Raw genomic sequence first — 139,055 nt, forward strand, 5'->3', positions numbered from 1 at the left:
GCCTCAGGACTGGCAAAAAAAAAAAAAAAGTAGAAGAAAAAGAAGCAGTATCCTGAGAGATGCTCCAGTGTGCTTGCCCAAGTTCCCTACAACTGCTTCATTTGTTTCTGGGCCTGGCTTGGCCATGATTGGGGGAACCTTCCAATCCTCAACCCCTTCAAAAACCCCATCCAAACTCTGCTTCTTAGAGTTTCTCACCTTTCCAACTATTTCCCATCCTGCCAGTGGTCTCCATTGAGGACCCCTTTGACCAGGATGATTGGGCCACGTGGACCTCCTTCCTCTCTGGAGTGGACATCCAGATTGTAGGGGATGATCTCACAGTTACCAACCCCAAGAGGATTGCTCAGGCTGTTGAGAAGAAAGCCTGTAACTGCCTGCTGCTGAAGGTCAACCAGATTGGCTCAGTGACTGAGTCCATCCAGGCGTGAGTACCTCCCCATGCAAGCCATGTCAGTCCCAGCTTTACCTATTCTAGTCTGACCCAGTCTCTCCCCAACTCCACCCTTCCCCTAGCATTTGATTTCAAGACCCTATATTCCAAGCCTGACTGTAAGAGCTTTGACCCTTGTGGCTCTGCTATGTCCCCTACCCCTCTCTTCTAGATTCTGCTGTTTTTCTCACCAAGCTCTCACATATTCAGATTAGAAATTCAGAATCTTTACCCCTCATTTCCTGTATGGAATTCAAGATCAGAAATTTTAGAATCTTTTTTTTTTTCTTTTTTGTCAGTCGTGGGGCTTGAACTCTGGGCCTGGGCGCTGTCCCTCAGCTCTTCAGCTCAAGGCGAGTGTTCTACCATTGAGCCACAGTGCCACTTCTGGTTTTCTGAGAGGTTTATTGGAGATAAGAGTCTCATGGACTTGTCTGCTTGGACTGGCTTTGAAGCATGATCTTCAGATCTCAGCCTCCTGAGTAGCTAAGATTGATTATAGGCATGATCCACCGACACCAGGCAAATTTCAGAGTCTTTTGTTGTTGTTGTTGTTGGTCATGGGGCTTGAACTCTGAGCCTGGGTGCTGTCCCTCAGCTCTTCAGCTCAAGGCAAGCACTCTACCACTTGAGCCACAGCACCACTTCCGGTTTTCTAGTGGTTTATTGGAGATAAGAGTCTCACTGTCTTTCTTGCTCCAACCGTGATTCTCAGATTTCAGCCTCCTGAGTAGTTAGGCTTGAGCCACTGGCACCTGGCTAAATTTCAGAGTCTTTAACTTCATTTCCTGTATGGGAAGCAGAAAATGTTTCTATTTTTTCCCTACTTTAAATCAGTTATAGAAAAATAAATCCTTGCTAAAACTTAAAAATAAAAAGGATCAGAAATCTCTCTTACCTCACAAAGAATTTAGTGACTGCTTTCCTTGGAAAGTGATCACTTCTGGGGCTGGGGGAGAGTGATTAGAGGAGGTGGATTTGATTGGAATACATTAGATACATCTGTGAGTGGAAATGTCACAATGAAATTCCTACCTGTAAAACTGATGTAGGCCAACAAAGAAAAAAGTGGCTAAGCACCAGTGGCTCATGCCTGTAATCCTAGCTACACAAGAAGCTGAGATCTGAGGATTGCAGTTCAAAACCCACCAGGGAGAAAAGTTTATGAGACTCCCATCTTCAGTTAACCACCCAAAAGCTGGAAGTGGAGCTGGGGCTCAAGTGGAAGAGTGTTATCCTTGAGCAAAAGAAACTCTGGGACAGCACACGAGCCCTGAGTTCAAGCCCAAGGACTGGCAAGAAGAGAAAAGAAACAGACAAAGACAAGAAAGAGGAGTAAGACCACTAGTAAAAACGGAAGAGAAAGCTGGAATTGAAACCCCTTTGTATAACTACTTAATAAAAATGAATAGCTGAACACTGGTGGCTCACGCCTGTAATCCTAGCTACTCAGGAGGCTAAGGTCTGAGGATCATGGTTCAAAGCCAGCCCAGACAGGAAAGTCCATGAGACTCTTTATCTCCAATAAACCACTAGAAAACTGGCTGTGGCTCAAGGAGTAGAGCACTTGCCTTGAGCTGAAGAGCATAGGGACAGTGCCCAAGCCCAGAGTTCAAGCCCCATGACTGACAAAAAAAAAAAAAAAAAAAAGGAGAGAGAAAAGCTCTATTCTCTGGATTTTCCTCCTGAGATCTCACAAGGCCTAATCACATGTCTTTACTCAGATGCAAACTGGCTCAGTCTAATGGCTGGGGGGTGATGGTGAGCCACCGTTCCGGAGAGACTGAGGACACTTTCATTGCTGACCTTGTGGTGGGGCTCTGCACTGGACAGGTACTTGGGGCTTCCCTCTTAAGTATCTGACCCGGATTTCTTGGCATCCTCAGTGCTCTGGCTCTGGGTTGAATGCCATCACAGGCTGTTCTTTGGGTCCAGGCCTAACCCCGTCAGCCTTACCTCACCTCGGAATCCCTCTTTCTATCTCAGATTAAGACTGGTGCCCCCTGTCGTTCTGAGCGTCTGGCCAAATACAACCAACTCATGAGGTACAGCAGAGGGAGTGGCCTGGGCACTGGTGGGGGGAATGCAACTAGCAGGTGACAGTTCTGACTTGGTCTGTGTTCTAGGATTGAAGAGGCTCTTGGAGACAAGGCTGTCTTTGCTGGACGAAAGTTCCGTAACCCACAAGCCAAATGAGAAGTCGGAGAACCCAGGACTCCTGTGTGCAGTCCTTCAAGCCCTTCTTGGAAATAAACACTGGTGCCAAACAAGACCACTGTGTGCTCTTTTGTGGGAGGGACAGGCAAGGGTCTGGGCTGGGAAAGACAAGAGATGGACAGGTGCAGGAAAGAAGGGAGGGAGAGAACAGATGAGTAACCTACAAAGAGGAAGTGAGGGAGGCCGAGAGGAAGCGAGGTAGATCTAGAACAGAGAAGTTCACATTTTAGGAGGAGGCTGCAGTCTGTGAGATGAAGCTGGAAAGGTGCTGATGGAGGAACCAGATCTAAAGGGGCAGGAGAGGACAGAACAGAGCTGAGGGTCTGGCCACCACCAGCCTCAGGAGAGCTGGAGCAGGCCTGCCACTGTGTTGAAATAAATGGCCCAAGTATACAGTGGAGAGTGAAGGCTGCTCAGTCAGGCTCAGAATGAGTGCACTCTGAGTGTTTAGATCAGTGATAAGAGCAACTACAACTTCTCCAGAGCTTATGAGGCTCTGGAAGTGTTGTTTTTTGTTTTTAATTGTTGTTGGCTTTTTTTTTCTTTTGCTGGTCCTGGGGCTTGAACTCAGGGCCTGGGCACTGTCCCTGAGCTTCTTTTGCTCAAGTTTAGCACTACCACTTGAGCCACAGTGCCACTTCCTGCTTTTTCTAAGTAGTTTATGGGAGTTCAGAGTCTCAGGACTTTTCTGCCTGGTCTGGCTTCAAACTGAGATCCTTAGATCTCAGCTTCCTGAGTTGCTAGGATTATAGCAATGAGCCACCAGCACCTGGTTTAGAAGTATTTTTTTTTTGGGGGGGGGGGGGTCTGGTCGTGGGGCCTGAACTCTGGGCCTGGGTGCTGTCCCTCAGCTCTTCAGCTCAAGGCTAGTGCTCTACCACTTGAGCCACAGCACCACTTCCAGCTTTTCTTTTGCTTATGTGGTGCTGAGGAATCAAACCCAGGGCCTTATGAATGCAAGGCAAGTGCTCTACCATTGAGCCACCTTCCCAGCCCTAGAAGTATTCTTGATATTTGATATATATTGACCCATATAATCTTAGGAACAGTCCTGTCACAGTTACCTTTGTGTGTATGTATGTACCTGTACTGGGGCTTGAACTCTAGCCCTAGGTGCTATCCCTTGGCAGTAAGTTGGAGATAAGAGTCTCATTGACTTTCCTCCCTTGGCTGACTTTGAAACTCTGTCCTAAGTAGATAGGGCTATAGGGTTATAGGTGTGAGCCACCAGTGCCTGGTTCAGTTATTATTTTTACAGGTAGACACTGAGGCACAAAGTTAGAAACACACACCTCCAACTTAATCAGCCAGAGGCTTGGTTCAGCAGTATTATGTCAGCCTCACAATCATAAGGTCCTGAGTTCAAACCTCTCTGCCATCAAAAACAACAAGAAAAAAGACAAAACTCCCATGCAATATATATTTAAGCAGGGCCTGGTAGCTTACATCTGTAATCCAAGGTACTTGGAAGGTAGAAACAACAGTTTTAGGCCAGCCTAGATATAAAAGTTTGAGATTCCGCTGGGTGCTGGTGGCTCACACCTGTAATCCTAACAACTCAGGAGGCTGGGATCTAAGGATCACGCTTCAAAGCCAGCCTGGTCAGGAAAAGCCATGAAACTCTTATCTCTAATTAACCACTAGAACACCGGAAGTGGCGCTGTGGCTCAAGCGGTAGAGCGCTCTCCTGGAGCTGAAGAGTGCAGGGACAGCACCCAAGCCTACAATTCAAGCCCCATGACCGACAAAAAAAGAAAAAAAGTTTGAGATTCCATCTTATTCAGTGACTGAGGTTATGTCAGTTCAGGGGAAGCACAATAGCTGGGTGAAATGGCACATGCCTGTCATCTCTAGTAACATGGATAAGTAAAATAGTGGGATCACAGTCCACACTGGCCTTGTCATAACAATGAGAGATATTACTTGAAAGTAACTAAGGTAAATTGGGTGCCAATGGCTCATGCCTATAATCTTAGCTACTCAGGAAGCTGAGATCTGAGGAACATGGTTTGAAGCCCAAGCAAGAAAGTCTGTGAGATTCTTATCTCTAATTAACCACAAAATGCCAAAATGGAGACGTGGCTCAAGTGGTAGAGTGCTAGCCTTGAGCAAAAAAACTCAGGGAGAGTGCCCAGGTGCAGAGTTCATAACTGGAAAAACACTACAAAATCCCCAAGGCAAAAAAGGGCTGGAAGCATGACTCAAGTGGTAGAGCTCCTGCTTTGCAAGTACAAGGCCTGAATTTGAACCTCAGTATCCTGCCAGGTGCTGGTGGCTCACACTCATAAGCCTAGCTACTCATGAGGCTGAGATCTGAGGATCGAGGTTTAAAGCTAGCCCGGGCAGGAAAGTCCGTGAGACTTTTATCTCCAATTAACCATCAGAAAACTGGAAGTGGCGTTGTGGCTCAAGTGGTAGAGTGCTTGCCTTGAGCTGAAGAGCTGAGGGACAGCATTCAGGCTCACAGTTCAATTCCCACGACCAAAAAAAAAAAAACGACAAAAATAATAATAATACGTTTACCCAGACATAGTGGTGCAATCCTAGCATTTAGGAGACAGAGGCAGAAGGATCAAGAGTTTGAGGCCAGCCTGCGCTACACAGTGAGACAATTTAAAAAAATTAAGTACTGGGTGGGTTGGGGGGCTGGGAAGGTGGCTCAGTGGTAGAGCACTTGCCTTGCATGCATGAAGCCCTGGGTTTGATTCCTCAGCATCACATAAGCAGAAAAAAGCTGTAAGTGGCTCTGTGGCTCAAGTTGGTAGAGTGCTAGCCTTGAGCTGAAGAGCTGAGGCACGGCCCCTAGCCCCAGAGTTCAGGCCCACAACCAGCAAAAAAGAAAAAATAAATTAAGTGCTGGGGATGTAGCTCGGTGGTAAAGCACCTGCTTATCACACACAAGACTGGTTTCATTCATGAACCATCAGTACAACAAAAGAATGCATCTCGAAAATCCGACGACAGTGCCAATAACTGGCCATGTTTAGTCACACAATCAGCAATTTTATACTGTTCCACCTAAAATTATTCTCTTTTTTTTTTTGGGTCCGGTCATGGGGCCTGAACTCTGGGCCTGGGCGCTGTCCCTCAGCTCTTCAGCTCAAGGCTAGTGCTCTACCACTTGAACCACAGCGCCACTTGCGGCTTTTTTTCTTCTTGCTTATGTGGTGCTGGAGAATCGAACGCAGGGCCTCAGGCATGCAAGGCAAGCGCTCTACCACTGAGCCACCTTCCCAGCCCCCCTAAAATTATTCTCTTCCCTGCCAGTGGCACTAAAACCTATTTTTCTAGATACAAACCAGTACACTGAGTCAAACAGTGTTTATTGAATGTAAAGTAATCCCAGCCCCATGGGAAAGTGTTCCAAGAAGAACAGAATAATACAGATTAAATACCCACCTGCACATTCACACTCTTTCACTCAAACACACACACACACACATCACATACACAGCGAAACAAATCAAACCCCTGTGTCCTCCAGCCTGAGTGCTGGCTAGCAGGAGGTGACTCAGAGGCGGGGCTCCAGGATGGGTCCTAATAGCAGCAGACTTGTCCTTTCCCATCCCCTATCCTGCTCCAGAGGCCAAGGGGAGCTGGGTTGGACGTCTAGGAGGAAGTTGGCAACTCTTCCCCGCTCTGCCGCAGACGTTTCTTGGCTCGGATCTCATTCATGGCCTCTTCGATGGAGCGTGTGTCCCTCTTGTTGGCCACTGGCACTGGGGGGGGGGGGGGGGGGGGACACACAAAAGGGAGGGAGGGCAGGACCTCAGCTCCCCCTCCCCCATCCTATGCTCTCCTCCCCAAGTATCCCCCCCAACTGGCGCTCCCCAACCCCTGCCATGGCTCACCACAGCCATAGGTCTTGTTGGCTTGTAGCATGTGGGCTGCATCCTTGGCCGCTCCCTTGCCAATGAGATGGCTGTATTTGTCTTTGTAGTCACTGGCTGGGCTCACTTCCACAGGTCCCTGCAGAGCTGCCTCTTCCTCCTGCTGCTGGACCAGCTCCTAGGGTCACAGAAGTACAGTATTGGTACCCAGGGGCCTGATCCTGACCAAGGTGATGGTAGTGGCTCCAGGGATTGCCAGGTAAAGCTCACCTTCAGCTTCCGCTTCTCCTCAGCCTTCTGGGGGTCCCATTCCTCCCCATGACGGTAGGAGTCCAACTCTTCATCAGAGGGGGCAAACTCCTGGGGAAGAAGTGAATCAGGGGCCCATTATTTTTAAATGTTTAATCTTGTTTTGTGTGTGCTATTACTGGGACATGAATGCCTGGGCATTCTCCCTTAGCTTGTATGTATGTGCATGTGTATGTGCGAGTGCTGGTCTTGGGACTTGAACTCAGAGCTGTCTGTGAGCTTTTTTTTTTCTGGTCAGTCATGGAACTTGAACTTAGAGCCTGGGTGCTGTCCCTGAGCTTTTCTGCTCAAGGCTAGTGCTCTTACCACTTTAAGCCTCAGCTCCACTTCCAGTTTTTTTGGTAGTTATTTGGAGGTAAGTCTAATGGACTTTCCTGTCCACACTGGCTTGAACTCATCCTCAGCTCTCAGCCTCCTGAGTAGCTAGGATTACAGGCATGAACCACCAGAACCTGGTACCATGAGCTTTTTTGCTGAAGACTAGCGTTTTACCATTTGGGCCACAGCTCCACTTCTAGCTTTGTGGTGGTTAACTGTAGGTCTGAGTACCAGACTTTCCTGCCAGGGCTGGCTTTGAACCATGATCCTCAGCTTCCTGTGAAGCTAGGGTTACAGCGCCACCACTGCTCAGCTTTCACTTAGCTTTAACATTCAAGGTTGGCACTCTACCACTTTAAGCCACTCCTCCACTTCCAGCGTTTTGGTGGTTAACTGGAGATAAAGAGTTTCCTGGACTTTCCTGCCCAGGCTGGCTTTGAACCTTAATTCTTGGATCTCAGCTTTCAGATTAGTTTGGATTACAGGTGTGAGCCACTAGTGCCTAGCTAAGTGTTTAATCTTAACCATCTCCCATGGTGGAGGACAGACTGAAAAGGAAAGAGGAAAGTGAGGAACAGAGGCCTTTCACCTTTTTGAAGATCATGACATAGCGACAGTCATCGTCTTCCCCAAAGGAGAAGGATGTCAGGCCAGCAACTTCTACCACATCGTGTCTGGTAAGGAAGGCAGAAGAGAAAAAAATGTATTGGGTTATAAAGGGGCCCCGTCTCTTCTTGTGAGGGCTTCTCCGAATGGCCCTTTCATATCCCCAGCTGCCCACCTCTTGACTCCCCCAGCAAGAGACACTCACAGTATGCTCCTCTCTATCTTGTTCATAGGCTGAAACTTTTTCTTGATCTGCCCACTGTCTTGGATGAAATCTGACACCTCTTTCTCCATCTTGGAAGAAAGAAAGGAAAGAAGATGTGAGATGATGGTTCTGTACAATTATTCCTTTCCCCAACAGGACTAACAACCTGTCTATACCTCCCTACACTTTCTTCAGCTTCCAAATCACTGGCTCTTAGGTTGTATCTCTCTTGAAATATTAAAGGTTTTTTTTTTTGTTTGTTTTTTTCTGTGCCAATATTGGGGCTTGAATACAAAGCCTGAGCACTATCCTTCAGCTTTTTCACTCATGGCTGGTGTTTTACCACTTCAGCCACAGTTCTACTTCTGGCTTTTTAGTGGTTAATAGGAGGTAAGAGTCTACTAACTTTCCTGCCCTAGCTGGCTTTGAACCAGCTTGCTTGTGAGCCTCAGATCTTGGCCTCCTGAGTAGCTAGGATTACAGATGTAAGCCACTGGCACTCAGCAATTAAGACATTTTCAATACAACTGAGTCTTCAACCTTCTAACTCTAACTTATTGGAAGTCCTTCTAGAAGCTGCCTTTGATCTCTCCCGTTGTTCTCACCCTTTTACGAAATTCCACTTTCTGTTGTTTGTCTTGTTCTTGTAGTTTCTTCAGGCGGGCAGCCTGCTCTGGGGGTGAGAAATGGCAGCATTAGGCCTGGACTAGAAGCATGTGAGAATAGTTTGTTAGGCTTCAAAGGAAACATGCTGTCCATCAGGAGGAATCAGGCTGTGAAGATAGAATTACTGTTTATTAGCTGGGCGCCGGTGGCTCACGCCTGTAATCCTAGCAACTCAGGAGGCTGAGATGGGAGGATCACAGTTCAAAGCCATCCCAGGCAGGAAAGTCCATGAGACTCTTACCTCCAATAAACCACTCAGAAAACCGGAAGTGGCATTGATGCTCAAGTGGTAGAGAGCACTAGCCTCGAGCTGAAGAGCTGAGGGACAGCACCCAGGCCCAGAGTTCAAGCCCCCTACCCCCAACCCACCCCTACTAAAAAAGAATTACTGTTTATTTGTGAGGCATTTACTGATATTTATCACATGCTTGGTACTGGGGTAGGCCCTGAAGTACCAAGATGATTAAACATAGTTTTACGCTTCATGAGCTCAGTTTGATTAAGAGTGACAAAGATCATAATTATGCATAACCCTACTTAGCAACCCCACTGGGAAACCAATTAATATTTACCTAATCCTCATAACAGATGAAGAACTATAAGGCACATGGGGCAGTAAGGAGACTAAGCCTTTGGCCTGAGAATCATCATCTCCATCATTTCATTGTCTTCAGGGAAAGGAGAAACTATTTAGTTTCCTGTATTTTGTAATACCCTCCACTTCCTACTTCTACAACCAGAATGAAGCTGAAAGAAATGTTTTATCTCATATCCTTCTACTTTTGGGGGTGTAGGTGTCCAACCTTAGCTGGAAATAAATTCTCCACCTTGGAATCTTTATTCAACTCTCCTCTTCCCCTTTCTCAGATCCTGCCTCCTTGACATCAGATCACTCTGCCCCTGGAAAAAGTAGGGTTTTGTCTTTTTGTTTTGGTGCATGGGATTGCTTTTCCTCTTGCAAACACTGACAGTCACCGTGTGTCAGAGTTACTTCTTCCTCTAGTCCACAAGACTTCAGCTTAGCATATGCTAAGAACAAGCATACTGTTAACTTTTTGTTTCTCTCCCCTATCTGGCTATGAGCTTCTGAAGGCAGGAACCCTTGCTCATATCCAGTCTAGTTATCTTCCAGGGCCTCAGGAACTGACAGCCTAGAACCTTAGCATTTCCAATCTTGGCCAGTGATGATTTTCTAGTTAGTTTTCCAGTCTTCCTTGTGCCTGGAGAGGTGGCACAGGATGATGGCATAAAGTGGTTAAGAACATAGTGCTGAGTGGCTCACGCCTGTAATCCTAGCTACTCTGGAGGCTGAGATCTGAGGATCACGGTTCAAAGCCTGGGTTCAAAGCCAACCCAGACAGGAAAGTCCATGAGACTCTTATCTCCAATAAACCACTCAGAAAACGGGAAGTGGTGCTGATGCTCAAGTGATAGAGTACTAGCCTTGAGCTGAAGAGCTGAGGGACAGTGCCCAAGGCCCCGAGTTCAAGCTCCACAACCAAGAAAAAAAAAAAGAACACAGTGCTTAAAAGTCACACGTGGTGGAAGTGGCGCTTAAGTGGTAGAGCACTCACCTTGAGCTGGAGTGCAGGGACAGCGCCTAAGCCTAGTGTTCAAGCCCCACATCCGACCCAAAAAAAAAAAAAGTCACACGTGGGTATGAAACTGCCACTTACTAACCCTGTGAGACCGCACACAAGTGAGTGAACTGAACTTCCTAGTCAACTGCTTCTAGAGAGTCATTTGTACCCCCAAGTTAATTTCAACTTCCAGGTTACTGTAATTGTTCCCTCTTTCCTCAAGAGCTTTCAGATTCACTTCTCTGCCTATAATTTTTTGCTCCTCTTTCTCATTTACAGAATTATCTATTCTTCAGACCTCACTCACTGCAAATACATTTGGAGCACTTATTGTTATCAAACTTGTGTATTTCATCACTGAAGATCTCAGACTCAGGATGGTAGTCTCCTTCAGGGGCGACCCTTCCCCTAGCAAGCGTTCAGTAAATAAAGAGGTTATTTAGATAATCCAGCAACTCTTGAACACCTTTAAGGCATCCTGCCTGCCCTGACTCCCACAGGACTAGGATCTGGGTATCTCCACGGCAGGCATTCGGCTAGGCTTCTTCACTTGCCAAAGGAAACCTCCACCTTCCTGCCGGGTCGTACCCAACTCTGGCCGCCTTTCCCGAGCCCGCCCGGTGGGAAGCCACTCAAAAAAACACAGGCCGGGACCACAACCAATCATCCCGGCAGCATTCTCATCCCTCCAATAAACACCATGACCTGCTGAAGCAGCTTGGAAATGTAAGGCTAACATTGGGAAAAAGTACTGGTAGAGGCAGGCATAGGGACTGGGTCAAATCTAGAAGGGGCACAAAGACCCGGAAGACTCAAGCTACTAAATGGAGGTACAAGGGTGCTGGTCCAACACTTAGGAAATGATGCTTTAAGTTAAGAGAGCCAATAGCGACCTCAGGTGAAAAGATTGTGGGTGGGCGTGTCCCGGACCTGAGCAAGCAGCGGTAGGCGGGGCCTGAGCACACCGTTCTCCAATGGGAAGGCGGGACAAGCGGAGACGGACGGGCCCGGCAGCTAATGGCAAACAAGGACTACGGAAGGCTGCGCTAGGAGAGAAGAGGCAGGAGGCCGGAGCTGGGCTTCCGGCAGCCAATCACTGCCCGCCGAGGACGGCGGCCGGGCGAGCCGGCAGCTCTATTAGGGACGCGGAGGGTCTCCGTAGGGGCCTGTGAGGGGTCTTTCACGGCTCTGGAGGCGGCATCGTCCGAAGGGGGGTGCAACTGCGGTCCCAAGAACCGAGTGAAGAAAGGTGGTCGTGGATTTGGGGTCCTCACCTCGGGCCTTGCGTCGAGTCTCCTGGTCCCCGAGGCTGGGTGGCTTCTCCATGGAGCTCAGGATGGAGCCCAGTAGGTCCGCCATCTTGGAAGTGACTGAGAAGGGGCGGTGCGTCTTAAAGGGGAGGGGCAATTGCCTTTAAGACCGGAAACACGTCGGAGGCGGAAGACCACGCGCCGCCCTGCGCAGGCGGTGACCCCAGGCCGCGTTGGCGGGACCCCCTTACCCCCCCCCCTCCGCCCCCCCCCCCCCCCCCCCCCCCCGCTCCCAGCAGACAGGAGCCGGAGGCTGGCTGGTACAGCGACGTTTAATGGCAATTCGTATAAACCAAGCCCATGCACATGTAGAAAGTGCTCGTGGAGCCGGCCGGGCCCCTGCCGCGCGACCCTCCCGCGGCGTCTTAAATAGATTCTTCACTATACTCTGTATGTTACAGTATGTACAGGCCCCTGCCCTCGGGCGCAGGGCGGACTCCGCCGGGCGGTCCCACGGGCACCCCCGGCCGTTTGGCCCCGAGGGGGCGGCCGGAGTCGGACGGGGGAAGACCAGTCCAAGGAAGCAAACGGACGCAAACGTCCGGAGTCGGGGGGCGGCGGGTCAGCCTCACACTCGAGGGCGCGCCCGGCGCGGGCCGCGGTGGGGCCGAGGCGGATACATTCAGTGACGCTTCCAACAAATAAATAAGGCAAGTCAGGAAGGGCCGCGGCCGGGCGGGCGGGCGGGCGGGCGGGCGGGCGGGCGGGCGGGCAGGCAGGCAGGGCTCCGTGGGTCGCAGCGGAAGATGCAGGTCTGTGGGGCGTGGCTCTCGGGAGCCTGGGACCAAAAGAGGCGCGGCCAGGAGGGAGGGGTGGGCGCCGCGCGGGGGTGGGGGCCAAGGGCGCCAACCAAAATGTAGGGGGAAAAGCTGCCGACAGGGGCTCCTCCTGCCTCTCCAGGTTAAGACTGCCAGAGGTGTCCCCCCCCCCCCCCCCCGATGGCGAGGTCAGGTGGCCAGGCCTGGCTGGGGAAGCCCTTCCAGCTCCTGGTTCTGCTTCAATTCCCGCATCCTGCGGAGACAGGGGAAGGAGTCAGCGGGGGCTGGCAGGGGGTGCGCAGAGGCGGCGTGGAGGAAGGAACGAGTGACCTACCGGTGTCGGCAGCGCCTCAGGAATCTCATGATCTTCCTGGCTGCCTGGTCCTGCTTCTTAGTGAGAAAGGAGCCTCTGGTGGCAGAAAGAAGAGATAGGGATAGGTCCTAGAACCTAGGGCCTTCGTGTCCTCAGTCCCTTAGGAACCCAGTGGGGAGAGGGGCACGGTAAGCAGGGGGCTGCAGGGCTGGAGCCTCACTTGTTGCGGGCTGGCAGGGGGCCTGAAGGCCTGTGAGGGCCCGGCCGGCGGCGGTAGGAGCGGTAGTGCTGCTGGATGAGCACCGCGGCTCTCCGACTCTGCTGAAATCGCTTCTGTTCATAGTAGCTTCGGAATTTGCTCTGGATCAGTATGGCTGCTTGGGTCATCTTCTTATAGAGTGCAAACTGCAGGGAAGGGGAGAAGGGACAAGGGCTGAAATGGAAAGAGCCCTCAACCCTTGAGGGTCTACCCCAAGTTAAGCTGATACAGATCTCTAACTCAGACACTTCTGGAAAAGCAGAATCATCACACCTCACACCCAGATCTCAAGGCTAATACCTTAAGTGCAATCCAGGTCAGCTTGTGGAGAGAGAAGGGAAGTTAGGGCTCAGAGCACCTGGTTCTCTAGACTGGAGTGTATGTGTTGGTGGCAAGCTTCTGAGAGAAGGATCTTACCTGCTTGTACTTCCGGTAACAGCGTTGTATCACAGCTGCTGCTACCTCCTGCTGCTCCTTCAGCCTCCGCCCCTGAGGGAAGGGAAGAGGAGGTCTCAGCATTTTATTACACACCTAACAGACACTGAACCTGACTTCTTGCTCTCCTGGGGCTCCTTGACTGACTCCATCTGAGGCCTATCTGGTCACTGCTCTTCTCTAGAAGCCCCCTGGCCACCTGACCTTGTACTTCCGGAAAGCTGTCTGGATGACCCGGGCTGCCTCATACAGTTCCCGTTGCTCGTGATCTGAGAGTGTCAGCAGGGCAAAGTCACTTTCCATCTTGCCACTGGTAGATGCAGAGAGGAATTCTGCCCAGGAAGGTGCTGGAGGCATAGTCAGGCGACCTCGCTCAAAGGATAATTCACTGTGGAGGACAGGGAGATGGGAAGTCAAGGGGCATCTTTAGTCCCTCTTGTCCCACAGAGGTAGCTAAGACCTCCAGTAACAGTCTGGAAAGTGGCTTCACAGTTTACAAGCCAGGCCAAGCCCCTTCTCAAAAGCCCGGGGAACTCAGCCAGAATGAAGTGTTGGCTATAGGTTAGCCCGCTTCCTCCCTCCCTTCTTCCTTTGAAGATGAAATCTGGAGGCTTGGTCCTGAACTGGTCACCTGGGAGGGGCTGAGCTAGGGAAATGGTCCACATTCTCCAGGTAGCTGGCCAGCCAGGACATGGTCTCACTAAGGCCCACTGCGCCTGTTCGCTCCCGCATTGAGGTTCCAGCCTCAGGAAGCCCCACGAAGTCTTCTCGTTTAATCCGCTCTGGTGTGGCTTCAATGATCTGCTTGGCCAGTGAGATCATGTCCACCTGGATGGAAAGGGAAGCTGTGTAAGCCCTGCAAGGGCCTAACTGCCAAATGTTCCTGTCCTGAGTGGCGGCTCACCACCAAACAAGCCTCAGAGATCACACTCTAGCTCCTTCTTGGTTATAGTTCCAGATTCATTCATTCTTGCTGGCTCCCTCTAGGGGATATAGCCCTCTGTACTATGACGTTGCAAAGAACATAGAATAAGGACAAGTTGGATCGAGCTTATAATCCTAGCTACTTGGGAGAATGGGAGGTCAGCTGAGGCAAAAAGTTCCTGAAACTCCCATCTCAACCAACAGAAAGCTGAATGTGAGCCAGGTACCCAGTAATTATACATGTAATCCTAGGAGGACTACACCTGGAGGAAGCTGAGATCTAGAGGATCAAGGTACAAAGCCTGAACAGAAAAGTTCATTAGATTTCCATCTCCAAAACCAATAAAGGGTAGAGATAGGCTAAGGAAAGATAGGGGAGAATGATGGGTGACATTGATCAAGATGCATTGTAGGGGCTGGGAAGGTGGCTCAGTGGTAGAGCGCTTGCCTTGCATGCATGAGGCCCTGGGTTCAATTCCTCAGCACCACATAAAAAGCTGGAAGTGGTACTGTGGCTCAAGTGGTAGAGCACTAGCTCTGAGCCGAAGAGCTGAAGGGCAGCACCCAGGCCCAGAGTTCAGGCCCCATGACTGACAAAAAAAACCACATTGTGGGGCTGGGAAAGTGGCTCAGTGGTAGAGTGCTTGCCTTGCATGCATGAGGCTCTGGGTTCGATTCCTCAGCACTACATAAACAGAAAACGATGGAAGTGGCACTGTGGCTCAAGTAGTAGAGCTCTATCCTTGAGCTGAAGAGCTGAAGGACAGCGCCCAGGCCCAGAGTTCAGCCCCCATGACCGGCAAAAAAACAAAACAAAACAAAAAACCCATATTGTATTCATAACCTGACTTCTGGAATTGAAACCCCTTTGTATAACTACTTAATAAAAAATGAATAGCTGAGCACTGGTGGCTCACACCTGTAATCCTAGCTACTCAGGAGGCTGAGATCTGAGGATCGGGCTTCAAAGGCAGCCCGAGAAGGGAAGTCTGTGAGACTCTTATCTCCAATAAACCACTCAGAAAACTGGAAGTGGCGCTGTGGCTCAAGTGGTAGAGTGCTTGCCTTGAGCTGAAGAGTGCAGGACAGCACCCAGGACCAGAGTTCAAGCCCCATTACCAACCAAAAAAAAAAAGAAAAGAAAATAGGAGGCCAGCTTGGACATGGATGCAAGACCCTGTTTGAAAAATAACTAAAGCAAAAAGGGCTGGTAAACCCCTTTTATGCTTGCCTGATAAGCACAAGGCCTTGAGTTCAAACCCAGTACTGCCAAAAAGAAACATATAACCCATATGAGGATCCAAGGGCTGAGCAAACAGGCTTACTATTATCACTGCCTCACCAAGGCCTGTCCCACAACAGCCAACCAGCACCTCTTCCCCACAAGTCTTATAAAGCAGGTCAATCTACTACCTTCAGCTCTCCAAGAACTAGCCCAAGGCCTGCTGACCACATGACACCCTGGCAAATGGCTCTGACCTTTGTTCTAGCCCCAAGGCCTCTAGCACTTCCTGCTGGCCACATTCCATGCAGCTTGCTTCCTGTTCTCTCTTTAATTTTTTAAATTTAGATTGCTTTCTAATTACTCATTGGCCTCTAAAGCTGATTATGTCTAGCACTTAGCTATTCATTCATTCTGTAAGACTTCCTGAGCTTTTGCCACATGCAAGCTTCCTTCTTACCTCAGATCTTAGCCCACTATCTCCATCTTGTCAGCCCTGGTGCTTATATACTTGCCCTCCATTCCCCTGGTTCCTCAATAACTTTTTCTCTGTGTGGATCAACAGGTAACTCCTATAATCTAGCTCTAAGTGAATATATTCCTCAGAATTCTTAACCTCTGCTGCCTCAAGACTATCATGTCACCAGGTCTGAAAGAAGCTAAGCAAAGAGGTACCTTGCTTGTCCCCATGTGGTAAATGGGCCTTTTTCCCAAGCTGAAGCCACACTCTGATTCTGCTCATAGAGTATCTGCCTAGCCTAACCTATCCTAATGACTGGCCCCCATGATTCTATCAGCAGAAGCAGTACCGGGATCACATCCACAGCTGATGGGCTGTCGGCATCCTCTGGAGCAGCCCCATCATCTGGGCCTGGTAGGAAGGCAGGAGGGGAAGGTGAGGACCCTTTGGGGTTGGTGGCCTCATAATCCATAAGTAGGGGGGTTTCTGGTGCACCAGAGGAGAGTGGGCCTGAGACCATCTCCTCCATAGTAATTTCAGAGGCTGGTGGAGGAGCAGTGGGAGGACTCCCATCTGGAGCACTAGAATAGGCTGATGTGATGGAGAAAGTGCCGTCCGACAGCTCTGAGGGCGAAGAAACACTGCTGAGACCTGTGAGGCAAGGGAGGAAGGTGAGGCAGTAGGAGCAACAGGCCATCCTCAAGTCTTCTACCCTCATCCTTCATCTCAGTCTCCCTGGTTGTTCTTGCTCCTGTTATCTTCCTATCCCTACCTCCAGTTCCACTCCCTCTCTTGCCCTTTGACTTTGCCCTGGTTGTGACAGGCCATATCCCTCTCAGAAAAAAGATCGGAGTCAAGGCTGGGCTCTGGTGGCTCACACTGTCATTCTAACTACTCAGGAGACTGAGATATGAGAATTGCAGTTCGAAGCCAGCCCAGACAGCAAAGTCCATAAGACTCTTACCTCTAATTAACCACAAGAAAACCAGAAGTGGCACTGTGGCTCAAGAGGTAGAGGGCTCGCTTTGAGCTGAAGAACATAGGGCCAGTGCCCAGACCCAGAGTTCAAGCCCCACAATCGATTAAAAACAACAACAAGATGTGAGCCAGCTCTCACCAGTGTCTGGGCTGGAGGAAGGTGGCGACAGGGCAAGGAGGGGCTCAACTGAAGCTTCCTGTCTCTGCAGTTCCTCAAGGCAGCGGGCAAGGCGCACATGCCCCCTCGAATGAGCCACAGACAGGGGTAGACGGCCCAGGGAGTCAGGAATCCTCAGCGCCTGTCGGTTCCAACGGAAGAGGAGCACAGCAGCTTCCAGGTGTCCCAAGGCACAAGCCCACATCTGAAGAGCAGGAGGTGAAACCTGACTTCCTTTTCCAGGTGCAAATCTCATACCTGGGCCCACACCATGCTCTGCATCCTTCAAAGGACCTTCCCTTTGAAGAACAATTCCCCTCACCCTGCAGGCCGTTAGGGACCTGATATACTCACCAGAGGGGTGCAAGAGAAATGATCCACGTTGAGCGGGTCAACCTCTTGCTCTAAGTCCAAGCTTCCAGTCTCCACACTCCTAGTGGGTTTGAAAGAAGGACATGAGGGCTGAGAAGGTGGCTCAGGCCCTGGGTTCAATTCCTCAGCACCACATAAGCAAAAAGAAAAAAAGCTGGAAATGGTGCTGTGGCTCAAGTGGTAGAGCGCTAGCCTTGAGCTGAAGAGCTGAGGGATAGTGCCCAGGCCCAGAGTTCAGGCCCCACGACTGGACCCTCCCCCCCCAAAAAAAGTAAAGGGACTGGGAAGCAAGCTGTTTAGAAGCACCAAGTAGGATGAAATAGCCAGAAATGAGTCCACTAAAGGGGACAGGGGACCAAGAATCTACATGTCTTAAGTCAGGGGATATTATGATTTCCCCAAATGCTTTGTTCTCTTCCACTCCCATCCCAGTCTCTTAGCACTAATGTCCCAACAACTGCCCAGCCCCACCCCCTCCATGTTGCCCGGGCTCACCGCCACTGGCTCAGGGTCTCGATGAGGCGGGCATAGCCCTGGGCAGCAGCCAGATGCAGAAGGCTCATGCCCCGGAAGGGGCTTCCATGAGTCAGACGTTCAGGACCCCTCCAGGTAGATCGTGGGATCATGCTCTCTACCAACACCACCACCCGTGCCTCGAACCCAGGACCCTGGCCTTCATCCTGCAGTATACACACAGATGTTCAGAGACATGGGCATCTGGTCTCCTAAGATTGTTCTCTTGACTTCTAATTCTGCCACTTCATCACATTCTGCTCTAGGTTCCCATGGTTTACTGGTTCTCTTAGTTGAAGTTTCTGTGTGGCCTCTATCCCATAGTCTACTTATTCCAGCTGCTCTGGCTGCAGACCTTGCACAGCCTTGCCCACATTCTCTCTCCACATCAGTTCAAATGGGTGCCGTGTCCACATATGTTTTGTCCCCATCAGAAGCATGTCTTCTCTATCCTTTCTCCCTATCTCTACTTGTTGTTGTTGTCGGTTTTGGTGGTGGGCTTGAACTCGGGGCCTAGGTGTTGTCCTTGAGCTTTTGTGCTCAAGGCTAGTGCTCTACCACTTTGATCCACAGCTCCACTTCCAGCTTTTTGGTGGTTGATTGGAGATAAGTCTCACTGACTTTCTTGACTTTGAACCATGATCCTCAGATCTCAGCCTCCTGAGTAGCTAGGATTATAGGCATGAGCCACCAGCTCCCCATCTCTATTTCTTCAGAGAAATGGGACCCACACAACTCTAAGCCCCAACTCTCCTGACCCCTCCCCCTCCTCTCCTTCACCTCCACCCTTCTTCAGACCAGAAATAGTCTGAAGCTTGTCATGCCAAGAGGGTGCCCAGAATAGCCACTCTTCCACAGGGTGGGGGTGGGAGCAGGGTGATGTCAGGGACAGGAAAGATGACTGGCTGAGGCGGCTGGGGACAGGCAAACAGAGTCATACACTAGAGTCATTTTTTTTTTAGGTGTATGTCCCTGTTCCCCACCATAGACCACTGCCCTTCCCATGGAACTACCTGAATTAGAGGAGCCTCAGGACCCTGGCAAGTGGCCTGCCCAGCTGCTGCAATCTCTGCCATCCGCTTCTCCATCTGCTCCAGCCGCTCCAGGATGGACATCCGGAACTGGTTGTCTGCAGGGAATGGAGATGGGAGGCTAAATGGACAGGGTCTGGGGGATGGAAGGAATACTGCAATTGGACTTATCCAAGATCTGGGGCAGAGGGGGATGTGAAGACAGCGAATCATTTTCTATTCTTTTTCCTACTCACTTTCTAAATAAATACCACCAGGGCTCAGTTCTGAAAACAGGGCTTTTAATCCTACCTATAGCTTAGACTCAGGATTCAGAACCAAAGCAATCTCCTTTAAGGCAGAGGTAACGGGAATGCCCCCAACAGCCATCCAGCCCTCAGCTACCCAAAATCACACAGGACAAACCCAGCCTCTTCCTAAGCAGAATGTTCCCTAAGTTCTTTCCCGAGACACTACCTTTGTCCCCCATGTTGGGGCTGAAAGGCTCAGGGTCCCTCCTCTTGGGTGAACTACCGTGCAAAAGGGCTCAGGGAGTGATTTGAAAAGCACCACCCCCTCCTCCCAGCCCCCCGCAGCTGTCCACAAAGAGGATGGTGGGGGAGGGAAGGTGGAAAGTCAGAGCCAAGGCCATTCCTCCTCCTCCTCCTCCTTCCCCAACCCTATACACAAATATATACATAGGTATACATGCATACACACAAGCACACACACACACAACCCAAGCTATTATTAGTCCCTCTCTGAGATCAAAAAAGGACAAAGAGGGGAGGGGACTAGAGCCTAGGGAAAATAAGCACTGAGAAGCAAGGTGAATGAAAGCTGGCATGTCATGAGATGCCAGGAGAATAGAAGGATGAATGCAGCAGGGGAAAGAGGAATAAAGAATCACCAACAGAAACACAAATAGGACTGAGAGAAGAGAGCAGGGGAAAAAAAATCAAGGTGAAGGCAAGGAGAGATGAGATAAAGAGCTAAAAAGAATACAAGCTAAGCCACTGGGTTCAAGAAGAGTGGGAAAGAGAGGACCTATAGGAGAAATAAGGTGATGAAGTTATAGAACAGCACTGAGAAAGCTGACAAGGTCTTAGTAGGCAGACCTGAATCACCACAGGCACCCAACACACACTCAAGGCTTTGTGAGAAGAGTGGATACAAAAATGAGGCAAGAGGGCTGGACTGGAAAGGTGGCTCAGTGGTAGTGTTTGCCTTGCATGTATGAGGCCCTGGGTTCGATTCCTCAGCACCACATAAGTGCTGTAGCTCAAGTGGTAGAGCGCTAGCCTTGAGCTGAAGAGCTGAGAGACAATGCCCAGGCTCAGAGTTCAGGCCCCACGACTGGCAAAAAAAAAAAAGAGGCAAGAAAGCCAGGTGCCAGGGGCTCACCCTTGTAATCCTAGCTACTCAGGAGGCTGAGATCTGAGGATCACGGTTCAAAGCCAGACCAGGCAAGGAAAGTTGTGAGACTCTCATGTCCAATTAACCTCCAGAAAACTGGAAGTGGCGCTGTGGCTCAAGTGGTAGAGGGCTATCCTTGAATTGAAGAGCTCAGGGACAGTGTCCAGGCCCAGAGTTCAAGCCCCAAGACCAACAACCAAAAATAGTGAGGTAAGAGGGGTTGGGAATGTGGCTCAGTGGTACAGTGCTTGCCTAGCATTCATGAAGCCGTGGATTCCATTCTTCAGTAGCACAAAAACAGAAAAAGCCAGAATTGGCACTGTGGTTCAAGTGGTAGCATGTTAGCCTTGAGCAAAAGAAGCTTAGGGACAGTGCCTAGGCCCTGAGTTCAAGTCCCCAAGACTGCCCTCCCCCCCAAAAAAAAGAATACTGAGGCAAGAAAGACCAGGGCCTTGCTGGATACTAGTGGTTCGTGCCTGTAATCCTAGCTACTCAAGAGGATTAGAGCTGAGGATCTTGTTTTGAAGCCAGCCCATGCAGCAAACTCTTTGAGCCTATTATCTCCAATTAATCACTGGAAAACAGAAGGTGGAGCTATGGCTCAAAGTGGTAGTGTACTAGCCTTGAGCAAAAGAGCTCAGGGACAGTGCCCAGGCCCCAAGTTTAAGCCCCATGACAGGAGAAAGAAAAAAAAAAAAAAAGCAGCAGAACTCAGGGACAGTGCCCAGGCCCCAAGTTAAGCCCCATGACAGGAGAAGGAAAAAAAAAAAAGCAGCAGGGCAGATAATAAGTTCTCAAAGGCCCAAGAAAAAGAAGCAGGAAAAAAAAAGAAGACAATAGTATTAGACTTAAATACACACACCCCGTACACAAGAGTATATATGTGTTGCATCTGTGTTTTTGTATAAGAAAGAACACCAAGATATTAGTAGTAGGTATCACTAAGCAGTCATATAAAAGAACATCCATTTTAGCTGGGTGCTGGTGGCTCATGGCTGTAATCCTAGCTACCCAGGAGGCTGAGATCCGGGTGAGGATTGTGGCTCAAAGCTTGCCCAGGCAAGGAAAGTCCATGAGACTCATCTCCAATTAACCACCAGAAAAATCAGAAGTGGTGCTGAACCAGTGGTTCAAGTGGTAGAATGCTGCTCGCCTTGAAGAGTGCAGGGACAGTGCCCAAGCCCAATATTGGTTCAAACCCCATGACTGACCAAAAAAACAACAAAAAACCACATCAATTTTTTAGTTGAGGATGGGTGTACAGGCCTGTAGTCCCAGTACTTAGGAGGCTGAGGCATGAAAATCAGGAGTTTGAGGCCAGCCTGGGTGAGTCACTGTCTCGACAAATAATGCAAAATAAGCTATAAATTCCATTTCTTACGTGTGGGCTAGCAGCTCATACCTATAATCCTAGCTACTTAGGAGGCTGGGATCTGAGAATAGAAATTCAGAGCCAGACCAAGCAGATAAATTTGTGAGAATCTTATCTCAAAGTAACCAGCAAAAAGCTGGAACTGGAACTGGCAGAGTGCTAGCCTTGAGCAAAAAAGCCCAGGAACACCACGTAGGCCTTGAGTTCAAACCCCAGGTCTAGAACAAAAAAAAAACAAAAACAAAAAGAACTGAAAAGACCAATGAAATAGGGTGGTAATGAAATGAAATAAGGGTGTGTCTTTCTCTCTCTAGGAACCTGTTATACTCAAAAGTTGTGGGGCCTAACAAGGTCAGAGGGTTCTATACTCACCATCCAGTGACAACCAATCAAGCTGTGTACTTGGCAGAGACAGGAAGCGGCGGGCTCGATACTCGAAGAGCACAGAAGCAGAGAGGGGCCCTTCTCGCCCAGCCACCTGCAAAGATACCAGCCCTACTTCATGGGCTGGGGAGAGCAGGGTCAGCATGAAGGACTCTGCCTGGCTCCTTCTCTGGCCATCTGTGTAAGAGCCCATGATTGTTCTATTTATGTTGGTTATTCAGCAAAAATGTTTGGAAGCTAATGATCAAGGGTCACCTATTCTTATAAACAATTTGATGATGGCTAAACCCTTTAATCCATTAGACCAGAGTCAAAGTCATGAACCTGTTACTGAAATGGAGAAAAGGGGCTCTGGTTGTTCCCCAGCCAGCCGTGTCCAAGAAAAGCAGTCTAAGGCCTATTGGATGAAACCACCAGGCTTTGACCTACTTTTCTATTTTACTACCTTTTCCCAATCAGTTTCTCTAAACTCATTCCCTTTCCCTCCACATATAGCTGAATGCGGCTGTGGAAATGGGAAAGAATACAGTCATAGAAGGCGAAGCTGTCAACTTGTCACTCCCATGGTTCCTGCGGTTCCACAGGAAGGCTGACTGGTAAGTGTAGGGTCAGGGGTAAGGATGGGGGCAGAGGAGCAGGAAGGTCAGTCTAGACTAGTGCTTTCCAGAACTCTGTAGTGCTGGAAATATTCTCTACCCAAATTATTACATAGGGATGCACTAGACTGTATGGCTATGTACATGAGAAAATCAATTTTAAATTTAACTTTGAATTAAATAGACACATGTGACTAACAGTTACTTTTCTGGACACTCACGTTTAAAAGCTAATGTTGGGGAGAGAAATGGAAGGGAAATCTCTGATCGAAAAGTACTGGACACATAAGATGGATATTTTAAATTGTAACCTGCTTGTACAACCTTTTCTTTCTTTTTTTGTCAGTTGAGGGGCTTGAACTCTGGGCCTGGGCGCTGTCCCTCAGCTCTTCAGCTCAAGGCTAGGGCTCTACCACTTGAACCATAGTGCCACTTCTGTTGGAGTCTCACTGACTTTTCTGTCCAGGCTGGCTTTGAACTGAGATGCTCAGATCTCAGCCCCCTGAGAAGCTAGGATTACAGATGTGAGCTACCGGCATCTGGCTTGTATGACCTTTTAAGTTCAGAAAATTAAAAATAAATAAAAAAATAAAGGTTGGGCTGGGATTGTGGCTTAGTGGTAGAGTGCTTGCCTAGCATGCATGAAGCCCTGGGTTCTATTCCTCAGTGCCACATAAATAGAAAAAGCGGAAATTGGCACTGTGGCTCAAATGGTAGAACACTAGCCTTGAGCAAAAGCAGCTCAGGGACAGTGCCCAGGTGCTGAGTTTAAGTCCCAGGACTGGCAAATAAAAATAACAATAAATAATAAAAGCTAATGTCTTTTGGTTTCAGGACTGGTCAGGGGAGAACAGTGCTTGTGCCTTCTCATTCTCTTTACGCTGGAGTAGGAGACTCTGGTGCTATGCCAGAAATTAGATGGACACTGTCACATTATAGATTTCTTATGTCAAATGCCTGAATTTACCGGAGGGGAGACCAATCACACAAGAAAGGGACAGAATTATCTAAAACCACTGGTAGCTAGCAAGAAGATTTCTTGGGCCATATCCTAGATTTTCTGACACCTAAGGTCAGGCTCTTCTACCTTCTGGGAAGCTTGGTATATGACCTCAGTGCTAGCAGAAGTCTTGTGTTCCCAGAACCTGTCCCAACTATCCGTATGTCAGTCCCTTCCCCTACCATGCCCAATATCATACCAGGACAGTAACAGCGTAAGACACCAGGCTGGACAAGTGAGGCTGGCACTGCGATGTGATCAAAGACACAGGAGTAATGTTCTGCAGCCTCCGTCCAAGGGCCTGTGATAAGCACCTTGACCCCACCCTGCAGACAGAAGTGAAAGACATGTGACTCACACATTTACACAGATCCTTAGAGTATTACTACATGGCAGGTCCCGTTTAGAGTATGAGGGCCCAGAGATGGACAGGATCCAATTAGCTGGCCAATCTATCCCTCCTCCCAACCTTTCTGCCAAGTGGATAAACTATTTCTACCAGAATATTCTACCAGAAATGGGGAACTTAGGTTCTCCGTAAAGGTAGCAGATAACTGTCATTAGAAGCAAGTTTTCTTGGGCTATTTCACCCCACCTTAGTTCTGCTCTGCCCTCTCAGGCAGCATAAAGCACAACTTCTCCACTGCTGAACACAGACTTTCAACTGCTCAGAGTCTGCAGTCAGATCTCCGCGGTATATTTTATTTTCCAGGCTGAACAGCCTCATTTCCCTCCCCCTCAATAGTCACCAAAGGACTGAGATCCCTGGGGTACTTGACGCCATGCTAACACATGGAAGAGGGAGGAAGGAAGAAAGTGACGGTCAGGAGTAAGGACCATGAAAACAAAAGAGAAGCTATAGTCCAGATAAGGTGCAGCTTGAGAAGAGACCCAAGAGGCTGTGAAAAGGCCAGGAGCATGTCACAGTAGTAAAGCATTTGCCTAGGGTGCCCAAGAGCCCTGGGTTTGACACACCCCCCATACTAGAAAAAACAAAAAAGATATAAAAACAAAGGGAGGGGCTGGGAAGGTGGCTCAGTGGTAGAGCGCTTGCCTTGCATGCATGAGGCCCTGGGTTCGATTCCTCAACACCACATAAGCAGAAAAAGCCAGAAGTGGTACTGTGGCTCAAGTGGTAGAGCACTGGCCTTGAGCTCAAAAGCTGAGGGACAGCACCCAGGCCCAGAGTTCAGGCCCCACGACCACAAAAAAACAAAACAAAACCAAAACAAAGGAAAACTAGGTCATAGACCGCAAGTTAAGAGTTAAGGTTCATTTTGTGGAATTGGAAAAGAGGGTGGGAGAAGATAAGCCTAGACTCACCTCTGGGTAGGACCACTCTGGAGAGAAGTCGGTGATGGTGCTAAGAGCAGGTGAGAGCTGGGGTGTTGAGGAAGGGATGCTTGAAGCTTCTTCACTGATGAGTTCTCCCATTAGGTCTGGGAATGACGAAAGACTAAAGGGCTCCAGCTCATTGGCTCCACCAGGTCCTCCAAACAAGGCCTCCCCTCTTACTACTCTGCCTGATGGCTCCAGAGGAGCAGGGGAAGATGGGGATGAAGGAGGGGGTGAAGGTACCGGTGGGGCAACTCCCCGGCTCTTGAGCTCCTCCCCACCATCATCATCTTGGATGAAGAAACAGTTTCCTCTTTTCCCACCTGCTCCTGCCTGTGGGGGGAGACCTCGAGTGGCTGCCTGGGGCTCTAGAGCAGCAGCGGGCTCTAGGGCAGGACAGGGGGTATGAGCAGCTTCTGCCTCAGGGAAATCTGGGCTTACTCCATGGCCCCCTCCATATGTCTGGCCCCTTTGAGGGCTGTTGAGAAAACGATCAGGGTCAAAGGCAGGGCTTGGAGGAGCTGGTGGGGCAGTGGGTTCAGAACCTACAACCACAGCCAAGCTCACAGAAGGCCTATTTTCAGCCTGGGGAGCCAAGTGCCTGGTGGGTGTCAGGCCCCTAGCACGCTGTTCCAGTCCTGTCAGGAGAAGGATGGCAGTACCTCCTCTAGAACCTTGAGAGGTAGGAGGGCTAGGTCTAATTTCTAAAGGCTCTGCGAAGCCTGAAGAGGAGGAGGAGGAGGAAGATGATGATGAAGATGGGGAGGTGTGTGCCTTGGGGAGCTCTGGAGGAAGCGGAGCTATCAGAGGAGGAGGCTCGGGTGGCTGGGAGTGGGGTACAGAGGTCAGGGTTAAAGCTCGGGGCTCCACTTTGGGAGAGATGATACGATGTTTCGTGCTGCTGCATTTGTGGGTAAGACTTCCAGAACCTGGAGTGAAGACAGGTGGGGAGGAGAGAAAGGGATAAGATACATCCTTCTCCTTCCTTCCCTTCCTAGATGCCCTTAGAAAGTACTTCCTGGGACTTTCCTTATAGACTAAAGATGTAATACTGATTGTGGCCACTTGGAGGAGTCAGAAATGAGTTTCCTCCGCCCCCCCCCCCCCCCCCCCCCCGCACTCCTCCCCCATCTTCATCTCGCCCTCTCTCCTCAAAATAAACAGGACTGGAGCAAATGCAGGGGAGGACTATAGACTTGAGAGAGTAGCTGAGAGCAGAAGGTAAAGGCATGGAAAAAGGACAAAATCAGAACCAAGGTGGTACTAACTAGAAACAAAGCAAAGTCAGGGTGTGACTGGTAGGATGATGGCTAAAGGTAGCAGGCAAGAAGGGCATGGGCTGCCAAGACTATGCAGAACAAGGAGCTAAGGCCAGTGTTGCCCAGGTGGGACGGTCTCTGTTCACTTGGCCCATCTTCCTGGACATGCAAATGATTTTCAAATCAGCATGTAAATCCCATGGAGACATAGAACAGTGTGGCTAGGTGGGGAGAGAGCTCCAGTGTTGGGGAACACCCACCAAGGCCCCCACTGCAGAGACAGGCATGGGTTCTGGGTGCAGGCTTGGTCGGATGAGTGTCCAATATCTGCTGCACCAGCTGTTCCACAGAGAACTCCTCTGTCCCGTTCCCGCAGCTCCACTTGATGCCATGAACTACAGGAGATTTAGGTGAAATGCTGGGGGACCCCCAAAGTACCCAAGTCAGGGTCATCCAAACCCCTGACTTGCTGACCAGAGGCCAGCGGCCTCAAGACTGTTTGGCCATGTAGCTCACAGCTGTCTTCATTCCATTCTCCACATTCCACACCTGGACTGCACAGGAAACCTAGCACCCAGCAGGGATGCACCCTCTGTGTCTGGAGGGGAACAGTCACCACAGGCTTCTGGACACAGAAGCAATGCTTTGGGAGACCCCATTCTCACTCTCCCTTGGAGCTCTATCTTCACCCTGCTCCTTACACATGGGCTTCAGCTGTCCCAACAGCTCCTCCCGGGACCACTTCAGCCATTCTCGCCGGTCGCTGCTGATGGAACAAAAGATGGGGCTGCAGCCCTTTCCACAGTCTTCAAGGGCTGGGACGTTCAGGTAGTGTACAAGGACGATATCAGGGTTCTGAGAGCACAAGGCACATACAGAAAACTATAGGTCTTGGGGTGCAGGGGCTCAGCTTCCTAATCTTTTTTTTCTAGGTACTCCCTAGCTTATGGTTCTCACCATCCCCACCAAACCTCCCTCCTTATTTCTCAAAACCTACTTATCCTTCCTTTGTCCTTTCAGACCCCATATTCCTCAAAGGACCAGAACAATCTGGCTCCCTGAGTATTCCATTCTTACCTGGAGCAGCCAGTAGCAGCGCCGATGGAATGTGGGGACGATGGAAGAGTGAACGTAGCAGCCATAGAGACACTGCCAGGAGACAGGCTGGGGTGGGGGGAGGGCTAGTCTGCTCCCCAACTCTTCCTCTGTTCAGTCCCTTTGCAGGAATCCCAATCTTTCCACCAGTTCTTCTCCAACCCTCCCCCCCACCCCAAATCTGCTTCCCACCCTTCTCAAGTTCCAGCAGCCACAGATGAGGGACAGAGGGAAGGGAAGAGTGGGGCTGGTGCCTCACAGCAAAGGCCAGATTTGAAATATGGGACTACCTGGAAATCTAAGGAAAGAGCAAGAATACATCTGAGTGTAAAAATGATTTGGGAAGAGAAACCTGGCTCAGAGCATCACTCCTTAGATCCCTGAGAGAAATGCTATAGAAGTGGGGGACTGAACCATAGGTGGGTCATGGAGGGAAATGGGAGACTGGACTAAGGGATCACTCAGCTAATCCAAAGTGAGTGGGCAGGGGAGGAGGACTGACAGGGGGCAATGAAAACAGATGACTGGATGCATGATGCTCTTACCTCCATGCCCTGGACCTTGAGCTTCATGTGGTCCTCTCGGGTGGTCTTGCCATCCTTTCGCTTCTTCCACAGGTAACCATCCTTTCGGTATTTCACCTTCTTGCGGTTGTAGAGGATGATGGATCCATTCTGAGGCCTGAGAAGGGAAAAGCCTGGTCTTGATTTCTATGAACGGAAGCCAGACCTCCCTGCTACTTCCTCACCTTGGGAGAACTTTCTCACCGTGTTTTTGGGGCACAGGACAGCCACTCATCATGCTTCTCAAAGGTGATCAGGTAGGATGCAATCTCCTGTAGGAGAGGAGGCACTCAGATGAGCGCTTTTAATGGAGGGTCTCAACCTAGTCTCTAGATCACTGCCTTACAGTTTCATTGTGAAGAGCTGAGTTGTGGCAGCTAGTGGAGGGCACTTCCAGATAACTGGACCCAGGGAGGGCCAGGATTTTGCTATGTTGTCAAGACCATCCTTGAACTCTTGGTTCTCCTGTCTCTCTGGGATTACAGGTATGTGCCACCATGCCTAGTCCCACTGCCCTCTTCAGAATCCTAGGTTTCATCTTTCCTTCTCTCTCTTTCATCTGAAACCTCTTAAGAGACAGGTTCTGAATTTCATCATTCTTTTTATTTTTGCTGGTGCTGAGGCTTGAACTCAGGGCCTGAGTGCTGTCCTTGGGCCTTTTCTCTCAATGCTAGTGCTCTACCACTTGAGCCAGTGCCACTTCCTGCCTTTTCTTTTTTCTTTTTGTCAGTTGTGGGCCTGGGCACTGTCCCTGAGTTCTTCAGCTCAAAGCGAGCTTGAGTCACAGTGCCACTTCCGGTTTTCTGATTGTTAATTGGAGATTACAGTCTCACAGACTTTCCTGCCCACGCTGGCTTTGAACTGCGATCCTCAGATCTGAGCCTACTGAGTAGCTAGAATTACAGGCATGAGCCACCGGCAACCAGCCCTTCTTGCCTTTTCTGAGTAGTTTCTTGAAGATAAGAGTCTCATAGACATTTTGTGCTAGGGCTTTGTACCACAATCCTCAGTCTCAGCTTCCTGAGTAGCTAGGATTACAGGTGTGAGCCATCAGCCCCCAGCTTCATCATCCATTTTTCATATCACATATTATTTTGCTCTTTGTAGGTTTCAACATTTTTGTTCCTATCTGAGAAGAAACTCTAATTATTTGACACTACCAAGATGTCTAGGTCCCAAGATTCTCCCAGCAAGGGAGCACACCACTATTTACCTATGTGTCACCCACATTCCTGCTGGATGGGCCCACCAATTCCTCCCTGCACATGCCCTGCACAGTCGTCCCTTCCTGTTAGTGCTGCACAAGCCTGAAATACCATGTACACACATCTCCAGTTATCCTATGAGATTCCTAGATCCTGTATGAAGCCTTGCTGCCAGCATGAATCTGACAGCACGACAGCCCTTATGATTGCATGCATACACATTCCCTTTTACTAAGTTATATCAAACCAGTAGTTATCGACCACCAACTAAAAATGAAGCATTAATTATACAGAATACAGGTATACAACAAAAGGACTGTGACCTCCAGAAGGAGCCAGTATAGGTGGGTGGTGAACAGCAGGGGCTGTGAACCACCTCTAATCTCAATACTTTGAAGACTGAGACAGGAGGATCTTGTATTCAATGTCAGCCTGGACTAAAAACTGATACCCTATCTTAAGAAACAAAACAAAAATAATAACAGGTGCCCATTGCTTGTGGCTGTAATCCTAGTTACTCAGGAGGCTGAGATCTGAGGATCACTTTTTTTTTTTTTTTTGTCAGTTAGTCCTGGGCCTTGAACTCTTGGCCTGGATGCTGTCCCTGAGCTCTTCAATTAAGGCGGGTGCTCTACCACTTGAGCCACAGCACCACTTCTGGTTTTCTGAGTGGTTTATTGGAGATATGAGTGTCACAGAATTTCCTGCACGAGTTGGCTTTGAACCCTGATCCTCAGATCTCAGCCTCCTGAGTAGCTAGGATTATAGGTGTGAGCCACCAGCACCCAGCTCTGAGGGATCACTTTTTAGCTCAGGCAGGACAATCAATGAGATGATTCCTTCTCCAATTATGCAGCAAAGATGCTGGACTGGAGGAGTGGCTCAAGTGGCAGAACTCCAGGCAGGAGTGGAAAAACTGAGAGCAAAGGAAGTCCTGAGTTCAAACCCTGGTATGACTGCCACCCCCGCCCCCCACCACAACCAACCAACAAAAAACCTAACAGGCAGTTGGGTGCTGGTGGCTCATGCCTGTAATCCTAGCTACTCAGGAGGCTGAGATCTGAGGATCACGGCTCAAAGTCAGCCGGGGCAGGAAAGTCTGTGAGACTCTTTTTTTTTTTTTTTGGGGGGTCCAGTCGTGGGGCCTGAACTCTGGGCCTGGACGCTGTCCCTCAGCTATTCAGCTCAAGGCTAGCGCTCTACCACTTGAGCCACAGCGCCACTTCCGGCTTTTTTTCTTTTTGCTTATGTGGTGCTGAGGAATCAAACCCAGGGCCTCATGCATGCAAGGCAAGCGCTCTACCACTGAGCCACCTTCCCAGCCCAAGTCTGTGAGACTCTTATCTCCAATAAACCACTAGAAAACCAGAAGTGGTGTTGTGGCTCAAGCAGTAGAGCACTCGCCTTGAACTGAAGAGCACAGGGACAGTGCCCAAGCCCAGAATTCAATCCCCATGACCAACCCCCCCCCCCCAAAAAAAGAAAGAAAATACCTAGTTAATAAGCAGTAGCTATTGTTTTTACCTGGGTGGGTTTGTTGGAAAGAAGTGAGAGCCTACAAGATCCCTGGTCTTTGTACTTTTTTTTTTTTGCCAGTCCTGGGGCTTGAACCTCTTTATGCTCAAGGCTAGCACTCTACCACTTAAGCACAGCGCCACTCCTGGAGTTTTGTGTTTATGTGGTACTGAGGAATTGAACCCAGGGCTTCATGCATACTAGGCAAGCACTTTACCATTAAGCCACATTCCTAGCCCCTCTTTGTACTTCTATAATCCCCCAAAGAGTCTAGAGCAGTGCTCTGTGCTGAGACATGTCCACAGACACAAAAACACCCTCCTCATCCTCTACTCCCCCACTAGGCCTTGCTGGGCCCATACTCCTCAATCTCCCTAGAAAACCTCATTTGTATTCCACCGTAGCCGTTCTGGAGGCAGCAATGGGCATCGAGGAAGACACTCCAGCAGCTTCTTCGGGAGGAAGATCTTCAGGTGGTGGCTGTTCTCTAGAGGGAACAGAAGGCAGAGCTTAACGGCCCCTCTGGCATTGCTATGAGGCAGCCCAGGGGAAAAGGTCTGAAGGCCATCTAAGGCTCTAGGAAAAACTACAACCAGGAAGAGGGCAGGGAGCCAGGAATCAGAGGGTCATCCAGTGTGGGGAGAACAAGTCTGTACCCAAACTGGAAACTTGGCTTATGAACTCACCAGCAACCTCGGTGGTGTCCTTGGTATTCATGGTGAGGACTCCAGGGGGCAAGGTCACCCCCGGCCTGAGGGGCCGAGGGGAGGGGGAGTCTGTGCTGGGAAGGGAGAGAATAAGGTCATGGCAGAAACCCCCACAATAAAGCAGTATGAGGAGCAGGAGGGAAAGGGTGCATTACTGGATCTTGATATCTGGGAAAGATGAGTCAAAGAGTGGAAGGACGTGACAATGTGACAATAGAACTGGGAAATGGAGATGAGTGAACCTCACCAGCTATAGTGACAAAACCCAACATGAGTAGGGTGAAAGGACGGAACGGAGTAGTCAGAAAGAATGGGGGGGAGGGGAAGGAGAAGACTCGTAGGACTTCAGCCAGGCTAGGACTAAGAGGTGTCAGGATCCCAGGGCTGGAAATGGGGACATCAGGTCCTGTAGGATGGTTTGGCAAGCCTGCCTGGCTGCTGGGGGAGGACAGGAGATGGAAGTCTGGGTGGCAAGCTAAGCCTGAGACACACCCTGAGTTCCTTCTGTTTGGTTTTTCCAAGGGGAAGGGCAGATCTGATAACTGACCTCACCTACTCTCTCTCCTTCAGGTTGGTCAAGGTCTGGTGGCATTTGGGTTAGGTCCACAGAACCCAGTTTCCCACCCTCAGGACAACCTGTCCTCTACAAGGAACCCACAGCCCACTCCACCTCCAGCACCCCTCTCCCCACCCGCCTCTGCCTCCCTGGCCTCAGGCCTACCCTACCCCATCCACCGCTCTGTCTCCAGCCCGATCCCCCGCCCTTCTGGGGGAACAGATGGGAGCTGGAGGAGGCTCTGGGCGCCGGCGGCACCAGGTGTTCGGGGATGGAGAGGAGGAGGCCGGTCCCGGCTCGGCCGTGTGCTGGGAAGCCCGGGCTGGGGTGAGGACTCCGCCCCGGGGCGCAGGTGCGCAGTCCTGGCTGGGCAGCCTGCCAAGGTGCGGAGCAGGAGCGGGACCCGGGCCGAGGGCCCGGCGGCGCGGGGCTCAGACGCCCTGCTCGGGGCGGCCCCCACGGCTGGGCCGGGCACCCCGGCGGGACCTCCGGGGTGGGAGGGTCCGGTCTGCACCCAGGGAGGTTCTGGAGAAGCCACGGGGCAGAGTCCGCGCGCGCGCGGCGAGCCAGGGTCAGGGTCGGCGCCGGGGCGCCGGGTCTCCCCGCATGCGAAGGTCCGCAGCGGGGCCCGCGAGCGGCGCCCCCTGGCGCGGGGGAGGAGGACCGGAGCGGGGCGGCGGGGCGAGGGGAGGGACGGTGGTCCTCGGCGCGGCGCTCACGTCGGGGCGCGGCGAGCGGCGCCCCCTGGCGCGGGGGCGGAGCGGCGGGCGGCGGCCTGGTTCTTACCTCCCGGGGTCCCGCGGGTGACGGCGGCAGCGGCCATTCTCCCCCACACCGACCCCCCCCAGCGCCGGCCGGCGGCGGCGTCCGACGTCACTGCGCACGGGGCGGGGCTTCCCGGAAAGAGAACGGGGGTCGGGAGGGACTTGGGGTCAGCGCTGTGGGGCTGGGGCGGGCGCGGGGTCGCCGGGCTCACGTTCCTGACAGGGGCCTCGGCCCGACGCAGAAGCTTGTCGGCCGGGAGGATGGTGGGGTGGGGGCTGCCGCGAAGAGCGCTGGACCCGGGCAGAACTCTTCTGGCCTCCGGCGAGACTCGTAGACTGAGGACTCCCCGATTTCATGGTAGCTGGGTCCCTGGGAAGGTGAACGGACCCCCCCCCCCACTTCCTTCTTGTCCCTCCCATCACTGGTTCACACAGAGAGGCTGCACTAACTTGCTTTAATAACAGAAGGGCCTCGGAGGAATAACTGTGAAAGGGCAGTTTCGACGGGAGCCCCAAGGGCCCGGGGGGCTGTGAAGCCTAAGTGAGTGCGAAGGCCAAATGAAGGAAACACGTCCTGGTCCGCAGTGGGGCGATGTTGGTGATGGAACTTGTCTTGGGTCATGAAGCAACGTAAACGTGTTGGATTTGGATGTTTTTTTCCTACTCCTCAGGCTCCATCTCCGTGAGATTGTGAACAGGGTTTCTTGTGGCTGTAACAGCGCTGCAGGAAAAAGAACTCAGCCTCCCAGAGGCACAAAAACTCTCCTGGCCCAGAGGACTCCAGGGGGACCAAAGCAGCTGTAGATGAGACAAATTGGGGGGGGGGGGGCGGGGGAAGGTCTCTTCTGGATCGCCTGGTCTCCAGGCTTACACGTTTCTGATTCTTGCCTACATTATTTATGTGCCTGTGCATGCCAGAAATGGGGCTTGAAAACCCAGGTTATTTGCACTGTCTCTTAGCATTTTCACTCAAGGCTGGTGCCACGCCTTCCTTGAGCCACACCTGCACTAGTTACTTGTTAGTGGTTAATTGGAAGAGTCTCATGGACTTTCTGCTTGGGTTGACTTTGAAACCACAATCCTCAGCCCTCAGCCTCCTGAGTAGCTAGGGTTACAGGCATAGACCACCAGCACCTGGCTCTTTATTTGTTTATATTTAGTTTTCAGTTATGGGGCTTGAACTCAGGGCCTGGGTGCTGTCACTGAGCTTTTGTGCTCAAGGCTAGCACTCTACCACTTTGAGCCACGGTCCCACTTCCAATTTTCTGGTGGTTTATTAGAGATAAGAATCTCAGGGGGCTGGGAAGGTGGCTCAGTGGTAGAGCGCTTGCCTTGCATGCCTGAGGCCCTGGGTTCGATTCCTCAGCACCACATAAGCAAAAAGAAAAAAGCCGGAAGTGGCGCTGTGGCTCAAGTGGTAGAGCGCTAGCCTTGAGCTGAAGAGCTGAGGGACAGTGTCCAGGGCCAGAGTTCAGGCCCCACGACCGGACCCAAAAAAAAAAAAAAGAATCTCAGGAACTTTTCTCCCTGGTCTGGCTTCAAACTGTGATCCTCAGATCTCAGTCTCCTGAGTAGCTAGGATTACAGGAGTGCCACTACCATCTGGCTTCCCTACTTTATTTTTGATTCTCTCAAATCTATCCAACCTGACTCTTCTATCTGCACACAAGACCAAAAATCCACATCAGGTAGGGACAGAAGGGAAAAACTGAGAGAGTGAAGGAAGGGGTGACATTGTTCAAAAAGAAATGTACTCATCTGGGCTGGGAAGGTGGCTCAATGGTAGAGTGCTTGCCTTGCATGCATGAGATCCTGGGTTCGATTCCTCAGCACCACATAAGCAGAAAAAAAAGCCGGAAGTGGCGCTGTGGCTCAAGTGGTAGAGCACTAGCCTTGAGCTGAAGAGCTCAGGGATAGTGCCCAGGCCCAGAGTTCAGGCCCTCAACTGGACCCCTCCCCCCCCCCCCAAAAAAAACCAGAAATGTACTCATCTGACTTATGAAAATGTAACCCCTCTGTACATCACCTTTATAATAACACTATTTTTTTTAAGATCTACAACAGGGGCTGGGAAGGTGGCTCAGTGGTAGAGCACTTGCCTTGCATGCATGAGGCCCTGGGTTCGATTCCTCAGCACCACGTAAGCAGGAAAAAAAAGCTAGAAGTGGCGCTGTGGCTCAAGTGGTAGAGCACTAGCCTTGAGGTGAAGAGCTGAGGGACAGCGCCCAAGCCCCACAAAAAAAAAAAAAAAAGATCCACAACAGTTTCTACCACCCAACTAAGTTCCTGTCTAGCATACCTGGGCCCTGTCGGGATGGACAAAATGGCCCTCTTCCTGTAGAAAGGTTGTTGCCCTCTTCAATTGCAGATCACAGTTTTCAGTGGTTCCAGGGAATCTAGAGCCTTCTGCCTCAAGCAGCAGGGGCTCAGGTGCAACCCTGCAGCTGCCCCACTGAGCCTTCTTCAGCCTGTAAAGGTTTTCAGGAGAGAAGTGCCTACCTGGAAGACAGACTTTGTCTCCTCATTCTTTACCCTTCTGTTTTGAAGTAATTCTTGTTGGGACCTAAGAGTGTTGCCACTTGACTTCCAACTCACCAGTACTATTTTTCTGCTCCTCCTAGACAAATATTTGTAGTCTAGGGATCCAGAGTTGATACCTAATTTCTAGTTTGTGATGTACTTTCTTTCCTTTCTTCATTAATCCAGTTTCTACTCCTTGCAACTCATATGGTGAGTCCTTTATCCCTCACTTCCTTGCTTCTTCCAAATTATAGAAATCTATTGCACTAAGCCATTGGCTGCTTCCCAAACAACATCCAATTCCCTCAAAGCTCTTAACCTTACTTTGTAAAAACCATCCTGGCCTGGCACCAGTGGCTCACGCCTATAATCCTAGCTACTCAGGAGGCTGAGATTTGAAGATCATGGTTCAAAGCTAGCCAGGGCAGTAAAGTAGCAATAAACCACTAGAATACACGAAGTAGCACTGTGGCTCAAGTGGAGAGTGCTTGTCTTGAGCTGAAGAGCTCAGGGACAGTGCCCAGGCTCAGAGTTCAAGCCCCACGAGTGACAAAATAAATAATAAAAATCATCAAAAATCATCGTGCTGGGCTGGTAATGTGGCTTAGTGGTAGAGTGCTTGCCTAGCATCCATGAAGCCCCGGGTTCGATTCCTCAGTACCACATAAACAGAAAAAGCTGGAAGTGTGTATTGTGACTCAAGTGGTAGAGTGCTAGCCTTGAGCAAAAGAAGTTTAGGGACAGGGTTGGGAAGGTGGCTCAGTGGTAGAGCACTTGCTTTGCATGCTCGAGGCCCTGGGTTCGATTTCTCAGCACCACATAAGAAAAAAGCCGGAAATGGCGCTGTGGCTCAAGTGGTAGAGCGCTAGCCTTGAGCTGAAGAGCTGAGGGACAGCACCCAGGCCAGAGTTCAGGCCCCACGACCGGACCCCCCCCCAAAAAAAAAGTTTAGGGACAGGGTCCTGATCCTGAGTTCGAGCCCCAAGACTGGCCAACCCCCCCCCCACAAACAACAACAACAAAACCCCACAACAACAACAAAGAACCATCCTGCCTTCAAACCCTATTTGGCGCCCAAGGCCAATTTACACCCTCCCCCATGCGCACGCCCCCCCCCCCCCCTTTACTCATTGATGGTTCTCTGGCGCCTCTTCAGGTCCTCCAGGTGAAAAGTGACAGCCCTGACACGGGCTGGGATGCCTCCAGGTCTCTGATGTATTTTCTCCAAATGCAGCCTTTTTCTCTTTCTTCCGCAAAGCATCTCAGGAGGAAGTAGCCCCTCAGGAGGGTATATGCCAGGCTGGGAGCAACCAGTGCCTCTCTGTGCCAGAGAATGAGAAAAGGGAGCTAGAGGATTTCTTGGGGACCTTGGACAGAACTCAGGAGAGTCAGGGGTATTGGGAAGTCCGGGTGTGTTCTGGAAACCATGATGAGAAATTCACAGAAAAGAGGGCCTGGTTAGTCCACTGGTTAGGAAACACCAGAGGGAAAGAGAAAGAAGGACAGCTGGGGCCAGGAAAACAGTAGGTACAAGTATAGAAGGGCAGAACTCATCATACCAACTTGGGTGGAATGGATTGTTCCTCCATCCAGTTGGGGCTGTAAAGTATAACAAGGGGATTACAGTCAGATTCTTCTCTGATGACTTCTACTACTACTTGTCTGGCCTTAGGAATGACAATGCCTATCAGCCAGTAAAGTGTTATCTCCAGAGCTGGGTGCTGGTGTAATCCTAGCTACTCAGGAGTCTGAGATCTGAGGGTCAAGGTTCAAAGCCAGCCCAGGCAAGGAAAGTCCATAAGACTCTTATCTCCAATGAACCACCAGAAAACTGGAAGTGGTGCTGTGGCTCAAATGGTAGAGTACTCGCCTTGAGCTGGAGAGCTCAGGGACAGTGCCCAGGCCCAGAGTTCAAGCCCTATAACGGACCAAAAAAAAAAAAAACTTTACAGGCTCAAGCTAGGTGCCAGTGAATCATGCCTATAATCCTAGCTTCTCAGCAGGCTGAGATCTGAAATTTGAAGCCAGCCTAGTCAAACAATTTTGAGAAACTATCTCTAATTAACCAGGAAAAACCTGGGACTGGAGGTATAACTCAAGTGTAAGCTTACTGCTGAATGTGTGAGCTGTGTTTAAGCCCTACTACTGGAGCATGTATATGCACATGCCTGTACACACACACACACACACACACACACACACACACAAGAAAAACTACAGTCTCACCTTCTCTACTGCCAATTATTCCTAATTTTCTCCATTACTCACTTGGACCTTTGGGTAAGGTTCTCCCAAAAGACATCACCATAATGTTGGGCCATTGGTTTGAGGCTCTGGGAAGGCAGGGATAGGGGTGTAGATCGGCTGACCACTTTGGAACACCTAAGATAACAACGTAGTAGACTCATAACCATGTTCTTGTGTGACATCATCTACTCACCTCCAGGATTCAGGGTCCCAACCTTTCCCTGTCTACTTAAGTCAGGAAGGTTGTAAAGCCTCTGATTTGAATGGAGATTGGAGATAAGGTGAAATAGGATATAAGTTATTGTCAAAGCCTTAGATTTCACTGCATCTCAAACTTCAATACATCAAAACAGAGAACATTACTTGGAAAGCAGAATTATTATATAGACTATAGTGATGGGTGCCAGTGGCTAATGCCTGGATTCCTAGCTATTCAGGGGGCTGGCTAGCATATGACAAGCACAGTTCAAAGCCAGCCTGGGCAGGGAAGTCAGTGAGGCTTTTCCTAATTAACCATCCAAAAGCCAGAAGTGGAGCTGTGGCTGAAGTGGTAGAGTACTAGCTTTCAAGTGGTAGAGTACTAGCTTTGAGGAGTTTAGGGAACAGTGCCTAGACCCTGAGCTCAAGCCCCAGGACCAGCAGAAGGGAAGGGAGGGGAGGGGCAAGAAGGGAAGGAGAGGAGGGGAGGAAAAGGATGAGAGAGGAACAAGAGGGGAAATGGAGGAGGAAGGAGAGGGGAAGAGGAGAGACCAACCAGGCATAGGTAACTTGTGCCTGTAATTCTACTCAGCAGGCTGAGATCTTCAGATCATGTTTGAATCTAGCCCTGTGCAGGTTGGGTCCAGTCGTGGGGCCTGAACTCTGGGCCTGGGCGCTATCCCTCAGCTCTTCAGCTCAAGGCTAGCGCTCTACCAATTGAACCACAGAGCTACTTCCAGCTTTTTTCTTTTTGCTTATGTGGTGCTGCGGAATCGAACCCAGGGCCTCAGGCATGCAAGGCAAGCGCTCTACCACTGAGCCACCTTCCCAGCTCTCCAGAAGACTTTTACCTCCAGTTAGCCACTAAAAAGCTAGAAGTGGAGGTGTGGCTCAAGTGGTAGAGTGTCAGCCTTGAGTAAAAACACTAAGTGAGAGTAAGAGTCCCTCAGTTGAGTGAGAGGCCCTGAGTTCAAGCTCAACTACTTACATTATAGATAATGAGAGTTAAAGCAGGGAGCCAGGCGCTGGTGGCTCATGCCTGTAATCCTAGCTACTGAGGAGGTTGAGAGCTGAGGATCACAGTTCAAGCCAGCCTGGGCAGGAAAGTCCATGAGACTCTTTTTTTTTGGGGGGGGGGGCCCTCAGGCATGCAAGGCAAGTGCTGTACCACTGAGCCACCTCCCCAGCCCTGCCCATGAGACTCTTATCTCCAATAAGCACTAGAAAACTCGCGATGTAGCTCAAGCAGTAAAGTGCTCACCTTGAGCTGAAGAGCACAGGGATCACACCCAAGACCAGAGTTCAAGCCCCACAATGGACACACAGACACAGATACACACACACACACACACACACACACACACACACACACACACACACAAAAGATAAAGCAGGGAAAAGAAATACAAAGTGTGCGAATAGAAGCTGAAGTATTAAGTAAGGCATCTATACTTTGAGTAGAATAAAGGGGCTTAAAGTTTTAGCCTTGGGAGAAAGAGGATAGGACATGTGGTCCTAAGGCAGGAGTAGGTTTCATGCTGTTTAGAATAGTGAGGTGATTATTGTGGTTGAAACTGTTCCATTTTCATTTTGCATTGAAAAAAATGAATAGGAATAGAGAAGTGGCTCAAGTAGCAGAGCACCAGCCTTGAGTGAAAATATGAAGCAAGAGCAAAAGGCCCTGAGTTCAAGCTCCAGAACTAGAACGAACGAACAAACAAAAAAAGGATAGCTGGCTACTCTAGTAATTTGACATAGTTTCCTTAGGCCAATGCAATGATCCAGGAGAGAGAATTCTAACCACTCCGACTTTGTTTCACTTATCTCAAAAGGATTAATATTTCATGTCCCTTAAATATTCTTTGTTAGTTATAGGGATGGACTGTTTATGTTAAACACTTAGCTTAAACAGTCTATTTATATTAGCACTGTATCCCTTGTGCCATCCAACATTTTTTTTTTGGGGGGGTCCGGTCATGGGGCCTGAACTCTGGACCTGGGCGCTGTCCCTCAGCTCTTCAGCTCAAGGCTAGCACTCTACCACTTGAGCCACAGCGCCACTTCCGGCTTTTTTCTGTTTGCTTATGTGGTGCTGAGGAATCGAACCCAGGGCCTCAGGCATGCAAGGCAAGCACTCTACCACTGAGCCACCTTCCCAGCCCATTTTGTATGTTTTTGTAAACAGTTCACATACAGTACATTTCTGTACTGCTTTCTTTAATATATACATGCTTTGTTTAATTAATAATCAATAATTTAGTTAATAATTAATAATAATTAATCTATTGTTAATGACTATTAAATCTGGTTAACTAGTAAAAAAAAGAATATCCTTGTAGATAGGGTCTCACTTTTTTTTTTTTTTGCCAGTCATTGGCTTAAACTTGGGCCTGGGCATTGTCCCTAAGCTTCTTTGGCTCAAGGCTAGCACTTTACCACTTGAGCCACAGCACCACTTCCAGACTTTTCTGTTTAGGTGGTACTGAGGAATCCAACTCAGGGCTTCATGCATGCTAGGCAAGCATTCTACCCCTAAACCACATTCCCAACCCTTCTTTGATTCTTTTTTTTTTTGGTTGTGGGGCTTGAACTCTGGGCCTGGGCACTGTCCCTGAGCTCTTCAGCTCAAAGCTACAGCTCTACCACTTGAGCCACAGCACCACTTCCGGTTTTCTGAGTGGTTTATTGGAGGTAAGAGTCTCACGGTCTTTCCTGCCTGGGCTGGCTTTGAACTGAGATCCTCAGATCTCAGCCTCCTGAGTAGCTAGTATTACAGGCGTGAGCCACTGGCGCCCAGCCCCTTCTTGTGTTCTTTTTTTTTTTTGGGGGGGTCCGGTTGTGGGGCCTGAACTCTGGGCCTGGGCGCTGTCCCTCAGCTCTTCAGCTCAAGGCTAGCGCTCTACCACTTGAGCCATAGCGCCACTTCCGGCTTTTTTCTTTTTGCTTATATGGTGCTGAGGAATTGAACCCAGGGCCTCAGGCATGCAAGGCAAGCGCTCTACCACTGAGCCAGCTTCCCAGCCCCCTTCTTGTGTTCTTAAGTAGAATGTCCAGGAACTCTTTATTTTCCCCATTTCCATCTTGCTTTATTTAGATGATCTCATTCATTTCTACAACTTTAATATTGCCAGTGTGCTGATACACCTAAATCTCTACTTACAGCCCTGATTCCTCCTTAAGCTCCACCCAACAGCTTTTCAGCCTTTCTCATTTGGCTGGAAGGCATTCCAAATGCTCAGCTACCAAGAACAAAAATCTCATGTGCCTTATTTTCAACTTTTTTTTTTTAATTTGTGTGCCATTTTATTTTATTTTTTATTTTTTTATTTTTTGGGTCCGGTCCTGGGGCCTGAACTCTGGGCCTGGGCACTGTCCCTCAGCTCTTCAGCTCAAGGCTAGTGCTCTACCACTTGAGCCACAGCGCCACTTCTGGCTTTTTTTCTTTTTGCTTATGTGGTGCTGAGGAATCGAACCCAGGGCCTCCTGCATGCAAGGCAAGCGCTCTACCACTGAGCCACCTTCCCAGCCCAACTTTTTTTTTTTTGTCGGTCATGCGGCTTGAACTCCAGGCCTGGGCACTGTCCCTGAGCTCTTCAGATCAAGGCAAGTACTCTTCCACTTGAGCCACAGTGCCACTTCCAGTTTTCTGGTGGTTAATTGGAGATGAGTCTCAGGGATATTTCTGCCCTGGCTGGCTTTGAACCGTGATCCTCAGATCTCAGCCTCCTGAGTAGCTAGATTTATAGGCGTGAGCCACTGGTGCCCAGCCTTATTTTCAACTGTTACATTAGCAAATCTTGCTAGTTTTTTTTTTTTGTGGGGGGGGGGGTCAGTCATGGGGCCTGAACTCTGGGCCCGGGCGCTGTCCCACAGCTCTTCAACTCAAGGCTAGCACTCTACCACTTGAGCCACAGTGCCACTTCTGGCTTTTTCTGCTTATGTGGTACTGAGGAATTGAACCAGGGCCTCATGCAAGCACTCTACCACTGCGTTACATTCCTAGCCCCCTTGCTAGTTCTAAATCTGAAAAATACTCCAAATAGACCACTTTTCATCATTTCCAGTCCTACCATTATATTATGGATAATCTTCTTCCTGGTCTATTGTAATGATCTCCATCTTTTCCTCTCCCCGTTTCTGTTCTCATCTCCTGTTCTCCACAATCTCTTCTGTATAGACCATTGAGAGTAGTCTCTTAAAATGTGATCATGTGCCAGGCACCAGTGAGTCATTCCTATAATGCTGAGATCTGAGGATCAAGATTCAAAGCTAGCCTATGCAAGGAAAGTGCATGAGATTAGAGATGTAGATGTGGCCCAATTGGTAGAGCACCAGCCTTGGGGAAAAAAAAGCTAAGAGGCAGCATTCAAGCCCTGAATTCAAGCTCCAGAGCTGGTGTACACCCATGCACTCACACATATGCATACACAGTAGCTAGCTAGCTAACTAGCTAGCTAATGTGAAATGATACAAGATTGGAAATATACTTTAAAAAACAATTGGGGGAATGGGAGCTTGATGTGTAAAGTTTCTGAATAATGATAATTATTATTATTATTATTTTTTTTTTTTTTGCCTGTCATGGGGCCTGAACTCTGGGCCTGGGCACTGTCCCTCAGCTCTTCAGCTCAAGGCTAGCGCTCTACCACTGGAGCCACAGAGCCACTTCCGGCTTTTTCTGTTTATGTGGTGCTAAGGAATTGAACCCAGGGCTTCATGCTTGCAAGGCAAGCGCTCTACCACTGAGCTACCTTCCCAGCCCTGAATAATGATAATTATTGAAGCTAACATACTATTTTACTAATTATGGAAAATCCCCATAATGAAAATTGAAGAGGGCTGGGAATGTGGCTTAGTAGAATGCTTGCCTAGCATGTATGAAGCCCTGAGTTCAATTCCTCAGTAGCACATAAACAGAAAAAGCTGGAAGTGATGATGTAGCTCAAGTGGTAGAGCACTAGCCTTGAGCAGAAGCTCAGGGACAGTGTCTAGGCTCTGAGTTCAAGCCCCAGGACTGTTACACATGTATACACATACAAAGTCAGACTTTCCTTCCTGTTCTGGCTTAGAACCCTGATCCTCTGATCTTAGCCTACTGAGTACCAGGACTATAGAAATGAGCCACCAGCACCTGGCCATGCTGATTTTTCTATTGGTTGAGATGAAGTCTTGGGAACTTTTTTCCTGGGCTGGCCTTGAAGTGAGATCCTCCTGATGTCAGCTGGGATTACAGGTATGAGCTATTACAACCAAATTCAAGAGCTATTTGTTGCATGATGAATTGTCAACCTCTAGGGTTCAGACACTGGGCTTCCTGTTTCTTATTTCCTACTCATCTTGAGGAAGAACCCACGCATACAATATTCCTTCCATCCCATCCTCTCTACCCAGTAAAGAGGACTCACTTGGCAAAAGGCATGAGGTTGTCTCCATCTTCTTGTACCTGCATGACTGGACTGGTTTGGGTAGCTGGACTAAATGTTGTTCTTGGTGCTGGGAAGATAATGGAAAATGAGTCATTCATTCATGCAGTGGAAGTAGAGATGGATGAAACCAGAAACACATCTATAGTCTGGGAAAGATAATGGATGGCTCCTTAAATAGAAGACTATTAATTATCTTAAGAGATTTATTAGGGCTGGGATGTAGCTCAGTGGCAAAGCGCTTGCCTAGCAAGTGCAACGTCCTGGGTTCGATCTCCAGTACCAAAAAAGAAAAGACAAAAAAATACAGTTAAAAAAAACCCAAACAAAAAAAGAGATTTACTAGTGTTAGACAGCTAAACATTCAAGGTTAAAGATAGTAATACACAGGAAAGATGTTGTAAAAGGTGAAGCAGAAAGCCAACTTTCTGAAGGTAAATAGTGTGAAGAGTAAGTAAAATTCATAGTTGGTAGTTACATGACTTGATTGTAATATGGGATTATAAAAGGAAAAAGGAGAATTGGTGGTAGGAACAAGTAGAAAAGTGACAGAATTTAGAGATATAAAATGAATTAGGTACAAGTGGTTAGTAAACATTAAGTGTAGACAGAGTGACAAATTGATGACAGGGAAAGAGACAGCTCAGAATGGCTTCAGTTAAGGTTAGTAGAGTCAGGTGCCAGTGGCTCATACCTGTAATCCTAGCCACTCAAAAGGCTGAGATTGGAGGAGTGTGGTTCTAATTCAGCCTGTACAGGAAAAGTAGTGAGATTCTTATCTCCAGTTAACCAATAAAAAGCCAGAAGTGGGGCTGTGGCACCAGTGGTAAAGCACTAGCCTTGAGGAAAAAAAAAAAAAATGCTAAGGTATAGCACGCAACCCCTGACTTCAAACCCCAGTACCAAAAAAAAAAAAAAAAAATGAGTAGAGAAGTCAATTACACAGGGCTAGTATATTTATCCAGCAGCCAAAGGTAACCTTAGAGCTAGTTGGCATAGGAAAGGGAATTAAGAAAACTAGATAAGCCAGACACTGGTGGCTCACTCATGTAATCCTACTCAGGAGGCTGAGATCTGAGGATCATGGTTCAAAACTAGCCTGGGCAGAAAAGCCCATTTGGTTTCTATCTCCAATTATCACCAAGATTCTTGAAGTGACACTTTCGCTGAAAGTGGTAGAGAGCAGGGCTGGGAATGTGGCTTAGTGGTAGAGTGTTTGCCTAGCAAGCATGAAGCCCTGGGTCCTATTCCTCAGGAAAAGCTGGAGGTGACACTGTAGCTTAAGTGGTAGAGTGCTAGACTTGAGCAAAATAAGCTTAGGGACAGTGCCCAGTCCCAGAGGTCAAGCCCAATGACCAAAACAAACAAAAAACCCCAAAACAATCCTCCCCAAACAAACAAAACAAAAACCATTAGATAAAACCTAGACTGGGTCTGCAATCCCAGCTGTCTGGAGGCAAAGGCAGGAGAATCACGTGTACAAGGCCAGCCTGGGCTACCTAGTAAGACACTATCTCAACAAAGGAAAAATGGATTAGGGCTGGGCGTCGGTGGCTCACACCTGTAATCCTAGTTACTCAGGAGGTTGAGATCTGAGGATCACAAGTCAAAGCCAGCCCAGGCTGAAAACTGGAAGTGGTGCTTTGGTTCAAGTGATAGAGCACTTGCCTTGAGCTGAATTGCTGAGGGAAAGCAAGCACCCAGGCCCAGAGTTCAAGCCCTATGACCACTACCACCACCACCACCACCACCAACAACAACAACAAAAAAGGAAAAAGAGGAAGTGGAGATGTGGTTCAAGTGGTAGAGCACTAGCTTTGAGCAAAAAAGTTCAGGGACAGTGCCCAGGCCCTGAGTTTAAACCCCAGGACCAGCATCAAAAACAAAACAAAACAAAAAACGCTTTGTTCTGAAATGTACTCATTATCTTGCCTAACTAATTGTAACTCCTCTGTACCGTATTTTCACAATAATAAAAAAAAATACAAATTAAAAAAAGAAAAAAAAAAGAAAATGAACTGGGTGGCTCAAACCTAAAGTCCTAGCTACTCAGGAGGCTGAGATATGAGAACTGGGTTCAAAGTCAACCTGTGCAGGAAAGTCTGTGAGATTCATTCATTTCAAACAGCAAAAGAGCTGGAAGTAGAGAGGTGGCTCAAGTGGTAGAGCACCATCTTTGAATAAAAATGCCAAGTGAGAGCTCAAGCCCCCTGAGTTCAAGCCCTGATTAGAAAAAAAAAAAAAAAGATTGGGATACCCAACTGGGAATTCACCCATTAATATCCTTTCCTCCTCTCTCTCTCCTCTTTTTCTTCTTTCATTCTTTGTTTCTAAATAAACAAAAAAATACTATAAAAATTTTACTTAATAAACATACCATTTATCTTTTGCACCTTGAAAAAAAATAGTACGTTAAGGGCTGGGGCGATATAACTGAATGGTAGAGCACTTCCTAGCATGTACAAGTCTCTGGGTTTTATCCCCAGGATAAGTCCTCCCCCCCCCACAAAAAAAAAAAAGCAACAAATACTAGATCCACAAGGGAGTGCATATAAGCTGCACAAAGGAGAGAAAAAGACAATTGGAAAATCTGAGTTAAACAGACTTTGAGGTTATCCAAGACATGGGCTAGTTATGGAATGTTATAGAACTGGAGAGAGGAAGTTGGGCAGAGAGGGATAAAGTTGGGCTGAAAGGGGCAAGTGGGGTCCAAATTGGATGTCTTGAGCCAGAGTGACTCAGCAGAACTCAAGGAGCAGTTGGGAGTTGAAGGACGTTTAGACCTCAAATAGTTGGGCCGAAGAGGTGGCCGAAGACTCAGTGGGCTGTCTCACGGGATAGGGCTTCAGCAAGCTAGATAGGAGGATGCTCAACCATGGCTAAAGGGGGTAGCCAAGGTCTTGATGGCAATTGACGCCTGAGTGGGTTGATGAGGACCTAGGGGGAAGGCTGGGCCTGGGCTAGACTGGAGCCGAGGGCCAGGCCTGAGGGGGTGACCTGAAGCCGGTACAAGACCCTTGGGAGTGGACGGGACCCTGGCTGGACCTGTGGGGCCAGCCAAGTTGAGGACATAGCTAGAGACCCACGGGAGCCCCTGCGGCCCCAGGGTGGTGGGCCCGTGCTTGGGGGACAGTCTAGGGTTCGGGGCGCTAGACTGCCCACCTCCCCCCCACATCCCCCTCCCCGTTGGCTCTGGAGCGGGTACGGCCGGGCCAGCGATAGCATCCGGGCCTGAGGTGGTGGCCGGGGCGGCCAGCATTGTGGAACTTGAGGCCTGGGAAGGTACCGAGCGCCGGCCTGTCTTTTCAGTCCCCAACACTTTTCCCTGGCACCTGGGGAGAAGCTTGGCGAATTCTAGAACGACTGGCCCGGCGGGAAGACGCAGCTAAGAGGCGACCCAGGCGGAGGGAGGAGCCGACTGGCCGCTCGCCTGGGGGCGGGGCCTGGCTAGACCCCGACCGGTGGCCCCGCCCCCTGAGCGCGCCCCCGACGGCGACGACGTGCGCGGGCCTGACGCCTGCCCCCCCCCCCCGCCCCCCCTCCGGAGGAGCTTGTCACTCACTACTCGTGTCGGCTCCTCGAGCTCCTGGAGCCCTCCAAGGTCCCGTCATCCTGCTCGCCCGCTGTGTCCAGCATCCTGTCGGTGGGCCCCACAGTCCGAGAGCATTGCCCCTTTAACACGAATTGCCTGAGTGGCTTCGGGCTTCTTCCCGGGGCCGCGCACCCCCCCCCCCCGCCCTCACGCCCGTCCGCGCGCGCGCGCGCTCACGCCCGCCCTCACGCCCGTCCGCGCGGGCGCGCGCCCGCCCGCCCTCACGCCTGTCCCCCGCCCCAGCTCGCGCTGCCCGGGCGGGCGCCGGCCGCTGGCGCCGCTCCTGCTGCCGCCCCCGGCGCGCTACACGGCCACCCGCCGCCCGGGGACCCGGCGAGGGGGCGGGGGCAGCCCCGAACGGGTCCCGGGACCGGCCCCGCTCGGGTCTCACGCGCTTTCCACGAAGTTTACCCTCCTCGCGCTCCGCCGCGCTGCTCCGGGAGCCCTGCGGTCTACGGGGTGAGAGCAGAGCCGGGGAGAAGGCGGACGGGGCGGCGGGGGGGGCGCGGAGGAATGCGCGGGCGGCGGGGTGCGGAGCCGGGGTCCCGCGTGCAAGACCCGGCCCGAGCCGGCCGTGCCCCGGAGCCGTGATCAAGTGCTATTTGTCCCGCGGAGGCGCAGAGCGGTGCCAGGCCCCGGGCAGCCGTCGGCTGGCTGGGCCAGGAGACCCGGTCCTCGGCCGCCCAGACCGGGGTGGTGGGGGGGGGTGTTGTTGGGAAAGTTGCTGGGTGGGCAAGGTGTAGGTGACCCGAGGCCCCCCTTTCGGGTCAGTAGGCCTCACTTCGCCTGGGGCTCCTCCCTTGTACCTACCGTGCCCTTAAATCCGCACGGGCAGACCCTTGTACCGAGCGCCCATTTCCTTCCCCCACCGTCCCCTGGCTGTGTCACCCTATTTCCCACTTTATTAGCTGCAGAGCGATCACCATTGCTTTTCTCTTCCCACCAGTGTCCTTCTCTCGCTTGTCCAGGGTCTAGGGGGAGGAGGGGTCATTACTGTTCTTCCTGAACCAGTCTCTGATTTTGGCTACTCCCTTCCTGTCCTGGGACAGACCAGCCCCCTTTTCCCCTCCCATGCTTAGGAAGAAGGCTGGTATGACAAAGGTTGGAGGTCCTTTGGGACCTGGCATCCCTGGACCTTTTCCATAGTCCTTACCCTGCCGTCTGTGGGTGTGGGCAGCCCAGACTCTCCTCTCTGGGTGTGGGTACCCGATTACCCACATTCCTGGGCTCCAGCCTGGCACCTTCCCTTGGGCAGTGGACGCCATAGTATTAGCCCCAGGCTGGGGCTGGGACCAGTTTGCTTCCTTTCCCTTCCCTTCTCTTTTCATGCCTCCCCTTTGAGACACAGGTATTCCAGGTCTTGCAGAATGGAGCTCTGGGGTTTGGTATGGATACAGGATGACCCCACCCTCCCCTGTCCATTGTCCTAGATCCTGAGGAGGAAGTACTGGGGGCTGGGCAAGGGGCTTGGGGCCCACAAGACAGGCCCTGTGGATCCCAGTCCCAGCCTTTCAACTTTGCCATCAGTCCTCCCTGCCTCCCAAGTGGGGGTTGTGTGGGCTGTAGGTGGGAAGAGGGATCTACTTCTCCTTCTCTGACACTATTGGGGAATTATTGATTAGGTTTTATATTTGGGGTTTTCTTTCTTTTCATCTCTTTTCTGGACTCCCACTTTGTCCTTTGGCTTCAGAACCCCCTTCCTGCCTATTAACATTTCTGAGCATTGACACCCTCCATGTCTTTCTTTTTCCTCCTCCCATTCTTTTCTTCACAGAGTGACCTCAATCTTGTCTTTTGTCTCATTTTTCTCACTTTCTTGGTGTCTATGACTTTCTGTCCCTCCTCTCCCCCTTCTCACCACCCTTATGTCTGCCCATGTGTGTCTTTCTCTGAATTGCCCTCTGTCCAGCCTCCCTCCCCCCCTCTCATCTTTCCCTCTCTCTCTCTCATCTTTCCCATCTGAATGTCTAGTACACTTGTGAGTGACGAGGAATAAAAATATCACTATCCCTGTCCTTGGATTCACATTGCACTTAGGGGGGCCAGTATCTTTACTTTTCCTAACATTACCCCCATCCCTGGCCCTCCAAATACAGAACTCCAGACAGGTCTCTGGGGACACAGGTGCTTCCTAACCACTCTCCCCTCACTACCAGGGTTTCCCCTACAGCCCCTGCTGTGTGGCCAGGCCCCAAGTGTAGGATGGGGCTCCCCCTTCAAGGGCCGGTGGCAGCCAGAGCTGATACAACCCCCTTGGTCTGGAGCCAGGACGCCAGGTAACTGGGTGATGGCTCAGGTCCCTGTGAGCTGGGATAGGGCTGGGGAGAAAAGCAGGAATACTTTTGGAAGCCCCTTAAGACAGTGACATTTGGGAGGAAGGCTGGGGAACAGGAATTGAGTCCTTGAAGGGCTGGGTAGCTGTCTGGGCAGGGGAATGGAGAGACAGTTTCAAGGAGAAACTGGGAGGCAATGTCTTTGTCCTTCCAGTGTCTCTGACCACCTCTCTTTTTCTGTCATTTAGTTGAGGAAGGCAGGAGTGTCTGGAGCTATGGCTGGAGCCTCGGTGAAAGTGGCAGTGAGGGTTCGGCCCTTCAATGCCCGTGAGACCAGCCAGGATGCCAAGTGTGTGGTCAGCATGCAGGGCAATACCACCTGTGAGTGTGTCTCAGGGGCCTGGCTGGGCACAAGTGGGGAAGGCCAGTCCTGCTGGGCTGAACCAGGAGGAGGGTTATGCTAGGCAGAGCAGGTGCTAGTTGTAAGGGTGGGGGTAGGGCAGACTGGCCTTTCCATGTTCCTGTCCCTGGGAGGGGGAATGTTGGCCGTCGGCCCTCCATTGCCCAATCCAGGGAGGCAGCTCAGTGGGGGCGGGTCCTAGGAAGCCAAAATTAGCTTTGTGCTGGAGGGGGTGGGGAGTATTAAAAGAGGGAGAGAATGAGCGAGGACAGAGATGGGGAGTCAGATTGCTGGACCCCAGAGGATTGTAAGGGAGTGGGCAGAGGTTGGGAGTACCTGACCTTGACTTTCCCTCCTTTGCCCTCTCCTTTCCCCTCAGCCATCATCAATCCCAAACAGAACAAGGATGCCCCCAAAAGCTTCACCTTCGACTATTCCTATTGGTCACACACTTCGGTGAGTTTGTTGGGCTGGGAGTAGTAGGCCAGATTATGGCAGACAGAGGATTTAGGTACTGGAGAAGGGGGTATTACTGGGAAATGGAATCTCCAAGAGATTGGTTGAGACTGGATTGCAAAGATGAGAACCCTTGCGTGCGGTACATAGTAACATTAGGTTGTGACTGCGATGACGGGGAGGGGAAGGGAAGAGACTCTTGGGATAATTAGGACCAGCAAGGGCTGGATAGGACCCTCAAGATGCTTCAGTTGATAATGAGAGTGGGGGTATGAAACACACAGCTCCTTTGGGCAATCATCGACGATGGAGCAGGACTCTTGGTCTGTAGAAACAAAGGACAAGGTCATCCAGAGCTCTTGGTGTTCTTTTCTGCCCCTTGTTCACCTAGGCTGAGGACCCGCAGTTTGCATCTCAGCAGCAGGTGTATCGAGACATTGGGGAGGAGATGCTGCTCCATGCCTTTGAAGGCTACAATGTCTGCATCTTTGCCTACGGACAGACAGGAGCTGGGAAGTCCTACACCATGATGGGGCGTCAGGAGCCAGGGCAGCAGGGTATTGTGCCTCAGGTATATGCTGGGGACCTGGTTGAGTAGTCAGGGAAGGACCATCTTCAGTTGAGTTGCTCCACAGGGAAGGAAGGTCAGTGCTAGAAGGATAATGGGTAGATACTTGGCTGAGGTTTTTAGTTATTAGGGATATGATAGAATGTGAGGATTGGCTGAAACCTGGTGGGCATTCTTGGAGAGGGAAGTTGTCATTCCCACCAGAGGCAGTGAAGCTCCATGAAAAGAGTCAAGGCTTTGGTGTCAGAGAATACTAGGTGTAGGCCCTGGTTTTACCATATACTGCTCTTTTTCTTTGTTTTGTAGTTATTGTGAGTGTAATTTCCCTATGGGCCTCTATACCACAGGTAAGGTGTTAACTGTAGAAAGAGGTAGTTTGGAAAACTGAGTTTTCCATAATTTTCCTTGGCCAAGCAGCATAGTAGCCATCCTGGGGAGCAAAACCTCTGACTTGTGACCTCTCTCTTAGGCTATGGAAAGGGTTCAACCTGGGAAAGGGCCTGGCATGACAGGTGTGCCCTAAAAGGGAGCTTTTCTATGTTTCCCTCCAGCTTTGTGAGGACCTCTTCTCTCGTGTTAGTGAGAACCAGAGCGCTCAGCTCTCCTTTTCTGTGGAGGTAAGCTCTGGTTTTATTGGGGCACAGGGAGGGGCCCCTATGTCTCTGGGAAGAAGGTAGAATGATTAAGACTGAAGTCAGGGCTGGGAATGTGGCTTTGTGGTAGAGTGCTTGCCTAGCATGCATGAAGCCCTGGGTTCGATTCCTCAGTATCACATAAATAGAAAAAGCTAGAAGTTGCGCTGTGGCTCAAGTGGTAGAGTGCCAGACTTGAACAAAAAGAAGCTCAGGGACAGTGCCCAGGCCCAGAATTCAAGCCTCAGGACTGATCAAAAAAAAAAAAAAAGACACCAGGCAATCTTGGGAGTCAGTCTAGGATCTAGTTTTGGGCTCTACCTGTGACTATGTATGACTTTGGGCAGTGATTTCAGACTGAAGCTCCTGAATGTGTTCATCTGTGGATGCTAATGGTTCAGACCCCCCCAACCCCTAGGGTTGGTGGGAGGATCAGTGAGCCATCACAGTCAGGGGCTTAGTACCAAGTCTGGTATGCATGCACTGCAGTTACCCGGGTCCTTGTGGTAGAGTTAGGTGAGGTTTACTGGCAATGCCAACATTGTCTTCCTCACTTTTTATTTGCATCCTTTACTCAGGTGAGCTATATGGAGATCTATTGTGAGCGGGTACGCGACCTCTTGAATCCTAAGAGTCGGGGTTCTCTCCGGGTCCGGGAGCACCCCATCCTGGGCCCCTATGTACAGGACCTATCTAAGCTGGCTGTGACCTCCTATGCAGACATTGCTGACCTCATGGACTGTGGAAATAAGGCACGGTAAGACCGGCTGACAGAGTGGAAGAGAAGGGGGCAGGGCTGGGAAGGTGAGGGGCAGGACCCTGTGACTTCTACTTTCCCCATCAGGACTGTGGCTGCCACCAACATGAATGAAACCAGCAGCCGTTCCCATGCTGTCTTCACCATCGTCTTCACACAGCGCTCTCATGACCAACTCACTGGACTGGACTCAGAGAAGGTGAGGATCTCTAGAAGGAGGACAGTGTTGTGATAGAACAGGCTTGGGCTATCCTTCCTCTTCAGCTTGGGTCTTCCATAGCCCTCTCTAACCTCCCCATCATATTAGTGTATTACAACTCCTGCTTGTCCTCACCAGACTTCTCAACAGTCACCACTCCCACTTGGGCCCTTGTCCCAGCACACAATCAACCTATTTAAATATTTGTAAATGAATAAATAAGTAACCAGCTTCTTACTGTTATCTACAGACTCTATTTCCTCCTTTTTTTTTTTTTTTGTGCTGGTCCTGGGCTTGAACTCAGATCATGAGCACTGTCCCTGAACTTTTTTGCTAAGTGCTAGCACTCTACCACTTGAGCCAAAGCTCTACTTCTGGCTTTTTTGGTGCTTAATTGGAGATAAGATTCTCATACCTGCCCGGGCTGACTGAACCATGATCCTTAGATATTAGCTTCCTGAGTATCTAGAACTATAGGCGTGAGCCACCAGCACCTGGCCCTCCTATCAGTTTTATTTGTCCTCTCTTAGGACTTCTCTAGCCCTTGCTAACCACTCAGATTTCTTCTCTGATTTGCCTTCCCATCCCTCTCTCACTCTAGTCACCTACTTCCTCTTTCCTGTGAGCCTAGGTCAGTAAGATCAGTTTGGTGGACCTTGCTGGGAGCGAGCGGGCTGACTCCTCAGGAGCCCGGGGCATGCGTCTGAAGGTGAGGATGCTTTGGAGGGATAGATGTTGGGCAGGTTCAGAGGCTGAGTGGGAAGATCATTGATCATCACCCAGAACTCTTGTGGTAAAGGGAAGGGGAAATAGAGCTGATTGGGAGAGGAAAGTCTCACCCCTACATTCCTCATCCTTTGCCAGGAAGGTGCCAACATTAATAAGTCCCTGACTACTCTAGGGAAGGTGATCTCAGCCCTTGCAGATATGGTAAGCCTTGAGGGTTGGGAAGACAAGGGTTCAAGAGAGCAGGCATAGGCGGTGGCCCATTCTAATTTCCTTTCCTTATCCCCCCAGCAATCAAAGAAGCGAAAGTCGGATTTTATCCCTTACAGGGACTCTGTACTCACCTGGCTGCTCAAGGAGAATTTGGGTGAGCAGTTTTTCTCCCCTCTTTGTTGACTCTGGTGCCCCTGTGATAACACCTGATGAATCCTCTTGCCATCTCTAGAATCCCAAATCTAGTCAGTGTTGTCCCACTGTCTCTCCCCCTAACCTAGGAAATATCCTTTGAAGATTTCCTATGCTGGAATCAAGGCCACACGCTGCCAAGCCAAGGGCCTCACTGACCTGCCTCCCATGACTCTCCCTGACTCCACACCCACTGCTGACTTCAGCCTTCTCCCCTGGGTCTGTGACTGTCCACAGATACCTGATGTACCCCTGACCTCAGTCCTCTCCGCCTAGACTTTATGGTTTGCACCACAACTCTTGGCTTCCTCTACCTCATACTGTGACCCTTCCCTGCTCACTGAGCCTTCCCTCACTTGGCCTCATGACCCAGTGTGACTTATCCTAAGCTCCAGCTCAGCTAAAGCTTTTCCATCCTTTCTATTCATAGGTGGGAACTCACGCACAGCAATGATCGCAGCTCTGAGTCCTGCAGACATCAATTATGAAGAGACGCTCAGCACCCTCAGGTAAGAGATTCATCTCTGGCAGGGGCAGCCCTCAAAAGTTCCAGAAGATTAGAAGCTGGTTACTCAGGACCGTGCCATATGTCTTGGGAAGTGGGAAGAAGAGTAGGGATCAGGTAGCCCAGCAAGGGTTCTTGATGCTTGTCTTCTTAATCCCCCTGTCCCTCACCTAGGTATGCTGACCGCACTAAGCAAATCCGCTGCAATGCTGTCATCAATGAGGACCCGAATGCTCGGCTGATCCGAGAATTACAGGAGGAGGTGGCCCGGCTGCGGGAGCTGCTGATGGCTCAGGGCCTCTCAGCCTCTGCTCTTGGAGGTAGGGGCCCCAGGGAAGGGGGGGCAGTTCAGGGACACTCTATCACCTATTCTGGCCTTCTTTCCTTGTCTTTATCTAGTGCTGGAGTCTGGGAGGAAGCAACTACTGGGAGGCTCTTCTTGTGTTCAGTGGCATGGACACAGATACAGAGAGGGCATTTGACAGGCTTCAGGAATTAATGACAAGTACAGGAATAAATGGCAAATTCTACATCTATAGTTCACATAGTAAATTGTTAAGAGGCTACTGGTATGTCTGCCTTGCAAAAATTCCTGAAAAATATCAGTTTGTTTTTGTTGTTTTGTTTTGTGGTATTGGGGATTGAACTCATGGCCTTGAGCCTGCTGGGTAAGTGCTGTATGCTTGAGCCATACTCAAGTCTGCTTGCTTTTATGGTGTGTGTGTGTGTGTGTGTGCGTGTGCGTGTGCGTGTGCGTGTGCGCGCGCCAGTCCTGAGGCTTAAACTCAGGGCCCAAGCACTGTTCCTGAGCGTTATTTGCTCAAGGCTACCACTCTACCACTTGAGCCACAGCTCCACTTCTGGCTGGCTTTGAACTGCAATTCTCAGATCAGCCTCCTGAGTAGCTAGTATTATAGGTGTGAACCCCTGGTGATCGGCTTTCAGTTTGTTTGTTTGTTTTTTTGTGTCGTGGGGCCTGAACTCTGGGCCTAGGCGCTGTCCTCAGCTCTTCAGCTCAAGGCTAGCGCTCTACCACTTGAGCCACAGCACCACTTCCGGCTTTTTTTCTTATGTGGTGCTGAGGGATTGAACCCAGGGCCTCAGGCATGCAAGGCAAGCGCTCTACCACTGAGCCACCTTCCCAGCCCCTTTCAGTTTGTTTTTAAGATGGGGTCTTGATTCTAAGTTTTTGCTTGGGCTTGATTTGAACTGAGATCTTCCTGTTTCCCCTTTTTATTTAAAGATAGGGTTTTGGTCAGGTACCGGTGGCTCATGCCTGTAATCCTAGCTACTCAGGAGGCTGAGATCTGAGAATTGCAGTTCAAAGCCAGCCCCCGGCAAGAAAGTCTGTGAGACTCTTATCTCCAGTTAACCTCTAGGAAACTGGAAGTGGCACTGTGGCTCAGGTGATAGAGCACTCACCTTGAGCTGAAGAGCTCCGGGACAGGGCTCAAGCCCAGAGGTCAAGCTCTGTGGCCAACAAAAACAACAACAAAAAAAGATAGGGTTTTACTATGTGGCCTAGGCTGGCCTCAAACTCAGGCTCCTCCTACTTTAGCACTTGAGTGCTAGGATTGCAGGTGTGCACCACCATGCCTAGCAGCACCAGAATTTTAATTGATCATGAATTTAACAGTCAACAATGGAATGGCTTCTAAAATGCAGTAGTCAGCACTGATAAAAACAAAATAAAACAGTATCTGTGTGAGATGTTGTTTAACCCATGTTAACCAAGTATGAACCCTGTCCACTCTAGTGATCCATCCTACTGAGGGGAATCAGGGTGCTGGGACACCTTGGAGGGAATATTGTTCTTGGGAAGAGGAGGAGGATAAATTAGGTGGGATGTTCATCTTGTAGTGTTTCAGGGGCTGGGCAGAAAAAAAGGCACTATATATAGGCTTTCATGCCAGAGGGCAGAGCTAGAAACAATGAGCATGCATGTTGTACAGCACATTTCAACTCAGCACAGTCAGGCACTAACAATGGGAAGAACTGGCTTTCAAGTACAAAGTAAGGCCTCCATCCCTGGAATATAAGCAGAGACAGGGTGCCCGTTTGTCAGGGCTGTAGAGGACCCCCTACCATGTGGGAGGTTGCCTTCTGTAACATTCCTGGCCTTCTCTAGTTTGATCAGTTCCATTTTTCCTTAGCCTCCTTCTTTTACCTTTCTCCCTTTCAGGTCTGAAAGTAGAAGAGGGGAGTCCTGGTGGTGTTCTGCCAACCGTTTCCAACCCCTCTACCCAAGCTTTACCGTCATCTCCCCCTGCCCATAATGGGGAGATAGAGCCCTCATTTTCTCCCAATGCTGAGCCCCAGATTGGGCCTGAGGAGGCCATGGAGAGACTGCAGGTAGGAACCTGGAGCTGGCAAGGGGTAAGGGGCTGGAGACTACTGAGAGTTTACTTTTTCAAAGCCAGGGCTAAAGAGATAGATGGCATCCTAGGAGTATTGCAGCCTCTGTGGTAGATGTTGGTCCCAGGTTTTCCTGATCTCCATCTGTCCCTGTGCTTCCAGGAGACAGAGAAGATTATAGCTGAGCTGAATGAGACCTGGGAGGAGAAACTGCGCAAGACGGAAGCCCTAAGAATGGAAAGGTGCGAGGGACCCAGGGATGACCTATTGAGACTTTGCAGGGAAGAACGTGAGTAAGGAGAAGACTGACATTTGTCTTTTCTTGCTCATAGGGAAGCATTGCTGGCTGAGATGGGGGTGGCCGTCCGGGAGGATGGAGGAACTGTGGGTGTCTTCTCTCCAAAGAAGGTATGTAAAGGATTGTGGAACAAGATCTGGGGAACACTTTGGATACCTAGAGAAGAGGGTTAGAGGTGGCAGGGTGAGAGTTCTGTCCCTAATCTTTTCCTCTTACATCTCTGATCTGGCCCTTGCTCCTTCTGCGCCCTGTACCACTAACAAGTCCATGTTCTTCACTATCCTTGCTTTCTTTATCAGACAGTGATATAGAGGGTCCAGTGCTTATTAAACGCCTGTGAGGAAGGCCTTTGGAGCCCAGAGGATGATAGACTCCCTGCTTAGCTCTAAGTCTTTATGTGTATGTGTTCCTGCACAGAATTGGTCAGAATTCATTGATTGGGATTCATGAGAACCTACTCAATAGTGGTTATCTCAGAGAGAGGAGGGGGAACAGAGAAACGAGTTTGGTTGTCATAGGAACTTAGACTGGCATATGTTTTTCTGCCCTTTGGATTTTGTATCCTGTGCATATACTCACTATGCAAAAAATTAGCTCACAAATACATATTTTGAAAGGATAATTTAGAAGACAGGTAGAAAGGGGATGGAGGAGTGAGCATGACTCAGCGATTTTAAGTGTGGAAGGCTGGATTATAGATGGATGCAGGGGGGCCTGGAGACAGTGCATAGCTTCCTGGGAAAGGGGATTTGGGAAGTGGAGCCTGAAAGATGGGGTAATAAGGAGTAGGGACAAACTTCCGAATCCCCAGAGTACATGTTGGGGTGAGTAGGGGACACCGATGTTTGACATGTGCCTGCTAGGTAGTAGGTGCTCAGTAAAGCTTTGCTGAGAAGAACAGAAAAGGCAGGAATGGTCAGGCTCAGATGGGGATTGGAATGATGTTTAAAGTATCATAACTAGCTGGCATGTGACAGACACTGACCAGTCAGAATGGATGCTAGTTGTAGAAAATGAGCATAGCTGCCTGGTGTGATGACACTCCTATAATTCTAGTCCTCAGGAGGCAGAAGCAGGATTGAGAGTTGGAGATCATCCTGGGCTATAGCAAGACATTGTCTCCAACAACCAAAACTGAGAATGTAATACAGCTCATTGGAGTACTTGCTTATCAACTATAAGGCCAGGTTCAATCCCCAGTACTACACACAAAATAAAACAAGGCTAGCCCAGCTGATTGGTACATGTCAATGAAGGGCAGAGCAGGAACTTCCAGTCTCACCAGAGAAGCAGCCTTGCCTATCTGGTATATGATGCAAAGCAGCTAAGATCAGGGCTTAAGCAGACAGACTGCTCTCATACAAGTTAGGTCACTGGGGTCAGCCAAGAAGAGGTAGTAGATTTTCTCACAGAGGCCCTACTTTAATTTGAGAGGTCAGGCCTCACTAATTAAGAAACTGAAAACACTTCTTAAAAAAGGAAAGGGCTTTGCTTTGTCTGGCCCGCACCATAAAGTAAGGGAGAGAAGTGTGAGTAGATAATTTGGGGTGGCAGGCCAGGCTGAGAGCTCTTGTCCAGGACCAGGGTAATCAGGGCTTTGAAGTCCTGAGAAAGCTATAGACCCTTCTAGACGACAGCTACATCTTAGGAATCAGGGATGTAGATGGCTTCCAATTACCTTTGGGTGCCTGTAACTAGGACCCTTCTACTCAAATGGCAGGGTAGAAAAAAGCAAACAGAAAGAGGTGGGATGATTAGTGGGGTGCGTATTTCTTTCCCGAAGGACTTACCACTCTACAGGGATGCTAAAGCCCAGGGACCAAAAAGAGGATTTTTTTTTTTTTTTAATTAGTCATGGGGCTTGAACTAGGTCTGAGCCCTGTCCTTGAGCTCTTTTGCTCAAGGCTGGTGCTCTGCCACTTTGAGCTACCAGTGCCACTGCTGGTTTCATGAAGTTAATTGAAGATAAGAGTCTCATGGGGGCTTTCCTGTCTGGGCTGGCTTTGAACCTCAATCCTCAGATCTCAGCCTCCTGAGTAGCTAGGATTACAGGCGTAAGCTACTGGCACCTGGCTTAATTTTTTTTTATTTTTTTTGTTTTTGTTTTGTTTTAGCTGGTCCTGGGGCTTGAACTCTGCCTGGGCACTGTCCCTGAGCTTTTTTTTTTTTTTTTTTTTTGCCAGTCCTGGGCTTGAACTCTGGCCTGGGCCCTGTCCCTCAGCTCTTCAGCTCAAGGCAAGCACTCTACCACTGAACAACCTTCCCAGCCCTCCCTGAGCTTTAATGTGCAAGGCTTGCACTCTACCACTTGAACCACAGCTCCACTTCTGGCTTTTTTGGTAGTTTATTTAAGATACGAGTCTCATGGACTTTCCTGCCCAGGCTGGCTTTAAACTAAGATCCTCAGATTTCAACCTCCTGAGTAGCTAGGTTAAAGGTGTGAGCCACTGGGTACCTGGAAAAGGGAGGGTTCTTGTATTTATTGTACAGATAATAACAACATAACAGGGAAAACTTTCCAATAGTACTAAAAGGTGAGTACATTTTAGAAAGTCTCTTTTTCATCCTCAATTTTTCCTTCTCTTAGAGAAACTACTTTATCATTTCTTAATGTGTTCTCCTAGAGGCAGCCTGCATGCCCAGGCATGTATTACATACCTAATTATCCATGTGTGCACACATGTGGCCTCCCTTTTTAATAATAGTGGTTGCATACCTTGTTATCTCAAAGGTTACTTCACTTTTGACATTGTCTCAGAATATTCTGTCATGTAGATGTAGGATATCTTACTAGTTTCCTATTAGTGGGCATTTAGGTGTTTTTGATACTACAAACACTGCTACAGTGGTTAGACTTGAAAATTGGTGCTGTCTGTAAAAACAAATTCTAGAAGTAGACATTTGGGGTCAGATGGTGGTGGGGGGGGGTAAGAGGGGAATTGAGATGGAACCCAGAGTCTCATGCATGCTAGGCAAGTACTCTACCACTGAGTTACATTACTACTACCTCTACCTTTTTTTTTTTTTGGTGCTGATACCGGGATTTGAAGTCACAGTCTGAGGTGCTGTTCCTTAGTTTTTTTTTGCTTCAGGCTAGCACTCTACCACTTGAGCCACAGCTCCACTTCTGGCTTTTTGGTGGTTAATTAAAGATAAAAGTCCCAGATTGGCTTTGAATTGCAGTTCTTAGATTTCAGCCTCCTGAATAGCTGGGATTGTAAGTGTGTACCACCATGCCTAATTACTAAAGTGTCCCGTGAAGATTATAACCACCTGAATATATCTTCCAAGAGCAACATATAGGTACCTGTTTTTTTTTTTTTCTTTCTTTCTTCCCCCCCCCCCCCCCCCCACATTGTGATACTGGGGATACAGCCTGTGGCCTTGAGCGTACTAGGCAAGTGCCCCTACCACTGAGCTACATTCTTTCCCTTACCCTTTTTAACATACCACATTTATCAGTTTTTTTTTTTATTGTGAAAATTCCGTACAGAGGGGTTACAATGACATGGGCAAGGGTAATCAGAATTTTGTGTGTGTGTGTGTGTGTGTCGGTCATGGGGCTTGAACTCTGGGCCTGGGCACTGTCCCTCAGTTCTTCAGCTCAAGGCGAGCGCTCTACCACTTGAGCTACAGCGCTACTTCCAGTTTTCTAGTGGTTTATTGGAGATAGGAGTCTCATGGTCTTTCCTGCCCTGTCTGGCTTTGAACCTTGATCCTCACATCTCAGCCTCCTGAGTGGCTAGGATTACAGGTATGAGCCACTGGCGCCCGGCATAATCAGAGTTTTTGATCTTTGCAAGTGCGGTTGGTTAAAGGGTATCTTGTAGTAGTTCACATTTGCATTCTTCTCAAGGTGGTAAGGATGAATATACTCTCAAATGTTCAAATATTTCAGAAAGGAGAGTTAGATTCACTGGAGAAACAGGTTTGATATAGAAGTGGTTCTATCTTAGTAATGGTTGGGTGGAAAATTCAGTCTTGAGGTGAAACTACAGTTTGTTTTGGAGAAAGAGCCAGAACCCTTGTTCAGAATTTTGCTGGGACCCCAACATTAGCTTTAATGACTACATTCTTGTATGTGCATGTGTGTGCGGGTGTGTGCGTGCACATGTGCCAGTCCTGGGACTTAAGCTCAGGGCCTGGGCACTGTCCCTGAGCTGTTTTGCTGAAGGTTAGCACTCTGCCGTTTGAGCTACAGCTTCACTTCCAGCCTTTTTGGTACTTAAGAGTCACATGGACTTTCCTGCCTGACTTTGAACTGTGATCCTCAGATCTTTGCTTCCTGAGGATTACAGGCTTGAGCCACTAGTGCCCAGCACAATGATTTGCAAATCTTGTCCTGAGCTTTCTTCTTGGGCTAAAAAGTAGGGGGAACACAACCAGATTATCCGTTTCCTACCCCTAGCCCAGGCCTAATTGGTTTCCTGCTTATCTGTCTGACGCCCTCATCTTCTAGATAAGGTTTCATTTGAATAAAGAGTTGTGGGGCTGAACAGAAATTGAAAAGCACTGCCCCAAATCATGTCCTTTTCCCTAGGGATAGATCACATTCTGTTTCAGAGTCCATGAATGTCGGCCAGACCCAGAGCAGGTCTGACACTGCAGTGTAGAGAGTTTGTGAATGTCCCTTGAGGGAAGTATGGCAGTAGCAATTGTGGAGTGCCTAGGAAGAGCAGACTGTATGCCCAAGTGGACTGTGGGCACAGCTCTGGGTTCCTGTTGTGCTGGGTGAACCCCAAAGAAACCTGGAATCCTGGGCTGGGGAGGTGGCTCAGTGGTAGAATGCTTGCCCCACATGCATGAGGCCGACCCTGGGTTCAATTCCTCAGCATCACGTAAGCAGAAAAAAGCCAGAAGTGGCGCTGTGGCTCAAGTGGTAGGGTGCTAGCCTTGAGCTGAAGAGCTGAGGGACAGCGCCCAGACCCAGAGTTCAGGCCCACGACCAACCAAGAAAAAACAAAACAAAACTGGAATCCCCACTCCTATCTGTTCTTCCATGGTGCTCTGGTGTTTTTGTCTCTCTGTGTTTCGGGCTTCTATCAGACTTCTACTTTCTGCTTGTCTATACTTTTTTTTATTTTTTAATTTTTATTTATTTATTTTTGGTGACAGTACTGGGGGCTTGAACTCAGGGCGTAGGCACTTTCCCTCAACTTTTTTGCTCAAGGCTAGTGCTCTACTTCTTGAGCTCCAGCCCTCTACTTCTGGCTTTTTGGTAGTTAATTGAAGAGATAAGAGTCTTGTAAGAGCTGGTGACTGTACCTGTAATCTAGCTACTTAGGTTGCTGAGATCTGAGAATTGCAGCAAGGCAAGCCCAGGTAAGAGACTTCAATTAAACATCAGAAAAGCCAGAAGTGGAGCTGTGGTTCAAGTGATGGAATGCTAGTTTTGAGCAAAGCTCAGGGCAGCATTAAGACCCTGAGTTCAAACCCCAGAACTGATGGGCGCATATGTGTGTGTGTGCGTGTGTGTGCACACACAGAAAGAATCTCATGGGCTTTCCTGCCTGGGCTAGCTTTGAACCACAATCCTGAGTTGTTAGGATTACAGACATGCACCACTGACACTCGGCTTGTGCATATCCTCCAAGACCAGCCTTTCCCAGTCTTCTAAACCCCACCTTTCCTGCATTTTCTTCCTCTTTGTGTATAAGTTAACCCCAGAATACTGAGACATTCACCACCCGGAGAACCAGTGAATGAATTGCATGAACTAAGCAAGAATATGAGGTCAGAAACTATCACATCCATTTTTCCCATTTATAATGAACAGTATTTCTGTATCACGTTTTTGCTTCTCCCAGTTGGCTCTGATTTCCTTACTGACAGGTCAACCTCGACTGGACTTAGCTCATCTCTGTCCCATCCTGAACCTCACTGAGGTGAGGTAGAAAGCCATGTAGATCTTTATGTGCGAGGCAGGGTAACCTTCTTGGAAGGCTTAGGAAAGTGTGGAGGATGTGGCATTGAGACAGACAGATGTGAATTGGATGATTTTTGGCAAGTGGAGGTGAGGCCGGCAAGAGGCTGGTCAGTGCTGGTGGGAACATGGTAGGAGCAGTCGCACAGCAGCCTGGGATGCAGAAGTCCTGCTTTGTGTTCTGGAATGGGGCTCAGCAGTTGTGGGCAGGAGTACACAGCTGGGAGTGATCCCCAGAAAAGGGGCCTGGACAGGGGCACTAAGGTCCTTACGTCGAGGAGAAGCCAGGGTAAAGAAGCAGGGTTCAAGTCAAGTGGACATAGAGTGCTAACTAGAGAAGGTCTCTAGAGAAACAGTGGTGCATGGCACGGTATAGAGTGGAATATGGTCAGAGAGGGTAGGTTAAGCAGGCTGGAGGCAAGGATGGCACAGCAGCCATTGGGCAGGGTGGAAGAAGACTTCTCCCTCAGCATGACAGCCAGGGCACGAAGGACTGGTAAGAACAAAGGCTTATGCTACCCAGAGTTGCTTGTCTGGAAAAGGTGAAGTTGTTGGAACAAACAGAAGACAGGAAAAAGTACCTTGAAGTTGGAGAACGGGCTTTGTCTTCAGCACAGAGCCACATAATGAGCAGCCAGGAATTTGGAGTGGATTTGGCTAGGGAGGCCTTGGGCAGGCACAGCACCAGATGGCTGAGGGGCCCTTACTTCTGCCCTACAGGCCCAGGGAGGGGAAGTGTCAAGGGAAGAGTTGGGGAATCTGCTTTTGAAATGGATTGTTTCATTTCTAAATCGAGGTAATGGCCCTATTTTTAAATTGCAATTACAAAGGTAATCTGTGATTTGAGAGGATTTTATTCAAACTCATGTAAGAATCTTGATTTTAAAAAATTGGAACATCAAAATAGAATTGGACCATGTTAAAAAAAATTACAAGATTTATTTTTTGTCAGTCATGGAGCTTGAACTCTGGGCCTAGGCACTGTCCCTGAGCTCTTCAGCTCAAGGCAAGCACTCTACCACTTGAACCAAAGCGCCACTTCTGGTTTTCTGGTGGTTTATTGGAGTTTAAGAATCTCATGGACTTTTTTTGTTTGTTTTCATTTTTTGCTGGTCTTGGACCTGAACTCTGGGCCTGGATGCTGTGCCTCAGCTCTTCAGCTCAAGTCCAGTGCTCTACCACTTGAGCCACTGCATCACTTCCAGCTTTTTCTGCTTATGTGGTGCTGAGGTGTCAAACGCACGGCCTCATGCATGCGAGACAAATACTTTACCACTAAGCCACCTTCCCAGCCCCTCATGGACTTTTTGAACTGCGATCCTCAGTTCTCAGCCTCCTGAATAGCTAGGATTATAGGTGTGAGCCACCAGCCACCAGTACTAGGCAAGCTACAACTTATTTTTTTTTTTTGTCTGTCATATGGAGCTTGAACTCTGGGCCTGAGCGCTGTTCCTCAGCTCTTCAGCTCAAGGCTAGCACGCTACCACTTGAGCCACAGCTCCACTTCCGGTTTTCTGGTGATTTATTGGAGATAAGAGCTTCACAGACTTTCCTGCACCAGCTGGCTTTGAACCGAGATCCTCAGATCTCAGACTCCTGAGTAGCTAGGATTACAGGCATGAACCACTAGTGCCACGCAAGCTACAAGATTTTGAGGGAAGAAATAATGGGACTTGGAGGACTGAGGAAAATGGGGAGGAAGACGGCAGTGTAGGTGGGTTCCCAGGCTGCCTCCCAGTCCTGGAGCCTGGTGAGTTGAGGTACTTTTAGAGAAATGGATCTTGGGAAGGGATGCTGACCTGGGAGGGGTGGGAAGAGGATGTGCTTTGTAGACCCAGTTGTGTAAGAAGAGGAGGACAGACTGTTGGTTGGAATTGCTTCTTAGGCAGGAGGGAGGGTGGGAAGACTCCTGTCCATCCCCAGCCAGTGGAAGCAGGGTGAGCTGCAGGTGGTGCCAGAACTTGAAGGACTGGCTACTCAGATGCCTTTGCTCCCTTCTTTGTGTCCACCCAGCTCTTACTAACCTTCCCTGACCATTCTTCTTTCCACCCTCAGACTCCTCACCTGGTGAACCTGAATGAGGACCCCTTGATGTCTGAATGTCTCCTCTACCACATCAAAGATGGTGTAACAAGGTAAATATGCCCAGTAACTTGGGAGTGTCCTTTCCTTTTGGGGTGTAGCTGCAGAGGGATGGCTACATTGTTAACTCCCTTTTCTAGTGGTCACCGGAAATACCCCCAGATCTCTGGGCAGCTATTTCTTCAACCTTGATTCCTCTCTAAGCACGTGTGCACATGCACATGTACACTATAATATGCTGGATCCAAAAGAGACTTCAAGACACCCAGTTAAAGGAGCTAGGAACTTTATTACCACCGTGTGGGGACCACTTCCTATCACCAGGAAAGTAGGAGAATGTCCTTGAGCTCAGGGTAGGATTTTTCTTTTTTTTTGGTGGGTTGTGGGGCCTGAACTCGGCCTGGGCACTGTCCCTCCGCTCTTCAGTTTAAGACTAGCGCCCTACCGCTTGAGCCACAGTGCCACTTCCAGCTTTTTCTGCTTATGTGGTGCTGAGGAATCAAACCCAGGGCCTCATGCATGTGAGTCAAGCACTCTACCACTGAGCCAACTTCCCAGCCCTAGGATTTTTTTTTTTCTTTTGGGTCCAGTCATGGGGCCTGAACTCTGGGCCTGGGCACTGTCCCTCAGCTCTTCAGCTCAAGGCTAGTGCTCTACCACCTGAGCCACAGCGCCACTTTTGGCTTTTTTTCTTTTTGCTTATGTGGTGCTGAGGAATCGAACCCAGGACCTCATGCATGCAAGGCAAGCGCTCTACCACTGAGCCACCTTCCCAGCCCCCTAGGATGGGTTTTGTTTTGTTTTGTTTTGTTTTGTTTTGTTTGGTCGGTCATGGGGCTTGAACTCTGGGCCTGGGCGCTGTCCCTCAGCTCTTCAGCTCAAGGCGAGCTCTCTACCACTTGAGCTACAGCGCCACTTCCGGTTTTCTAGTGGTTTATTGGAGATAAGAGTCTCACGGTCTTTCCTGCCCAGGCTGGCTTTGAACCGAGATTCTCAGATCTCAGCCTCCTGAGTAGCTAGGATTACAGGCGTGAGCCACCGGCGCCGGCTAGGATGGGTTTTTATAGGGTTAGGTTACATAGAGTTACATAGGTGAGTCATGCAAAGCAGATTTGGCACATTTTTATTGATTATAGTTATATGACCTTTAAATTCATTTGTTCTGTATGGTAAATATCACACATAATAATTTGCAATAGGCAGCCCATAGTGGGACCACTCAGTGGTGGTCTTCCATTGGTGGGCTTAAGGCCCTGTTACTGAGGCAAACAAGCAAGGTTACAGAAGCAAATCATAGCAAAAACATAGCCTTGAGTCACAGGAGCATAGGCAAAACAGAATCTTGACTTGGTCAGCATGACCAATACTATCAATGCTATTGACACTATTACAGAAATGATTTTTATTATAAGCTCGCTCCTGACTAATACTAAACTCAGTGCAGCTGGTGGTAAGCCTCAAGGTTGTCAACAGCCTTCTGCAAAGCTGCCAGCTTGGTAAACTTAAGTGAGGGAGAGATGTTCTTTTGCTTTCTGGCAGGGATGGAGAAGGGGCAAAGGCTGACCAGTAGTCAGCCTTTGGGGTTTTTCTTTACCAAGAGGTTTTGCCCTTTATCAATAATTTTGTTCTGTTTTCTGATTTCACATTTTAGTTCCCGTGGATAGTCTTTTCCTAGGGATAAGGAAATTCAGGGGCGAGAGTAAATTTCCAACAGCAGGAGGGCCTGAGGCCAGACAATAGGAGGAATTTTCTGCCAGTGAATAGCAGCTCAGATATTACATGTGCGCCAGTAATCCTGGTGCTTGAACTCAGGGCCTGGGTTCTGTCCCTGAACTTTTTGGCTCAAGGCTAGTACTTTAACCTGGAGCCATAGCTCCACTTCTGGCTGTAAGAAGTAATGGGAAGTAAGAGTCTCATAGACTTTTTTTTTTTGGGTCCGGTTGTGGGGCCTGAACTCTGGGCCTGGGCGCTGTCCCTCAGCTCTTCAGCTCAAGGCTAGCGCTCTACCACTTGAGCCACAGAGCCACTTCCGGCTTTTTTTTCTTTTTGCTTATGTGGTGCTGAGGAATCGAACCCAGGGCCTCAGGCATGCAAGGCAAGCGCTTTACCACTGAGCCAACTTCCCAGCCCCTCTCATAGACTTTTCTGTCTGGCCTGGTTTTGAATCTTGATCCTCAAATCTCAGCCTCATAAGTAGCTAGGATTATAGGCTTGAGCCATTGGTGCCCAACTTTTTAATTTTAATTTTGTTGATACTGGGGATTAAACTCGGGACCCTGTGCACTACCGTTAGTGCTCTACCACTGAGCCTCCTGGCTTTTTGACAGTTGATGACCTGCTTCCTCTGGCTGTCTGTGTCCCTCAGTTTGGTGAGGACAGGATACTCTTCTTGGAACCAAATGAGTCCAGCATTATGGGATTGCTCCTGATATACTAGAGCAGGAGAGTTGGGGGAGATGGACCACCACATTTTTTCCCTACCACCATGATCTTGTTCCTTGCTGGGATTCTCTGTAGATGAGGGAGAAGGGTCATACAACCTGGCCTTACGTTATCAAGGGGCAGTGTCCACAGCAGCCTCCTGGTAGAAAGCATTGCCAGCTAATGTGTATGAAGTGGTGGGGCTCAGTACATCCTGCAGTTAAAGGGGCCAGGCACTCCATTCCTTCCTACAACAGGTTTTGCAGCTATCCTGGGTGATCATTGTAGGTAGAAAAGTGAGTCCTCAGGGTGATCAGTCCTAAGGGTATACAAGGTCATGACTGATGGGGCCATCTAGTACAGGCTCACTTCTCATCTTTATTGTATAATTTTAGGGATAGGCAGCTTCACTACTGCTCATGTGCATGATCTTAGCCAGTTACTTCCTCTCCCTGAGCCTCAGTTTCCTTATTTGTAAGATGGGAATAATTATGCTTATTGACTAGGATGAGTTGGTGCTTAGGAGAGGCCTGGCAAAAAACCTAGAACATGCTTAGAAAGTATTGGCTGTTGCTTCTCCAGAGTTGGCCAGTTAGATGTGGACATCAAGCTGACCGGACAGTTCATCCAGGAACAACACTGTGTGTTCCGAAGCCTTCCTCAGCCAGATGGAGAAGGTAATGGTGTGGAAGGGGATAGGAAAGATGGGTGGCATGTGGGCTGGACATTGGGGAGTTTAGCCACGTATGGGGATGCATCTTCATTCTTGGGACTCCAAGCTCAAGGGTCTGGCTCTCTGCATGGCTGATAGACCACTATGGCATGTCAGAGGGTGGGATTTTGATGAGGAGGAAATGCCTAAATATATATACATATATATGTATGTATATATATATACACTTATTTATTTAATTTATTTTTTGCTGCTCCTGGGGCTTGAACTCTGGGCCTGGGTGCTGTCCCCGAGCTTCTTTTGCTCAAGGCTAATGCTCTACCACTTGAGCCACAGCACTACTTCCAGCTTTTTCTATGTATGTGGTACTGAGGAATTGAATCCAAGGCTTCATGAATGCTAGACAAACACTTTACTAATAGGCTACATTCCTAGCCCTCCAGCTTTTTTTAAAAATAGTTTATTGGAAATAAAAGTCTCATGGAGTTTCCTGCCTGGGCTGGCTTTGAACCATGATCCTCAGATCTCAGCCTCTTGAGTAGCTAGGATTACACGTGTGAGCCACTGGTGCTGAGCTTGTATATAATTTAAATAGTATCCTAGTTGTTGTGTGTGAAAGCCTGGATTTGTTTCAGTGGGATATCTGAACCTGCATTGATTCCTTTGTGACAAAAGTTTTCTGAGTGTTAAAAAGCCCACATGTCTCTGTGGTTCCAAAGCTTGAAGAGCCTTTATTTTAGCCTTAAATGTGGGCAGAGAGTGTTAGGAATCACAGACCCTAAGAGTGAAGGTGGTAGCCTTTCTGACCAAGGAACAAAGCAGTGCTTGTGAAGTTCAGGATGGTTCTGTTTTGGGTTTTAGTTTAGAGTTGGTGGTGATTGAATTCAGAGCCTCATACATGCTGGACAAGCACTTTACTACTGAGCCACATTCCCAGCCCTACCATATTCTTGACAGTTCTTCTTTTTTTTTTGGCCAGTCCTGGGGCTTGAACTCAGGGCCTAGGCTCTGTCCCTGAGCGTCTTTTGCTCAAGGCTAGCACTCTACCACTAGAGCCACAGCGCCACTTCCAGTTTTTCCTGTGTATGTGGTACTGAGGAATCGAACCCAGGGCCTCATGCATGCAAGGCAAGCACTCTACCACTGAGCCACCTTCCCAGCCCCCTACCATATTCTTTTCTTTTCTTTTTCTTTTTTTGCCGGTCCTGGGTCCTGAACTCTGGGCCTGAGCACTGTCCCTCAGCTCTTCAGCTCAAGGCTAGCACTCTACCACTCAAGTCAGAGTGACACTTCCAGCTTTTTCTGCTTATGTGGTGCTAAGGAATCGAACCCAGGGCTTCATGCATGCAAGGCAAGCAGTCTACCACTGAGCCACCTCCCCAGCCCCTCTACCATATTCTTAAAAGTAAGAAATAAGCTGGGTACCAGTGTCATATGTCTGTAGTCCTAGCTACTCAGGAGACTGAGATCTGAGGATTGCAGTTCAAAGCCAGCCTGAGCAGGAAAGTCTGTGAGACTCATCTCCAATTAACCACTAAAAAAATCCAGAAGTGGTACTGTCGCTCAAAGTGGTAGAGGGCTAACTTTGAGCAAAAGAGCTCAAGGACAGCACCCAGTCCCTGACTTCATGCCTCAGAACTGACAGAAAAAAAAAAAGCCAGGCGCTGGTAGCTCATGCCTGTAATCCTAACTGCTCAAGAGGCTGAGATCTCAGGATCGTGGTTCAAAGCCAGAAAAGTCCGTGAAACTCTTATCTCCAGTTAACCACCAGAAAACTGGAAGCGGCACTGTGGCTCAATTGGTAGAGTGCTGGCCTTGAGTGAAGAACACAGGGACAGTGCGCAGGCCCAGAGTTCAAGCCCCATGACCAACAACAAAAAAAAGAAAAAATGGCATGGTGGTACATGCCTATAGTCTCAGCTACTATGGAGGCCGAGGTAGGTGAACTGCTTGAGCCCAAGAGTTTAGGGTTAGTTTGAGAAGAGTGTGGAATCACTGTCTTCAAAGAAAAGAATAAGCTAGGTACAATGACTGCCACCTGTAATCCTTCTAGTTACTCAGGAGGCTAAAGAGCAAGAGGATCAAGCTGAGGCCAGTTCAGGATAAATGTGCATGAGATCCCATCTCAATTAGTAGCTGGGAAAGTGGTATTTACATTCCATTTTAGCTACATAGGAGGCATAAATAGGATCGTGATTCAGGCTGGCATGGGTAAAACAAGACCTTATTTTAAAACAAAAACAAGCAAAATGTGATGGAAGCGTGGCTCAAGTGGTAGAGCACCTACCAGGCAACCTCAGAGCCCTGAATTTAAACCCTAGTATCACCAAAAAAAAAACCCAAAACAAAAATGACACTGTCATGTGGCTCGCAGGTTTAAGATTTGCCAATTGGGTTCCTGTCTGGTTCAGGGTCAGCAGATTAGCTTTGGTATTCTGGTGTGATTTAAGTCCCCAGTGACAGCAAGTGCTTCCGGCATTGGGCTGAAAGCTGTTGAACCAGTTCAGTGCAGTGAGTTATTGCTGAGTTCCTCTTCTGTGGTTACCTCAAGTCATGTGCTGGAAGAGATTACAAAGCCATACAAGGCCTGAGGATTGAGCCCACTATCCAAGAGCTCAGTGTATTTGAAGAAAGGGCAGACATGTGCAAGACTGTTAAATAAATTGATATTTAGTATGTATTTTCTCACAAAACTCACAGGTGATAGAACAGAGGCTTTTGGTAAGGTAATTTGCTCAAGATTACACAGAGAACAGAACTGGATTTCAGTACAGGACAGGAGGGTTACAGGGCTCTGCCTTAGGCTGCTGGGTTGACAGGACGAGGACTGCCCTGACTAGGCTGGAGAAATCATCTGACTTGATCGTATTTTCTGTCCATAACACCTATCCTGTTAGAGGGGACTTTAGATTATCTGCTTTGAAAAATTATTAGAATTAGCCAGGTGCTTGTAGCTCATGCCCATAATCCTCGCTGCTCAGAAGGTTAAGATCTGAGAATCATGGTTCCAAGTCAGCTTGGGTGGGAAAATCCATGAGCTGTAAGTGGAGCTGTGGCTCGAGTGGTAGAGCATTAGCCTTGAGCACAAAAGCTCAGGGACAGTGCTGAGGCCCTGAGTTCAACCTCCAGGATCAGTACACACACACTCTAGAATTAAATGACTTAAAATTACCTTGTTTGCCAGGCCCCAGTGGCCCACGCCTGTCATCCTAACTACTCAGGAGGTTGAGATCTGAGGATCTTGGCTCAAAGCCAGCCTGGGAGGAAGGTGTGTGAGACTCTTATCTCCAGTTAACCACCCCAAAAAGCCTGAAGTAGAGGGGTGGCTCAAGTGGTAAAGTGCTTACCTTGAGCAAAAAAGCTCAATGACACCACCCAGGCCCCTGAGTTCAAGCCTCAGGCCTGGTGCGTGGGTGTGCACACGCGTGCATTCATGCATACACACACACACACACACACACACACACACACTTTATCATCTGTCTTACCAACCAGAGGTAAGCTCTGTGCTAGCAGGGATTTGGGGTTTTTATCTCTGTGTTAGTTCACTTCCAGGGTCTCATCAGATAGGGCCTAGCATATAGTAGGGATGTAATATTTTTGCAAAACCAGTAAGGCATTTGCGGGGAGGGGGGGGGGGGCTGGGAAGGTGGCTCAGTGGTAGAGCACTTGCCTTGCATGCTCGAGGCCCTGGGTTCAATTCCTCAGCACCACATAAGAAAAAAGCCGGAAGTGGCGCTGTGTCTCAAGTAGAGTGCTAGCCTTGAGCTGAAGAGCTGAGGGACAGCACCCAGGCCCAGAGTTCAGGCCCCACGACCGGACCCAAAAAAAAAAGTAAGGCATTTGGGGGCAGGTAGGAAATAAGGAAGTGAAGGTGGGGTAAACTGGTGTCTATCCTAACCTGTGTTGTTCCCCTACATACAGTGACGCACTTAGCTGTCTCTTTCCTAGTCCTCATCCTTGCCAACATTTCTGCCCATTGAAAGCTGAGTCCTCCTTTGAGCATTGACTGGAAGGTTGCCACTTTCACATAAACCTGTCCATTCTTCTTCTCCTAAGCTGAGCTCTCTGCTGTCTTTATTGTACCTTCATATCAGCAGTCCCCATCTCTGGCTGCTATTAAAACTCATTCCAGTTTCCATATTATTGTGTACATAACAACAAATCATGTTTGCTTATTATTTTATGACTTGTTTATTTGTGCTACTCAGCACTCTATAAATAAAGATTGCATTATACCGTTTTATAGAAGATCTAGACGTTAGGTGACTTGCTCAGCATCCCTGGATGAGTCTTGCACAGGCTGGGTCTTCTGGATATGAGGCCCCTCAGTAGCCACCATTCCTCAAGGCAGGAAGCTGCTTCATACTTGTTCATGTCCCCAGCAAGCAGCAGACTCAGTGATTGGCACTGTAGGGTATGTTCACAAACATTTGGATTAAGTTCAGTGTGTCTTGTATGTTGACTGCGGCTTGAGAAGATCAGACAGGTGGTAGTTTGCAAGAAGCATCTGACAGAGAAGTAGGCTGGGAGCCTGCTGGATGCATCTAAGCCTGGCTGGGGATAATGTCAGTAGGAAAGATAGAAGTAATATTTCAAGGCAGAAGTAACAGGACCTCTGCCCAGTTGAACTTGGGAATGAAGTCTTCTGAGAATACTTGTTTTTTGTTTTGCTTTGTTTTGTTTTGCTGGGGAAGGTGGTGGAGGGTGAGCAGGGAGTCACTGCAGTTGTAGTTGCAGTTAGGGCTCTAACCCTCCTTCTGCTCTTCCTTTCCTGTGCTGCCTGCCTTCAGAGGGGACATGGCACCCTCACAGGTACTGGGGGGGTGGTGTGGGTGATGCATGTGTGGTTTGGGGTGATAAGACAAGGTGGGAGTCTGACCACCGCCTGCCTTCCCCAGGGTCTAACCTCTCTCCTTCCTTTCTCCCTCCACTCAGTGGTGGTCACCTTGGAGCCTTGTGAAGGAGCAGAGACGTATGTCAATGGGAAGCTTGTGACGGAGCCGCTGGTGCTAAAGTCAGGTAGAAGCACAACAGCAGAAGCTGGGGGTAACTCAGAGGGAGAGTGCTTGTCTAGCATATACAAGCTAGATCTCTTGTGCCACAACAAAGAAATGAAGAAAGGATGTCCTAGGATGTACATATGTCTAGGACATATGTACAGAGGAAGTATCAGGAGTATCAGGACAGGGCACATCAGTAAGGAAACATAAAAGAGCTGTGAAGTGGACATCAAGGAGCTAGGTTTTGCTGGTTTCTTCCCCTAGGGATATAGGAAGAGGATGTCAGCCCCCACTTCCCTTTAATAACAGGGATCAGGGCTGGGAAGTTGGCTCAGTGGTAGAGCGCTTGCCTTGCATGCTCGAGGCCCTGGGTTTGATTCCTCAGCACCACATAAGCAAAAAGAAAAAAGCCGGAAGTGGCGCTGTGGCTCAAGTGGTAGAGCGCTAGCCTTGAGCTGAAGAGCTGAGGGACAGTGCCCAGGCCCAGAGTTCAGGCCCCACGACCAGACCCAAAAAAAAAAAAAAAATAACAGGGATCAGAGCTTCCTGGGGGCAACCAGGAGATATCTACTCTAACTACTCCTATCCTGGGCTTGGGGTGAGTTCCTAGGCTGTCCTGGGACTCGAGGACTAGGTCATATAAGTCTTAGGCTTGGGGGTGTCTTTGCTGTTTTAGGGGAGCCAGTCTATTTTCCCCTCTTTGCATCTCCAGGGAATAGGATCGTAATGGGCAAGAACCATGTTTTCCGCTTCAATCATCCGGAGCAGGCGCGCCTGGAGCGGGAACGAGGGGTTCCCCCACCCCCAGGACCGCCCTCTGAGCCTGTTGACTGGAACTTTGCTCAGAAGGAACTGCTGGAGCAGCAAGGAATTGACATCAAGCTGGAGATGGAGAAGAGGTACAAGACTCTCCACCACCCCTCTTCCCCCGGCCCATGTGTCCCCTCTAGGCCCCAAGTCCCCAGTCTCTTCTTGTGGTTTATACCTTACTACATTAGCTCCAGAGCCTCCCACAGCTTTTCCTTCCCTCTGCCCAATCCCAGGCTACAGGATCTGGAGAATCAGTACCGGAAAGAAAAGGAAGAGGCCGACCTTCTATTAGAGCAGCAGCGGCTGGTGAGGGTACCTGGGGTGTGGCAGGGGAAGAACTCAGGGAGGGACTGGTGGGCAGGTGAGCAGCAAGTCCAACATCAACTCTGCCCAACTCTGCTTTTGGGGCATTGTCTGGGCCTGAATGGGGACTAGGGGTGGGTGTGGGTGGGGGGGGTGTCTACAAGGGAAAGGCTAGGGGAGAAATGAGACCGGGGAGGAAACAGTTACACTGCACAGAAACGGAAATGCCTCAGTTGACCAGGGATCCCCAGATTCACCAGTCCTCTGGTGAATGATCTTTTCCATATTCAAGTACTGCTGTTTACTTAAGATTATTCTTTAAGTGGACTTTAAAGTCTTTAACCTCATTCCCAGCAGTGATATGGTCATTTCCCTACAGAGTGATGATTCTGTTTACTGTAGACTGTTCATTTGAGTGTGGATCCATAAGATTATGTCACCTAGTAATGTGTAGCTGCCTTGGTTTATATCAGTAGAGTCTATGATGCTCACACAAAATCACCCAAAGACATATTTCTCAGAATGTGTTCCTGCGGTGAAGTAAAACATGACTGCACAAAAGAATCTCTGTAATCTATACTGTCTAGACTAGTAGAGGCTAAACAGTCTCAAAGAGGTGCATAGTTCCTAGGAGCTAGGGCAGCACTTGAGCCCAGGCTCGCTGATGGCATGTCCCCTGTCTTTGGGACAGGGAGGGGCTCTGGGATATCCTTAGCCCTCTCCCTGTCATCTCTCTCTCTGGTGTCAGTATGCAGACTCTGACAGTGGGGATGACTCTGACAAGCGATCCTGTGAAGAGAGCTGGCGACTGATCTCCTCCTTGCGTGAGCAGCTGCCCCCTACCACTGTCCAGACCATTGTCAAGCGCTGTGGCCTGCCCAGCAGTGGCAAGCGCAGGGCTCCCCGCAGGGTTTACCAGATCCCCCAGCGTAGGCGGCTACAAGGCAAAGACCCCCGCTGGGCCACCATGGCTGACTTGAAGATGCAAGCTGTCAAGGAGATATGCTATGAGGTGGCCCTGGCTGATTTCCGCCATGGTCGTGCTGAAATCGAGGCCCTGGCTGCCCTCAAGATGCGGGAGCTGTGTCGCACCTATGGCAAGCCCGAAGGGCCTGGAGATGCCTGGAAGGCCGTGGCCCGGGATGTTTGGGACACAGTGGGAGAGGAGGAAGGAGGCGGAGGTGGCAGTGGTGGAGGAGAGGAAGGAGCCCGGGGTGCAGAGGTCGAGGACCTCCGGGCTCACATTGACAAGCTGACAGGGATTCTGCAGGAGGTGAAGCTGCAGAACAGCACCAAGGACCGTGAGCTGCAGGCCCTGCGGGACCGCATGCTCCGCATGGAGAGAGTCATCCCCTTGGCCCAGGTAGGAAACCCTGGGCCCACCTTCTCCCTCTCCTCTCCTCTTCTTTCCTCTCCTCTCCTCTTCTCTCCCCTCCTTCAGCTCTTCCTTTAGGACTTTGCACCTCCCACCTCAAATCTCAGTCCCACCTCTAAAAAAAAGTTTATGGAAGTTTAGCCTAGTTTTCTTAGTAGACTTTGTGAATCACACGGAGGATACTGGGCTTCACTCTCAGCCTACTGAACTTGCATCTTTGGAGTTCTGTCTGAGCTCCCCAGATGTTTCTGAAGTATAGAAGTTGAGAACTGCTAGTGCAGAGTACATAGTGGTTAAGTCCCAGCTGTGTGACTCCTCATGGTCCTCTTCCCCTCTGTTGACCATTCCTCTGTGGTGGTCGCAGTGCAACATGCTTTTTGTGTGTCATCGCCTCGCTTAACCTTCACAGTAACCCATGGGTGGTAGTGTTCCCACCTATCCTTGCAAATAACAAATAACATTTAAGTGCCTACTGTGTGCCAAATATTCTTTTTTTTTTTTTTTTTGGTCCGGTCGTGGGGCCTGAACTCTGGGCCTGGGCCTGGGCGCTGTCCCTCAGCTCTTCAGCTCAAGGCTAGTGCTCTACCACTTGAGCCACAGCGCCACTTCTGGCTTTTTTCCTTTTTGCTTATGTGGTTCTGAGGAATCAAACCCAGGGCCCAGGCATGCAAGGCAAGCGCTCTACCACTGAGCCACCTTCCCAGCCCCATGTATGCCAAATATTCTGCCAGCCACTGAGGTTACTTAAATGACAGGTGGTAAAATTCTGCTCTATTCAAGCTGACCTTCTAAGAGAGAACCTCTGGCTTCCTATTGTCCTTTGTACTTTCTGGGCATGCTCCAGCCTAGCAGCCTTTGTGCCTGATGGTCCTTCAGCCTGAGTGGCTTTCCTTAGCCACACAGCTTACTCCTCACATACTCCAGGCTTTCACTGAAACAAGAATTTCTCAGTGAATAAATCTCTCTCTCTCTCTCTCTCTCTCTCTCTCTTCCTCTCTCTTATGGTTGTGGGCCTGAACTCTGGGCCTGGGCGCTGTCCCTCAGCTCTTCAGTTCAAGGCTAGTGCTCTACCACTTGAGTCTCAGCCTTCTGAGTAGCTAGGATTACAGGCGTGAGCCACTGATGCCTGGCATTCAGTGAATTCTTTCTTGTGCGTTCACTGTAGCCATCCCTGTGTTGACTTCCTTTCCCACTCTGTTCTTCCCCATCTATGATAGAACTTAGTAAGTTCCCAGAACAACTCTCAGTACTAGGTAATGGTATCACTGGCATCATTGTGCAAATGTGACAAGCCCAAGATCTGACCACACAGCTAGGGAGTAGCAGAGCCAGAACTGAGCTCAGATCCCCTGGCTCTCAGGCCTGAGCTCCTAAACCACTGCCCTTCTAGCTCTCCAAGCTCTTCTCTGGCCTGCTTGACACCTGCTCTTACATGTCCTTCTGAAAAATGTTCTTGAGTCCTTATGTCCTCAAGATTGCAGCTCTCGGGGCTGGGAAGGTGGCTCAGTGGTAGAGCGCTTGCCTTGTGTGCCTGAGGCCCTAGGTTCGATTCCTCAGCACCACATAAGCAAAAAGAAAAAAAAGCCGGAAGTGGTGCTGTGGCTCAAGTGGTAGAGCGCTAGCCTTGAGCTGAGGGACAGCGCCCAGACCCAGAGTTCAGGCCCCACAACAAGACCTCCCCCCCTCCCCCCCCCCCAAAAAAAAAAAAAAAGATTGCAGCTCTCCTTAGGGTGTTTCTCCTTATCTCTCACCCTCTCTGCATCCCAGGATCATGAAGATGACAGTGAAGAAGCTGGTGAGATCACCTGGGCTCCAGCTGAAGGGTCAGAGGCCGTAGAAGAGGCAATGCCCAGTGACCGATCGTCCTCTGCCCAGCCCCCCACACCCCCTGTGTCCAGTTGGGAGCGGGTATCGAGGCTGATGGAGGAGGACCCTGCCTTCCGCCGTGGCCGTCTTCGCTGGCTCAAGCAGGAGCAGCTGCGGCTGCAGGGACTGCAGGGCTCTGGGGGGCGGGGAGGGGGGCTGCGCAGGCCCCCAGCTCGCTTTGTGCCCCCTCATGACTGTAAGCTCCGCTTCCCCTTCAAGAGCAACCCTCAGCACCGGGAGTCTTGGCCAGGAATGGGGAGCGGAGAGGCCCCAGCTCCACCCCAACCCCCTGAAGAGGTCACTCCCCCTCCCGCTGCCCCTGCTCGAAGGCCTCCAAGTCCCCGCAGGTCCCACCGTCCTCGCAGGAACTCCCTGGATGGAGGGGCCCGATCTCGGGGAGGGGGTTCCACACAGCCCGAGCCCCACCACTTCCAACCTAAGAAGCACAACTATTATCCCCAGCAGCCCCAACCTTACCCGGCCCAGAGGCCCCCAGGGCCCCGCTACCCTCCATACACTACTCCCCCACGGATGAGACGGCAGCGCTCAGCTCCTGATCTCAAGGAGAGTGGGACAGCTGTGTGAATCCTACATCTTGGACAGAGAGGCCCTGGCGAGGCCTTTGCTGGGAGAGGGAAAGATGCTTCCCAGAAGCCCTAGGTCAGAGAGGCCAGAGGAGGGAGAGAGAGAGAGAAGGTCCGAGCAGGTGATGGAAGATAGGGTGACTGAGCTGGAGGCTGAGGGAAGGAATAGGGCACGGAGTTGCCAGGAGCAAACCAAAGTGAAGGAAGAGTAATAGGAAGCTGCCTTGGGGCCCCCCTTTGCAAGGGGGAGTCCCACAAACGCTGCTATGGGTGGGTGGGGCTAGAGGCTGCATAGCCAGTGTTTGACTTTATTTTTGAGTGGGTGCAAAGGGGAGAGAACTGAGAGGAGAGTTCTCCCCAGCCTGTCTGTCTGTCTATCTGTGGTGGGTTTCTGTTTCCAGGGAGGTGTGGTAGGATCTTAAGTCATTCCCCTCCCCTTCCAGGCCTCCTGCTGTATTTAGGGGGACCTGTGTGGTTTGGCTGGAGTCCCATAAGGATGTGGGACCCCTTAATAAAAGTTAGCAAGCAGGGTCTTGTGGCTTGTTGTTTGGTTTGGGGCTTTAATAGAGGTGCTCACCGCTCGGATAAAATGGTTCTGTTGTGTTTCCTTGAATGCAATTTCCTGTGTCTTCATTTTTGTTTACCCAATGTCTCTGTGTCCTCAGTACCACTTCCAATGTCTTGGACAAAGTAGAGAGAAATGCCAGGTGAGGTGAGGGACCAGCAGCCTATAGGTGACCCGCTGCCCTGTTGCTAACAGATAAAGGCTTCGGGTTGCAAAATAGTTGTGCTTCATCGAATCCCCTGGTTTGTTGCAGCATTTACTCAGTAGACCTGTTTCTCTGGGCAGTGAATGTGTTGGTCATGCTTACTGCGTCTACCTGTTTATTTTCATTCTGGTCATGTTATCTACCCTTAGGCAGCTGCATTCAGAGTTGCAAATAGCATTTTGTTTTAACTATTTTCATGCTGGTTATAGTGATTCACACCTGTAATCCAGCACTCTGGGAGACCAAGGCAGGAGGATTGTGAGGTTAAGGCCACCCTGGGTCAGACCAGAATGAAAAGACACTTGTGCCGGGCGCCGGTGGCCTACGCCTGTAATCCTAGCTACTCGGGAGGCTGAGATCTGAGGATTGTGGTTCAAAGCCAGCCCTGGCAGGAAAGTCCGTGAGACTCTTATCTCCAATAAACCACTGAAAACTGGAAGTGGCCCTGTGGCTCAAGCAGTAGAGCGCTTGCCTTGAGCTGAAGAGCTCAGGGACAGCACCCAGGCCCAGAGTTCAAACCCCACGACCGACAAAAAATAAAGACACGTGTTAAAACATTACTTTAAAAATAGTTTCAAGGCACTGCCTGTTTTTCATGTTCTAGTTACGAGCAGGAAGCTGGTGGCAATGTTATAGGATGCTTTTGCAGGCTGGATTCCATCAAGCTCCCCTGAGTTTGCCAAGACCTGGAATTTTTGTGTTTTCATCTTGTTCTCAGGAAAGCACTTTGCCTCACTCAATATTTTCGGCTACCCCTCTGCAGCTTGCTGGGCTCACTGAGTCTAGAAGTTGCAAGCAACCATTCCACAGGTCCAACTGCAGGCAAATCAGGGCTGTGGGGAGGGGAGGGTTCGGCTTGTGGTTGGTTTCCAAAACCAAATGTTGGCTACCTTTATTTTGACACCTTTGACTACTAGGCCTTTGGGGACAAATTGACCACAACCCAAGATCTGGAATGTAATGGGTAGTTTGTCAGCAGTGTTTACTTGAGCAGTTTGTAATCTCGTGGGTGGGGATCCGAATGTGAGGGAGAAAATGACAGAACACAAAGTCCCCGGCAGGTCAGCGCAGGCTCTGTGGTGCGGAGCTGGGAATCAGCGTAGCTACTTCAAGTACAGTTGGTTTCTTCTCCCCTAAGAACTTGGCCGAGTGTAAATAGGCATTAGATTCCCTTTTTAAAAACCCACTTCTTCAGCCTTCCACGTCAATCTTTAAGAATGTGGACAAACCTTGTTTAGATTTTATTCAGAGGAGCGCCCATTAATCTCATGGGCTCCATGTGCCAGTGTTCTGTGTGCATTTGCTCTTTAAATAACCCTGCAAAGGAGGTCTTCTGTTTCCATTTTTTCAGATTGATTGAGATTTGGTTATGAGTTACCCAAGTGCCTAGGATTTTTTTTCTTTATATATATATATAGATAGATATATGTATATATATATATATTGTAAAGATACTGTACAGAGGGGTTACAGTTACACGAGCAAGATAATGAGTCCATTTCCTGTAGAGCATAGTTACACCTTTATTTTTCCCCTACTATCCCTTTCCTCCCTACCTCCCCAGCTCCTCCCTCCCTTCTCCCCCCCTCACCCCCCTTACCCCCCGCCCCCCGCGAAGTTGTAAAGTTCGTTTTCAACATACTGTCTTGTTCATGCCTAGGTTTTTTTGTTTTTAAATTTTTTTTATTGCTATTATAAAGGTGATGTGCAGAGGGTTATAGTTACATAAGTCAGGTAAAGAGTGCATTTCTTTTTGGACAGTTTCACCCCTTCCCTTGCTCTCACCCAGTTTTTCCCTTCCGTCCCCACTCACAAGTTGTATAGTTCATTTTCAGCACTGTGTCTAGAGAGTACCACTGCTGCTTTTGTTCACTCTGTCCCTCCACTTTGTTTTGTTTGTTTATAAGACAGGTCTTGGCTCTGTAGCCCAACTTGCAGTCATCCAACCTCATTCTCCCAAGTACTGAGATTCTTGGTGTGCTCTACCATGCCTGACTACAAAGTACATAGTTCTTAAAGAGAAAAGTTAGAGGTTTGAACCCAAACTAACCTGACGAAAGCCCAGACCTCCCTCCAGGAGGTCAGATCACACCTTTCCTTCTAGAAACCTGTGATTGCCTTCTTCTATTAGGTCTTTTCAAGCATGTCATAGGCCTGCCTGTTAGCTTCTGGTCTCTCCCGCACTGTCCTGTGAGGAAGCGAGGGCCTCTGTTTTGTGAGCCTCCTTGAATCATGAGAAGTCACCAGGACAAGCTGCCTGTTTTCTGGCTCCGTTTGGCATTTTTACAATCTCACTCTGGTTTCCTTGGAAATCCCATTGGCTTGTCTTCATTTCTCTTTGGAGTCTTCTTTCCTTTGCTTTTTCATTTAGACTTTTTGTTCTTTTACCTGAGATTTTTGTATCTTGAAATACTTTTAAACTTTTTTTAAAAAGTAGTTTTTCTGTATAAATAGTTTCCAATTTGCTTTGGCCTGAAAAACTGTTCTTTTCCCTTTTTATTTTTGTTTTTTTGGTCATGGGCTTGAACTCAACATGGGAGCTGTCCCTGAGCTTTTTTACTTAAGCCTAGCGCTCTGCCTTTTAGCCATAGCACCATTGTGGTTTTCTGGTGGTTAGTTGGAGATAAGAGTCTCATGGACTTTCCTACCCAGGTTGGCTTTGAACAGCAATCCTCAGATCTCAGCCTCCTGACTAGCTAGGATTATAGGTGTGAGCCACTGGTGCCTGGCTAAAAAGCTTGTTGAGATAGAGACTTTTGGAATAGCCCAAGTTGTCCTTAAATGTGCAGTTCTCTTGCCTTAACCTCTTGGCACAGCTACCTGATGCCATGATTGTCATGTGACTTCAGTTGTGCCATGGGTAGGTCTTTCCCCTCAGGTTCTTCCCCTTTCCCCTCTGCCCTCCCCTCCCCTTTCTCCCCTTTTCTCTACTTTTCTCCTCCCCCTCCTCTTTCCCCTCTCCCTTCTCCCCTCTCCCCAGACTTCTTTCCCCTCCTCCCTTCTCTTTCCCCTCCTCCCTACTCTTTCCCTATCTTCTCTCTTTTCTTTTGATGCCACTACTGGGACTTGAACTCTTAGGCCTCCTGCTCATACATAGTGTTTGTTGTTCTAAGCTGGTACTATGACACTTGATCCATACCTCTACTTCTGGCTTCTTGGGGGTTAGTTGAAGATTTAAGAATCTTGAAATTTGTCTGTGTAAGCTGGTTTTGAACCGTGATCCTCAGATCTCAGCCTCCTGAGTAGCTAGGATTACAGGCCTGAGCCACTGTCACATGGCTATGGTCAGTTATCATCCCCAGTGATCTACAGTTTCCCACAGCCACTTCTGTGAACCTTCCTCTTCCTTTTCAAATGGAGTCTTTGGAACTCTGGGTGTCACTAGGGTCTTTTTGTATGTACAAAACTGGAGTTTGTCTGGGTGCTGGTGGCTCACGCCTGTAATCCTAGCAAGTGAGGAGGCTGAGATCTGATGATGATGGTTCAAAGCCAGCCCAGGCATGAAAAGTCCGTGAGACTCATCTCCAATAAACCACTAGAAAACCAGACGTGGTGCTGTGGCTCAAGCGGTAGAGCACTCTCCTTGAGCTGAAGAGCTGAGGGACAGCGTCCAAGCCCAGAGTTCAAGCCCCACGACCGACCAAAAAAAAAAAAAGTGATAGAGTACTAATCTTGAGCAAGAGAGCTCAAGGGCAGTGCTCAGGCCCTAAGTTCAAGCCCCATGACCACCAACAACAACAAAAAAATGTGTTTGAACTCAGCACCTTGTGTTTGCTGTGTAGGTGCTGTCCTACTTGAGCCATAATTCTTAGATTATTTTTTTGGGGGGTCCGGTCGTGGGGCCTGAACTGTGGGCCTGGGCACTGTCCCTCAGCTCTTCAGCTCAAGGCTAGCACTCTAACCAGTTGAGCCACAGCGCTACTTCTGGCTTTTTTCTTTTTCTGCTTATGTGGTGCTGAGGAATCGAACCCAGGGCCTCATGCATACAAGGCAAGTGCTCTAGCACTGAGCCACCTTCCCAGCCCTTCTTAGATTTTATTTTCAAATAGAGTCTCACATTTTTATTCAGGTCTGACCTTAGAGCTTGATTATCCTAACATGTTGCAGGAACTTAGGCAGTGGTGGCTCATGCCTGTAATCCTAGTTACTTTGGAGGCTGAGATTTGAGGATCCTAGTTTGAAGCCTGCCAGGGCCAGAAAGTCCATGAAACTGTTATCTCCAATTAACCACCAAAAATCTTGAACTCAAGGTACCCAGGCCCTATATCAAGCATTTTTTTTCTTGATCTCCCCCTGGTAGATGAGATTACGGGCATGAATTAGGTCCTCTTCCTGTGCCAGTAGAATTGTAGAAAATCCTGTGACAAGGCAGGATGGGTTTTATTTTGTTTGTTTTTGTTTGTCAGTTGTGGGTCTTGAACTCTAGGCCTGGGAGCTGTTCCTAAGCTCTTCAGCTCAAGATGAAAACTCTACACTTGAGCCACAGTGCCACTTCCTTTTTTCTATTGGTTAATTGGCGATAAGAGCCTCAAAGCCAAGCTGGCTTTGAACTGAAATCCTCAAATCTCAGCCTCCTGAGTAGCTAGGATGACAGGTGTGAGCCACTGGCTCCCAGCTGGCAGGATGGTTTTAAGTGTGCTACTTAACCCACTTTGGCATGTAGGCTTTCCCTTTCCCTGTGTGATGGTACTCTATACTGCCTCTTTAACATCTGTTTCCCTGGCTGTGGGCGGCGGGTGCTCACTCACCTTTCTGGGTAAAGGCAGTACCATACTCTCACCACTGCTACTCACTTCTGTCTGTTGAGAGTCCACAGAAGACCATGGCATCTGGATGTCACAGAAGACCATGGCATCTGGACGGGATGCTTCATCAAGATCTGGTCACCAGATGCGAGCTGTATGAACTGCTGTCCTCATTCCTAAACAATTCCACCATAGGAGCTGAAGTTAACCTCCAGGGCCCCTCACAGCTTCAACAAAGAGTTCCACCTCCACTCTAGTTCCTTTTCCTGCTCTCCCTCACCTCTTAATCCCTACAGAAAGACTGCATTTTCAGATACCTGGGGATGTCTTGTTCTGAGCTCATGTGGCTCCTAGGCTGAAGCTGGGATCTTTCTTGCTATCCCAGGCAGGGGAACTGGCCTGAAAACACATGGCAAGCTTTATAGTTATGGATGACCCTGGCCAGTGGCTGTGACTCTCCTCTTCTACAGTGAACTCATTAAAGCTTTCATTTGATTATTTCCCTTGGTACTGGGAATTGAATTCAGAGCCTTGTGTTTGTTAGGCAAATACTTAACCATTTGAGCTATGCCCTCAGTCCTCATGGAAAGCTTCTTTACAAATGGCTGTGGGGGTGGTTCTAGGTTCTTGCAGAGCCATCCCAGCTGAAGAAGCGGCTCCCTTTCAAGTTCTAGGCCAATCAGCAGTTGAGGCTGCTGTCAGAACCAGTGGAGGGAGTTGGGGATTTAGTTCAGTGGAAGAGCACTTGCCTGGTAAGCGCAAGGCCCTGAGTTTTGTCCTCAGCTGGTGGGGGAGGGGGGAAACTGTTTAGCACATGGGCCTGGCTCCAGCTTCCTCTAGATCTTGCATTCTGGGTAAATCACCTCCTCTGGGCCTGTTTCCTCCTCTGTCAAGTATGTGAAGTAAATCCATGGAGCTGTTGGGAAGACTCAGGAATGGAGAACCTTTTTCTGACGAGGGTCATTTGGGTATTCATAACATTGTTTGTGGGCTACACAAAATGATCAATACAGGCACGTAGTGGCTGAAACATGAGAAAAGTGTCCCATCATGTACCAAATGATTTCACTGGTTTCATTAGTAGAAGCTAACAGATGGGTGTCTTTCCCTTTCCTGGTCTCAGAACTGTAAGAACAGCCTTGGGAAAGAGGAAAGGTGTCCTAAGATTAGGTCAAGCTGGGCACTGGTGGCTTATGCCTATAGATCCTAGTTCCTCCGTTGGCTTAGATCTGAGGTTCATGGTTTGAAGCCAGAGACCTAGACAGAAACTCAGTGAGACTCTTATCTCCAATTATCCATTTAAAAAACCCTCAAAAAACAAATCCAGAAGTGAATGTGTGGCTCAAATGCTAGAACCTCAGTATTGAGTGAAAAAACTAAGGGACTGTTATCCAGGCCCTGAGTTCCAGCCGTAGTGCCAGTGCCAGTGCGCGCGCACACACACACACACACACACACACACACACACACACACACACACACACACACACACACACACAATGAGGTCAAATCCTAAAGGATAGTTTTTCTCCAGCTCAAAGACTTCTCTCAATGACTAGCATCTCCTTCCCATCCCCCACTTTGCCCCAAGCGTGTTGTCCCACTGTTGTCCGCCAGGGGGAGAAAGGCGCAGGTTTCCCGGGAAACCTCTAAGGCTTGCGTGTTCACAGAGCCTTGCAAGCGCGCCCGTGCGCGCCCCCGCCGCTGAGTGCATCCCGCGCACCGTGTCTCTGGGCGGTGCAAGAGTGCCCGCGCAGAATCCCAGACCTGCGAGAAGTGAGGCTGGGCGCGTTTTCTGCAGGGTTAGACCTAGGAAAGGATGAGGTTAGAGGAACGGAGGAGAGAGAGAAGGATAGGATTTCTGTGGGGAGTTCTTACTCCAGGACTAGCTTTCTTCTTCATTTTGCAAAAAGAAAGACCTGACTCCCTACGGTTGCATTTCTCCTCCCCCCCAGATACTCTTGCAATCCCAGAGAAGAGGAAAGGGGAAATTTATACCTTAGGACTTTGTCAAAGGAGTGACTGATGCTTAGAGAAACCTTTTTCCTTCCTAGAGGAGATTTTGGATTGGAGCTTGTTTTGTTTGAAATTTGACAAATACAGAAAAGTAGAAGGAAATAAAAAATGGATGTTTACCCCTCCCCCAAGTATCAATTACTATCTCCTGAAAATAGATCCTAAAATGTTTGTTCAACAAATGTCTATTGAATAACCGCTTATATCAAGCCCTTGGCACTGTTATGAGTGGACAAGGGATGATCAGGAAACAGGATTTTTGGAAGTCTGTTCAAACGTGGGTGTTTTAACAATCTTACATCAAATAGCCAGTATTTTTTTTTTTTTTTTTTTTTTGGTCCGGTCGTGGGGCCTGAACTCTGGGCCTGGGCACTGTCCCTCAGCTCTTCAGCTCAAGGCTAGTGCTCTACCACTTGAGCTACAGCGCCACTTCCGGCTTTTTTCTTATGTGGTGTTGAGGAATCGAACCCAGGGCCTCAGGGCCTCAGGCATGCAAGGCAAGCTCTACCACTGAGCCACCTTCCCAGCCCAAATAGCCAGTATTAAGAGGCACTGCAACATATATTCCAATCCAGTTGTACATCAGGAATATATGTGTGTGTACAAATTACTAGATTTTGTGATTTTACTTTTTTTTTGGTAAGGTTTTCAATGGATTCTGAAATCCACAATAACGTCTGTTCATTGTTCACAAGGTTGGAAACACTATCAGAATTTTTATATTCAGAGGAAAACTGAGCCTAGCAAATCTAAGTGGCTAAGGCCAGAACCCTGCTTTCGGATTTCCAGCTGGTTGCTCTTTTTACCAGATTCCAATAGCTAAATATGGCTGAGGCCTTAACTGATGTTTCATTCTTGTTCTCTGCCCATTGTCCATCTGGAGAGCTCTCTGACCCACACTTGCTTTTGACTGGTAGGTGAGCTAAGAGTGGGTTTTTATATTTATCAATGGTTGGAGAAAATATCAGAAGATACATGGAAAATTATATGGAAACCGAGAATTATCACAGTATTATATGGAAACCAAAAACCATCACACTATTACTATATAGTATAAACTTACCCTATGTAAATATTGTTTCATTGAACCACAGCCATGTCCCTTACTGTATGTGGTTGCTTTTTGTTGTTGTTGTTTCTTTTACCACCACAATTTTTTTTCTTTATTGGCCGTACTGGGGTTTGAACTCAGGCCTCACACTTCCTAGGCCATGCCTATAGCCTACTGTACTCATTTTTGTGGTAGCATTCTTTGTTTTTGATTTTTTTTTTTTTGTCGGTCGTGGGGCTTTTACTCTGGCCTTGGACGCTGTTGTTCAGCTCTTCAGCTCAAGGCAAGTGTTCTACCACTTGAGCCACAGCGCCACTTCCAGTTTTCTGCTGGTTTATTGGAGATGAGAGTCACACAGACTTTCCTGCCAGGGCTGGCTTTGAACCACAATCCTCAGATCTCAGCCTCTTGAGTAGCTAGGATTACAGGTGTGAGCCGCCGGCACTGGGCTGTGGTGGCATTTTTGTTAAAAGACAGTACTGAAGCTGTGCATTGGTGGCTCATGCCTGTAATCCTAGCTATTTAAGAGGCTGAGATCTGAGGATTGTGGTTGGAAGCCAGCCCAGGCAGAAAAGTCCAAGAGATTCTATCTCCAGTTAACCAGCAAAAAAGCTGGACCTGGGGCTGGGAAGGTAGCTCAGTGGTAGAGTGGTTGCCTTGCATGCATGAGGCCCTGGGTTCAATTCCTAAACATCACATAAGCAGAAAAGGCCAGAAATGGCACTATGGGTCAAGAGATAGAGCGCTAGCCTTGAGCTGAAGAGCTGGGGGACAGCGCCCAGGCCCAGAGTTCAAACCCCATGACCGACAAAAAAAAGCCAGACAGAAGGCATCGTTCAGCTTTTTTTTTTTAATTGTGATTAAGTGATTACATAACTTCCCGAATTTCACAGTATTGTGAATAATGATGCTCATTTAAAGTCACAAGTTCATTCTAACTTTCCTGGAGCAAATTGTCTATCACAGTCTATAATGGTTCAGCTTTGATTGCCATCTGTGAGCAGAAAAAAAACCCAGTGAGAGTCAGAGAGTCAGATCTTGAGTTCAAGCCTTGAGCTGAAGAGCTGAGGGACAGTGCCCAGGCCCAAAGGTCAAACCCCAGGACTGGAAAAAAAAAATTATTATTGGTTATTATTGGGTTGGGTGGGGGAGGGTCGTACATTTTTGTCAGTTGTGGGGCTTTAACTCAGGGCCTAGGCGCTGTCACTGAGCCTCTTTGTGCTCAAGGCTAGTGCTCTACCCCTTTGGACCACAGCGCCACTTCCAGTTTTTGAGTGGTTAATTGGAGATAAGAGTCCCTTGGGGACTTTTCTGCTAGGATTACAGGTGTGAGCCACCATGTATGGCTTGTACATTTATTTTTTAGACAGGGTCTATGTAACATAGGCCATTCTCAATCAAGGTAGGAGTTCACAGTCCTCTCACATGACAAGGTTGTTAAACATTGCAACAAGCTGGGTGCTGGTAGCTCACACCTCTAATCCTAACTATTCAGGAGGCTGAGATCTGAGGATCGTGGTTCAAAGCCAGCTGCAGGCAGAAAAATCCTTTAGTGTCTTATCTCTTATTAGCCAGCAAAAAGTCAAAGTGGAGCTGCGGCTCAAGTGGGAGTACTAGCCTTGATTGAGAAAGCTAAAGCCCTGAGTTCAAGCCCTATGACTAGTACAAAAGAAAAATTTAAAAATGAAAGAGAAAAAAATGAAATAGTTGGAACTCAAATTTCAGAGGTCTCCTGAGCAGAAAAATAAACTTTCAAGGCTTGGAAAAAGTTTGGAGAACATTTATTTTTTATTTATTTATTTTTTTCAGTTGTGGGGCCTGAACTCTGGGTCTGGGCGCTGTCCCTCAGCTCTTCAGCTCAAGGCTAGCACTCTACCACTTGAGCCACAGCATCTCTTCCGGTTTTCTGGTGGTTTATTGGAGATAAGAGTTTCATGGACTTTTCCTACCTGGATTGGCTTTGAACCGTGATCCTCAGGTCTCAGCCTCCTGAGTAGTTAGCATTATAGACTCGAGCCACTGACGCCCAGCTTGATTGGAGTTTTCTTTTCTTTTTTTTTTTTTGGTCCAGTTGTGGGGCCTGAACTCTGGGCCTGGGCGCTGTCCCTCAGCTCTTCAGCTCAAGACTAGCGCTCTACCACTTGAGCCACAGCGCCACTTCCGGCTTTTTTCTTTTTGCTTATGTGGTGCTGAGGAATCAAACCCAGGGCCTCATGAATGCAAGGCAAGCGCTCTACCACTGAGCCACCTTCCCAGCCCTTGATTGGAGTTTTCTGTACACACAGACACAGACACAGACACACACACACTCCTTTGTGTTACTCAAAATACAGAGAAAATGCTTTCTATGCAGTGGGACCTCCATAAATATGTTTTAAAGTAAATACAATCAGATAATGGATTAAATGTTCTCCAAAAGCCAAACCGTGATCCTCAGATATCTCAGTCTCCTGAGTAGCGAAGATTACAGGTGTGAACCACTGGTGCCCGGCTCCCTTTCTTTTCAAGCTTAGCCAAAACACAGTTCTGTTGCTACCACATGATAATGTAGTGAGATATTTTGTGATGGATTGTCATCTTGACTTTGGACTCCGTGATTTAACAAATGGATCTTCTGCACCCTTTGACTCTGACCCCGCTTTTCCTTCATGGACCCACCTCTCAAGGTGGATCTAGACATGCCAGAAGAGCTACATGATGGGGAGACTGAGGCTGTGACTCAACTTCTGGGCAGCTAGCCAGAGCTAGATGCGTACTCCCTGCAGAAGGAGCTAGCCTGGAAAGGCGCCTTGGGGAAGTCCTGATATGATGATAACCCATAAAAGTCACAAAGAAGCCAGGGTTCTGGCTAACCAGGAGAGAAAAGGGTGAAGCGTAGAGGAGGAAGCCTGTGTATTCCACCCTGGAGTTCTGGCCTTAACCTGAGATTCAGTCCATAAGAAAATCATTTACCAGGGCTGGGAAGGTGGCTCAGTGATAGAGTGCTTGCCTCACATGCATGAGGCCCTGGGTGCTAAGAAGCATCACATAAACAGAAAAGGCCGAAAGTGGCACTGTGGCTCAAGTGGTAAAGCGCTCACCTTGAGCCGAAGAGCTGAGGGACTAGAGTTCAAGCCCCACGACAGACCAAAAAAAAAAAAAAGAAAGAAAGAAAAGAAAAGAAAATGATCTCCCTCCCTGGCTTGTCAGTCCCTCCTGAGCCTTAAATGACTTCTTCTCCAGCTACCTCCTGGTCAATGTGTTGCCCTGCTTCTGGATCCATCTCAGACACCACTTCCTGACTGAAGGCGTCTGTCTTCTTCCCTGGCTGTGGCACAGGCTCCCTCCTGCCTCCTGTGAACTACCATAGAAGGAATTCATACACTGCCCCTAGGAAGCTGACTGTTGGCTGACTTGGGGGGGGGGAGAGAAGAGGGGGAGGGAAGGTGTCTGTACTGGGACTTGACTCATGATGTCCCTTAGCATTTTTGCTCAAGACTGATAAGTGTGTGTGATAAGAGTCCTGTGGAATTTTCTGCACCACCCCCACCCCACTCTGAGCTGGCTTCACACCAAGATCCTCACATTTTAGTCTTCTGAGTAGCCAGGATTACAAGCATGAGGCACCAGCACCTGGCTTTTGTTGTTGTTGTTGTTGATACTAGGGCTTGAACTCAGGGCCTTGTATAGCTTTCTTTGGTCACAGCTGGTGCTCTACCACTTGGCTTACTCCTTCATATCTGGCTTTTAGCTGGTTATCTGGAGATAAAAATCTCTTGGGTTTGTTTGCCTTGGTTGGCTCTAAACTGTGATTCTCAGATCTCAGCTTCTTGAGTAGTTAGGATTATAGGCAAAAAATCACTAGCACCCAGACAGCTCTTGTTTTATACAGTGTACTTATGTACCTATCTTGCTTACCCTACCAGACTGTCCCATGAAGTTCCCCCCGCCTGAGAGCAAAGACCATATTTATATTTATTTGTGTAGCTCCCTTGTTACCTGTCTTACAGCAGATGCTCAAATATTGTTGACTCAAAGATTCCCTTTTATCAGTTAAAATGCAGTGACCGAGGGCATGGACTTAGGGGCTGGTCGCTGTCCTATAGCTTTTTTTGCACAAGGCTGGTATTCTACCACTTGAACCAAAGCTCCATTTTTTGGCTTTTGGCTAGTTAACTGGAGATAAACAGTATCATGGACTTTCCTGCCTGGACTGGCTTCTAACTGCACTCCTCAGATCTCAGCTTCTTGAGTAGCTAGGATTACAGGTGTGAGCCACCAGTTCCTGGCATTTTGCTTTGCCAGTCCTGGGGCTTGAACTCAGGGCCTGGGCACTGTCCTTGAACTTTGGTGCTCAAGGCTAGTGCCCTACCACTTGAGCCACAGCGCCACCTCCAGCTTTTTCTGAATAGTTTTTGGAGGTAAGAGTCTCACAGACTTTCCTGCTTAGGCTGGCTTTGAACCGTGATCCTCAGATCTCAGCCTCCTGACTGCCTAGGATCACAGGCATGAGCCACCAGCACCTGGCTTTGCTTTGTTTTCTTGAGACAGGGTTTTGCTATGTGCCCAAGCTGGCCTGGCACTTCTCTCTATTCAATTCATAGGATTTTTTTTTAAATTTTAGATTTGCTTTTCATTAAAGAGATTGAGAGTGATTAGATAAATGGAATAGCAGGAGAAAGGAGACCATAGCCAACAGAAGAAACAGGTGAGGGTGAGACTTTAAAGTCTAATGTAGTTTGTCTACCTTGCACCAATAATTTCCATTTAAGAAATTCTTCTTCTTGTTTGAAAAATCAGCATATGTTAGCTTTACAAGAGAGGGTTCACTTTGACATTTTCCTATAGGCATGCACTGTATCCTAACCAACATCACCCTCTCATTACTCTTCCTCGTGTGTGTGTGTGTGTGTGTGTGTGTGTGTGTGTGTGTGTGTGTGTGTGTGTGTGTTACTAGGACTTGAACTCAGGGCCTGAGTGCCATCCCTTAGTTTTTTTTCCTCAAGGCCAGCGCTCTGTCATTTGAGCCACACCTCTACTTCCAGCATTTTGGTAGTTAGTTGGGAATAGAGTCTCTTGGACTTTCCTTTCTGGGCTGGCTTTGAACCTTTTATCCTCAGGCCTCAGCCTCCTGAGTAGTTTAGGATTAGAGGCATGAGCCACCTGTGTCTGGCTTCTTTCCCTCTCTTAAAACAATTTCAATGGGTTTCATTGTTCTATTTTCATTCATACAAACGAATGACTTGGATTCTAAATTCATCCTCCTTCATTTCCCTTGTTAGCCCCCACTCCTTCCACTGTTTCCCCCCCCCCCCTCCTGTCTTTTTTTTGGTATGAATTGTACCAAGGGTTTCCCCCTATGGTATTTCAGGCAGGAATAGACAATCTTTTGCTCAGAATAACCTCTCTATTGTGTTTTTCCCTAATCTCCTCCTTCCTAATCCGGTGCTGATCAACAGAAGTTTTCCTATGTTAAGCTTCCAGGCTGTAACTACTCTTCACATTCCCCTGTGCAGCCTGGCCTGCAGGGAAAGGGAATCTTCCGTCAGTCCTGCTTTCTTTCAAAGAGAAGGCAAGCCACATACACAGTGCTGCCCAGGCCCAGCTGCAGAGCGTGTCCCCAGTGGGATGGGGAGGAGACTGCCCGAGCAAACAGCAGCTCCTGGGTCAGTTGCTTATCGCCTTTTAAGGTCATTTGTTTTGTTTCTGAAAAACAAATAATAGAGTTTTCTGTGGAGGAATGGACAATTGGAGGAACTTAAGACAATGGATTTGGTTTTCTGTGCAGTTTTGCAAAAGAGGGAGAGGGAAAAGACAGGCTTGGAAAGATCTTTAAACTGTTTGTTTTGCTCTGTGTGTGTGTGTGTGTGTGTGTGTGTGTGTGTGTGTGTGTGTGTGCCCATACTGAGATTTGAACTCAGGGCCTGGATACTGTCTCTTAGCTTTTTCTGTGAACGTGAGAGCTCAGTCCTCTGAGTAGCTAGGATTTACAGGCATGAGCTAACAGGGCCTAGCTTGGATTTTGCTTCAACAAATAGTTTTTTACCCTCATGGCACACAGCACTACCCCATGACAGAATAGGAGTTCAGAAGAAGTAACCATGGATACTGAGTGGAGGTTGTGATTCACTCTAAAAGCTGCATTCCCGAGTGGGGGCTGGACTCAGATGGCAGGGAGTCAGACACCGCATGAAGAGGTGGAGATGTTGGGAGGGTTTTGAATTTGGCAATTTGACTAAATCATCAAAAAAACACACAAGGAAGCTATTCTAATATACCATGTATCTTGTTTTCCTATCTAGAGAAGGTGAAGCCCTCAGATAGGAAGTAGAGGGTTGGAATATGAAGATTGACTGCTAATGGAATATTTTAGGGTGATGACAAAAATGTTCTAAAATGATAGTAATGATTGCACAATTCTATAAAACCACAGTCCATGAGACTAACTAGCAAAAAATCCCCCACTGAATTAGAATGTATACTATGCAAATTATCTCTTCAAAAATCTATGAAGTATAGGGGCTGGGAAGGTGGCTCAGTGGTAGAGTGCTTGCCTTACATGCATGAGGCCCTGGGTTCGATTCCTCAGCACCACATAAGCAAAAAGCAAAAAGCCGGAAGTGGCGCTGTGGCTCAAGTGGTAGAGCGCTGGCCTTGAGCTGAAGAGCTGAGGGACAGCGCCCAGGATGAGTTCAGGCCCCACGACTGGCAAAAAAAAAAAAAAAAAAAAAATCTATGAAGTATTAAAGTTTCTTCCCCCATGAAAAAAAAAGCAATCCAATTCTTAGTTAGAAGAAAAATATCCCTAATAAAGCTGATTGACGGTGAACCGTTGAATGTGAGACATGTATGCTTAGGTATTCAGTCACCCTATTTTGGTAGATGTTTGAAATTTTCCATAGTTTGGTGATTTTTTTTCTTTTGGTCAGTTGTAGGGCTTGAACTCAGGGCTTAGGCGCTACCCCTTTGCTCCTTTGCTCAAGGCTAGTGCTCTACCACTGTCAGTACAGCTCTACTTCCAGTTTTTGAGTTGTTAACTGTAGAAAAGAGTCTCATGGGGACTTTTCTGCTCAGCCTAGCGTCAAACCATGATCCTCAGATCTCAGCTTCCTGAGCAGCTAGGATTACAGACATGAGCCACTGGTACCTGGCTTTGGTCTCTTTTTCTTTCTGGACAAATACTCAGTATAGTTACCAGGCCATAGTTGAGGCTGCTAAGCCAAACAGTCAAGATTGTTTCCCAAGCAGGATGAAATCCCTTCCTACTGGCCATGCAGGTCTTTGAGGGGGCATTAAATGACCACTGTCTGTGAGCCAGGAGAGCAAAGCACAACAGGACCACAGACATTGTGAGCCAGCTCTGTGGTGCACATGTGCATCAGAATCAGAGGAAGAGGAGAGGCCAGTCCTAACTGTGGATCAGGTCTTGGTATGGACACTCAGTCATGAGGATTTCAGCTCTGTTCCTCAGTTGCTAAATACAGGCTTGGACTAATTTCTTTTTCTTTTTGTGCTGGTCCTGGGGCTGTGCAGGGCCTGGGTACTGTCCCTGAGTATTTTTAATCATGGGTAGTGCTCTATCACTTAAATCCCAAATCCACTTTGGGCTTTTTTGATGATTAATTGGAGATCAAGGACTCAGAGATTTTCCTGTGCAAGTGGCTTTGAATTGCAATCCTTAGATCTAAACATCATGAGCAGCTGTGATTACAGGCATGAACCACCAGTTCCTGGCTTGGACTAGCTGATGTTTAATGTGTTTTATCACACATAAGTCTCTCTCTCCTTCTTTTGCCCCTTCTCCTCTTCCTTCTCTTCTTTTCTTCTTCTTCCCTTCTCTCCCTCTTCCTCCTCCTTCTTTTTGGTACTATAGATTGAACCCAGGACTTCACTTCATGCACAATCACTGACCTATACCTCAGCACATGCAGTACTATTGAATAACTCTAATGGTACCTTTTCTCTCTCTCTCTCTCTCTCTCTCTCTCTTTTTTGCTGGTTACTTGGAGATGGAGTCTAGCAACTTTTCTTTTCTTTTTTTGGTCTGGTTGTGGGGCCTGAACTCTGGGCATGGGTGCTGTCCCTCAGCTTTTCAGCTCAAGGCTACCACTCTACCACTTGAGCCACAGCGCCACTTCCGGCTTTTTTTTTCTTTTTGCTTATGTGGTGCTGGGGAATCGAACCCAGGGCCTCATGCATGCAAGGCAAGCACTCTACCACTGAGCCACCTTCCCAGCCCCTCTAGCAAACTTTTCTGCCTGGTTGGAACCGTGATCTTCCAGATCTCAGCCTCCTGAATTACAGGATTACTAAACCACCAGAGCTCAGCTAATAATACGGACTTTACAGCTTTAAAAGGTTTGGAACATGTAACAAAGGAATCATAGTTGAGATTTATGTGTTACCAGGAGGCAGGACAAGGTGATAAGCTGTGATATGAATCCTAAGCAGGAGCAAGTGCAGGGAGTACTGGCCCTGAGTTCAAGCACAACACATAACTTTAATAAGTGAGGGGCTGGGAAGGTGGCTCAGTGGTAGAGCACTTGCCTTGCATGCATGAGGCCCTGGGTTCAATTCCTCAGCACCACATAAGCAAAAAAGAAAAAAGCCGGGAGTGGCGCTGTGGCTCAAGTGGTAGAGCACTAGCCTTGAGCTGAAGAGCTGAGGGACAGCGCCCAGGCCCAGAGTTCAGGCCCCATGACCGGACCCAAAAAAACCCCAAAAAACAAATAAAAACTAATAAGTGAATAATTAAGCTCACAGCTCCAGAAACATCTCACTGTGACACAGGTCTTGGGAGCCACTGTCTCATCCCACACAGCTCTCCATCTCTTCCAGCTCACCATCCCCTGAGAAACCTCTCTTCTAGGGAATGTGGGTTCTTCCTGGATGCGTGGAGTGTTCCCTAATGGGAAGGCGCCTCTCGAGTCCTTTCATGTGCAGGAACATGGTGGTGTGTGTGTGTGCGTATGTGTGTGTGTGTGTGTGTGTGTGAGAGAGAGAGAGAGAGAGGGAGAGAGGGAGAGGGAGAGGGAGAGGAAGAGGGAGAGGGAGAGGGAGAGAGAGAGGGAGAGGCAGAGGGAGAGGGAGAGGGAGAGGGAGAGGGAGAGTATATGTGTGCATGTATTTTGGTCCTTGGGCTGGAACCCAGGGTCTGGATGCTGTCCCTCAGCTTTTTGCTCAAGGCTGGTGCTCTACCACTTAACCACAACTCATCTTCTGGCTTTTTGCTGGTTAACTGGAGATACCAGGGATTTGTATGCCTAGGCTGGCTTTGAACCATGATCCTCGGCTCTCAGCCTCCTGAGATTGCAGGTGTGAGCCACCAGTACCTGGCTACAGCATCATGTCTTTGATCCCAAATCCGCAACTGTCATTATGAACTGCAGCCTTCCTGGTTACACTGGAATTATTCCAGCTGTCCCATCTCATCTACTTGTCTCTGGAGGTCCAGGGCCTAGATGTGTGTCCTGTCTGGCCACTGCTCACTGTTGCGCCACACAGGGGCTCAACCTGACTCCTCACCCTGAACCCTTTGCCTTTAAAACCCAGTACTATCTTGGGCTTTCCTCATATCCTGTCTCCCACAGACCCATACCCCGGGGTAGGGGCGGGGAGCTTGCATGTATCCTGGAGATGCCTGCAAGCTGAGGAAGCATCGCTGGCAAGCCGAGGCCTCGTGTGCTCTCATTTTGCCTTTGCTATCAGCTGTCTTTCACCTTCTCCCTCCTCACACCCAGAAGCAACCCATGGAAAATGCCAGGATATAAAACACAGAACATCCCATGAGAGATGGTCAACTATCTTATGAGAAACAAGAGAAAAATGAAGCCCAGAGAGCTTTGGGATCTGCTTTTCTCTATGATGAGGGTTTTCCCACCACATCTCCCTTCACCAGGAACATCCTTCAAGTCCAAGACCATGCCATTCACACCCAGAACACAAAGGACCAGATGTAAATGGAAATGCAATCCTCCATAACTGTAAAAGAAAGAAAAAAGGAAAAAAAAACAAAAACCTTTTGCCAGGTGCCGGTGGCTCACGCCTGTGATCCTAGCTACTTAGGAGGCTGAAATCTGAGGATCGGGCTTCAAAGCCAGCCTGGGCAAGAAAGTCTGTGAGACTCTAATCTCCAATAGACCATCAGAAAAACCGGAAGTGGTGCTGTGGCTCAAGTGGTAGAGTGCTAGCCTTGAGCTGAAGAGCTGAGGGACAGCGCCCAGGCCCAGAGTTCAAGCCCCACAACAAACAAACAACCACAAACCTTTTTAAGATGAACTGATAAAAGATTGGAAATAGTTACAAATATTTACCAATAATGTACCAGAACCAGAAAGTAAGTAAAAAAACCTTTGAATTCATGACAGCAACAACAACAATGCATAGAACAACAACAATTATTATTGTTATTATTATTATTATTGCCGGTCCTGGGGCTTGAACTCAGGGCCTGGGCTCTGTCCCTGAGCCTCTCTCTGCTCAAGGCTAGCACTCTACCACTTGAGCCACAGTGCCACTTCTGGCTTTGTCTGTGTATGTGGTACTGATGAATCCAACCCAGGGCTTCATACATGATAGGCAAGCACTCTCCCACTAAGCCACATTCCCAGCCCCCGAGAATTATTCTAAATAGGAGACTCATAAAGCTGGCTGGTATGGCCTGTATTTGTGGGTCTTGCATCCCTGGATTCAACCAGCTGTGAATATAAAATAATTGGGAAGCTGGTTGCTGGTGGCTCATGCTGGCAGCCCTAGCTACTCAAGGAGGCTAAGCCCTAGAAGTCAATTTGGACAGAAAAGAGAGAGCCTTATTAACCAGCTAAATCAAATGCCAGGTTGGAGATGCGGCCCAAGTGGTAGAGTGCCAGCTGAGCAAAGCAAGCCAAACATGCAAGAATTTTTTTTTTTTTTTTTTGTCGGTTGTGGGGCTTGAACGCTGGGCCTGGGCGCTGCCCCTCAGCTCTTCAGCTCAAGGCAAGCACTCTACCACTTGAGCTACAGCGCCACTTCTAGTTTTTCTAGTGGTTTATTGGAGATAGGAGTCTCACAGTCTTTCCTGCCCGGGCTGGCTTTGAACCGCGATCCTCAGATCTCAGCCTCCTGAATAGCTAGGATTACAGGCGTGAGCCACTAGCGCCCAGCTGGTGCAAGAATTCTTGAGTTCAAATCTCACTGACAAATACACACACACACACACACACATATATACACTGACATATATGTGTAAGTATCATAAGTACTCTAAGGATGATTTAAAGTTCACAGAAGGATACATGTAGGTTCTATGCAAATATTAAGCCATGTTATATAAACGACTAGAACAAGGGGAGGGGTGGTTGGCTAGGGGTGAGGCGGTGGAGGAGATGGGGATGGAGGGGGGGCAGTGGCTCACACCAACAATCCTAGCTATTCAGGAGGCTGAGCTGAGGATCACAGTTTCAAGCCAGGCAAGCAAGAAAGCCTGTGAGACTCTTATCTCCAAGTAACCACCAAAAAAAAAAAAAAAAAGGAAGTAAAGCTGTAGTGGTAGAGTGCTAGCCTTGAGCAAAAAAACTCAGGGACAGCGCCCAGGCCCTGAGTTCAAGCCCTAGGACTTGACACAAAAATAAAGAAAAATGAAGGATTCGAACATCTGCTTATTTGGGGATCCTGGAGCCAATGGACCCGCATTCTAAGGGACAAATGTTTACTGCTCCCAGCATAAGTTTGAGCTTGCTGAGGGAACAAGACTGGCTTTCCCTGGTGGATCCTGCTTTACAAGTCATAATCTTGTTTACATTTCTCCCTCCCCCCCACCCCCTGCCAGTATTGGGTCTTTCAAACCCAGGACCTTACACATGAGGCAAGCATTCTTTCACTGAGCTATATCTCCAACCTCATTGTGCATGCATACGTGCTTGCATGCATGTGTGTGTGTGTGCACGCATGCATGTGTGTACACTCATGCCAGTGCTGGAACTTGAATTCAGGGCCTCATGCTCTCACTTGGCTTCTTTGGTTACTCTACCACTTGAGCCACAGCTCTAGTCTGGATTTTTGTTGGTAACTGGATTTAAGTCTCCAATCAGAAGCCAGCTTGGGATATATCAACCTGGGCTGGCTTCAAATTATGATCCTTTCAGGGGCTGAGAAGTTGGCTTAGTGGTAGAGTGCTTGCCTTGCTGCATGAGGCCCTGGGTTCAATTCCTTAGCACTACATAAGCAGAAAAAGCTGGAAGTGACACTGTGGCTCAAGTGGTAGAGTGCTAGCTGAAGAGCTGAAGGACAGCACCCAGGCCCAGAGTTCAGGCCCCACAACTGACCAAAAAAAAAAAAAAAAAATATATATATATATATATATATATATTTGTGATCCTCAGATCTCAGCCTCTTGTGTAGTTAGGATTACAGGCATCAGCCACTAGTGTCCAGCAGGAACTATATGTTTGTGTGGTCCTGGAACTTGAACTCAAAGCTTATGAACTGTCCTTGAGTCTTTTTTTTCCTCAAGTCTAGCACTCTACCACTGGAGCCACAGCTCCATTACTGGATTTTTTGTGGATAATTGGGAGATAAGAGTCTCTTGGAATTGTCTGCCCAAGGCTGGCTTCAAACCACAATCCTTAAGATCTCAGCCTCCCAAATAGCTAAGATTACAGGAATAAGCCACAAGCGCTCAGCTGGGAACTCCATTTTTAATAAAGTTACTTCAATACATGTGCTGCTGAGATTTCAGCCAGAGAGCAAACAGATGAAAGCTAGACTGAGAAGGGGAGTATCAGTGAAATAACCCTAACTGTACTTCAAACAACAAGGGCTTATCTTGCTTTCTGTGCCAGGCTCTGTATATAAGATATATAGTTTATAACTTTTCCACCCAGAGAATTCATGCTGGCGAGAAAGCGTTTGAATGTAATAATGTAATAAATGTGGCAATATTATGTTTCAGGCACATGTCAATCTATGACAACATTCAATAGTTATTTCCCCTTGGGCCAGTGGCTTATGTCTATAATCCTAGCTACTCAGGAGGATGAGATCTTAGGAGTGAGGTTTAAAGCCAATTGAAAGTGGAACTGGAGCCAGCTTTGAGCAAAAAAGATAAGGGACAATGCTCAGACCCTGAGTTCAAATTCCAATTCTGGTACAAAAACAAAAAAGCAAAAAAAAAAAAAAAAGAACAGACGTCACAAACTTAATTGTATGAGCTAGGTGCTGGTGACTCAAGCCTGTAATCCTAGCTACTCAGGAGGCTGAGATCTGAGGATCACAGTTCAAAGCCAGCCCAGGCAGGGAAGTCTGTGACACTCTTATCTCCAATAAATCATTAGGAAACCGGAAGTGGCGCAGTGGCTCAAGTGGAAGAGCCTCACCTTGAGGTGAAGAGCTCAGGGACAGCGCCCAAGCCCAGAGTTCAAGCATGACTGACAAAATAAACAAACAAACAAAAAACAAACCAAAACCAAAAAACTTAATTGTATGTATGGATTTATTCTTGTAATATAAAATTACTAGAGGAACAATATATTTATTTACATGTCTCTGTTTGCATACTTTATTGTGTACACGTCTGGGGGCATTAAATACAACTCACAGTTCACATTATTGTGTAACCATTCCCTCTATCCATCTCCTTACTTTAATTTTTCCTGAGATGAGAGTCATGCAGTGTAGGCTGGGCTTGCCTCAAACTCTCAATCCTCCTTTATCAGCCTCCTCAGGGCTGGAATTACAGGACTATACTGTTAGGTATTTAAAAAGAAGTAGCCGAGTAAGAACCACACTACGCATGTGGTATTCAGGTAAGAGGTGGGTTTATTCATCATTCCAGCTGGCACCTGGCCATGTTGGCCCTCCAAGTGTCCGGGCCTGGGCTAGGCCTTATCTAAAGTAGAGGCAGGGAAAGGTATGGCCACATCAAATCCAGATGTGACCTCAGCAGATGCAGATGGGACCGCTTCCAGGTGTGCCAGTTGCCTAGGTAACATAGGTACTGGGTGGAGACTTTGCTGCAAGGAGGGTGGAGTCTGTTTGCCATCCAGGAGTGGACCTTACATATACTGTTACCCTGCCTCTTGAACCTTTTCTCAAGCTAAATGAGAACTCTGCACTCATTTAAACACCAATTCTCTACCCTCATCCCAGCTACAGTCACTACCATTCTACTTCTGTCTCTATGAATTTGATTGTTCTAAGAACCCAATAAAAGAGAAACCATGTAATAGTTGTCCTTTTGTGCCTAGCTTATTTCATTTAGTAGAAAAAAAAAGCTCAAAATTCACCAACATTGTAGTGTGTTCTAGAATATTATTTTTCTCCCTTCCTCTTCTGCAGTTCTGGGAACCAAACCTTGGGCCTAACACATGCCAGACAGGCACTACCATTGGCCTATATTTCCATCTTCTCATTCTCTTTTTTTGTCAGTGGTAGGGCTTGAAGAAGTTAGGGCCTGAGTACTATCCCTAAACTTTTTCCTCAAGGCTAGTACCACTCCTGGTTTTCTAGTCAGAAGTTTCATGGACTTTGCTGCCTGGGCTGGCTTCAAACCATGATCCCCAGATCTCAGCCTCCTGAGTAGCTAGGATCACAATGGTGAGCTACTAGCACCCAGCTTTTTTTTTTTTTTTAAATTGCCTTGAGCTTGCTAGGCAGACACTGGACCACATGAGTCACACTCCCAGCATTCTTTGCGTTAGTGATTTTTCAGATAGGATTTTGTGATTTTTGCCTTGGGGTTGGCCTCAAACCATGACCCTCTTACCTAAACCTTCCAAGATTACAGCATAGCATCACAAAGCCCAGTGACAATCATTTTCTTTCTTTTTGTACTGATTATACTTGAAATAGGGTCTCATATCCTGTGTTGGAACACTCTTGGACTGACATCTGTCTATTTTATACTTACCATTATAGCTAGAATTACACACATCACTCCATCCAGGTATCCATGGAGAAGAGATCTCATAAACTTTCCTGCCCAGACTGGCCTCCAACAGCAATCCTCCCAATTTTAGCCTTCTAAGTAGCTAGAATGGCAAGTGTAAGCTACTAATATACAGTTCATCATTCCTTTCATTTTTGTTTTATTTTTATTTTTTATTTTTTTGTGCCAGTCCTGGGGCTTGAACTCAGTGCAGGGACTCTGTTCCTGAGCTGCTTTTGCTCAAGACTAGTGTTCTACCACTTGAGCTAAAGCTCCACTTCCAGCTTTTTAACTGTTTAACTGGAGATAAGAGTCTGCCTGGGCTGGCTTTGAACTGTGGCCCTCAGATCTCAGCCTCCTGAGTAGCTAGTATTACAGGTGTGAGCCACCAGTGCCTGGCTTGTATCTATGTTTTAAAATGTACGTTGGTAAAGAAATAATTTGAAAAAAATCTAGAGGGCTAATATAATTCCGTGGGAGAGTGCTTAACTAGCATGTGTGAGGTAATGGGTTCCATACCTAGCACTGCAGAAGGAAAAAAACAAACAAACCACTCTTCAAAAAGAAATTTACTGGATACCTGACTTACATAACTGCAACCCCTCTCTGTACATCACTTTTACAATAAAAAAAATCCAGAGGAGATAAATTTATTTTCTATATTGATTTATTAGCATTATTGGTCAACCTATGTTATTGGGGCTGGTCTCAAACTCCTGGGCTCAAAGATTCTTCTGGATGGGTCCTGGTTGTTCAAGCCTTCATCCTAGCTACTTGGGGGTGAGATCTGAGAACTGAGGTTTGAAATCAGCCCAGGGAGACAAATATGAGACTCTTATCTCCAAATTACCAGCAAAAAGCCAGAAGCTGAGAGCATATGGCTGAATTCAAGCCCCAATACTGGTGGGAACACACACATATCCTCCTGAGGAGCTGAGATTCCAGACACACATCACATGCTACTTGAATATTGAATTATTCTTTTTTTTTTTTTTCTTTGCCAGACCTTGGGGCTTGAACTCAGGGCCTGGGCTCTGTTCCTGAGCCTTTCTGTGCTCAAGGCTAGTGCTCTACCACTTGAACCACAGCGCCACTTGGGCTTTTTCTGTTTATGTGGTACTGAGGAATGGAACCCAGGGCTTCATGCACACTAGGCAAGCACTTATCACTAAGCCACATTCCCAGCCTTGAATATTGAATTTTGTGACTTAAAACATTGCATTTAAATCCTCTCCTTGCCCTTTTTTTTTCTCCTCTCCTTTCCTCCCTCCTGCTTCCTTTCCTTCCCTTCTCCTCTCTCTCTCTCTCTCCCCTACTTTTACTTTCCTTCCTTCTTCCACTCTTTGTCTTCCTCCTTCCTTCCCTTCCTTCCTTGCAGCTGCATAAAGTTGCCACTCAACCTTTTGTCTCATCCACTTCCCCAGGCAGATTCTCCTTTGTGGGCTTCGGGTGCCCTCTGGTGCCCAGCAAGGAAACTTTCCTTATCCTGGCTCAGAGAAGAGAAACCTTAAATAAGAAGTCAACGTTTCTTGCTCAAGATTAAGTTTACCCAATCGCACTGTTTCTTACAGAAACACTCTCTTGTTGCACCCTTCTATTTACATCCTTTCTGTGGTCCCAGGAAATCCCCTTACCTCCATACCTGGACAGTACACATCTTAGTGCAGCAGGTGCTAAATGTATGCCATGGAGCATTTCTTTTCTTTTTCTTTTCTTTGTCAGTCGTGGGGCTTGAACTCTGGCCCTGAGCTCTTCAGCTAAAGGTTACCATTTGACCCACAGTGCCACTTCCGGTTTTCTGGTGGTTAATTGGAGATAAAAGTCTCACAGACTTTCCTGCCTGGGCTGGCTTCGAACCGCCATCCTCAGATCTCAGCCTCCTGAGTAGGTAGCTAAGATTACAGGTGTGAACTACTGGCGCCTGGCTGAGCATTTCTCTTAAATCACACAAAAACTTTTTTCTACTATCACCCCATTTTACAGGAGAAGAAATAGAAGCTCAGTGTTACTTTTCCAGATACACAGTGCAAGTAAGTGGTAAAATTCAAAAGAGCAGTACCATCCTTAAAGGTGTCTTTAACCAGAACTTCAACCTTGAGAAGCTCTCTCATTTTTCTCTCTCCCTGACCTTTTTTTCTTGTCCTTTTTCTCCTTTTCCTTCCTCCCTCCTGCTTCCTTTCCTTTCCTTCTTTTCCTCTCTCTCTCCCTCCCCTACTTTCTTTTGCTTTCCTTCCTTCCTTCTTCCACTCTTTCTCTTCCTTTCTTCCCTTCCTTCCTTGCTGGGATGGGGAATATTCAACCCTCAAAATCATTGCATACACAAGACAGACATGTATGCTTCTCATTGTTAGAAACCTTTTTTAGAAGTACCAATACTTATATCTGTCCCAGAAATTTAAATTTTAATTAATGGTATTATAGACTGAATTGTGTCTTTTCCAAACCCCTAATTCCCAATGTGACTATACTTAGAGCTTTGAAGAAAGTAAAAGTTAAATGAGGTCACAGGATGAGGCCAATATGACAGATTTTTTTTTTTTTGTAGTTAATTGGAGATAAGAATCCCAGACTTTCTTGCCTGGGCTGTTTTTGAACTGTCTGGAGTAGCTAGGTTTACAGGTGTGAGCCACCTGTGTTCAGCCAAATGTCCTTTCAAGAAGAGGAAGAGATAGAGAGAAAAGGCTTGCGAGGACACAGTGTGGAGATGGCCATCTGCAAGACAAGAGGAGAGGCCTCAGGAGAAACCACACCTGCCAACACCTTGGTTTCAGACTTCAGCCTCCAGAACTGTGAGCAAATGAATGTTCTGTTGTTGAGGTTGTCCAGTCTGTGATACCCTTGCAGACTGACATCCATGCGCGCGCGCGCACACACACACACACACACACACACACATTTTGGTCAGTTGTGGGGCTTGAACTCTGGGCCTGCGCACTGTCCCTGAGCTTCAGCTCAAGGTGAGCCCCCTACCACAGTGCCACTTCCGGTTTTCTGGTGGTTAATTGGAGATAAGAGTCTCACTGACTTTCCTGCCCAGGCTGCCTTTGAACTGTGATTCTCAGATCTCAGCCTCCTGAGTAGCTAGGATTACGGCATGAGCCATTGGCCCCTGGCCATGCAGATAATTTTTGAAGCTTCCCAGGTAATTCTTCAGTGAACCCAGGATAAGAATCAGGGCAGGGCTGGGAAGATGGCTCAGTGGTAGAGCGCTTGCCTTGCATGACTGAGACCCTGGGTTCGATTCCTCAGCACCACATAAGCAAAATGAAAAAAAAAAAAAGCCAGAAGTGGCGCTGTGGCTCAAGTGGTAGAGCGCCAGCCTTGAGCTGAAGAGCTGAGGGACAGCACCCAGGCCCAGAGTTCAGGCCCCATGACCGGACCCAAAAAAAAAAAAAAAGAATCAGGGCAAATATAAGTTACACTGTTAAATTTGGTGGTGAGCCAAAGAGAAAATCCTAGGAGAACAGATATCCTTGGATTCTGGGGTGAAAAGAGAGTACTAACCCTTAGAACTTTTCTCAGAATGCAGAAAATGATGCCCCGGGGCTGGGAAGGTGGCTCAGTGGTAGAGCACTTGCCTTGCATGCCTGAGACCCTGGGTTCGATTCCTCAGCACCCCATAAGCAAAAAGAAAAAAGCCAGAAGTGGCGCTGTGGCTCAAGTGGTAGAGCGCTAGCCTTGAGCTGAAGAGCTGAGGGACAGTGCCCAGGCCCAGAGTTCAGGCCCGATGACCGGACCCAAAAAAAAAAAAGAAAAGAAAATGGTGCCCCGATTAACTCCATCTTCCCTTTTCATATTGTTTATTTGTTTTGGTAGAACTAGGGTTTGAACTCTGGACCTTGGACTTGTTAGGCTGGTACGCTGCTACCATCTGAGTCATGCCTTCAATCCTATTTTCTTTTTGCCAGTCCTGGAGCTTGAACTCAGGGCACTGTCCCTGAGCTCCTTTTGCTCAAGGCTAGTGCTCTAGCATTTGAGCCACTTCTGGCTTTTTCTGTTTATGTGGAACTGAGGATCGAACCTGGGGCTTCATGAATGCTAGGTGTGCATTCTACCACTAAGCCATGTTCCCAGCCTCTTCAGTTCTATTTTCTACTGTTCTTTTTGGGACAGGTTCTTGCCCCCTCTCCCCCTCCCCACTCATGGGTGCCTGAGTTGCAATTCTCCTACTTTAGGTTTTCCATCATCACTGAGATGACAGGCAAGTGCCATTCTGTCCAACTTCCTTCTGTGGAGATGGAGTTCTTGAGGACTTTTTTTGTTGAAAATGGTCTTGCTCTTGCAATCTCATGTAGTTTGGGATGGCAGGCATGTATTACCCTGCCAACTATGGGTTGGAAAAGGGTCTAAAGAACTTTTTCCGATAACTTTTTTTAGGCTGGCCTCAAATAATAATCCTCCGGTTCTCAAGCCTACTAAGCAGCTAGGATTACAAGTGTGAACCTCCAGGTGCTCAACTCCCCCTGACATTCTTCTAACCTCATTCTATTTACTCAGCCTTGGCACTCAAGATAAATACCATGTGTTTCACTCACTTTCCCTTTGGTTTATGACTAGTATTATTGGCATAAAACAATGCATGGTATTGTTTTTTTGCTGTTTGTTGCAAAGTATGCTACTGGATAATACATTTGTGTGGGTTGTTAGGAGAATTTACTCAGAATTTACAACAATATTCCAAGGGTAAATGTATGTATGTTAGGTATCAAACACAAATGCATATGGAAATAAGTCTTCCTCCTGGAAGGTGAGTCTATTGGTCTCGGGGTTCCTGAAGGTGGCTCATCTTCATGCCAGCATAGGATTTCCCAGAGGAATTCTAGTCACTAGGATTCCCTTGACAACATTAGAACTCTGTACTCTTTAGATTCCTAAATGGTTCTAATATATAGCCACCACTGAGGAGAACTGGTTTTAGGAGCTAGAGTCAAGTGTACTAGATAAAATCAGTAGACCCAACTGTCTTCCATTCTTGGTTTTAAGGTAGTCTGGGCACTTCCTAGAGATGAATGCAGATGCAAGATTGTGAAGGTAATTGACTCTTCTTGGATCATGGCTTAGAGAAAGACCTGAGCAGAGTGAAGAAAGCTGAAATAGGAGATGTAGGAAATGGGAAAACAAGCTGGTATGCATTAAAGACCTCTGGGGCTGGGCACCTGTGACTCATGCCTGCAATCCCTATTCAGGAAGCTGAGATCTGAGGTTCCATGCTCCAAGCCAGTTAGTTGGGGACAGAAATGTTCTTGAGATGCTTATCTCCAATTAACCACTAAGACTCCACAAATGGAACTGAAGTGGCAGGAGTGCCAGCCTTCAGCAAAAAAGCCCAGGGACAGCGCTCAGACCCTGAGTTCAAGCCCCTGCTCCTTATCCACCCCCACTCGCAGAGAAACAGCGAAGGAACAGTCATAAAGATTCTTAGGCACGAACAGGCCAGGCTTGTTCAAAGGAGAAGTAAGAACCAGAGCACAATGGCCTGTACAGCTCTCTCCCTGGCTCCCGGCCCGGGGAACTCACGCTCAGCTGGCGGCCGGGGTCCCGCCCGCACCCCCTGCGGCTCGCTCCTGCCCATCTCGGGGCGGGTCTCTCCGGACCACCCACCTGTCTTTAGGCTCTAGAGGCCCGCGTGTCTTCCAGGAACCCGGGGAAGGGAGTGAGGGGGTGGAAGGGCCCGTGGAAAGCGGAGCCATCCCCGCTCCTCGGATCATCCGCAGCAGCGCTCGGGAGAGCGGCTGGAGCGCGGAGCGGCTGGCGGGGCGGAAGTACATCCCCGGAGCCCCTCTAGGACACCCGGAGGACCCAGCTCGTCGGTGGTCCCGGGGTTGAGGTGGGCATGGCCCCGAGCACTGGGGCGTTCCGGGGAATCCGCTCGGCGGGGCCGGGGCCCGAGGGGTCCCCCGGAGTCCGGGTGAGAGCGGTGGGAAGCGACTCTGGGAAGGGCGAGCGGCAGCGGCCAGCCGACCACCTGCGCCTTGGCGAGAGCGGCGTGCGCTGATTGGCTGCAGCGCCGCCTGGAGTGTGCTGATTGGCTGCAGCGCCTCCCGGGTACCGGAAGTGGCCGGCGCGTCGCCCGCGACACCGAGGCGATGGCCGTGGGCTGTGTGCGGCAGCAGAGAGGCACTGGGAGCCCCGGCCGAGTGAGTGTGGGGCCGTAGCGGCCAACGGTGAGATCTCATTCCGTCTGGGCAGGGGTCGGTGGTGGGGGAGAAGGCGCTGGATATCCCTGCTTCCCCAGTCCTGGAGCTAAGCGGGAGCCCTAAATTTAGGCCCATTCCTGGCCCGAGTTTGCTGTGTGACCTTGGACATTTCTCTGTCTGCCCGCTCCCCCTCCTCCGGCCTCCATTTACCCATTTGCAAGCCGAGATGGTGGATCCTGGGGACTGTCAGCTGTGATTCGATACCTGTCAACTGCAGGAACTGGAGACGCTGAACCCGATGTGGGGACTTACGGAAACGTGGTCCGTCCCCTCCCCCCCAACAGTTCCATCCCCAGCTAAACCTCTGGGACCAAATGATAGGTAAAGGTTAACGCCCCTGTGCCAGATTGAGTCCTGTACTCCCAGACAGGATACTGAGATGCAGTTGTGGAAAAGAGTTAATAGAAATCTTTTGATTGTGGGTACCAAAGAAAGGGCACAGGAATGGAATAGCACTTTAAATATCACTGATAGGATAAATAACTTGTTTTATAAATGAACATGGACATCAGCTGTGTGTCAGATACTGTCTTGGGCTCTTAAGGTGCAAAATGAATGAAATCTTCAGTTAGCCCTGAAAAGTATAGAAGTTCAGTCCTGGGGTTTGAACTCAGGGCCTTGCACTTGTGAGGCTGGCACTCTACTACTAGAGCCACCCCTCTGTTTTTTGCTGGCTATTTTGTATAAATTTTTTTTTTTTTGGTCTGGTCGTGGGGCCTGAACTCTGGGCCTGGGCGCTGTCCCTCAGCTCTTCAGCTCAAGGCTAGCACTCTACCACTTGAGCCACAGCGCCACTTCTGGCTTTTTCTTTTTGCTTTTGGGTGCTGAGGAATCGAACCCAGAGCCTCATGCACGCAAGGCAAGCACTCTACCACTGAGCCACCTTCCCAGCCCCCTTTGCTGGCTATTTTGGAGATGGAGTCTAGTAAACTTTTCTGTTTGAGCTGACCTTGAACTGCAGTCCTCCTGATCTAGGCTCACAGGCCTGAACCACTGACATCTGACAGTTGTAGGAGATTTTATTCCAATAAATGGAAAATGTGTTATGTAGATAAGCCATACAAATTCACTTAACAAACACCTAGTATACATTGGGAATACCAAAATGAATGGAACATCATCCTTGGACGTGGTCTAGAGAAGAAAATAGAAGTGTATGTAAACTAACAGTACAGTGGCATGACTATTTGCTGCTGAAGTCTGTCTGTTTTAGGGACTATGGTCAGGAAGAAAATGGAGACTATACATGTTGCAAAAGGTGGACAATAATATTCCAGGAAAAGAGACTAATTTGTTCTCAAAGGCAAAGAAACTTTATAAAGAATAAGAAATCATGCTGCTAATACTAGCTACTCAGGAGGCTGGGAGCTGATGATGATTGCAGATGGAAGGAGCTGGGGCAGAAAAGTACATTAGACTCTTCAATAAACAACCAAAAAAACCCACAAATAAAAATGAACTTTACAAGTTTGGTGGGGGGGGGGGGGAGGATGGGAAGGGATGGGAAGGGGAAACAAAGGAGGAGGCTACAATGCTTGATAAGAAATGTACTCATTGTCTTGCCCATGTAATTGTGACCCCTCTGTACAGTATTTTCACAATAAAAAAAAAAAAGAGAAAAAAAGACAAAAAAAACCCACAAATGGAGCTGTGGCTCAAGTGGTTAGAGGTCTGTCCTTGAGCAAAAAAGCTTAGGGACAATGCACAGATCCTGAGTTCAAGCCACAGAACTTGCAACAAGAAAAAAAAAAAGGAAAGCTGGGCACCTATGGCTCACGCCTGTAATCCTAGCTACTCAGGAGGCTGAGATCTGAGGATCACGGTTCAAAGCCAGCCCAGGCAGAAAACTTCCTGTGAAACTCTTACCTGCAATTAAGCACTCAAAAACTGAAAGTGATACTGTGGCTAAATTGGTAGTAAAACAACTCATGAACAGTGTCCATACCCTGAGTTCAAGTTCCACAACTACCACCACCACCAACAAAAGCCGAGTGCTGAGATCTGAGGAACACAGTTCAAAGGCAGCCCAGACAGGAAAATCTGAAAACTGGAAGTGGTGCTGTGGCTCAAAGTGGTAGAACACTAGCCATGAACTGAAGAGCTTAGGGCAATGCCCAGGGCCAGAGTTCAAACCCCATGAACCCCCCCCCCCCCCCCCCCCCCCCCGCACTGCGAAAAGGAAATATTTGGGTTGCAAGTCACTTCAAATGGAATTTCCTCTTGTTTTTGGAGACTTTGAGATAGGAGATGGAGAAGGGAAACAAGGCTTACCACCAGGGCATTATGAGCCCCATGAAGAAGTGAAGGCCTAAGGGAGCAATAACTAGGAAGTGGTATGGAAAAAGAGATTATAAAGGAAGAGGTAAGAAAAGAGCCAATGAAATGCTGATTCAGAGGGCCAAGAGGGAACCTTCTTCCTGCGGATGCTAGTGAAGAATCTGAGATGGAGGTGGTCTATGTATCAGATGAGTCTCTGGTACAGATACCCTCTTGGCCTTTCAGAAGTTAAGGGAAAGGGTCTGTAGTCTGTTAAGGTTATTATTTTCTTTTTTGGCGGTGGTGGGATAATATGGTTTAAACTTGTGCTTGCCAGACAAGCAGGTGCTCTTACCACTTGAACCACCACCCTGGGCCTTTATACTTTTGCTATTTTTCTTTCTTTTTTGCCAATCCTGGGCCTTGGACTCAGGGCCTGGGCACTGTCCCTGAGCTTCTTGTGCTCAAGACTAGCACTCTACCACTTGAGCCACAGCACCACTTCCAGCTTTTTCTGTGTATGTGGTACTGAGGAATCAAACCCAGGGCTTCATGCATGCTAGGCAAGCACTCTACCATTAAGCTACATTCCCAGCTTTTTCATATAGGTTCTTGCATTTACTTGGGCCAACCTGGATGCTAATCATCCGTGTGTATGTGTGTTCGCACTGGGGATTGACCTCAGGGCCTCACTTTTTTCCTGAAGACCAGCTCTCTACCACTTCTGCAACACTTCCAGTTTTGGCTTTTTGTTGGTGGTGGTGGTGGTTGGGCCTTGTCCCTCAGCTCTTCAGTGCAAGACTAATGCTCTACCACTTGAGCCACAGTACCACTTAAGGTTTTCTGGTGGTTTCTTGTAGATAAGAGTCTCACCGACTTTCCTGCCCGGACTGGCTTTGAACCTCGATTCTCAGATCTCAGCCTCCTGAGTAGCTAGGATTATAGGCATGAGCCACTGGCACCTGGCCAGTTTTGGCTTTTTGCTGGTTAATTGAGATAAGATAGTTCATTGGTTAATTTGGAGGTGTAGTTTAGTAAACTTCAGATTTGTTTGCCTGGACTGGCTTTGATCCATGATCCTCAGATCTCAGCCTCCTGAGTAGCTAGGATTACAGACATGAGCCACCAGTGCCTGGCATGATCTTTCTATTTGTACTTCCTGCATAACTGGGATGACAGGTACCAGCTTTTTATTTTTTGAGATAGGAGTCTTTGACTTTTTGCCTAGGTTGGCCTTGAGCCATGATTCTCTCAATCTCAGCCTCCTGAGTAGCAAGAATTATACATCACCCTTGGCCATCACCCTTGATTGGCATAGTTAACATTTCCTCTGTAAGTAACAGAATCCAACTCAAGATGGTTTACTCGTATTCAGACACCCTGGATTCCATTCCTAGCACTGAAAAAATAATAATAAAAGGAGGGAAGGAAGGAAGGAAAGAAGGGAAGAAAAGGATTTGGATTGTAATTGTAGCTCAGTTCTTGCCTAGCAGGGTCCTGGGTTTGATCCCTAGCATAAAACAAAGCAAGTGGGCTGGGAAGGTGGCTCAGTGGTAGAGTGCTTGCCTTGCATGCATGAGGCCCTGAGTTCGATTCCTCAGCACCACATAAGCAGAAAAAGTCAAAAGTGGCACTGTGGCTCAAGTGGTAGAGCACTAGCCCTTGAGTTGAAGAACTTAGGGACAGTGCCCAGGCCCAGAGTTCAGGCCCCATAACTGACAAAAAAAAAATGACAACAAAAAAAACCAAGTATATAAACTATCATAAATGTTAGGCTTGACTTCATCTTGGCTCTTGATCTTGGCTCTATTTCCCCTTGACTTTTTCCTCTCTCTTCCTCTCTCTCTCCCTCCCTTCTTCCCTTCCTCCCTCCCTCTCTCTGTCTCTCTCTTTCTTTCTTTCTAGCTCTGACATGGCAGCAGCAGGTCCAGGCAGCAGGGTACAGAAGTGTCATCCTGTGATTCTCTCAGGATGGCAGGAGAGTAGTTCCAGATGCTCCTGGCAAAAATCCTCAAAATGTTGACCCTGTTGAAGCAGATGTCCTCGTCTGAACCTGGAATTCCTAAATCCCTGCTCTTTGTGAACCAGTCACATGCAAGAGAGATGGAACTTCTCTGTCTGTGCTAAATTGGCTGGAGCACACTCCTGGAGATTTTGGGTAAGGTAAGATCTCCTATAAAGTAGCAAAATCACTGGAATCCTTCTTTGCTCCACCAGCCCACAAAATGAAAGTATTTGTATCCTCTCATTTAATTGTATATTTACATCTAAAATATTTTCATTTAATTTTTCTCTTTTTTTGTTTCTCTGTTTTTGTCTCTCTCTATTGTGACTGGCCATGTTATATAGCAAGCTCCTCAAATTGAAGCTCCTTCTTCCTCAGCCTCCTGAGTGCTAGGATTATAGGTATGTGACACTGCATCTGGCCCAGTGTGTTCTCATTTCTAATCATAAAGATTATTTTTGGTCCTGGGGCTTGAACTCTCAAGGCTAGTGCTCTACCACTTTGAGCCACAGCGCCACTTTTTTTTTTTCTTAGTATTTCCAGTGTTTATTAGTAGCTTCATCATCTACATTCAAAACCAGCATTCTGCTTGAGTTACCTCTTAACTTGAATACTTCATAAATGAGTAATACATTTGGGGAGGTTAGGGAGGTACCTGTTGTCAGTAACTTTCATTTATACTTAATGCTGCAGTTTTAAAGCTTTTAAAATGAAGAACCCTATAATAATGAATTATGTCCAAATTGATTTGTTTTTAGTCAGTTGGGACTACCCCGTAGATCTGGAACCATTGCACCTTAGGAAAGGGGATGAGGACGCTTGCAAATATAAAGGAATCCTGACTTTTACACAAATAATTCTCTTAAAAAGATAAATGTATTACATAAGCACCATGAAACAGTGAAACCTGCTTATATTAAAAAAAAATAAGTGAAGCTTTGTTTGGACATTATTTCCTTGCAAGAGGAGTACATATCCTTAGTAAACAGCTACCACATTTACAAGTCAAATCTCCTTGATACTTAGGTAGGACTGGAAGCTAGAAAATATGAAAGAATGAGCTTTGAAATAATCATTACAGCTACGGTGATATCAGCGACAGTAGCCAGATAATTGCTAGAGCAATTAGCTCTTTTGGTTAAAGGCCTAGGATATGTTTAATCCCTCTTCTGACCTGTTGTTAGCTTTTCCCAGAAAAACAAGTATCTGCTCCACATTCAGACTAATCCTAAACCCAACTAGCTTCAAAAGAGAAATTAGGCAAGAGAACTGGGGTTACTGTGAATTCATTCTTACTACTAAGAAAACAACAAACTGCATGTCCATAGATGGTGTTATTAGCAGTCTCATCTTCATATATGGGCAGCACAATTAAACTTAGAATTTCAAATAACCCAACATGATTCATTTTCAACCAAGTTTTTTCCTTAAAAAGTATTCTAATATGGGCTGGGAAGGTGGCTCAGTGGTAGAGTGTTTGCCTTGCATGTATGAGGCCCTGGGTTCCATTTCTCAGTACCTCATAAACAGAAAAAGCTGGAAATGGCACTGTGGCTCAAGTGGTAGAGCGCTAGCCTTGAGCTAAAGAGCTGAGGGACAGTGCCCAGACCCAGAGTTCAGGCCCCATGACCGACCAAAAAAAAAAAAAATCCTTACCAAGTTATCTCTAAAAAGTCCCTTCTCAACAGGTCTTTAAATGTGACATGTTAGTTCTGTGCTAGAGAAGTAGTAATGAAATATTAACAAGTGTGCACTAGTACCTTGCACTATAAATCCTGAAAAGCAAATCTGAGTATTAGCACACAAATCTATATGTACCAACTGCAATTCTTAGATTAGAAGTGACTTCTTTTCTCTTTACTATACCTTTTTTCTGAGGGCCACCCTTGTAAAAAACATCAACTTGTGCCAGGTGGGGGTGGTTTGTTTTTCTTAAACCAAAGAAAGCATTGCCAAATATGCTGATCTTCTGCCTCATCTACTCAAGAGTACTTGGTTCAAGTTGCTACTGCTCTCACCATATGAAACCAGTACATATATGTATTAAGATCTTCATGAAAAATTCTTCAGAGCAGTTTACTCCCCATCTTTCACTTCCTGCCTAAATCCAAGTTAAATTATATGCTTTCCATTGGTCTTTAAGGCAGTTTGATTCTGCACAATCCTTTCTTTTCAGTGTCACAGTAGCTGTTCACATATATTAAATATAGATACGTTCTGATCTTGACATCTACACACTTAACAAAAGCAGCTTTGTACTTTGGTGTGTTTTGTTTTGTTTTTACTATGATGGCTCACAAAAAGCAGTTTTCTCATTTCTAAGCATGGTACTTTACAATTTTTAATGCATTAATATAACAGTGCATTGGAAAAGTACTGAGTCTCTACAAAATAGCTTTACATATTTTTAAAAAAGGGAAGTGGTGCTGTGGCTCAAGTGGTAGAGCGCTCGCCTTGAGCTGTAGAGCACAAGGACAGCGCCCAAGCCCAGAGTTTAAGCCCCATGACAAAAAAAAAAAAAAGAATGTGATTTTTCACTTACACAAGCATAAGTTTTTTAATATTTCCACAAGATGAATACTCAAACTATAAGTCATTATACAGTGTGCCACAGTGATGGGCTTAGGACAGTTATACACTTACAAGATCCTAGTTAGTGTTATTTACATGACGTGTCCAGCATCACCTAGTCTGAAAGGTGAACAAATGGTATTCAGAATATGATTTACTTAAGTGTCAACTAATAGCTGGGAGCGACATAGCTTTAAGTCACCAGTTATGAAATACATACTGTAACTTAGCCTTCACCAGGAATTTTCTTTGCTTTTCTATGATGTGGCAATCTAAAATATCAACATGAAACAGATGGGAGCCATTGCTAAAGTATATCTTTTAAGATAATAAAGGAAGAACTTATAAGTATACATAACTAAATTATCAGTAACAGGAACTCTCAAACCATCTGTAATTGAAATCAAACTTTTAAGCCTAAAACATTACCTTTTAAGTATTTTCTTTGATTCTATAAGAAACATTTGAGGCTGGGAAGGTGGCTCAATGGTAGAGTGCTTACCTTGCGTGCATAAGGCCCTGGGTTTGATTCCTCAGCAGAAAAAACTGGAAGTGGCACTGTGGCTCAAGTGGTAGAGCGCTAGCCTTGAGTTGAAGAGCTGAGGGACATAGCCCAGGAAGACTTGGATATCATTGGCTTCTCCCTCTTCTTTACATGTTATAAACAGTCACACCAGATCTTGCAAAGCTTGGCCTCCAGTCTGTTTCCTCTTCATGCCCTGGTTAGATTGTATCACATCTTGATGGTTGCTTCAGCTGCTGATTTCTGTGTCACACCCACAGCTGTCTTGTTCAGAAACTAAATGGTTATTAGTGTGTATCTACTTGAAATGCTTGTCTGACCAGAGACTTCATCATTCTTGCTTTAAAACCATACGTTGGGGGGTCGGGGGGGAGAGGCGGGGAATGGATGGGAAGGGGAAACAAAGGAGGAGACAACAATGCTTGATAAGAAATGTACTCATTACCTTGCTCATGTAATTGTAACCCCTCTGTAAGGTATTTTCACAATTAAAAAAACTTATTAATAAAAAAAATTCACACAGAAACATAGAATAAAATAAAACCATACCATGTTTAGCACTGACTAAATGAAGTCCATCCCTGCCCATCCCCGCCATGACTTTCTTCTTCCACAGCTAATACTGTTATTTGTGGAATTATTATATTCCTCAGTGTTGCTGTGGTTTGCAAAGACACCAATCTAATCAAAGAGTCACTTTAGGTTGCTTGCATCCTGAGTAAAAGGTCAGGCATATTTCCCCATCATTTGTTGTGGACTGCTGAATTCCCAGGAAAGTTGTATTAGGAATCAGTTTGCCTTAATACAAAGCAAAACAACAACAACAAACTAACCCATAATGGCTTCAACAAAGCAAAAGCTTTTTTTCTTTTTTTTTTCCTTCTAAAAGAAGTGTGGAGGCAGGAAGTCACCAGGAGCCCTGGTTCCTCTAGCTCTGATTCCTGATCCTAGAGTATTTGTGTACTCATGATCCAAGATGGTACTCCAGCTGTCAATCACACTGTGCCCAAGAAACAACAGGGAAAGAGGGAAGAAATGTATCCCTTCCTGCTCTGAGCCTTCCCAGTATTCAGTATACTTTTATTTGTATTTCACTCTCTCATTGGCCACCATTTGGTCACATGGTCAAACCCAGCTGCAAAGGAAGTTGAGTTCTGTATTATTTTGTAGCTAGGCTCATTGCCACTCCAGATTAATTCATTATTTTGTTGTAAGAAGATGGGGCAGGAATACATGTTGGGTTGGAAATTGGCTTTTTCTTGTGATTAATTGAAGATAAGAACCTCATGGAGCTGGGAAGGTGGCTCAGTGGTAGAGCGCTTGCCTTGCATGCATGAGGCCCTGAGTTCGATTCCTCAGCACCACATAAGAAAAAAGAAAAAAGCCGGAAGTGGCGCTGTGGCTCAAGTAGTAGAGTGCTAGCCTTGAGCTGAAGAGCTGAGGGACAGCACCCAGGCCAAGAGTTCAGGCCCCATGACCAGACCCCCCCCCCCAAAAAAAAAAAAAAAAAAAAGAACCTCATGGACTTTCTTACTGAGGCTGGTTTTGAATTAAAGTCCTCAGATCTCAGCCTCCTGAGTAGCTAGGATTACAGGTGTGATCCACCGGCACCCTGCTACTTAAAATCAGTAGGAAAGAGAATTATTTAGTCGATTGTACTGATAAAATTTAGAAGCCATCTGGAGAAAATAAAAGCCAGACTCTGACTTTATTAAAATGTAGGAAATTAATTAGAGTCACATTTTGAATGAGTAACAACTATATATAGTGCCCTGGTCCACAGAGCTAGTGAAAAAATCACAGAGCTAGACTAAGAATAAATTCTCATTACTTTTTTATTACTACTTTTTTCTTTTTTTGCTGGTCCTGGGGCTTGAACTCAGGGCTTTGTACTCTTATTTATTAGCTTTTTCCACTCAAGGCTGGCATTCTACCCTCCCTCATTTCCGGCATTTAGCTGTTTAATTGAAGATAAGAGTCTCACAGTTTTGTCTGCCTGTGCTGGCTTCGAGCCTCGATTCCCAGCTCTTAGCCTCCTGAGCAGCTAGGATTACAGGTGTGAGCCACTGGTGCCCATCTTTTTACTATTCATTTTGTGGGTACTTTATGTGTAAACTCAAAAGATATAATCCTAGCTACTCAGGAGGCTGAGATCTGAGGACTTTAATTCATTTTTGTCATTTTTGTTCCTTCTCTCGCCCTTTTTCCATATATTCATCTCTCAGTATTGCCATCATTTACCTAAATGTTTTGTGATATTAGCAACATCCAATTCTACCCCAACTGACTCCTAAAAGTTACGGAACTTTTAGCAGCACCTCTTTATCATCCATTTCCTCTTGCTGTCTTTAAATCTCTGCCTCTGATACTTTTCCCCTTTTCAGTCAGCATCTGCCCTCTAGCACGTCCACCATGCTGTCTGCTCCAGCTCCTTCCTGTCATTCATTGTACCAGATGCCAGGACTGTCTTTGAGTTTCTCCAGCACCGTGTCCAAGCAAGTACTACTCTGGCTAATTAGATAGGATACAGCCATTTCATGTACTGACTCTTTTCTCATTTCAGATTGTGAGATGGGGACTGAGAGAAAGGTGATTCCCAAGGAAGAAATCTCCGAAGAAACTGAGTCACACAGGCCACCATTAGAGAAATTTGCAAAAGTGGCTTACCAAGGTCACAAGTTTAAAACATCCTGTGAGGATGACATGTTGGAGAGGCATTTGAGGGAGTCCTCACAAGAGATTATAGAGCACATGTCTCCCCAACAGAGAGACTTTACATCAGAGCCAGTTGTCTTTCAGTCATCTCCCTCGAGTGAGAAAGAGCCAGAGAACAGCAAGAGGGAGACAGTCTGTAGCCCCATCCCGAGTCTTGTGGCACATCAAGAAAGTTCTACAGCAGAGAGGGTTGGTACATTTGCTGCCTCCAGTCAAAACTTCACAGTGAGTAGTCTAGAACTTAGTGAAACACTAAGGACTTCTGTGGGAGAAAAGCCACACACCTGTAAAGAATGTGGAAAAGCCTTTAATCAGAACTCCCATCTCATCCAGCATATGAGAGTTCACAGTGGAGAGAAACCCTTCGAGTGCAAAGAGTGTGGGAAGCCATTTGGAACCAACTCCAGCCTTCGAAGACACCTGAGAATTCATGCTGGCGAGAAGCCCTTTGCTTGCAATGAATGCGGGAAGGCCTTCATCCAGAGTTCACATCTCATCCACCATCATAGAATTCATACGGGAGAGAGACCCTATAAGTGTGAAGAATGTGGTAAAGCCTTCAGTCAGAACTCAGCCCTGATTCTCCACCAGAGAATCCACACTGGAGAGAAGCCTTACGAGTGCAATGAATGTGGGAAGACCTTTAGGGTTAGCTCTCAGCTTATTCAGCATCAAAGAATTCATACCGAAGAAAGATATCATGAGTGCCACGAGTGTGGCAAAGCCTTCAAGCATAGCTCAGGCCTCATTCGACATCAGAAGATTCACACTGGAGAAAAACCGTATCTGTGCAATGAATGTGGGAAAGGCTTTGGGCAGAGTTCTGAGCTTATCCGCCATCAAAGAATCCATACGGGGGACAAACCCTATGAATGCAATGAGTGTGGGAAAACTTTTGGCCAGAACTCGGAGATTATTAGACATATTCGAATCCATACTGGTGAGAAGCCCTATGTGTGTAAAGAATGTGGGAAGGCCTTCAGGGGGAACTCGGAACTGCTTCGACATGAGAGAATTCACACAGGAGAGAAGCCCTATGAGTGCTTCGAGTGCGGAAAGGCTTTCAGGCGCACCTCCCACCTCATCGTCCACCAGCGCATTCATACCGGAGAGAAACCTCATCAGTGTAATGAGTGTGCAAGAACCTTTTGGGATCATTCTGAGCTGCTGCTCCATCAGAAAATCCATGTTGGAGAGAAACCTTATGAATGTACGGAGTGTGAGAAAACATTCAGCCAGCATTCCCAGCTTATCATGCATCAGAGAATTCACACTGGCGAGAAGCCTTACGAGTGTCAAGAGTGCCAAAAGACCTTTAGCCGGAGTTCTCACCTCCTTCGGCATCAGAGTGTTCACTCTATGGAGTGATCTAGAAAACTGGAAAGGTGCGGTGGAGAGTCGGAAGTCAGACTTAGTATTTGTCATCTGTCCTCCCGTTCAGGTCTATCTTCAGATCACCCGAATGGACAGAAAAAAACTGTCTTTTCACCATTGTTTTCACAGTTGGTTGAAAAAATAAGGCACTTTTATTAACTGAGAGGTTTCAATATACTGAGTTAAATCACGAAAGTTGTTTCAGGCCTTAATTCCCCACTGTCCCTCTTTCCTCCCCTTCCTCTGTCCCGCCTTCATGGATCTTGTAACCCTAGGGGTGTGTATCTGCCGTCTAGCTGAATTGTTGAGCTTTGTGAGAAGTGGGGGGAGGGGGGAGACAGGCTTTTCCACCTCCAAAGAATTAGGAAGTTGGCTCATTGGATGGTACCTACTGAGGTCATGACCTAGAGTGTACACCTCATTCTCCTGTCCATTTGTTTATTTTTGGAGGAATTTAGTAAGCTTTTGTTAACTTCAAAATCTTCCAGCTGCTGGAAAGTTCCCTTAAAGGTGGCCACTAGCGGCACACGCCTATAATCCTAGCTACTCAGGAGGCTGGGCGTTCTAAGGATTGGGAGTTCAAAGCCAACTTGAGCACGAAAATCTCTAACCACCAAAAAGCTGAATGTGGAGCTGTGGCCTAAGTGGCAGAGCCTCAGCCTTGAGTGGACAAAGTAAAAGAACCAGCACAACAACAAAAAGGATGGCAGCATTAATGGAAAAGCAGGACGCATGGATCATCTCATAGCTCATCCCTGCAAGGCTTTCCATCCATCTGAAGAGGGTGTCATGAAGAAATTGGCCAGCAGTTTATAGGATTGTAAGTTAAATCTGTAGAGTCCAGAAGGGCCAGTTATCTCCTTGCCTGATAGGTAAGAAAGACACGAGGTAGAAAAGATTCTTAAGCCGCTATTCCTACCTCTGGGCTGCTCAGGCAGACTGTTCCCAAGAATTCTGCAGGATCTACTTGTGGTCCCAGTGCGAATGGCTGCGTGGAGATCTCGTGTGAAAGTAGCAGAGGACAGAGCAGCTCACATCTGCCAGGTTCCTGGCCATGGTGATGAGCTGGTTCACCTGACTAACAAAGCCTTGCCAAAGCACTTAAGCTCACCGCTGGGACCCTGGCTGGTAGACCAAGATGTGACAGTCTCATGTGACCTGTTCAATATGCCTCCATGGTCTCTGTTCTGTGGGTTAGTCCTTCCTAAAGGAAACAGCCTCCATTTCTCAGGTTTCCATCTTTGAGAAGGAGGGTAGTGTAGGGATTGCACTGGCGGGACTCTAGCAGGCCTGGTGTGTGTGTGTGTGGTGTGGGAGTGGCACAGTGAATGGGGCCCTCCACCTGCTGGCCACCGTATGGTCTCATCTAACATGAAAGCAGTTGAAACTCATGTTTCACCCAGCCCAGTAAGTCCTTTTTAAAAACACTAACTTTATATATTTTCATTGTTCTATTTTTATTAACCTTAACACTATTAATTACTAATATTTATTATTTACTGTGTGTCTGGCACAACTGACAGTTTACATTGTTTTCACAGCATTTGTTGTGAGTAGTTTTTTAAAGAAATCTTTATTGAGATAATTTACATATCATAAAATAGACATTTTAAATGTTTAGTTGAGTGATTTGTTGTTAATTTACAGCATTGCACAGTTGCTATCAGTAATGTTTTTATTAATATCAACACTATTAATAATTACTAATATTTATTGATTATTTACTGTGTGCCTGGCACAACGGACAGTTTACATTTGTTTTCGCAGCATTTGTTGATGTGAGTACTGTTTTTAAAAAAAGTTTTGAGATAATTTACATATCATAAAATCGACCAGTTTTAAATGTTCACTTGAGTGATTTGTTTGTTATTAATTTACAGCATTGCACAGTTACCATCAGTAATGTGGGTATTACCCCAAGTTAAATGGGTGGAGCAAGAGGCAGGCAATATTAAATAATTTGCCAATGATCACATATCTAGTAGATTCTAGAGTCACCATTCCAATGCCAGTCCATTTCACCACTATGCATTTGGTGGGGTAGGCTGATTCAGTACTGCCTTATATGAAATTCTTTGCACATTTATTTATTGCCTGTTCCAGAGCTTCAAATTTTTGCATGGCTTGCTTACTCATAGCACTACTACTTGAGCCATGGCTTCAGTCTGAGTTTTTGCTGGTTAATTGGAGCCCCTTGGACTGTCTGTTTGGGTTGACTTTGAACCTTGGTCCTCAGTCTCCTGAATATCTAGGATTACAGACATGAGTCACTGGTGCCCAGCCCCTTTCCAGCCTTTTGTTGTCAATTAGTACATGGATTTGAATATAATTAATTTAAATCATGTCCTTGCGGCTGGGCATGTGGCTCAGTGGTAGAGTGCTTGCCTACCTTGCATTAAGCCCTGGGTTTGATTCCTCAGTACCACATAAACAGAAAAAGCCAGAAGTGGTGCTGTGACTCAAGTGGTAGAGTGCTAGTCTTGAGCAAAAGAAGCTCAGGGACAGTGCTCAGGCCTTGTGTTTAAGCCCTAGACCTGGCCAAAGCTTGGGGGAGGAGTGGGGAATCATATTCTTGGGAACTGTCCAACCAAATTCCATTAAATGGTTTTATTCTGTCTCCAATTTAGGTGTCTCCCCAGTTACCTATGTTTGGCTTGGAAGGGCCGTGCAATCAATTGGTTGCGCATTTTAAACCCTTTCAGCTATTTCTGGTGCTAACAAACTCTTAGCTAGAGTTGGTTGACTTACCGCTTCCTTTGGGGTGATTACAAATGCAGTGTGCATTCATTCCTCTTTTTTGTTGCTCACGTTGAATAGTATCCAGAGCATCTTTCGCCCATGAAACCTCATGACATGTATTTCACTTTTGATTTTGGTGCTCACACTTTGTTGTTGTTGGTTGTGGGTCTTAAATTTGGGGCCTGGGTGCTAACCCTGAGCTTTTGTGCTTAAGGCTCTACCACTTTGAGTCATAGTGCCACTTCCCATTTTTTTGGTGGTTAATTGGAGACAAGAGTCACAAACTCAACTCCATCCCTCAGCTCTCAGCCTCCTGAGTAACTAGGATTACAGGCGTGAGCCACCAGCGCCCGGCTGTGCTCACACATTTTATTCATCCCTACCAGTCCTAATATAGAACTCAGAAACTAATAAAAGCCATTAATTTGTACACTTAATATATTTGAAACACCACAAAAAAGTGAAGTAAACACCTTGTTAAAAACAAAACCTTGGGCTGGGAAATTGGCTCAGTGGTAGAGTGCTTGCCTTGCATGCATGAGGTCCTGGGTACGATTCCTCAGCACCACATAAGCAAAAAGAAAAAAAGCCAGAAGTGGTGCTGTGGCTCAAGTGGTAGAGTGCCAGCCTTGAGCTGAAGAGCTGAGGGACAGCGCCCAGGCCCAGAGTTCAGGCCTCATAACTGGACCAAAAAAACCCCCCACAAAACCTTAGCTGGGCACCAGTGGCTCACACCTGTAATCCTAGCTATTGAGGAGGCTGAGATCTGAGGATCACGGTTCAAAGCCAGCCGGGGCAGGAAAGTCCATGAGACTTTTATCTCCAATAAACCACTAGAAAACCGGAAGTGGCGCTGTGGCTCAAGGGGTAGAGCGCTAGCCTTGAGCTGAAGAGCTGAGGGACAGTGCCCAGGCCCAGAGTTCAATCCCCACGACCGACAAAAACAAAACAAAGAAACCCCCAAACCTTCAGCACATCTTTGGTCACCCCCCTGACCCAATCTACTCAAAACACTTTGTGAGCAGAAAAGACTTCACTGAAGTGTAGAACATGGGGAAGAGAAGCCCAGCACAGTAGCTTACACCTGTAATCTCAGCATTAATGAGGTAGAGGCAACCATACTTCAAGTTTGAGGCCAGCCTGGACTACTTATAAATTCCTAGTGATCTTGTGCCAGGAATCTACCTCAAAACCAGTGGAGAAGAGTTATATTATACGTTCCATTAGACATTTTGTTTTCACAGGGCCCTTGGCCAAACTGCTAAGGATGACTAATTTGCCATAATTTCTCAGGACTCAGCCATTTCAGCTCTTTTATTTCCAGATATCCAGCCCATCCACCCAATTCTCTGCATTTAGCTTCTCTTCCCCTTTGCTGTTAAAAATTGAACCAGGGGGTGGTTTTCACCTAGTAAGATCATCTTTCCAAACAGGACGCCTATTGGGTATGCCTGTGTTTATTTTTCCTTCATTTCGTGATAATGTAAGATATTCTCAGTCTGGATGGACCAGTTAAAAAAATTATCATCCATTACTGAGATTTTAGGTCTGCTGCTAATTGCTATTTATTAATTTATTGCTGTACAGGGGTTTCAACTCAGGACCTATGTACTTCCCAGTCTGCCTTTACCACTAGGACCATGCCTCCAACCCTGCTTTTGGCTGGTTATTTTACAGCTGGAGTCTACGACCTTTTCTGCCCAACCTGGTCTCCATTGCCATCTTATAGATCTCACTCTTTTCTTTCTTTCTGAATATGGTCTGCAAGGTCTTTTTTTCCTTTTTAAAAATTACTACCGGTGCTGGGAAGGTGGCTCAGTGGTAGGGCGCTTGCCTTGCATGCCTGAGGCCCTGGGTTCGATTCCTCAGCACCATATAAGCAAAAAGAAAAAAGCCAGAAGTGGCGCTGCGGCTCAAGTGGTAGAGCGCTAGCCTTGAGCTGAAGAGCTGAGGGACAGCGCCCAGGCCCAGAGTTCAGGCCCCACAACCGGACCCCACCAAAAAAAAAATAGTATCTTTAGGTATTTGTACAAAGAAGTTGCCATTTAACAAAGCTGTGTATGAATACAACATATTTTGCTCAATGTTATCCCTTTCAACACTTACCCACCCCTCTCTTCCCGCCTCTCAATTTTGTAGTATATTGGATTCTTTTCTGTATCTTTCCCCCACTTCTCATCATTTGCTACCTCTTGAATAGTTAGGATTACAAGTGTGAGCCACTGCCTGCCAGACTTGCAATTCTAGTTTTTACCAGTGTTCTAATGACTTCTGGTTTAACACAGATTCCTAAGACTGTTAAAGCAAGAATCTTCATTGAGAATTATAACTATCCTGACCAGAAAAAATGGGCACACAGTATCAGGAAATTTATGGACTTCTTGAAACCTGTCGTTGAATCCATGAAGCCCTTGAAATGTCCCTAAAAGCCAACTTTTTTCTTTAAAATTACCAAGGACCTTCCATAATAACTTCTTGTGCATCCCTCAGATTTTGAGGTGAATTTGCGTCAAAATAACCTGTCTCACTGAAGGTCTTAGGTCTGAGTATCATTCAAGGATAAAGAAGAAGCAGGATCCCAACCAGGTGGAGCAAGGTTACAGGTTCGAAGCCAGACTGGGAAGGAAAGTCTATGAGACTTATCACTGATTAACCATCAAAAAGCCTGAAGTGGCAATGTGATTCAAGTGGTAGAGCTTTAGCCTTGAGCAAGATAAACTCGGGGACAGCTCCTAGGCCCTAAGTTCAAGCCCCAGGAGCAGCACAAAAAAACAAAAACCTAAAGCCCTGCCTGGTTGGGAAGGTGGCTCAGTGGTAGAGCGCTTGCCTTGCATGCATGAGGCCCTGGGTTCGATTCCTCAGCATCACATAAGCAGAAAAAGCTGGAAGTGGCGCTGTGGCTCAAGTGGTAGAGCACTAGCCTTGAGCTGAAAGAGCTGAGGGACAGCACCTGGGCCGAGTTCAGGCCCCACAACTGACCAAAAACAAAAACACAAACAAAACCCTGCCTGACATGTGCATTTCTTTTCTTTCTTTTTTTGTCAGTGGTGGAGCTTGAACTCTGGGCCTGGGCTCTGCCTCTAAGCTCTTCAGCTCAAGGCTAGCACTCTACCACTTGAGCCATAGCGCCACTTCTGGCTTTTTCTGTGTATGTGGTACTGAGGAATCCAACCTGGGGCTTCATGCATGCTAGGCAAGCACTCTACCACAAGACCATATTCCCAGCCCAGACATGTGCATTTTGTATTTCCCTTTGATGAGGTTTCCCTAGACATGAAGCCAGAACAGACAGACTCTCTACCTATTAGGCTGAGTCCTTATTTATTTATGCCTTCAGGGACCAGCACTCTTCTTTATCTAAACCAGCTACACTGGGTTGCAGAAGTGGAAAGATGTTAAGACTGCTGGTTGTCTTCTCATAATTGTTTTCTCCTTCACTGCTACAGTAAGTAGGGTTTGCTTTTGGTGTGTCTCCAGCCTGGGGCTTGAACTACAGACCTGGGCGCTGTCCCTTAGTTTTTCCACTCAATGCTGGCACTCTACCACTTGAGCCACAGCTCCACTTCTGGCTTTTTCTGATTAATTGGAAATAAGTATGGATTTTCCTGCTTGGGCTGCATTGAACCATAGTCCTCAGATCTCAGCCTCCCAAGTAGCTAGGATTACAAGAGTGAGCCACCAGGACTTAGCACACAATAGTAGTTTTAATTGTGCAAGTAGCTACAGGTGTTTTCTGTTTCCTGACTTTTCTGGAAGACAGATATGGCCATGTAATTGAATTCTCACCAAAGCAATGGACTACCTTCCATGACATTTTCAGGAAGAAAGTCATGTGTTCTTATTGATATTATCAATTCTTGTGAGCTGAATTTGGGTATGGTAATGACCAACTATGAAGACAAAAACATCCTTAGAGGAACAAAGAACAGACAGAAAACATAGGGCACCCTGAAATGCTTAGTGAAGTTAAGCCAAACCAATTAGTAGAGCAGAGCTTAGCTTTTTGTAAAGGGCTAGATGTTGGGGCTGGGAAGGTGGCTCAGTGGTAGTGCTTGCCTCACATGCATGAAGCCCTGGATTTGATTCCTCAGCACCACATAAGCAGAAAAAAATGGAAGTGGTGCTGTGGCTCAAGTGGTGGAGCTCTCCCCTTGAGCTGAAGAGCTGAGGGACAGCACCCAGGCCCAGGGTTCAAGCCCCATAACAGACAAAAAAAAGGGGGGGCAGATGTCAAATATTTTAGGCTTTGAGGACCACTTACTCTCTTGCATGCACACACACAACAAACACACACACATTTGTGTTATTTTGGGGCTTGAACTCAGGGTTTGGGTGCTATTACTGAGCTTTTTTTGCTCAAGGCTAGTGCTCTACTATTTGAGTCACAGCTTTTTTGGTAGTTAATTGGATGAGAATTTCATGGGCTTTCCTGCCCTGGATGGCTTTGGACCTTGATTCTCAGATCTCAGTCTCTTGATAAGCTAGGATTACAGAGTGAATGATCAGTGCCTGGACTCTTACATATTTAAAACAATTTAATACATAAAAAATATAAGCCAGGTGCTGGTGGCTCATGCCTGTAATCCTAGCTACTCGGGAGGCTGAGATCTGAGGATCACTGTTCAAAGCCAGCCCAGGCAGGAAAGTCTGTGAGACCCACCTCCAATAAACTAAAAACCAGAAAACCAGAAGTGGTGCTGTGTCTCAAGTGGTAGAGCGCTTGCCTTGAGCTGAAGGACAGTGCCCAAGCCCAGAGTTCAAGCCTCACGACCGACAAAAAAGTAAAACAGTCTTAGCTTGTGGGACAACTCCAGACTGTGAACTGAATTGGGATTTTATACTTGATCAAAGGTGGCTTCTCACCTACTTCTAGATGTTTATGTGAGAGAAACTTATGTTAGAGACAGGGAAGTACCATTTAGAGATCTGGATAAAAGGTATTTTAGTGTCTTTCCTCTAGAGCACCCACACTGTGGTACAGTGTCTGCTTTTTTGCTTTTTGTCTGCTTACTTGCTTATTTACTTAATAAGATCCTGCCAAGTTTTCTTACTATTAAAAAAAGGTATTTTATGTAACCATTAGGGAAGAGGTGAAGGCAGTTTATCAATCACGAGGTCCTGAGGTAGAAATAAGCTGGAAATGTGGGCCAGTGGTAAATCTATTGCCTCTTAGATCCAAACCCACTATTCTTTTGTCCTGCATTATGATACTGGAGCTAGGGCTCTGTACATTTCCCCTTTGCTAGTGAAGGGCACTACAAGGACAAGGCAAAGGGAGAGGGGCTGCTTCCGGTTCTGTTTTTGTCCATCTTGTTCTTACAGCACAGCTGTGAGACCCAGTGCACCCACCTCCCACCAAGTCTTCCTGGCACCTCCACTAGAGGTTTCCTAATGATTAGTCTTGGCCCATTTGTACCTCAGTGAGCATCACTACCCAGAAAGCCATCGCCTGTGTTGGTAAACATTTAACTTGCTCAAAGGCAACAATAAAATCTCTGATTTGCTGGCTGGCTTTCCCAGTGTGAAATATTCCTATTTTCTCTGAAGATTTAGGAAGAGAGGTGGCAAAATTGACTCTTTCAAGCCTTATAGACTAGTTGTAACTTACCTCTGTATCAGCCACACCTGTTCCAGTGAAGTCAGAATTGTAAGGAAACTTCTAAGTGCTTCTTCAACTATTTCTGAGTCCTAGAAATAGTAGCTATTTCCCATTCCAACATTCATAAAATTTTTGTTTTTAGTTTTTGGTATGCTGATACTGGGGCTTGAGTACTGTCCCTGAGCTTCTTTTGCTCAAGGCTAGCACTCTACCACTTCAGCCACAGCGCCACTTCTGGCTTTTTTGGTGCTTAACTGGAGGTAAAAACTATGGATTTTCCTACCTGTGCTGGCCTTGAACCTTGATATTCAGATCTCAGCCTCCTGAGTAGCTAGGATTATAGGTGTGTGAGCTACCAGCATTGAAGTATTCCTATATTCCTCAGAGATTTCCTTACCAGATAATCCAGTTACTTGTTAATATCACGTATATTAACATTCCTTGTTCTGATTACAGGAGTCATTTCTGTGTCCTGCCTGGACATTTGCAGATGTGACGTTGCCTAAGAAGACATATTTCCATGGGTCTAAGCAAGGGCCAGGACCAAAGAGCCATCCACAGAAAATGCTAGTAACTGTCACTAAGCAGTTTCTCTGGGGCAGGGCAAGGATTCTCAAGTGTACATCCCTGTCCTTACATTATTGCTGTACAGTGCAGAACCTGTCCAAGGTGACTTCAGAAAGGGGAAATGGCACAACGTAGCTATCATATACAACCAAAGGCATCCTAATGGACACATTCATGTTAATCAAAGAACATAAAGTGAGACTATACACAGGTAGGACTATATAAACAATTTTTCCTAATCCAGAAAGACCGGAAAAGCCTTAAGGTGCCTAGACAAAAGTACAAGTCTGTCTGGAGGCTCTGCCATCTTCAGCACATTGCGGAAACTCTCTGCTAGCATGAACTCTGCGATGTCTCAAAAGTACTGAATTCCACTGGTAAGCCTTGCCACATTCTCTATATCGAAAAGGCTTCTCTCCACTATGAATGTTCAGATGCTGACTTAGATACCAGCTTTGGCTGAAGGCCTTCCCACACTCACCACACTGTAGGGTTTCTCTCCTGAATGAGTCCTCCAGTGTTTAACAAGATGGGTACCCAACCGGAAGGCCTTCCCACATTCCTTACATTTATAGGGTTTCTCTCCTGTATGAATTCTCTGGTGCTGGATGAAGTTTGATCTGTGATTGAAAGTTTTCCCACAGTCACTGCACTGAAAGGGTTTCTCTCCAGACTGGATTCTCTGGTAGACTGCAAGGAGAGCTATAAATGAAGGCTTCCCCACATTTACTGCCTTCATAGTCTTTATTCCCCATGGGAGTTTTCTTAGGAGTGACCACCATCAGTCTGGAACTTTCTCTGAGCAGAGGACCACTTTGGTCTCTGCTCTGGTACTTCTCTGCTGTTGTTTTAAGGTGATCTCTACTTCCCAGGTAACTTTAACTGTTGAGATGTCAGTGGCAAGTATTTCTGAGAGCACCTGTGATTCTGCTTTTGTAACCGGTGGCTGTGGCAATAATCTTGCTTCTTTGGGTTCTGGGCCATCCACTATAATAACTGATGGAAAATCACAGTATGCCTGTTCTGTCATATAGCAAAATGACATTTGGATTAGAAAGGACGTTTCTGGAATAAGAGCTTAAAATATTGGTTTTACATATAACAAAGACTGGAAGAATATTGACCAGTGGTGATCTTTTTATCAATTGTAGGGCTTGCACTCAGGGGCCTGGGCATTGTCCTTGAGCTCTTTTTTCTCAAGGTTAGGGCTCTACCACTTTGAGCCACAGCTCCAATTCCAGTTTTCTGGTGGTTAATTGGAGATAAGAGTCTCATGGACTTTCTTCCTGGGTTGGTTTTGAACCACAACCAGCAGATCCTGAGTAACTAGGATTACGGGCGTGAGCCACCAGCCCCTGCTTGAGGAGTTCTTTTTCCTTTCCTCCACGTATCTGTTCCCCGCTCCCTCCATCTAGTCTTTCCAGAATGGAACACTAAAAAAGTATCATTTGAAAAATAATTTCAAAGCAAGATTCTTTTCAGCTTCTCTTAAATAAGAGAAAAAAGGATGGGTGTGTCAGTGACTCACAGCTGTAATCCTTGCTACTCAGAGATCTAAGATTGAAGTTTAAAGCCAGTCTGGGCAGACAAATCTAGTTACTCAGCGAAAAGCTGGAAGCAAAGGTATGGCTTAAGTGGTAGAGATCCAGCTGTGAGTAAAATGCTGAGAAAGTCCCAGTACCACACAAAGAGAGAAGGAGAAAGGAAGAGAGCAGGGGGGCTGGGAAGGTGGCTCAGTGGTAGAGTGCTTGCCTTGCATGCATGAGGCCCTGGGTTCCATTCCTCAGCACCACATAAGCAGAAAAAAAAAGCCGGAAGTGGTGCTGTGGCTCAAATGGTAGAGCGCCAGCCTTGAGCTGAACAGCTAAGGGACAGCGCCCAGGCCCAGAGTTCAGGCCCCACAACCGGACCCAAAAAAAAAAAAAGGTTAACTAGAATCTTCTTGATTAGCAACAAACATGACAGAGTTCAGTAGGGCCAGTTCATTCCTGAGGGAGTAAGTCTAGTGTTTATTTTGAGAAGGAAGATGCTTGTGAAAAGTGTATGCAGCGTCTGTAGTAAATTGAAGGTTAGAAGTGTAGACATGAGAGTTTCAAGTGAGGCCTTTAGATGGGGGTGGGGGTGGTATGGGTGAGGATGGGAGTGGGGGAGGTCTCACCCATAGAAGTGTATGGATAGTCAACGTATGCTTGGTTGTGAAATGTAACCCTTCTGTACAACACCTTAATAAAAGTATATAAAAAACAAACATTAAAAACAAGAATAAAAAAAAAGCATGTTTGGGAAATCACAAGGAAGGTAAAAGATAAAGGATCCCAAGGGTGGTCAGTAGAACTAGGTGTCAAGAACAGTTGAACTGAATGGAGCTATGGCTCAAGTGGTAGAATGTCAGCCTTGAACAAAAAGCCAAGTGAGAGTACAAGGTCCTGAGCTCAAGCCCCAGTTGTGAAAGAAAAAAAAATACCAAGAGCAGCAGAAATGAAACAGGAAGTGGATGGAATATTTTGTGGTTCAGCTTTAGAGTTCCTTTTATTTAGTCATTCATTTATATAGTTGGTCTTGGGGCTTGAACTCAGGGCTCTTTTGCTCAAGCCTAGTGCTCCTTTTTTTGTTGTTGTTGCTGGTCATGGGCTTGAACTCTGGGCCTGGGCACTGTACCGCAGCTCTTCAGCTCAAGGCTAGTGCTCTACCACTTGAGCCACAGTATCACTTCTGGTTGTTTTTTTTTGTTTGTTTTTTACATTTTCTTTTTTTTTTTTTCTTTTTTGGTTGGTCATTGGGCCTGAACTCTAGGCCTGGGCACTGTCCCTCAGCTCTTCAGCTCAAGACTAGTGCTCTACCACTAGAGCCACAGCGCCACTTCTGGCTTTTTCTGCTTATGTGGTGCTGAGGAATCGAACCTAGGCCCTCATGCATGCAAGGCAAGCACTCTACCAGTGAGCCACCTTCCCAGCCCTCACTTCTGGTTTTGTGAGTGGTTTATTGGAGATAAGAGTCCCATGGCCTTTCCTGCCTGGGCTGGCTTTGAACCATGATCCTCAGCTCTCAGCCTCCTGAGTAGCTAGGATTATAGGCATGAGCCACTGGTGCCGGCTTAGTGCTCCTTTTAAAGCTAAGAAACACTAGCTAGCCTTTATAGTCAATGTAATCCACAGAGCTACTTTAGGTAAGTTGTGCTATTTATTTTTATTTTGTGGTGTGGGAGATTGAATCCAGGGCTTCTTGTATGTTAAGTACTCTATCACAGGCTACACCAAGATAGGTTAGTTATTCCTAATTTTATGGGTAATGAGACAGGCTAAGTCTTTAAAAGGTAAGAATAGTAAGGCCATGATGATCAGAGCAAACATTCAAACACCTACTTTGGGTCCTTGATCAGGTATTAAACATTGTGCCCTCTAGAGCCCCTCTCCCTTCCTACCTAGTCCTGTGGCTCACCACTCTTCAGGGAAGGCTGGGGCTCCTGAGATTCACACTTGATTCACATGTTGGATCAGTTGGGTCTCCTGAGTTTCACACTTGAGCTGAGTCTCCTTGGGTTGCAGCTGGATGTTTGGTGCATTCTCCCTTGGCGCTTTCTGGATAGGTTCATGGGCAGGACCTGGAACCAGCAGGTGATCAGGACTGAAGTTTCCAAGGAGACTTTAGAGAGCCTCTTTCTCATTCATGGGGCAGAAAAGACTGAGACAGAAACACATACTAACTGCTCTACCTTGGCAACTCCCCCTATTGCTGTCCCTCTGTCCAGCCTGCAGCTCGTTGATCTGGCTCCCACAACAGATCCAACACCCCTTCCCCACCTGCCGACCTGGTTCAAGTCCTTTCTTCAAGTCCTCCAGCGCAGTCACAGCCTCCTATCCACTCTTAGGGTGATGTTCCTGCACCCAGGACTGCAGATCCTCGGGCAGGATGGCAAGAAATTGTTCTAGCACCAGTAGCTCCAGGATCTGCTCCTTGGTGTGTCTCTGGCCTCAGCCAATCACAACAGAGTACCCACAGCTGGCTCAGGGCCTCCCCGGGAACCTGGAGTCTCCTGGTAGCAGAGCTGCCTAAAGCGCTGGCGAAAGACTTCCTGGCTGGTAGAGGGGTTCCTAGGTAGCCTGGTTTCATACTCCCAAGACTGATCTTCATTTGGTTCCAGCATCACAATCTTTTCTTGTTCCTGTGTGCCCTGAAAGACCAGAATGTTAGCTGCTGCTGATGACATATCCATCTTAACATAATCAAGCTCTGCAGAAAGTTCACACCAGCTGGACTCTTTCTGAGGGCACACTGTAAAAGAAGAAGAAATCATTCTTTTTGTGTGTCTGTGTCTCCCCCGTCCCGTCCCCTCCCCCCCCCTCCCCCCCCCCCCCCCCCGCCACCATTAAATGCATCTCTGCATCTACAAAGAGTTAAAATTTGTATAATAGTCTAGGAAACTGAGTTAGGAAACTGAGTCAAGGGGGTGTAAGGTCGACTCAGGAAGGGCCATGCAGACTCTCCCCTCCTGTCTACGTCTCCACCCAGTACCTGGGTTACCTAGGTAACTGGCCTACCTGGAGGCAGTTACTTCTCCCTTCTCTGAGGTCATATCCTCATCTGGTGTGGCTACACCTTCCCCCCACCTGGCACGCCTTCTCTCTACCCCTGCCCTAGATAAACCTGGGCCCACCCGTGGGCCCCCTTGGGCCATGTGGCTCCACCAGGCACGGTGGGGCAGACTGGAAAATCAACTTCTCTCCTGCCTGAAAACAGTGTGGTGTTCTCATTCATCAGCTACTTAATAAACCTAACAGAGGGTATTAGAATAAAGAGCAGAAAACAATGTCAATAGACCAGACCAATTTTAATGGAAAGTTGAAGAGGGACGCCATGGTGACCAGCAGAAGAGTCAGGAGACACAAGGCATGGTGAGCTGGGGGGCAGGGGAGAAGGGACTTACACCTGGTTCCAAGAACTTCTTGTGTAAACTTACGGAGCAGGTCCTGGTTCTGCTGTTGTACAGGAGATACAGAGAAGTCATACTTGAAGAGGTCGAATTGGGAGTCTTTATTAGAAAGCTGACGATGGCAAGCGGACTAGCGTCTCAAAGAATCTGCAGTGCTGAATAGTGTGATTACAAAGCTTCTAAAAACAAGAACCACATCAAGGCAGATGGCACATGGCATGGGGACTAGCCTGTTTTGCTGAAGCAAGCTATCTAGGGGGAACAAACTAGGACAACCAAGGGCAAGTATTCTCTGGAGCAGCACAACTCATGACACACTTGCAATTAAGAAAATATCACCTCTATAGTGCTTTAACAACCCATAACACAACTGCAGATCAAAGGAAGTCCTCTACTGAAGGACTGACTCCAACCCTGTTTCCCTAGGTTCATACAGATACCAGGCAGGCCATAAGTACAGACTTAGACACTGGCAGGGCAATCCATCTAAGCCTGGCTGTAAATATTCCATCCTGAGCCCTCCACCTCGCTTGACCTAGTGGCGCTTTCATTAACCTCTGCCTTCCTGCTAGACCCCATAAAACCCATTCCTGAGCCCATCTCCTTATATAAACCTCTAAACCCATGGGAAGGTCTGTGTCCCTTGCTGGGAATGAACGGTCCTAGCCTGTTAAGATTGAGTTTAGCCTGTTCTTTCTTTTCTTCTCCTCTTTCCTAACATCCATCACTTGCCACTTGTAGAGTTCTTAGGACTGGATGAAAATTCCCCCATCATCTATTAAGATACCAGAATGGGCTACTTAATTATCCATAGTTCAGAATCGGGAGTCTTTATTGCAAAGCTGGTGACTGTAAGTGGACTCACATCTCAGAAAACTCACAACATCAGAATGAAGTTAACACAAACCTTATAAAGGCAAAAAAAAAAAAAAAAAAAAACACCCCAAAAAACTCTGATATTGTAACATGTGAAATCAGAAACATAACAAAATTACTGATTATTAAAAATGAGGCCAGGGGCTGGGAAGGTGGCTCAGTGGTAGAGTGCTTGCCTTGCATGCCTGAGGCCCTGGGTTAGATCCTCAGCACCACATAAGCAAAAAGAAAAAAGCCAGAAGTGGCACTGTGGCTCAAGTGGTAGAGCGCTATCCTTGAGCTGAAGAGCTGAGGGACAGCACCCAGGCCTAGAGTTCAGGCCCCATGACCGGACCCCCCCAAAAAAATAAAAATGGGGCCAAATATTTAAAGGCCGAATCCCTCTGTAGAGAGAAACTCCAGGTCAAATGGCCAGTAGTCAGCCTGAGCCTTTTCCATCCTTGCTAAAAAGAACAGACCATCTTTCCCTCACTCAGGTTTACCAGCTGGCAGCTTTGCAGTCTACCACGAACTGTGCTGAAGGCCACTGACAACCTTGAGTTGCGGTATTAGTCAAGAGCTTATAATAAAAATCATTTCTGTAAAATAGACTTCCCCATAGGCAAGGATATGTTTTGACTTTTGTAATCAAGTATTGATAGTACTGATAGTATCAGTTATGAGGACCAAGCCAAGACTATGCAACTCAAGGGTATGTTTTGCTTCTGTAAATCTGCTTACTTGTCTTAAACTTCCCTCCTGTGGTTTTTCCTTTAAAAGACTCTCATGGGAAAAAGACCTCACTGCATCCCACTACTCAGATAGTGGGGTATAGCTGCCATGTACCTAATAAAAAGACCCTTGCTTTGTTTAACTGAGTTGGTAGCAAAACAAGCCTGTGAAAGTTATGGGGGCAAGGGGGGGACAACCAGGTGCAATCAAGTGTCAATTATCTATGGGGAACAATTAAGGGCAAGTATTCTCAGCAACAAGACTTTGCTGGAGCTTAACAACTCAGGACAGGTCAGGAGTTCAAAGAATGATCTACATCATCTCTATAGAATTTAACAACCCATGACACAGCTGCAGTTCAAAGAAGGACCTATATCACCTCTGGAGTTCTCGGAATTGGATGAAAAGTCCCCATCTACTAAGATGCCAAGATGGCAGTGAGGATAAGATGGCACAGTATGCATATTTCATAGTCAAGGTGTGGCCTGCTTCAGGGAATTCAGGCACCTGCTACTTGGGGAAGGGGGAGAAGGGGGGAGGGAATGGGTTTTCACATTTTGGGGACTGCAGACTCATATATCACCTATAGCAGGAAAAAAAAATACCCAGCAGGGAAAACTAGAGTTCTAGAGTCCAAGACAAATTAATGACTACTGGAAGATACAAATTTGATGCTGTTATATGGGTATTTGATTGGTGAGATACAGAGAAGCCACAATTTAAAATGAGATTGTATCAGGAATCTTTATTAGAAAGCCAGCAACTACAAGCTGACTAGTGACCTAAACAACCCTCAGCCCCAAATGCAGTTATTACAAAGCTTATAAAGGCAAAAACCGTATCAAGGCAGATGTTACATTGTATGGGGACTAGCAAAATGTGTTTTACAGAAGTAAGCTATCCAGGGGGAACAATCAAGGACAGTATTCTCTGAAGCAAAACTTTCCTGGCCGGGCGCTGGTGGCTCACTCCTGTAATACTAGCTACTTAAGAGGCTGAGAACTGAGGATTGCAGTTCAAAGCCAGCCTGGACAGGAAAGTCCCTGAGACTCTTATCTCCAATTAACCACCTGAAAACTGGTGGTGGTGTGGCTCAAGTGGTAGAATCCTCACCTTGAGCTGAAGAGCTCAGGGACAGAGCCCAGGCCAAGAGTACAAGCCCTACGACAGATGGACAAACAAAACAAAACTTTCCTGGAGCTAAACAACTCACAACACACCTGCAATTCAAAGAATATCTCTATAGTGCTTAACAGCCCACAACAGCTGCAGGTCCGAAGAAACTCATCTCACCTCTAGAGTTAGTTCTTGGAACTGGGTGAAAATTCCCCATCTGTTAAGATGTCAAGATGGTGATAAGGACCAGATGGGTTACTTAGATCTAGTATCCATATTTCAATGCAAACCTCATTTCCAGACCTATGCCCAGAGCTCAGCAGCTTTCAGCAAACTCCTTCCAGAAAGCCCCTCAACCCTTTCTCAAATTTCTGAAGTAGTGCTATAGCAAAAGAAAAAAAAGTGAGTCTTTCTGAAGGATTAGATCACATTCACACGTCCAGAGTTTGTAGCAGCATCCTGCTGTAGGGCTGCCAAGAGCAAGACCTGGACGGGAATACAGTGCCCAGCGTTAGGGCTATGGAATGGGGAAGGAGGTGGGTGCTCCCAGAGCCCATTAAAGCAGCGCAGGGTGGGGGGTGGGGGGTCACCGTTGGCTGAGAACAAGGGAGGAACACAGGCAAATGCAGGGCTGGCGCGTCAGGGTGAAGCTGAACTTCGGACTGGCCTTGGCGGGTGCCCACCCAAACCCCTGGGGGGGGGGGAGAGAGACTGAAGTCAAGATCAGTTACCATCCTCATACTCTATGGATGGGAATCTGCTGTTCTCCTAATAATATAAACGTGAAAGCCCACCTCTTCCCTCGGGTGTCCCGCACCGGAGTCACCTACATAGGCCACACCTGGCCCAGCCATCCGCCTACCCAACAGGCTCCAGGAACCAGGCGATTTCAGGCCGTACCACAAACGTGGTAACGAGCACAGTCCCGGCTCTCAAGACAAGTCCAGAAATTCCCTGTCACCCTACGTGTGACCCCTCCACCCCGCGCCCCATCAAAGTCGATCTGTCCTATTGAGGTCGTTTTCTGCGCTTTCTTTATTCTGATGTCCTCGTGACTCAGTTTCCCAACTTTTATCACCTGCGATCTCGAGCAGAGAGCCTTCTCCCAGCACGTGTCACGGACAGCAAAGCGCAGGGTCTCAAAACTCTCCGGTGCGCAAGCCTGCGGGGCTGCCCGCGAGTCTGTGCAAGGTGGCCGCCGCCGGGACCCAGCCCGCGGGCTTCGCCGGCCTCCCAGCCCGGGTCCAGCCTCAGCCTCCCCGCTCCCCTCTCCCCCTCCCAGAAGCCTCCGCGCCGCCCCTTTCCGCTCGAGTTCTGCAGGTAAGGCTCGGAGCTATAGATTGGCTAGGACGCTAGCGCCAACCGACCGGCGGCACTCGAGAGGCGTGGCCTCCAACGGGAGCTGGGGGGGCGGATCGCAGTCCCGGCGGGGGCAGAGGCGTGGCGACGGAGGCGGGGCCTGCAGCGGAGGAGGCGTGGCCTAAGGCGCCATAGGCGGGGTTTGCAATCCGTGGGCGGGGCCACCACGGTGTGGGCGGGGCGCGCGGATGTGGGACTACAGTGAGCGGAGCCAGTAAGACCAGAGGGGCGGGGCCGGAGGAGGCGGGGCCGGAGGAGGCGGGGCCGACGCCCATTGGACCATGCTCCATTGTCAGCATCTCCGAACTGCACCTGCACAGCTACGTCTTTCCAAACCGACTTCGAGGGCCACAGCCAACGAAGAAGTTCCCTCAAGTAGAAACTTCTCCAACCTCACATTGCTCTACCTGTCTCACTGGCAAACGAACAGCAATTCGTGACGGGGAGAGGAGGAGAGACAGAAATCCGCAGGCTGCATTTTATTGACTTCTTGGTAGGGAAAATTATTACTCTCAGTAATACTAGGGAAAGAAGCACCTGACTACTGCTTGAAGAGCCGAGGTTACCATGATGAGAACAGAAAAGTACAATAGAAAGTCCAAATTAACAAGAGGAAAACGAATGCCCTAAGCTTTGAGCAAAACATCAAAAGTAAGAAAAAGAAAGTACTTAAATCCTATTAGGAGATCAAAAGCAAGATTACAAAGCATTGAGCGTCAATTAGAATATTTCACCTAAAACCTGCAGGACCTGGCCATAACCATACCTGAAAATGCTTTCATTACCTCCTTCATTAAGGAATAAAACCATAAAAGCATTTAAAATTCATCTTAAAGAAAACTGAAGGCGGATGCTGGTGGCTCATGCCTGTAATCCCAGCTACTCAGGAGGCTGAGATCTGATTATCGCGGTTCAAAGCCAGTCAGAGCAAGAAAGTCTGTGAGAGTCTGATCTCCAATACACCACTCAGAAAACCGGAAGTGGCACTGTGGCTCAAGTGGTAGAGTGCTTGCCTTGAGCTGAAGAGCTGAGGGACAGCGCCCAGGCCCAGAGTTAAAGCCCCACGACTGACCAAAAAAATAAAGAAAGAAAAAGAAAACTGAAGCCAAGTGCTGATGGCCTACACTTGTAAATTAGCTATTCAGGAGGCTGAGAACTGACGATCATGGTTTGAAGTCAGCCTTGGTAGACAAATCTGAGAGACTCGTATCTCCCTCCAAGTAACTGGCAAAAATGATGGAAGTAGAGCTATAGCTGTAGTGGTAGAGTGCTAGCCTGGAGCAAAAAGGCTAGGATAGTGTACCATGAGAAATCAGAACAAAATTATTGATTATTAAAAATAGAGCATAACTGAGGACCAGTGGCTCACACCAGTAATCCTAGCTACTCAGGAGGATGAAATCTGAGAATTGGGGTTCAAAGCCAGCCTGGGCAGGAAAGGCCTTGAGACTCTTATCTCTAATAAACCATCAGAAAACCAGAAATGGTGCTGTGGCTCAAGTGGTAGAGCACTCGCCTTGAGCTGAAGAGTTGAGGGACAGCACCTAGGCCCAGAGTTCAAGCTCCATGACTGACAAAAACAACAAAAAAAAGGCAAATCATATAAGGCAGAACTTCTTTGTAGAGAGAAACTCCAGGTTAATAAAGGGGAAATTCCAGAGGTAAAGACCCAAAGTAAAAAATGAAATAATAAGTTAAACATCAGGTTACTGAAATGTAAATGATAGAATCCAGGAAAAGCCCGGAAAGTGGATGGAAAGGTGGTTTGGTTTTAGACTTAGTAAATAGGAAGCTTGGGAAGTGTGAAAGGTGTTTTTTGTAAATAGAAGGTGTTTCTGTAACTAGGAAGCTTGGAGCATGTTTTGGTAAACATCAGCTAAACCCCTAACAAAGGGAAACTCCAGAATGTGGTCTTTTGTTTCCCACTTAATGCTTTGTTTATTGGAAATTGCTATTTGTTATATACACACCTACATGAGGCTCTTTCTGTATTTCACCTGGTGGGAAAATGGAAGAGAATGGAAAAGGAATGGGCGAGGATTGTTTATTGAGGAACAAGGAGGGTCACAGGCCTTCCGTGGGTTTGAAGATAGTGCAAGGGAGTGAATTTGGGATCAGACTTGGGGTCCTGAGCAAGGAGGCCGAGGTGAATGAAAAAGCCATTAGGTCAACGAAGGCAATAGGATGTTTACAGCTGGGCTTAGGTGGATGGTCCTGCTCACACTTCAAACAAGTTCTCACATACTTGGGATTTTGCCTGGCATCTGTATGTGCCTGGGTGGGGGTCACTCTGTCATATTCCATCTTTAGATACATAAAATGATCTGGCCAAGAGAGGGTAGGCAAGCCCTTCATATAGGATCTTTGGACACATAAAAAGAATTGGGCTGAGAGGGGAGAAACATGGAGTTATGAGAACACCACAGATTCCCATCACCGCTTCCTGCATGTGGCCTCTTTATAAGTCACTCTGTGAGATAACCTGGCTTCTATGCTCCACTACCTGATAAGTAGGGTGTAGTTGCTGCGAGGCTAATAAAGACTCCTTTGCCCTTTTTTTCTGAGTCGGTGAATATATTTGCAGGAAGCAGGATTCTATAGATAGGACTTCAGTCCCTGAGTTAAAGCCCCAGTGCTTGCACAAAACAAGAAAAAAGAATAACCTCCCCCAAACTTTAAAAGCATACTAAAATAAGGAAAAAGGAAAGTGAGATAATAATGATAGAAACTGTAAATAATGATAATGGAAAACTAAAAATAAAGGGAAAAATTCAAATGCTGGTTCCTTTAAAAAGAGCTTTAAATAGTCTTGTTTAGA

The 139,055-nt window shown here is 47.7% G+C and overlaps 7 protein-coding genes across 15 annotated transcripts in view; 3 read left to right on the forward strand and 4 right to left on the reverse strand.

The window, feature by feature from the left end:
• The window catches only part of Eno3 (enolase 3), an 8,843-nt gene extending 6,138 nt beyond the window's left edge, over window positions 1-2,705 (forward strand). For all 4 annotated transcript variants that reach the window (XM_042680558.1, XM_042680559.1, XM_042680562.1 and 1 more), the window contains exons 9-12: window positions 226-427; window positions 2,158-2,266; window positions 2,420-2,478; window positions 2,560-2,705. In XM_042680558.1, the coding sequence (XP_042536492.1) occupies window positions 226-427; window positions 2,158-2,266; window positions 2,420-2,478; window positions 2,560-2,629 (440 nt within the window). In that variant the 3' untranslated portion in view covers window positions 2,630-2,705. The remainder of the gene's footprint in view (window positions 1-225; window positions 428-2,157; window positions 2,267-2,419; window positions 2,479-2,559) is intronic.
• Window positions 2,706-5,955: 3,250 nt separating this feature from the next.
• On the reverse strand, window positions 5,956-11,611 carry Spag7 (sperm associated antigen 7). Its single transcript, XM_042680568.1, has 7 exons — window positions 11,439-11,611; window positions 8,524-8,591; window positions 7,919-8,007; window positions 7,697-7,781; window positions 6,751-6,840; window positions 6,502-6,658; window positions 5,956-6,369 (listed from the first exon to the last, which is right to left on the reverse strand). The coding sequence occupies exons 1-7, from the start codon at window positions 11,521-11,523 to the stop codon at window positions 6,260-6,262; spliced, it is 684 nt and encodes a 227-aa protein (XP_042536502.1). The 5' UTR covers window positions 11,524-11,611; the 3' UTR covers window positions 5,956-6,259.
• A 754-nt stretch (window positions 11,612-12,365) lies between these two features.
• Window positions 12,366-32,817, reverse strand: Camta2 (calmodulin binding transcription activator 2). 3 transcript variants are annotated; one of them, XM_042680555.1, is made up of 22 exons: window positions 32,665-32,817; window positions 31,302-31,396; window positions 30,999-31,102; window positions 28,100-28,167; window positions 27,878-28,013; window positions 27,315-27,386; window positions 26,939-27,092; window positions 26,498-26,632; window positions 24,967-25,907; window positions 23,843-23,969; window positions 22,036-22,170; window positions 18,879-18,994; window positions 17,848-18,032; window positions 17,335-17,413; window positions 16,963-17,185; window positions 16,195-16,496; window positions 13,871-14,067; window positions 13,444-13,627; window positions 13,222-13,293; window positions 12,766-12,950; window positions 12,567-12,641; window positions 12,366-12,485 (listed from the first exon to the last, which is right to left on the reverse strand). In XM_042680555.1, exons 2-22 carry the CDS (start codon window positions 31,330-31,332, stop codon window positions 12,422-12,424), a joined length of 3,585 nt encoding a protein of 1,194 aa, XP_042536489.1. In that variant the 5' UTR covers window positions 31,333-31,396; window positions 32,665-32,817; the 3' UTR covers window positions 12,366-12,421. The 3 variants fall into 3 exon arrangements, with proteins under 3 accessions (XP_042536489.1, XP_042536488.1, XP_042536490.1); XM_042680554.1 differs by having other exon boundaries at window positions 27,315-27,401; window positions 32,665-32,744; XM_042680556.1 differs by lacking the exon at window positions 27,315-27,386.
• A 304-nt stretch (window positions 32,818-33,121) lies between these two features.
• Inca1 (inhibitor of CDK, cyclin A1 interacting protein 1) lies at window positions 33,122-46,682 on the reverse strand. Of its 2 annotated transcripts, none has more exons than XM_042680566.1 (7): window positions 46,593-46,682; window positions 43,013-43,100; window positions 37,431-37,544; window positions 36,722-36,761; window positions 36,290-36,483; window positions 34,942-35,110; window positions 33,122-33,440 (listed from the first exon to the last, which is right to left on the reverse strand). In XM_042680566.1, the coding sequence occupies exons 1-7, from the start codon at window positions 46,639-46,641 to the stop codon at window positions 33,303-33,305; spliced, it is 792 nt and encodes a 263-aa protein (XP_042536500.1). In that variant the 5' UTR covers window positions 46,642-46,682; the 3' UTR covers window positions 33,122-33,302. The 2 variants fall into 2 exon arrangements, with proteins under 2 accessions (XP_042536500.1, XP_042536501.1); XM_042680567.1 differs by lacking the exon at window positions 46,593-46,682 and adding an exon at window positions 46,363-46,439.
• A 2,123-nt stretch (window positions 46,683-48,805) lies between these two features.
• Kif1c (kinesin family member 1C) lies at window positions 48,806-77,767 on the forward strand. Its single transcript, XM_042680557.1, has 22 exons — window positions 48,806-48,898; window positions 49,144-49,276; window positions 49,675-49,751; window positions 50,143-50,322; window positions 50,871-50,936; window positions 51,530-51,708; window positions 51,796-51,907; window positions 52,539-52,616; window positions 52,772-52,837; window positions 52,925-53,000; window positions 53,469-53,547; window positions 53,718-53,863; window positions 55,726-55,895; window positions 56,061-56,140; window positions 56,231-56,306; window positions 64,175-64,254; window positions 67,205-67,299; window positions 72,234-72,317; window positions 73,011-73,197; window positions 73,342-73,414; window positions 74,160-74,774; window positions 76,554-77,767. Exons 2-22 carry the CDS (start codon window positions 49,171-49,173, stop codon window positions 77,235-77,237), a joined length of 3,309 nt encoding a protein of 1,102 aa, XP_042536491.1. The 5' UTR covers window positions 48,806-48,898; window positions 49,144-49,170; the 3' UTR covers window positions 77,238-77,767.
• A 29,015-nt stretch (window positions 77,768-106,782) lies between these two features.
• On the forward strand, window positions 106,783-118,499 carry Zfp3 (ZFP3 zinc finger protein). 3 transcript variants are annotated; one of them, XM_042680645.1, is made up of 4 exons: window positions 106,783-106,863; window positions 107,114-107,217; window positions 111,058-111,315; window positions 116,815-118,499. In XM_042680645.1, the coding sequence occupies exon 4, from the start codon at window positions 116,823-116,825 to the stop codon at window positions 118,332-118,334; it is 1,512 nt and encodes a 503-aa protein (XP_042536579.1). In that variant the 5' UTR covers window positions 106,783-106,863; window positions 107,114-107,217; window positions 111,058-111,315; window positions 116,815-116,822; the 3' UTR covers window positions 118,335-118,499. The 3 variants fall into 3 exon arrangements, with proteins under 3 accessions (XP_042536579.1, XP_042536581.1, XP_042536580.1); XM_042680647.1 differs by lacking the exons at window positions 107,114-107,217; window positions 111,058-111,315 and having other exon boundaries at window positions 106,790-106,863; XM_042680646.1 differs by lacking the exons at window positions 106,783-106,863; window positions 107,114-107,217; window positions 111,058-111,315 and adding an exon at window positions 111,505-111,558.
• A 9,015-nt stretch (window positions 118,500-127,514) lies between these two features.
• Window positions 127,515-128,275, reverse strand: Znf232 (zinc finger protein 232). Its single transcript, XM_042680590.1, is given in 4 exon segments — window positions 127,515-127,732; window positions 127,735-127,943; window positions 127,945-128,065; window positions 128,068-128,275. Coding segments are annotated over 4 exon segments (756 nt in total).
• Window positions 128,276-139,055: the final 10,780 nt, after the last annotated feature.

This window comes from Dipodomys spectabilis, unplaced genomic scaffold, assembly GCF_019054845.1.
Source record: "Dipodomys spectabilis isolate Male_0828 unplaced genomic scaffold, ASM1905484v1 ptg000062l, whole genome shotgun sequence".
Taxonomy (NCBI): domain Eukaryota; kingdom Metazoa; phylum Chordata; class Mammalia; order Rodentia; family Heteromyidae; genus Dipodomys; species Dipodomys spectabilis.

Bases quoted from the DNA above. Each gene is read 5' to 3' on its own strand.
- Camta2 (XM_042680554.1), bottom strand. From the start codon at position 31,332: ATGAATACCAAGGACACCACCGAGGTTGCTG. The intron at 28,168-30,998 runs GTTTTCTAGGGA...CCTCTCCTACAG, and splicing joins TACGGTGGAATACAAATGAG to GAGATTGCATCCTACCTGAT. The intron at 27,093-27,314 runs GTAAGAATGGAA...TTGTGCTCTCAG, and splicing joins GCTGCTACTGGCTGCTCCAG to AACCCTGATATCGTCCTTGT.
- Zfp3 (XM_042680645.1), top strand. From the start codon at position 116,823: ATGGGGACTGAGAGAAAGGTGATTCCCAAGGAAGAAATCTCCGAAGAA.
- Kif1c (XM_042680557.1), top strand. From the start codon at position 49,171: ATGGCTGGAGCCTCGGTGAAAGTGGCAGTGAGGGTTCGGCCCTTCAAT. The intron at 56,307-64,174 runs GTATGTAAAGGA...TTCCACCCTCAG, and splicing joins GTGTCTTCTCTCCAAAGAAG to ACTCCTCACCTGGTGAACCT. The intron at 64,255-67,204 runs GTAAATATGCCC...TTGCTTCTCCAG, and splicing joins ATCAAAGATGGTGTAACAAG to AGTTGGCCAGTTAGATGTGG.
- Spag7 (XM_042680568.1), bottom strand. From the start codon at position 11,523: ATGGCGGACCTACTGGGCTCCATCCTGAGCTCCATGGAGAAGCCACCC. The intron at 6,841-7,696 runs GTGAAAGGCCTC...CTTCTTCCCCAG, and splicing joins ATGTCATGATCTTCAAAAAG to GAGTTTGCCCCCTCTGATGA. The intron at 6,659-6,750 runs GTGAGCTTTACC...CTGTGACCCTAG, and splicing joins AGGAGAAGCGGAAGCTGAAG to GAGCTGGTCCAGCAGCAGGA.
- Inca1 (XM_042680566.1), bottom strand. From the start codon at position 46,641: ATGACGGGACCTTGGAGGGCTCCAGGAGCTCGAGGAGCCGACACGAGT. The intron at 36,762-37,430 runs GTGAGTAATGGA...TATACTTTACAG, and splicing joins AACCTTACCCAAAGGTCCAA to CCCCAACTGGATGGAGGAAC. The intron at 33,441-34,941 runs GTATGCTAGACA...TCTCATCTACAG, and splicing joins TCCATCCCGACAGGGCCCAG to CTGCTTTGGTCCCCCTGGAG.